Source organism: Pan paniscus, chromosome 2 (assembly GCF_029289425.2).
Source record: "Pan paniscus chromosome 2, NHGRI_mPanPan1-v2.0_pri, whole genome shotgun sequence".
Taxonomy (NCBI): domain Eukaryota; kingdom Metazoa; phylum Chordata; class Mammalia; order Primates; family Hominidae; genus Pan; species Pan paniscus.
Genome location: NC_085926.1, coordinates 156,733,678 through 156,877,856, shown reverse-complemented (window position 1 = coordinate 156,877,856; position 144,179 = coordinate 156,733,678). Strand labels below are relative to the sequence as shown.

The window sequence follows — 144,179 nt, the reverse complement described above, 5'->3', positions numbered from 1 at the left end:
ATATCATTTTCATTGATTAGAATACTAAATATTGTAAAGATGTCAGTTCTCTTCAAATTAATCTGCACATTCAATAATTCCAAATTCCTAACAGGTACTATTTTTGGAAATTTGCAAGCTGATTTTAAAATTTTTATTGAAATACAAAAAGCCAAGAATAGCTAAGACAATCTTTAAAATGAAGAACAAACTCTGAGGTCTTATACTACTAGATATCAAGACTTACTATAAAGCTATAGTAACAAAAACAAAATAGTATTGGTACCAAGTTACACAGAGTAGAAAGTCCAAGAACTGACCTGCACATATAAAATTCATTTTTGATAAAAATGGGAAGGTACTATCTTTTCAATAAATGGCATTGGATCTATTAGATATTCATATAAGAAAAATAACCTTGACTTCTATTTCATACAGACGTATGAATCAATTCCAAATAGATTATAAGCCTAAATGCAAAATAAAAATAAATCATCTAGAAGATAACATGAGAATATCTTCATGAACTTGGGGCAATCAAAGATTTCTTAAGTAAGTTATAAAAAGCTGTCACCTTTTCATCTTATAAATGAAAAGATACATAAATTGACATGATTAAAAAACACCAGGAAGAAAGAAAAAACAAACCACAGCTTGGTAGAAAAAATTTGAACCACATATCTGACAAGAATTCATATCCAGGATACTTAAAATACTGTTATAAATTACAAATAAAAAGATAGAAATCTAATAAAATGAAGAGCAAAATAATTTTTGAAAGCACTACACAAAAGAACATCTGAATGGCAAGTTAATATAGTAAAATATGCTCAAGATCATCAGTCATCAGGAAAATGCAACTGAAAACTACAATGAAATTTTATTACGTATTCACCAAAAAGGCTAAAATGAAAAAAAAATCCAAATGTTGGCAAAGATGCAGAGCAACTGAAACTCTCATACACTTCTGGTCTAAGTGTAGACTGGTGCAATCAGTTTGGAAAACAGAGTATCTGCTAATGCTAAATAAATACATACTCTATGGCCTAACAATTCTACTTCTAAGCAGGTAGCAAACACAAAGACACATAGAGGTGCATCCAAAGATATGCACAAAAACATTCACAAAGTATTATTTGTGATTGCAAAAAACTGGAAATAATTTAGGTGTCCACCAGCAATAGCATGGAAAAATAGCTGTAGCATATTCATAAATGGAATACTAGGCACCCAAGAGAATGAACAAACTACAGCTACACACTATAGTATGGATGAAACTCAAAGTTGAGCAAAAAAAAAGCCAGATAAAAAAGAGTATATATGTATCACATTAAAAAACAAGCAAAACTTAACAGGGATTGAAGTCACAATAGAGACTAGTCAAAGGAGACAATGACTGGGGAGGGGACATATGGAGGCTTCTGGGTTGCTGGTGATGTTCTATTTCTTGATCTGAGTGGTAGTTACGTGGCTTTGCTCACTGTAAAAATACATTCACTTATTTGTGGATGTGTTCTGTATTATGTTAAATTTTGATTGAAAGTTTACCCCAAAAAAGAAAAAAAAATGACATGTAATTGAAATATTTCCCAAAAGAAAAGACTTAGGCTAGAATTGCTGATATTAGACCACTTATAAGCCCTCAGTAAGAATAGCTCTGGGCAGGTGTACAGGAATGATTAGTGTCCCCAAAAAGCCATGCCCACCTGGAACCTCAGAATGAGGGTTTATATGGAAATAGGGTCTTAGCAGATGTAATCAAGTTAAAATGAGGTCATACTGGATTCGAGTGGGACTTAATCCAATGAATGGTGTCCCTGTAAGAAGAAAATTTGGACAGAGATACAGAGAGGGTAAAAAAAACACCATGGAGAAACAGATACACAGGGAAAATGCCACATGATGACAAAAGCAGAGACTGGAATGATGTACAACAACCCTAGGAAACCAAGGATTGCTGGCAAACAATAGAAGCCAGAAGAGGCAAGGAAGGATTTTTCTGTAGAGACTTTGGAGAGAAGATGGCCCTAACGACACCTTGATTTCAGATTTCTAACCTCCAGAACCGAGATAATAAATTTCTACTGTTTTAAGCTACCTAGTTTGTGATACTTTGTTATAGCAGCCCTAGAAAACTAATACAGCAGATATAGAAGTCAAGAGTGCAAGAAGAAAACCCACTTTAAAAATAAGCATGTAAAAGCTTGAAAAGGGGGAGGGTGGAGAGATGGAGAGAGGAGAGACAGAAAGAAGATTGTTTGGAACCAGGAGGAAAGCTGGCCCCTCAATCTCACCCACTGGGATTGTGTTTGGTGCTTTAAATAGAATTTATTGATTTTATAATACTGTCAAGCCCTATTTCAAGGCCCAGATATGAACAAATAGACTTCTTTAGAGGAAACCACACGGAAAAAATAGAAAACAAATTTTTTAGAAAAGAGAAACCAAGTTTGGACTTTTTTCAAAGAGCTCGGTCTGGCACACCTGTAAATTAAAGATGAAAGTGTTTTGCTTATAAAATACCATGCTGCCATGAAGAGACAAATGTTTTTACATATTAAAAGTAACTGCTGTGTTATTTAACTTAATAGAGAAAATACATGCAAAAACAGCACGTCAGGTAACCCTAAGAAAGATGTCTAAGAGGTGAGCATGGGACAGCAACAGTGCAGTAATCTGGATGACCCAGTGAGTGTTCTGTGAGGGAGCAGGAGGGAAAGGGAGTGTCACAAAAGCACTCCCCAGAAATCTCCAATCCTGAAACAGGTCATAATGCTAAAATGATAAATCTGATTGGACCTCATTATCATCTATTGTACCTATTGAAAGGGGTAAAGGCGAAGGTTGCAAGAAGGTGAAGGAGATGAGGAACCTTGTTTCTTCTACTGGTTGCTCACCTTCACACCAGTTAAATTTTTCTACAAATTAATAGCAACCTTAATGTTCTAAAATAGCAATGGCAATCAAAGCTCATATTCCCTGAGGTTTGGATTGCCACCACCAGATCATGCAGTTTTTGTTATAGTCAAAATTTATGCATAAAGGTTATTTTTTAATGGGGGTGATGACAAGTTTTGTAACTCATTCTTTTCTGTTAAAAGGGTTTTTCAACAATCGGTGAATCCAAGGAGGATAACTTAGAGAAGCAGTACACAATCTCAGAGATTTAAATACCTCTTACTTAGAAATTATGATAGCCTGTCCAAGACCTGAGTTATGTCTATCCTAGTTTTTGAAAAATGTGTGTTTCCAGCATATCCTCAGTGTAAATAAGAGTATGAGGATAATGCTAACCTAACTACAGAAATCATTTTTAAGAACTCTCAGACATTTTGAAAGCATTTATTTATGTGATTTGCATATGTTAATCATAAAGCATTCTGGTTATTCGAAGAGGTATTGTAAGAGCCTCAACTATGCAACACTGTTAATTTGTTTATAATTAGACATACTTTTAAATAGTCTTTTTTAAAAATAAAAATCTATACCTAAGACTTTTCACTAATTCAAAACTCTTCTTCATATCCATTATTCATTGATAACATCTTACCCTGAACATGTGTAGCCTTCTTAAAGTGAATTCAATGTGTAGAAACTTGCACTTACAATGCAGATTACTTTGAGGGCATAATTTTTATTTTGCCAATGGTATCTTCATTTTAGAGAAAGATTCACTACCAAAAAAGTTATAATAAGCTTTCATAATATGCTTAAAATTCAATTTACATACAACTTTGCAGGACTATGAGTAAAATGAGACATAAATCCAATTCCTCACTCTTCCAACTGATCTTTACATGGCCATTGCCTCACTTCACTCAGGACTTTCATAAATGCCCTCAATCAATGAGAACTGCCCTGATGATCCTGTATAAAATAATATCTCTGCCCATAATTCTCTACCTCACCTTACTCTGCTTTATCATTTCCAGAGTATTTATCACCACCTGACATATTCCACATTTATTTATCTTTGTTGTTAGTACTTAATTTCTGCCTTCCCTCATTAGAATGTGACCACCTTGAGGGTGGAGTCTTTGCTGAGCCAACACCAAGAACAGTACCTGGCAAATAGAAAACAGGCAATAAATAAGCCTTAAATGAATAAATGCCATAAATGAAATAATAAAGTTTTACAAGCTGTGATGAAAAGTTGAACATTTTCTTAGATGTACCGTACTGGGTTAGGAAATTATCCCACTTGGAGTATTAATAACATAGCAATATGGTTTCCTATAATTATTTTCCACTGGGTAAAAGGTTTCAGGGCAGATCTTTTATGAGCTGGCCAGTAACCTTCCCCATTTTAAGTTAATAGGGATAATTAACTTAGTGCAGAATTTTTTTTTAAAGCAATAAAATTATTAAAAATTAAAACCACTTAGTGGTGGCAGTAGTTAAGAATCTGGGGGTATGGAATAAGTCAAATCTCTCCAAAGACAGAATCGTTCTTTGATTCAGGAGCAGCCCATTCTGACTAAAGAATGAGATTTTGTAGTGTTTCCCTTATGAAAGTTCTGACTTCTAGCCGTCAAACATGAGGTGATGAAGCACTTGTCCTTATTATGCATTTTGTTTGGGTAATGGATGGCTTCTTTATTTTCCTGAAGGTAGTACTTTGTTTGTGAGTCACCTATGAAATCTGTTTTCTTACTTGGGTGGCCTTTCATTGTGCCCTACTGTGGTAACACCTATTCTTCATCCTTGTCATTCCTAGAGTAAGGGAGCATTTTAGAAAATAAATCTATAGTATACTTCGCAGCACAAATGATATGCACCCCATAATTTTTCAATATGTTCATACTATTGCGTTAGGTGGTTTGTGTCATGCTTCAAAGAGTTGTTCCTGACTTCAGACACCTCCTCATATCAGTGATTTTTTTCCTACACACACTTAGCCACAGGGCAGAGGGAAGAAACAGGCATGGAGTGGCTCCCGTCTGCTAGAGAAGCACTCTGAACCTGACAAAATGGCCTCTGAGTTTCAGCAGATGAACCCCACAGGACTAATATCTTATTTCTGTCTCCATGGGGAAATCTTGAAGCAACACACAGAATCCACAGGAAAAATGTGTCACTCATTAATGGACTAAACCGCAGGAAGCTGATCACACCAGGGCCTTCCAGTGGTGTCCTGTAAGATTCTGAATGTAACCCAGGCTGCCACCTACTGGAGCAGTTGGCTCATGCCAAGTTATGTTGCCAGCAGCAAAGAACCCCCAAATCTCAGTGGCTTGCAACAATATGGTCTATTTCTTACTAGCGTGACATATTCCAGAGTCAACTTCAGCTCCAGTTCTTCATTCTCAGTCAAGAAAGTAGATGCAGCTCCTCTTTGGGACATGTCAGTCACATGGCAGAAGTAAAAGAGTGATGTTGTAGAATCAAACAATGGCTGTTAAAGCTTTTGCTCAGGAGTGTCATGTGTCATAGCCACTCATTTTAACGATCAAAGCAAGTCACATGGCCAAGCTCAACATCAGTTTGGTGGGACTCTAATCTTTCTCCAGGAAAGTGCCAATGTGGAAGCACAGCGAATACTTTAGAACAATAATACAATCCACCACCCCTAAGACCTAAAACCCTAAATCATTTAAGACATGATTGTACAACCAGTGTAGGAGTGTTCACATGCCCCTTTGAGAACTTGATAAAAATTACAGAACCTATCCCTAGAAAAATGTACATATATACAAACCTATCTGTGAAAAAAATACACACATACAAGTACCTCCAAACATTTCAATATAATTTCAAGAGTCAGAAACCCCTGAGTTCCATACATGAACTCCAAACCCAGAACAATAATTCTCATTCTAAAGAGAAAATTTCCTCACCAATAATCAAACTGCTATTCGTTAACATGAGGTCATTCCTCATTCCACCTGAAATTATATAGGAAAGACATCATTCAGAAAGGACACCTAGGTACTCTGCACACGGCCTGCTATGCTTGCCCTGAGGAGCTGGGGCCCTAGGTCACTGTGCTGTACACCACCTGGCAAAGTCCATTGAAAGAGGTTTACATTACCTTTAAAATGTATTTTCTTCTTGTTTAAATTGTGCACTATTTTGTCACAGCACTTTTTTCTTTCTACTGTTTTATAAATCATAATACTGAAACTTAGTATTAAGTAAGTCATATTGTTTTATCCTAAGGCAACAGAATATTTGTGGTTTTACACACACTGATGCATGCATGTACACACAAACACACACACACACACACTAGTACCTGTGTATGTGTGGCTCTCTCATCTCCATGAGATGAAGAATCATACACAACTGTTTTTTGTTTTTTTCCCCAAACTCTAGCAACATCCTCAAATGTGGCCATAAGAAGATCAGGTAAGGGAGTTCAGGACAAGGCCATTCATGACCCTACCCAGAAAGCACCTCTAGCAATGGAGCCTCATATGGGGTCAGCACAGCCTGCCATAGATGCAACTTATGCAAGGCAGGTGAGCCCCAAAATTAGAGATTAGCCTGAGAGAGTTCTCGGCTTCACCCAGGAAGGAATTCAAGGGCTACCCAATAGGCAGTGTGCCCAGAGCAACCCTGTTCCACAAGGAGCAGAACCTCTGATGCTGCTGTACACTGCCAGTTCAATAAAAGTTGCTGTATAACACTACTGGCTTGCCTTTGAATTCTTTCCTGGGCAAATACAAGAACCCTCCTAGGCTAAGCCCCAGTTTTGAGGCTCAGCTGCCCTCCATCATTCGGTGATTAACAAAGGGTTGAAGACAGTAGCCAGAGAATGTGAGAGAAGAGGAGATGGCAGTCAGCAAAGACAGCAAGAATACAGCAAGAGACCGTGAGAGACAGCAAGAGTCCGATCAGTGAGACAATAAGCAGAGATGGCAAGAGACAGCAAAGCAGTCTGTGATAGAGGCTGCAAGAGCTATAACACAAAGGCTGTAACAATAAAGAGCTAATACTATAGAGCTGTACCAATAGCCAAAGGCTCTTTTCAGAGCCATCACTTTCCCTGGCAGGCAACAGAGCTGAGTGGATGGGCACGTGACCATAGTGCTGCTGCCTCATGTGAGACTCGCTTCTCTAACCAACAGCTCAATAGGTTACCAGCATTTGCACCAGACATCCTGTGTGACAGCCAAGCCCACCCAAGGTGAGGAAATCTGGAGAGACCTTCAACTGGGTCCCATGTGGAAGATCAGTCAATGCCATTTTGGTTCCTGTGGATGGGTGAGTATCCTCTCTTCCCCATGGTCCCCATAATATCAGGAGAGCTAGGAAACAAAATAAAAGCCTTTGGCTAATTGGTCAGTCGAAAGTCCTGCACAGTTTGGGTGCCCTGAGGCACGTCCCCATCATCCTTCTCCCACTTCTTTCTCCTCTGACTCCATTTTATTGTTCCGCCAGTCATGCTATTTTAGTTCTATGATGTATGTTTTGTTTGCAGTCTTTTGTTTGCTTTGGACTTTGTGTTTGGGCAGTTGTTAAAGGCAGGGCACTTGGTTGTGAGAGATCCCCCACTGTGTTGACCCTGAGATGCCAGAGTCATATTGTTCAGTGACCCGAGCTTCATTTTGGGTTCACTGTTGGCCACCCCCACCCTGGGTGCCCCAGGGGTCTTCACATTTGGAGTAGGGGGACCCTCATTCGTTGAAACTTGGGCACTCTGGGTTTTCAGCGTTATTTTAGCCACCACCTAGATGCTCTGAGGTATTTAGCACTGACATTTCATCTAAGATTGTGGTCCCCCTAGAGGAATATTGCTCTTCCCTTTTTCTACCCTGAAGTTAGAAGTTATGATTTTCCTAATAATAATCCCATTGCAAGCCCTTTCTTGTGTGCTGACTTAATGCTGCCTTGTTCAAGCCTCTCTTGGTCAAAGGAACCGGGAGTTTCCAGGCCCCTGGCCTGATAGACAGCCACCTACAGTGGTAGATGAATGACCACCTAAACATTTTTTTAGTGTCTCCGCTGCTGGGTAAGTTCTCCCACAAGTCAATGCTTCCAAGGTTTCCCCTTAGGTGATGCTGTTTACCCACCTTCCTCCCTTCCTCCCTTCCACAGTCGCCATTTGTTTAGCCCCTCTCTGCATAACCCTCTCTTTCTGTGGAATTTAGGCTCAACCTCCAACTGCTCATTTGTAGTGCACAATCCACTTTCATAGCACCTTATCTGTATTTTGTAGGAAGTGGGAAATTAAAAGGGAGAAGTAACTAAGCATTTGCTAAACTTAGGCTAACCGAAACCCCGTGTAGAAATCTTTACTAGACATGGGGACAACAGCAAGCATCCCGAGGGACTCACCACTAGGCTTTTAGACATTTGGAACAAATTTAAATTAGACAAATTGAAAAAGAAAAAAACTCATTTACTATTGCAGTAATGTTTGGGTTCACTACAAATTGGCAAGCCAACAGATTTTGCCTAGGCATGGTTTTTTACATTACAATAATATTGTACGATTATATTTGCTTTGTAAAAAGCAAGCAAAATGGGAGGAAGTTTCTTATGTGCAGGCTTTTATGGCCTGCCACCAGGATCCTAACCTAAGGGCTAACTGTAGAGTGTGTCTGGCTCATGATACTCCCAGGCACCCAGAAGCTGCACCACGTATTCTAGATGGCCCCCTCCTAACTGCTCCCCCTAGGAGGCCTGTGCCCCCCACCTTCAGAGACTCTTTAATCCGTTAGTCTAAGGGAGGGGCCTCACTAGTTCTCTAGTGCAGGATCCCACCCCAAGGCCATCTTGGCACTCTAGCCCTCTCAGACCAAGACAGTTAAAAGCCATTTTGGGAATGCCCAGATTTTGTCAGATTTGGATTCCCAAGTTTCGGCTTATAGCAAAACCACTCTATGAAGCTCTGAAAGGAAGTGATCATGAGCCTTTGAATTTGGATAGAACCTGCCAACAATCATCCTTAATCCTAAAAGAAAAACTAGGAACAGTTCCTGCTTTGGGATTCCCTAATTTAGAAAAACTTTTCATCTTTTCTGTGGCTGATAAACAAGGGATGGCTTGGGGTGTCCTAACCCAAAGGGTCAGGACTAGCCCTAGAACAGTGGCTTACTTTTCTAAACAGCTAGACAAGGTGGCAGCTGGGTGGCCAGGATGCTTGCAAACTGCAGTCACCACTGCTCTATTGGTAGAAGAAGCCAGGAAGTTTACCTTGGGACAACAATTACATGTCATAACCCTTCACCAAGTACAGGAGGTTCTAGATGCAAAAGGACACTAATGGCAGTGACAGGAGGTTACTTACTTAAATATCCTTCTGTTTCATACCCCAGATATTACTCTTAAAGTGTGTCAAGTTTTAATCTCTGCTACCCTGTTTCTGGACTTCACATCCCAGAAAACAGATCCCCAACTTACTCATTGCTGTGTGGAAACCATTGAACAGACCTACCAGAGCAGGCCTGTCCTCAAAGATGAGCCCCTGACTAATCTCCATGTTGAATGGTTTACAGATGGGAATAGCTTTGTGCATGATGGAGTAAGAAACGCAGGTTATGTGGTAGTTATCCAAAAGAGGTCATTGAGGCAAAAGCTTTGCCACCCTAAACTCCCGCTCAAAAAGCAGAATGGCCTGCTTTAATTATGGACCTCCAATTGGGAAAAGACTTAAGAGTCAATGTATTTACTGACTCCAAATAGGGGTTCCTGGTACCCCATGCTCATGCTGCTATATGGAAAGAAAGGGGACTCCTAACAGCTCAGGGATCCCCCAGACAATATGTAAGGATGGCCCCAAAGGGAACTCTAAAACTTAGTCCATTTGAGATGACTTAGGGAAGGCCCTTTTTAAATTCAGATCTCCTGCTTGATGAGGGGACACATAGAAAGCTCACCCATATTATCGACTTAGGCCAGGTTCAAAAGGCCCTCCAAGCCTATGGAAATAAAATATCGCCCCCTCCCACAAGAGAAATATTGAATCCCCCATTCAACCAGGAGACTTAGTCCTGCTAAAAACTTGGAAAGAAGGATCCCCTGAAGATCAATATAACCAAAATGGACGGGCCACTATCCGGTGTTGTTGAATACCCCCACAGCTGATAAACTTCAGGGAATAACTATTGGGCACACCTGCCCAGGATTAAAGCTGTTTTTCATGAATCACAGGCACAAGAGGACACTATGGTCTACATCTGTGAGCCTTTGGAGGCTCTCTGCTACCTACTTAAAAGAATCAACACTCAGCTACAAGTGGTAATGTGATGTTGTGGGTGGGAATACGAGCTTAATTTTTCTCTTCTAGCTGATTATAATACTTCTTTTCTGTTACTTTAGCCAACCTCCTAGGAAACATTTTTGTCCTTGTTGGGTGTAGAGGCCACTCTAAGGTCCAAACCGGACACCACGCTGTCACTGTTAATCCCATTTGCTCTCCCTGTTACCCTGATTCAGCATGGGTGGGAACGTAACTCCATAGTAAATATTTCAACAACTATAACATCAGGGAATCATCTTTGTGGTTGCTGGATTTGTCATCAACATCCCCACGACAGAGTTCTACCTTCTGACTTATCCAGAAAATCTCACGACCATCTCCCCAGACCTCTTAACTAACCATAGTGATCCCCAAATACCCAGACTCCTACTTGTTAAGTGGAACGCTCCCCTACTTAACAAATTCCACCTGAGTCTGCCCACCACTGTTACCTGGACCTGGGAAGTTGGATATCTAAAAAGTAAAAGTTTCCCTGCTATGCTCTGATCCAACTCTAGTTGCCAAGCTCCCAAGGCCACAGCGAGGTAAAAGGGATTCCATTTTTAAGCAAGGAGACCATATGTGATGCCTTCTCCTAGATCATGCAAGAGAAAAACAACTGCCTTGTCTGTGAAGGTGGGACTACTGCCCCCTTCTGGAAAACAAAGATTGTCTGACCATCTCCATGGGATCCGGGGGAAAATATCTGTATAGACCCAACTTGACAGCAAAGAATAAACATCACACCCCAGAGGGCCTCTGTTTGTGCCCCAACTGGGCTCATTTTTGTTTGTGGCCATGAATGGGAAGAAGTCACACCTCATAACTCCTGACTCCCCAGGAAGTCACCTCTTCTTTAGGAACAGCTTTCCCTTGTATGTCAAAAAACTTGGAATAGAGGTGAATTACATTGGTTATCCTGGCCCCTCCAGGGGTCACTGTCTATAACCCCTTAAGACCCAGGAATACCAGAAGTAAACAAGCAATAGGGTTAATTCTGGCAGGAATGACGACTAGCAGCACCCTGGGGCAACCTTGCCTACCATGAGTTAACCCTAAAGAATTTAACTCAAACCCTAGAATCCTTAGCCACCAACACTGGTGTCAGGTTTGAACCCCAGCTGAGGTCCGAGAGGAGTGGGTGAACAAGGGGGCAGGGAGCTGGAAGAACACTTGCGACAGCAGGTAGATGAGACATGGCTTTATTCAGCTCTTTCACAGTGTCAGTGCTGCATTTATACACCTCACAAACAATAGTGGCTGAGAGCCAGGTGATGAGTCTGTTATGTTGACATAGCTATGATTATACAAGACACAGAATTGTGCACCTGTGCTCCAATCCCACCAAGTCACACAGGATATTTACCTCAGCCTATGCCTGCCTGGCTGCAGCGCAGCCATGTTCCTTAAAACAGGCCAGGAATTAAAGGGAATTCAAAAGTCCCTGGACTCTTTAGCAAATGTATTTCTTGACAAGAGACTAGCTTTGGATAATTTACTAGCTGAACAAGGTGGAGTCTGTGCAGTTATTAATAAAACCTGCTGCTCATATATTAACAACTCTGGACAAGTTGAAATTAACACTCAAAGATTTATGAGCAATCTACCTGGTTATGTAGATACAGCAAGGGCACTGACCGCAACTAAAACTGGTTGACTATCAAAAGTGCCTTTCCAAGTCTTACTTGGGTTTTACCTCTCCTGGGACCTTTGATAGCAATCTTCTTGTTACTAATTTTTGACCCTAGTTTGTTTAACGTCTTATTAAAGTTTTGTATCTTCTGGATTACAGCAGTTCCAGGTAAAGACAATGCTGGCACAAGGCTTCCAACCCATCCTACCTGCTGACCCAAAGAATAAAACTGTCCTGCCTCTGGGCCCCTTAGGTCAGGTACCGGGAGATATTTACTCCTCTGGTGCTAGGCAGTGCCCATGCCCATAAACTCGGCAGGAAGTAATCAGAAGACAGACCTCTGCCCTTTTGCAGCCCCTTTAAGATTAAGGAGGAGTATCTCATCTGAGAGGAGAATGAGGTAAGAGGCAGAATTCAACTCCAGAGGTAGGGTACAGACACCAGAACAAATTGTGGACTAGCTACAATAGGGCCTTGTGGAAGCAGCTTTCCATAAGACATGCCCACCAGTGTGCCATGTCAATTTACCATTGCTATGGCAACACTCAGGAGCTATCCCCGCTTTCCATGGCAATAACCTGATGACCCAGAAGTTACTATGCTTTTCCCAGAAATTTCTGCAATAAACTAGCTGCTAATCTCATACAATCAAAAGTAGGTATAAATTTACTGCCTATGGGGTATTCTCTGCCTATGCTCTGCAGGAAAAGCACAGAAGTGCCACACTGCTGGAGCTGTAACATTGCCACTTCAGTTAAGCTGTTTTCTTCTACCCTACCACTGGCTTGCTTTTGAATTCTTTCTCTGGGGAAGCCAAGAACCCTGGCAGGCTAGGTCCCACTTTGGGACCCACCTGTCCTGCGTCACAATGGTATTGCACCAAATGTCAAATGAGATAGAATCAGCCACCTACTAATGCAATAAAAGCCTCGCAGAATTGTTGGCGGGCTCCTTGTGAGAGCCATTTTTGTTCATGCTGTTGTGAGAGCCATTTTTGTTCATGCTGTAGTTTGAGCTCCCTTGTTTCTCAAACATTTAAAAGTAGATTTGTTTCTTTTCAGTTACGATTTTGAGCCAGAAATCCAAATGAAATTAACGTGTTTTAAGAAAGTGTGTGAGACCAAGGAAAGTGCTGATCAGAGTTACATGGCAACGAGCACCTTAAGTCGGACGAAGTTTTGACTTTTTGACCCACACTTCTCTCTGTGGGAGATGAACAAACATCACTAATTTAAAAAATAAAAACGTCCTGAACACTTCATGACTTCACATTTCAACAAGCAGCAGCCCAAATTGAAAGTTCAGCTCCTGGATGTAGAGGGAGAATCTCAGTGAGTCACAGGCCCATATTTTGTCTGACTGGGCTCCACTCAACACACAGGCAGTCTCAGCCTCTGTGTGCCAAAAGACCCACAGCTTGGGCCTGGAGGGCTAAAGGGGGAAAAGTGCTGTCAGCGGAGGAGTCTCCTCCCATGTTCTCATCTAAATAGGCTCAACTTCACACACACACATACATACATACACACACACACACACACACACACACCCCTTGTGCTATAAAATCTCATTAAGAAAGCAAAATAACTTCACTGGGAAAAGTTTCCACTATCCAGAAAGGCTTTCTGTTGAATTCTAAAATTCCATTTAAACTTTACATATAACCGCATGCATTTCTTTAACCAAACTCAGCACATAAACATTCTGATTAGGGGATGAGAATTTGTTTTACAAAAGCCTTCACCAAAAACTCCTTTAAATAGCAACTGTCTCTGATGGCACAAAAAGATGATTTATACACATTTTGGTATACAGTTAATGTATTAGGAAAGTACACCACCCACCCAATATTTAGTTTAATATTGTTTCTTAAGATTTTACTAATACCTAGTTATAAAAACAAAACCAAAAAACCTCCAAATATAATGAATACTCACATTCTATAATCTGCAAAGTTTAAGATATTCTATATCTTAACTTCTATGCACATTCTATAATCTGCATGTTTAAGATATTAATAAAAGTTGTATTTTTGCAAACTACACAGAAGTATAAATGCCATTATTTTCTCAGAATATGGATTAACTATTATTAATTTCATTTTAATGGACTTAAGTATCAAAACCAAACAGCACATTGCAATTTTTGTTTAATTGTGGTTGTGAAATAATTAAGAGTGAAACCACATGTAACATTTTTCCCATATGGTTCCACTCTAAATCCCATTTTGGCCATTCCCCCTCCCCCATATTTCTCAATGCCCTAGAAATACTTCATACCAGTTATGAATGCCCCATTGGCCCCAACCACGATGCCATCCCAACTAGCTCTAACCCTGCAGAGATCCAGGAATGGAGGACTAGGGAATAGGCATAAGGCACCTTTCAAGCTTTTATAGACCAATGAGAAGATGAGATTCCAGATAATGGGCCATTTTAATGGTGTAATGCCTCAGATTCAAACATTCCCCATTTCAGACACATCATGATTAGAAAATTGAAATAAAGGAAAATCATTTTACATAATTTGTGACTATTCCCTAATATTTTAAAATGTCACATAACCCTCCCTAATATTTTATTACTTATGGTAAGACATGCTACATGCTGATATCAGCTGAAAATTAGGATAAAATGTCAGGAGTCAGAGGGATAAGACTTACCAGGGAAGGAATATAGCCTGGAAATCTTGATTAGCAATCACTTTTCACCTTGTAATGAGTTTCTGGACCAGCAGGGGTGAAATTGCATGCCAAAAATCTCAATAAATTATTTTCCATTTGAACACAGACTATCCATATCATTACCTAGTTCCAGGTTTAGAAGATTAAACTTATCAAATGCATTACTGAACAAAAGCTTGCCCTCATTTCCTAATGCAGTTGACTGCTTTGATGATTGATTGTGGATGAAGTCTTCCAGTAATATGGAACAACAATCAAAACCGTATATCACATCAGGCATGCAGTGCTGTTATTATGGTGTCAGTCAGTAAACAGTTTTTTAAAAGACTCTACTAGTAACACTAATTCAAGAGCTGAGCTGGTCTGTAGAATAATTGCTCCACAGAGAAATTCATGGCAAGGTACCACAATTGAAATGTCCCTTCAATTAATACCATCTGGTACTGGAGTAAGCTATGTCTTCTGAGTATTTTTTTTAACTGGCTAACTTTTTTATAAAAATGGCCTCAAATAGCCTTGAAAGCAGATTTTAAAGAAATCATTTCAATATTTACTCCTACATTTACTAAAATCGCCATCCTCCTCAATCTATATCTTTCAGTAGCATCACAATAAGAGAATACAAGTATGTTCAACAATACCCAAGAGACACCAAGTTAAAAAAAAAAATCTGATCAAAGGAAAACTGGAAAGGCAGAGAAGTGCAGTTTTCTTAGGATCTCTGCTCTAGATTCTTGATAAACCTGAGAAAAAAATGTGAATTTGTATTTATATCTGGTTTAATAAAAAGTGTTTCCTGAGATGTTTTCTGAGTCAACAATGCCATGCTTATCTATGTACAAATAGTCATTAAATTTCAACCAGTCATTCAAGATTAATTCAACAAGCCCTGAGTTAAAACATGTGCTAAGCTCTGAGTCCAGCATAGGAAATATAAGAACACAGTATTTATCCTTGCCCTAAGCCCAGAGTAGGGGGTAAGATGCTTAAATACTAATTATTTAGAAGAAATAAAGAGTAGGATAAGAGAAATGATAGAGATAGGCACTGAGTATCTTGAATCTCTCAAGAAGGCTACCTAAATAGAATGGGGAGCCCTCAGGGGAGACTTTCCCCAGGGGATGATGCCTGAGCTGTATTACAGGAGAGTAATCATCACTTCATGAAAGATAAAGGGGGGATGGACTGAGGGCACAGACTGAACAAAGAGGTCAGATGAGAACTACAGCTGTTTTGCATTGTGGAATGTGAAAGAAGAACCAGGCAAGGAATAGCAAGAAATGGGCAGAGAAGCAGGCAGAGCAGATCAGAGGGTATTGTAATGCAACCCAAAAAAGGTTGGCTTTATCCCACAAGCAACACGGAGCAATAGGAAAGAAGTGGCGTAGTAAGATTTTTAAGCGATCCCTTTGTTAACTGTATGAAAAATGGGTCTAACCAGAATCAAAGTGTCCAATTAAAAGTAGTCCAGATGAGAATGGCTGAAGTCCTGAATAAGGCAGAGGAGAGAAGAAATTAAAGACATGGGAGGCAAAATTTCCAGAAGCTGGTACTTCATTGAATATAAGGGTAAAAGAAAGAACAGGCAGTAAGAACCCGTTTGGTGTCCTTTCTGGGCAACTGAGTGAAAGGTGATGCTGTTGAATTAGATGCAGAATGGAGGAAGAAGAGGAGGGGGCAATATAGAATATAGATGCTGAGCCCAGTCCTCATCTGTGTTTGAAGGCCTTTGGGACCACCATCAGTTGGCTGGATTTTCAAATCTAGGGTTCAGGGTAAAGTCTACTGGGATATAATGATAGATACGACAGTTGGTACCCAACAGGTGCATGATGTCATCCACATCATATCATGTGTGGATATCATGTGAAGCAATCAAAACAAGGCCTGAAGCCAGAACCCTGGGGACTGCTTGATGCTTAAGTAGTGGGAAGAGGAGCTCACCTTTGAGAGGGAGATAGACTAGAGGAAAGGAGGATATTGTCATAATTGGAAGGAAGAAGGTGATGAGCAGTACCTAATGCACAAGTCCAGTGGAGCGTGCTCTATCATGAATATAGCATCTAGACAATCTTCACTGGCTCTGGCAACTAAAGGGTGGCATTGCTGCCCCCAAACAATAGTCACATTAATGGTATGATAGGGGTGAGCCCAGACATCAGAAGGCTGAGGAATGAGCAAGTGAAAGAATAAACTATTCTTTCAAGGATTTCAGAAAGAAGAGGGATGAAAGATTTAGATATTAGTTCAAAGGGAGATTGAAATGGCTGAGAGGTGTTGGCTCATTTTGTAAATATGGGGGACCTGAGTGCGTTTATACACTGAATTCTTGACAGAAGCTATGAAGGGGAGGAGGTTTGAGGGCCCCAGGTGTAGGGAAATGAGAGACTGAGGGAATGTTGAAGGAGGTGGGAGGGAGTGTGGTCAAGAGAAAAGAATAGGAAACTAAGCCTGGTGCTGGCATTAGCTTTCTCAATACCATGCTTTTTGCCAAGCTTTTTTCCAAATAAATCATTTTTGCCTTCCTAGAAAAGCTGCGGCCACTGGAGAAATGAGGTCAGCCTTCAGAGTCCCTATTGACTAAAGACTACACAAAGAATAGGAAATCCATAAATAAGTTATATGTATTGACAAATGTATTAGTCCATTCTCACACTGCTAATAAAGACATACCTGAGATAGGGTAATTTATAAAAGAAAGATGCTTATTTGACTCACCATTCCACATGGCTGGGGATGCCTCACAATCATGGCAGAAGACAACAGAAGAGCAAAGACATGTCTTACCTGGCGGCAGGCAGGCAAGAAAGCTTGTGCAGGGGAACTCCCATTTATAAAGCCGTCAGATCTCGTGAGACTTATTCACTACCATGAGAACAGTATGGGGGAAACTGCCCCCATGATTCAATTATCTCCACCTGGCCCTTCCCTTGACACGTGGAGATTATTACAATTCAAGGTGAGTTTTGGGTTGGGACACAGCCAAATTATATCAACAAATAACATGCTTACCCACAGAGATATAAGCATATTCATTAAGTATATTTTACGCCAACTTCTAAACAGTATCCTCCAATAAATAGCTGTTTAGGTAAACAGCAGAATTATTTTAAAAATACATGGAGTCCGCAATCTTAATGAGAATCTCTGTGACCTCATCGGCAAGTTAACCACTCTTCAAAAGCCCAAGGAGCTTAAATGTCAGATAATGCAGACCACCTGGCCTCATATGTACCTCACAGCTTAGTCCAGCTTGTCAAGGGTCTCATCACATAGACATATGCATGCTATGTACCTGCTTATTCCTTTCTTCCAACAGGAAGCAGAAAGGCTAATCCAATTCCCCTGGGAGGTGGGAGACCATTCTGGGAACACCCAGGGTTTAGATAAAACAACAAAAATCAAGAGCAACCCAGGTGGGAGCAGGGAGAGAGATAAAAGCAGTATAGGCAAACGAAAGTGTTGGAATTTATCACTGGGATCCCTGAGAGCTCCTTTCTGCCTGATCTCACTGCTATAAAACTTCTCAGACTACTCTAAATCCATCTTTAAAAGTACTGCATGGTGAGACTACCGATTGGCCAGCCAGTGGGAAAAACAAGAACGTAGGGTCATTACTTCACACTTTTTTTTTAACTTTTCCATATTAATTTATTGATAGTGATTAACTTATACTATAGAAATAGTACTATTAATTAATGCTGAATTTGTATTACTTAGTTGTTTCTGAGCTTTTCTTTTTTTTATTATACTTCCAACTGGATTAAAGATAAAAGTCTGAAATATCATCAAACCATAAAAGCATAGAAGAAAACAAGATTAATCTTGTTTTTAATCTGAGTCAGAATGGTCCAAGTATGACACAAAATCCAGGAAAAACAAGAAAAGGGCAATAAATTTCACCAATATTTAAAATTTCTGAGTAGTAAAAAAATAAACAAATTACAAAATCATATTTGCAACTCATATTCCAGACAAATAATTGATTTATCTAATAAATAAAGAAGTCCTACAAACAATAAGAAAAAAAAGCCAACAAACCAATAGAAAAAGGAGCAAAGAAGATGAACAGGTTTCTTACTAAAAAATAACGAATTTCTCTTGAACACAGAAAGATGTGCAACCTCATTTACATTCAGAGAAACACCAATTAAAACTCTAATGAGATGCAATTTAACCTGTTAGGTAGGCAAAGATCAAAATATTTTAAAACACAGAGTTTTGAAGACAGTATAAAAAGAAAGGAATTTTATACATAACCAGTTAGATTATAAATTGATGCAACATAAATGAAAGACAACTGTTATCAAAATGTAAAGTGTGCATACCCTTTGACTCTGCAGTTTCACTTTATATGTAAGATATTTGTATAAAGATCTTTTTTTTTTTTTAAGGCGGAGTCTCACTCTGTTGCCCAGGCTGGAGTGCAGTGGCACGGTCTCGGCTCACTGCAACCTACGCCTCCCAGGTTCAAGCGATTCTCCCGCCTAAGCCTCCCAAGTAGCTGGGATTACAGGCACCTGCCACCATGCCCAGCTAATTTTTGTATTTTTGTAGAGATGGGGTTTCACCATGTTGGCCAGGCTGGTCTCAAATTCCTGACCTCAGGTGATCCACCCACCTTGACCTCCCAAAGTGCTGGGATTACAGGTGTGAGCCACTGTGCCTGGCCTGTATATGGATATTTACTGAAACATTTTATAGGAGCAAAAGATTACAAACAAATCTAAATGTCCACAAATAGATAACTAGTAAATAAATTCCAGTTTATTCATATAATGAAATAATATGAAGCCGTTAAAAAATGAAATAGCATTACATGTACAGATAAGAAATGGTCTCCAAGATATATTAAACAAACAAAGAGTAAGGAGCAAAGCAATGTATGGTATGATTAATGTAGGAATTAATACACACACACCCACATGTTTGCAAATTGTGTAAATTGTCTCAGGAAGAATAAACAAAAAAGTGATTGCCTTAAAAAGAGCTAGGTAACTGGGGTACAGGGGCAGGCAGGAAACTTACTTTTTTTGTATGTCATTTACATATTTAGAATTACATGGCATGCATTGACATTACCTATTCAACAGTAGATTTTTAAAAATACATCTTATAACAATACAGAGTCTTCACACTATAGACATATAATATCATCTGTCACTGGGAGATATATTGTCAAAACACAGACTTTTTTTTTCTTTTGTGAATTTTCAGGATCCTGTTTCTATTTTCATTATTCATCACCTCTGGATGACAAGCATATGCGCCTGGAAGTTTAGAACAGCAGTTTGCACTACTTCCCATGAATGAGGCTTAAATAATTCAAATACAACTCCCATATGGAGTTATTTAAAATAATTTTTGAACCTCCTTAAATCCCTTTTGGAAATGTGTATGGTCCAAATAAATGAAGTAAACTCTTTATTAGCAAAGTATAATTTTATAGCTGTCATATTCAAATGAGACAAAGAGATCTAAGAAGACAGAACTGCTGTAGTCCTACAATCTATATATTGGCTGGCATAAACTATGTGGTTAATAAAAACTTGTTAAATGCATGGACAAAAATGTAATTAATTAAACTATAAAATGTTATTTCAGTTGGAACAGTCATAAAAAGTGTATAAGATCTAGATGGAATCCTCCCAACTTCAATTATTTCTGTCTCTCGCTTTTTTTTTTTTAAAACAAAACTCTATCAAGCCTAATTGTAATTCTTACCCTGCCCTGTTCATTCACAGTCAACCAACCCCCACTCTCCTGCCCAGGTTGTACACCTTTACTCCAGAATTTAAATCAGCAATCGTTAAAATTGGCCCCAAGACACTATTGGGCAATTAGAGACCTTAACGTAAACACATTTTTAGTTTTATTGCCACCCTGCTGGAAAACCTTCATGTTTTTCCTTGCTCTTGGAAGGCATCAAGGATGCAACTGGGACTTGAGTGGGTCATCACTGAATAAGAAAGATTCTCATTTATTTCACAATTTGGATGCTGCATACTCTCCTCTATTTCTCTCTAGGCTTTCTTACCATAAATTACCCTCAGGGGGCAGCAATGCCCTTTCTACCTGATCACGAAACTTTTCTGAAGTATCAGAAAGGAGCCCTCCTTCCATATGGTTCTATATTAGATGTTGTATACATGTATTTCCCTTTAATGAGAAACCCTATATCCAATGGAAGGCTTCCAAAATTGGTGTTATAATAATGTCCTGTGGGTTTTTGGCATCTTAGACTCAGATTTTCTCATATACCATGGGTTGAGAAAGTTAGCAAACCTCAACAGACTCTCCACTGTATTGCACCAGCCACACCCTATTTTCTTTACCATCTGGATGATAAGTATTTTAGTTTTGTTTTCATAATTAACAGATATTATTATTAAGGCATACTGCCAGGTCACCCTGTGGCAGATGCATACCCACACTCCATGGCCAAGCAGACCTACAAATGGAAATAGAAATTGCTGCTTTGAATCTTCCTACAAATATTGTCAGAGGGCTGGGTGCAGTACCTGCAATGGGTACAGCCTTAACCAGTGATTTGGGGTGTTAAATCACAGAAACCCATCTTGAACCATTTTAGGGGAAAAAGGTGGGGAGAGGAGGATTTACTACAACAAAATGTTTCTCACAGCATCCCTGGAAAGGAGCAAGACCAGAAACTAGACAGTCATCAGGAACCAAAGCAGCCGAACCAAGAGCTTCTCTCTCTCTCTCTCTCTCGCTCTCACTCTTGCTCTCTCTCTCTTTTTTCCTCTCCCCACCCACAGTGTCCTGGCCCTCTACATGCATGCTTCATTATGCCTTCTCTGCGACTGCTCTCCTCTGCTTCTCTGTGCATACAGGGGCCCAACAGCCTCCAGGTCAATATCACTTGTCACTCTATCCAGACAAACTTAAGACTACATTTCTCTCAGTGCCTAATCCAAATTCCTGTGAAAGACAATTTGACTGGCCCAGCTTTGGGTGAGGCAATCAATCAACTATTCCCAAAGTTCATAATAAGCTTGAAAGAAAACTAACTGTACACCTATTGCCTTTCAGAATTGCTTTGATAGTGCTTCCCAGCATTAAGAGGCTTCTATCTTAAAAGATAAGCTAGGCTATGCTGTAACAACCACCAACCTCCAAATCACACAAATCCTCAAACAGCAAAGGTTTAGCTCCCATTCACACTCCCTATCCACTGCAGCACAAAAGGGGACTCTTCGTGTTGTCCTCACTCTGGCAAACAGGCTAACAGCACTTCCAGCGTCAGAAATGCCTTTGATCAAATGAAAGAGGACAGGCACACAGCTCTCATACTGAGGCTGGAAGTAAACATGGCACTTCCATTCATATTTCACTGGCTAAACAAGTAACATGGCAACACCTAATTCACAGGGACAGGGAGAGTGACCTGGGATATGTCCAGCAGAGGGACAGCTGGACTATCGGGGAGCAGCAGTGATGTTCACCACAGGCCTCATGCGTGACAAGGATGCCTGGGTAAGAAAACATCTTTCCTATTCAGAAATACCACTGACCATCATGCCATGAAAAGCTAAAAGCCAGCTACTTCCCTTTACATTCACTGTGAGCCCCCATTTATTTATTTTCATCTCACTTATTCTTGGGTCATTGGGCATTAAAATAAGCAAAGTTTAATTACATTTGTATGTATATTAGCTGTCTTCAAAATTAAAATGAAGAAAAACGGAGAAATTCGGATTTTTAAGTTATGGTAAAAAGATCTTATGTATACCTTCTTAATTTCTGGAATTATTTCTTTAAGAACTGGTTTTAACGCAGTCACATGAGTGATACACAAATCTTTGAAACAGCAGTCCATTAAATCAACTACTACTGTGGTATAAATAATAATCTCAAATCAATTCACCTTCTTAAATGAGATCAAGAATATTCCATTAAATAAGAGTTCTGCCACTTAAAAACCTTTATCAGTGTATAAAACCTCATGACTTTTGGTTATATTTATGTCTAGAAAAATTGCCAATACAAGTTCATTTACGTGTACCACCATAAATATATATCATGAAATAGTATTAAATAAAAAACAAATTGATTATGTACAATATATCTGATGAACTTCGATAAGGCTAAATTAAAGAAATACATAAACAATAAATGTACACCAACTCTCTTCCTTAATGTGTTTAGATGATGAATTTTGTGGTTTACAATTCATAGTGTCAACAGAAATTTATTATTAAAATGTGACATGGGCTACTATACCCAAAAATATCCAGTGGTAAAAAATATCTTCCCTAGACCAGCTACAACTCAGAAAGTACAAGCATGAAAACTACCAAACAAGGTTCATTATGAGCCACATGCATTATATGAATTTCAAGGGCAATTAGTAAAAGGAGGTACTGGTATCATATTGGAAAGGTATGTCTGTGCAGACTCATGCACATTGTTTAAAAAGCATATTTTATTTACCATTAAATTGCATTAGTCAACTGGACTGATAAAGTCTGTACTTCAAGGCTTGTGTTTTAATTATCTCTTTCAGTATGCATGAACACCTAAAGTAGAATGAAGGTAGTATTTAAATGTAAATGGAAAGGTGATTTGTTTATAAATGGTGCTTGAACAATTGCTTATGCAAGTGAAAGACAAAAAGGTAAACTTTTACCTCACCCTCCTTTAAAAACTAAATTCCAAATGAATTAAATGCTTATGTGTAAAATTAATGGATTAATCAAAAATTTTAAAAATAAATAGGAAAATATTTCATAAGCTGAGAGAGGAGATTTTTCTATGCTAGACAGGAAATCTAAAAGCCATATAGGAAAAGATCAAAATATTTGATAACATAAAAATTAAACAGTTTGGCTTAGCAAAAGTTATCATTAAAAATCTCAAATGATATGAGTGAAAAAAGATTGCAAACCAGATAGCCAACAAAAGGTTATTATTCATAAAATACTTAAGGCCCTTATATATTGATATAAAAAAGCAATCCAATCAAAAATTGGGCAAAAGCTATGTAAAGCAAGTGGCAGAACAAATATAAATGACCAGTTGACACAGAAGACATGTTCACCCTCACCAGTAGTAGTCGGGCAAATGCAATTGAAGTAAAAGTGGGATGCCTTTGTTCAGTGATCAGATTGGTACAAATTTATAAAAGCCATAAAACCCAGAATGGCCAGCTTTGGAGAAATAGACTCTAATTCTGCTCATAAGGACTGGAATAAGCACAACTGTAACCCAATAAACCTATGTTTCACTTAGTAATCCTACTTCTGGCTATTTATGCTGAAAAATAGTAAAGCTCTGATATATGAATGAGAATATGCTAACTGCAGCCTTGTTCGAAGAAGCAAAACAACTATATTTCTTTCCATAGAAACTGGATGTAAGCTACATCAAGTTCTTTTCTAAAATTAAGCAATATATGAATAAATTATGAATAAAATAAGAGAGATTATTGTATATATCTATATATGGATATATGTGCGTGCATGTATGTGTGTGTGTATATATATAATTTAGTAGAATTTTGCCTAAGCAAAAGACTTTGATCTGTTTTTAAAAATTCAGAGACTACACTAGCATTTATACTAAGAGTGAGCTAAAAGCAATCTTTTAAAACAGACTTAAAAACTAAGGTAATTCTATTAATTTGTTTCCAAAGCAATATTTCTTAACATAACGGAAACCCCTCCCTTTTTCAAATTGTTTGTTTCAAAGTCCTAAATCAAAGTATCAGTGGGGTGACCTTTTACAAACAGGTCAGCTTTCTAATTCAAATTAAGACACGTTTGTTTGATATAATCCTACACGGTACGTAAATTATTCCCTGCAGTAAATTAAGCATTGGATAATTTAACAGTTTCGGCCTTTTAGGGGGGCAATTTGAATAGTGGAGAAGAGATATATTTGACACATTTATGAAGAATGTAACTCTGGCTTCCAACTAGTCCAGTTTGTACAAAGGAAACAGCTTCCCCAGCTGGCAGAATTAGGTTCAATGTGTTCATCATGCCAGAGATCAAAATACCCTATGATTGTTATATTTTTTATTCATATATATGTATGCGTATATATATATTTATGTTTTATTTTTCATACAACAAAAGTAATTAATGTTCATGACAGAAATTTAGAAAATGGAGGGGAAAAGGTAAGACAATAAAAATCACCCGTCACACCTCTATCCAGAGATAACTACTACAAACATGGTGCATTTGCCTCTAATGCCTATTCTAAGCATGCAATCAACAATAACAGGAGTTTGAAGAGAAGGAAGTCATGGCTAATCCCAAATCACAGTGAAAACAGAACCAGTCAACAGGAGGCACAGCATTCATTTAATAATGGAAACATTTTTTAACATTTACCATTCTGTGGTTGCTCTTATGTCAATTTGCATTGTTATTCAGTTTTATAACTAATCTTTCCTTATTTCAAATGAAGCTTATGCACCATCATTAGTTTATCGGTGAGTAAATTATACTGTAACCTTTCTGAAGGACCCAGCAAGACAGTACAGATAATAAAAGCCAGCACTAGGCATGGCTCTGTCCCTGCTCAATGGCCTCCAGTCCTCAAACCCCGTGAACTCTGCCCTCATCTCAACCCCGTTCAAGGGTCCACTATGTTGTGAGTCTCCTCCATTCACTCTGGGCCAGAATCTACTCCAGCAAGTGACAGGTATAACAGCATTGTTATCCCTCAGTGCCTCATACCTCAATTCACAGACATCTCTGTCAAGCCACTAACTAATGTTATTTTCAACAACTGTACTCTACCAGAAAAGTGATTTCCTATCACAGAGTGACTGGTTGGGCAGCTATGTAGTTCCAAAAGACAGAGGTCTCTAATATATACATGTTTTCAGTTATTTTACAAATGTTACTTTTTAACTAATTGTATTGTTCGTTATTGTTTCTACCACTGTTAATCCAAATTCCAATTACTCTATCCCAGATAATTAACAAGTTTTATTTTATTTGCAAAAAAGAAAAAAAGGATCAATCTGCAAAAAGAAAGAAAAAGGATCAATCTGTTTTAGCGTACAGCATTTGTAACCTGTTTTATTCTTTTTTTTTTTTTTTTTTGGCAAAAAATTGGATCATTCTGGTTTTGTGTTTACTGTTTTGTAACCTACAGTCTTGGTTAACCAGAATTAGAAGTAACTAGAAAAGATAACCACACGTTCTCACTCACATGCAGACACTAAAGAAGTTGACCTGATACAGTAGAAAGTGGAACACTGGTTGTTAGAGGCTAAGAGTAGGTGGGAGGGGGGAACAGGAAGAGGTTGGTTGGATAAAGAATTACAGGTAGATAGGAAGAATAAGTTCTAGTGTTCTATAGTACTGTAGGGTGACTATAGTTAAGAATAAAAACTGTCTCTCAGACCACAGTGCAATCAAACTAGAACTCAGGATTAAGAAACTCACTCAAAAACCGCTCAGCTACATGGAAACTGAACAACCTGCTCCTGAATGACTACTGGGTACATAACAAAATGAAGGCAGAAATAAAGATGTTCTTTGAAACCAATGAGAACAAAGACACAACATACCAGAATCTCTGGGACACATTCAAAGCAGTGTGTAGAGGGAAATTTATAGCACTAAATGCCCACAAGAGAAAGCAGGAAAGATCGAAAATTGACACCCTAACATCACAATTAAAAGAACTAGAAAAGCAAGAGCAAGCACATTCAAAAGCTAGCAGAAGGCAAGAAATAACTAAAATCAGAGCAGAACTGGAGGAAATAGAGACACAAAAAACCCTTCAAAAAATTAATGAATCCAGGAGCTGGTTTTTTCAAAGGATCAACAAAATTGATAGACCACTAGCAAGACTAATAAAGAAGAAAAGAGAGAAGAATCAAATAGACAAAATAAAAAATGATAAAGGGGATATCACCACCGATCCCACAGAAATACAAACTACCATCAGAGAATACTACAAACACCTCTATGCAAATAAACTAGAAAATCTAGAAGAAATGGATAAATTCCTCAACACATACACCCTCCCAAGACTAAACCAGGAAGAAGTTGACTCTCTGAATAGACCAATAACAGGCTCTGAAATTGTGGCAATAATCAATAGCTTAACAACCAAAAAGAGTCCAGGACCAGATGGATTCACAGCCAAATTCTACCAGAGGTACAAGGAGGAACTGGTACCATTCCTTCTGAAACTATTCCAATCAATAGAAAAAGAGGAAATCCTCCCTAACTCATTTTATGAGGCCAGCATCACCCTGATACCAAAGCCGGGAAGAGACACAACCGAAAAAGAGAATTTTAGACCAATATCCTTGATGAACATTGATGCAAAAATCCTCAATAAAATACTGGCAAGCCGAATCCAGCAGCACATCAAAAAGCTTATCCACCATGATCATGTGGGCTTCATCCCTGGGATGCAAGGCTGGTTCAATATACGCAAATCAAGAAATGTAATCCAGCATATAAACAGAACCAAAGACAAAAAACACATGATTATCTCAATAGATGCAGAAAAGGCCTTTGACAAAATTCAACAACCCTTCATGCTAAAAACTCTCAATAAATTAGGTATTGATGGGACATATCTCAAAATAATAAGAGCTATCTATGACAAACCCACAGCCAATATCATACTGAATGGGCAAAAACTGGAAGCATTCCCTTTGAAAACTGGCACAAGACGGGGATGCCCTCTCTCACCACTCCTATTCAACATAGTGTTGGAAGTGCTCGCCAGGGCAATTAGGCAGGAGAAGGAAATAAAGGGTATTCAATTAGGAAAAGAGGAAGTCAAATTGTCCCTGTTTGCAGATGACATGATTGTATATCTAGAAAACCCCACTGTCTCAGCCCAAAATCTCCTTAAGCTGATAAGCAACTTCAGCAAAGTCTCAGGATACAAAATCAATGTACAAAAATCACAAGCATTCTTACACACCAATAACAGACAAACAGAGAACCAAATCATGAGTGAACTCCCATTCACAATTGCTTCAAAGAGAATAAAATACCTAGGAATCCAACTTACAAGGGATGTGAAGGACCTCTTCAAGGAGAACTACAAACCACTGCTCAATGAAATAAAAGAGGATACAAACAAATGGAAGAACATTCCATACTCACGGGTAGGAAGAATCAATATCATGAAAATGGCCATACTGCCCAAGGTAATTTATAGATTCAATGCCATCCCCATCAAGCTACCAATGACTTTCTTCACAGAATTGGAAAAAACTACTTTAAAGTTCATATGGAATGAAAAAAGAGCCCGCATCACCAAGTCCATCCTAAGCCAAAAGAACAAAGCTGGAGGCATCAGGCTACCTGACTTCAAACTATACTACATGGCTACAGTAACCAAAACAGCATGGTACTGGTACCAAAACAGAGATATAGATCAATGGAACAGAACAAAGCCCTCAGAAATAACGCCACATATCTACAACTATCTGATCTTTGAGAAACCTGAGAAAAACAAGCAATGGGGAAAGGATTCTCTATTTAATAAATGGTGCTGGGAAAACTGGCTAGCCATATGTAGAAAGCTGAAACTGGATCCCTTCCTTACACCTTATACAAAAATTAATTCAAGATGGATTAAAGACTTAAACGTTAGACCTAAACCATAAAAACCCTAGAAGAAAACCTAGGCATTACCATTCAGGACATAGGCATGGGCAAGGACTTCATGTCTAAAACACCAAAAGCAATGGCAACAAAAGCCAAAATTGACAAATGGGATCTAATTAAACTAAAGAGCTTCTGCACAGCAAAAGAAACTACCATCAGAGTGAATAGGCAACCTACAAAATGGGAGAAAATTTTTGCAACCTACTCATCTGACAAAGGGCTAATATCCAGAATCTACAATGAACTCAAACAAATTTACAAAAAAAAAACAAACAATCCCATCAAAAAGTGGGCGAAGGACATGAACAGACACTTCTCAAAAGAAGACATTTATGCAGCCAAAAAACACATGAAAAAATGCTCACCATCACTGGCCATCAGAGAAATGCAAATCAAAACCACAATGAGATACCATCTCACACCACTTACAATGGCAATCATTAAAAAGTCAGGAAACAACAGATGCTGGAGAGGATGTGGAGAAATAGGAACACTTTTACACTGTTGCTGGGACTGTAAACTAGTTCAACCATTGTGGAAGTCAGTGTGGCGATTCCTCAGGTATCTAGAACTAGAAATACCATTTGACCCAGCCATCCCATTACTGGGTATATACCCAAAGGACTATAAATCATGCTGCTATAAAGACACATGCACACGTATTTTTATTGCAGCACTATTCACAATAGCAAAGACTTGGAACCAACCCAAATGTCCAACAATGATAGACTGGATTAAGAAAATGTGGCACATATACACCATGGAATACTATGCAGCCATAAAAAATGATGAGTTCATGTCCTTTGTAGGGACATAGATGAAATTGGAAATCATCATTCTCAGTAAACTATCGCAAGAACAAAAAACCAAACACCACATATTCTCACTCATAGGCGGGAACTGAGCAATGAGAACACATGGACACAGGAAGGGGAACATCACACTCTGGGGACTCTTGTGGGGTGGGGGGAGGGGGGAGGGATATCTTTAGGAGATATACCTAATGCTAAATGACAAGTTAATGGGTGCAGCACACCAGCATGGCACATGTATACATATGTAACTAACCTGCACATTGTGCACATGTACCCTAAAACTTAAAGTATAATAATAATAAAATAAAAAATAAAAAAAGGCAAGCTGCATTGTGTAGATGCAAAAAAAAAAAGTATATATTTTCAAATAGTTAGGAGAGAGGGTTTTGAATGTTCCCAACACAAACAAACGGTAATTCTTTGAGGTGATAGATATGCTAATTACCCTGACTGCATCACTACACATACTGTGTATCAAAATATCACTAGGTGCCCCATAAATATGTACAATTACTAACCATCAATTTTTTTTAAAGCCAGGGTTTCTGAAAAAGATCTTTTTTAAAAGCCAGGGTTTCTGAAAAAGATCTTTTTCACCTATCAAGATTGGCCATTAGCAAAACTTTTGAAGAAACTTGAATTTACCACCAAAGTATCTTTTTATATACAGTGCTTTTTCTCATTTAACACTATCTTCCCACCAAGAAAATATGTATTTCCATAACACAAAGTAAATACAATTAGGAGAAACTACTTCATACTAAGGTTTATAGTCTTAAAATAAGATTAACCAAAAAAATGTTTAACTCAAAGTAGTAAACATTATTAAGTGGCATTTCAGGCACCCTAGAAATGGGAGAGATTTCTGGGCAGGGCTTTTCTACTGCCCTCATGTAATATCTGCAAGGGGCCATTCAGAATATCTATATATGAATTAAACTCTGTCAACCAGAACCCTAACTAAACTAGATGAAATTCTAAGTGCACACTGACATCTCTCTGGTTGCAATATGGTGACAATCAATATTAATACATTCTGGAAAGCAAGTCTTCCTTCCAAAAGATGCGCCGGCACCCAGATATGCAAAATCAATCAGGTTGACATCAGAAAGCTACAAATGAATACAAGTTACTAAGCAAAAGGAATGCTAAAGAATATTGACTAAATTTTCATTGTCTAGCACAATTAAGTAGAAGGTCACTGAAGCTTCAGATGGTAACATGTTGGTTATTGCCTATACAAGAAAAGTGAGTATGTGAATGATTCAAAATTTAACTGTGATTCAAAATAGTGTTTTGTATTTATTAAAATTCTCCATGGTGCAGCTAATATTTTGAAAAACAATAAAAACTCTTAGAGAAAGTCCAATTTTTTAAAAAGTTCACACTTAGAAAATGTTCCATTTGCCCTTTCCACCCATTGCATTTATAGCGTAAATTCTAAGCTAGCAAAAGTATTTGAATACCCTAGTAGTTTTTGTAGAGATTCTGAAGGCACTAAGCTACGATTTCCTCAAGTAGTGTCATTTGACAGCACTTAGAAAATGCTACAAAAAGAAAAGTGGAAGGTTTGAACAAGTAATCCCTTTAGTCCATCTCCTAGACAGATTTTTCTCCACCTTAAGGTAAGATTAATTGTCAAACCAATAGGATATCACTAGTCATGCCTTTTAACCTGTTCATTGTATTTGGCAGTAGTGGTTCTGAAGTCTTTTGGATGATTAGACTTTCTGAATAGAACATTATAAGATATCTAGACCTGTTAAGTAGATTTCCCAACTATTTGCAAAATACAGTATTTGCAAGGAGTTAATTATATACATGTCCTCCACCACAAATGTCATCTACCATAATAGGTAAGAAAAACAGTAACATCTGTGGCCATTATGTAAATACAGAATATAAATAAAACACCACTCACAAAATCCTCCCAACATGTTCTGGTTACACCGCAGTACAGCATCATCATCATTTTCACTCCCTCCAACAGTTTATCTAATCTCAATTCTGAGAAGCTGACCGAGAAAGATAAGATTTAACAAAAGATAAATATACACACATGTAAAATGATGTTTAATGTCTTATTCATTCTGAATGCTACAGTTATCTTTATCAAGGTAGTCTGTATTGATTTTCAGACACTTTAATACCAGGTCTGCCTATAAAATAATGAAAGGCCTGCTTTTATTTGAGGTATCAGTCACATAGGTTTTTTTTAATCATTGTATGTCTTACACACAGTATCTCTCAGGAGATAATGCTATAATAATGATGTAGGAAGAACATGGTTAAAGAGCTAGTGATCAGGTAGGATAAATATACTGCAAGTATATTTAATTTTACATTGAACATGGGTATATCTCCATTTCCGTTAAGTTAGAGTTGGAAGGAAAAGGGGATCCACACAGATTGCTGTTCTGTTCATTGCAAGGCCATTTCAAATATATTAGGTCGGTGCAAAAGTAATTGCAGTTTTTGCCATTAAAATTAGACAAAAACCGAAATTATCTTTGCACCAACCTAATAAAATGGAAGGATTCTCCAAGGAAAAAGAATCTCTTCCCTTTTCTGTTAGAAAAACACAGTCCTCTGCAGTCTGTAATTGTTTTTTATCCTATTCTTGCTAGCCCAAATCACTGAAACATTCCAGCATTTCAGAAAAGTCAGCTCCCCATGGACTTAGAAAGAAGAGCCTACTTGTAAAGTTCCTTTTATTTGCTTGAATTCATTTTCAGTACCATTTTCTAGTATTCGTATAACACAGTCCTATTCCTGATGAAGAGGGCAGTGCAACACTTGAAGTCAGGTGCTGATTATAGAGGAGGTAAAAATTGGGTGAAAATATATTAAAAATTAACCATTTCTTAATTCTGCTCCAGGGATAGAAGTTAGATTTTTTCCCCACCACTAATATGCCAATGAAAAGATAAGCTTTTCTGTGAAAATTATTCCTGTTAAATAATATATTCATTAAATTTTACACTTTTAATTGCATTAAAAATGTGGAAAGGATAACTTTCTGTGGTGACTAGAATGAATTCAATATTCCTACTTGCCACTTATATTTATGCACATGAAAATTATTTGGAAGCAATATATGAAGTTCTGAATTCACTCACATCTTCTGCTGCATAGTTTTCAAAGGAGATGTTAAAACCAGTTATTTTAGCACCTTTGTTTATTAAGAGTCATTCTGGTCAGAGGAAAAAAACAAACGTTTGTTCGCTAAAAACTATGCGTTAGTACTATGCCAATCTCTGCAGAGGATACAAAAGAAAGGTAAGAGGCCATTCCCTAAAGGAGCATACAAGAAAGGATGGAGAGATAAAACTGAAAAAAGTATTGCTTATTTCTAGGCCCAGCCAGTCCAGCCTAATCAGTTTCTTCCATCCTCTCCATCACCAGTAATTGGTTTCAATTTAAGCACATGATCAAGTTGGACTAAACTGGAGTTCATCTAGGACTCTGGCTATGTGGATTTCAGCTGGGGTTGCCAAACTGAAGGGCTCATTCATTTATGCATTTAACTAATCTTTTGTAAATATCTATCCTGTCAGGCACTCTTCTAGGTGGCAGATGGAAGCCACATAAAGGAAAACAAAAGAGTTGGAGGGAAAGAAATAGACGATTAGAGCATCTGGATTCAACTATACCTCAAGTTAGATTAACCCCTGGACTTTTTAACTGCATGAATCAACAAATCTCCTTTTAGTTTAAGACATTTTGAGTTAGTTTCTGCCACTTGCAACCCAAAGTCCTAAGATCCCACCATCATCCCCAGGGTCTAACTGTGGCAACTGGACTAAAGCCTCACCTCCTTGTACTGTCCGCCTTGCCTGCTTCCAGTTATGGTCCTATCCCTAAGCCAGTTCTAGCAGCCTTGTGGTCCATTCCTCATCCTTTCTAGCATTTCCATACTTAATTTGGAGTGACTCTCCAAATCTAACTTAGACTGGTCCCAAAATCTTGGAAGAAACCTATTCTCCAACTTCAACATAGACTGGCCTTTTTTCCTTTGAGGAGAAAGAAAACTGAACAGCGTGAATATCCTCACATAAATACATGCAAATACATCACTAGAATCAGATGTGGAGCTGGAGGTACCCCACCAGGGCACCTCCTCCTACGTCATATCCAATGCAGAAATGCTGTCTCATTGTCTATGACCATCCATCCTCTGGTTAAATGCCTCCAGAGACAGAAAGCTCACTACCTCAGAAGCCATCCTGTTCTATTGATGGACAACTTCTATATATGAGATGTGTCATTATTATACCAAAATAAAAATTACTCTCTCTGAAATTTCCATTGCTTTATGCTATTTCTGTTAAATAGAGCAACAAAGAGTCAGCTTTCTTCGTTGTCTACTTGTCAGCCCTTCAAATACTTGAGGACAATTAGTATGTCTGCTTTTAGTGTGTATTTTTCTACAGTTCATTCAGCTATTCCTTGAAATATGTAACTTCCAGATCCTTTAACATCCCAGTTCTCTTAGTCTAAATATACTCTGATTTGTCAACATCTCTTTTAAAATATGTTATTCCTCCCATCCACCCCATCCCTGAACTCACCTTTGGGGTGATCTGAAAAGCCCAGAGGACTGTGTGCAGTTCACTTTCAATGGGCTAAACATTGAATTTGTGATGACAAATCCTAAGATGTTATTGGCTCTTTTTCTTTTAGCAAACACACCACACGGTTGATTGATAGTTTTAGTACAATTCTTGACACATAGTAGGCTTCCAGAATGTGGCACTGAAGCTCCAGGTGATCCAAAACCTCCAGAGTTTGTTTACAAGAACCTACTGCATTGACGGTCCCTCTTTTCCTTTCCTACCTTGGAAAATGGATAGTTTGTTTTTTTAACACAAGCTTCAAGCTAGGATCCCAGCTGGTTTGTTCATCATGGTACGACCACTACCCAGAACAGTGTCTGGCCCATGGTAGGGATTCAATGAGGGCTGATTAACTCAATGACTGTAAATACAAGAACCTCCTGTTTACTTAATTTTTGAATTTCAACCTTGATATTTAGTTAGTTGAGGTAATTTGCCATCTAAACTCAGTATTAGTTATATTTCTTAATTCATGTTCCCTCTAAATTTAATAAGTCTGCCTTGTGCAGCCTTCCCTAAGACATTGATGAAAACATTGGAGAGGCTGGAGCCAAAGTTGGAACCCTTTAGGACTCAACAAGAGACCTTGGTCAAGGTGACATTGAGTCATTAGTCATACTCTGGGACTGAGCAGCAAACCCACCTTAGCTTTCACCATCTCACTCTGGCAAGGCTTTCTAAAGCTTTGTTGAAGTCAAAACACAGATTTAGTAGGTCAAGTCTTATGAAATTATTTTTTCTAGGTCAAGGTTCAATAGCAGCAATTTCATGTGGTTCAACCTCATTAAAAGCACCCACTAATAGTTAGCCAATGTTTTGTTTGTTAATTTTTCTGGATTTTCCTTAAAGAATCTATACTGGTTCTGTTCTGCCATGTCTAGCATCTGCCATCTTCCACCTCTGAAAATCAAGGTATTTGCCCTTCTCCAACTAGCGGTGCTCACCTGTACAGATTTCTTCTTCATTTAGGACGCTGCCATTCGCTTGAATCTGGAGACCAAGACTCATTCAGTGTCACTGAGGGATGGTCTCCTGCAAATGCCAATGTGTATCTTGGACTCTTCTTCCACTAAACTGTGTCTTATTATTTATGGCCTGAAGACTATTCTCCTTACAAAGACTTTTATACACGCATAAGAGTTCTCAAAATAAAACCCTACTTCTCTTGAAGCTGAGTAATTGGCATTTAAAGTGCTTCAATAAATGTAAAAGTTAGGCATTTTAAAAAGTAGATGGCTGCTGGGCACTGTGGCTCACACCTGTAATTCCAGCACTTTGGGAGGCCAAGGCAGGCAGATCACAAGATCAAGAGATCGAGACCATCCTGGCCAACACGGTGAAACCTCATCTGTACTAAAAATACAAGAAAAAAAAAATTAGCTGGGCATGGTGGCGCACACCTGTAGTCCCAGCTACTCGGGAGGCTGAGGCAGGAGAATCACTGGAACCCAGGAGGCAGAGGTTGCAGTGAGCCGAGATTGCGCCAGTGCACTCCAGCCTGGTGAGACAGTGAGACTCCATCTCAAAAAAAAAAAAAAAAAAAAAGTAGATGGCATGGCAAGGCCTTCTCCCACCCCAAAAGTGACAAATGACCATACAACTAATAATACGGTAAACCAAAAAGAAGAAATTGCATAAGGCAGGTTTATATGTGTGTGACCTTCAGGCAATAAATGTGAATTTTAAAGGATCAGTGAAAAATATTACTGAAGTAGGTTCAGAGCTGTTGAATATATGAATTTGAATGAATACACCAACACATGGAATAATTTAAAAGTTATACTATACACTATAGGCAGAGATTATATAAACATTTACCTAGGAGAGATTAGAAAAAATATATAGGAAGTTGTCTCTGGATGGTTATCATTTTCAAAAACAATAAAGCTAGTAACTAAAGCCATATGTCATAATATGCAAACATAATCCTAGTTCTTACAAATATAAAAGAGTTTCAAAGTGTAACATCTTGTGCATGGTATGTTATAGAATTAATTTTTCAGTTTTGTTTTTTGTTCATTTGTTAATTTGCAATTTGTATATTAATAGTGGTCAGAAGTGAAAAGTGGGAGAAATAACATTTCAGTAATTGAACATCATTAATGTGTTTACCATTTTAAAATACATAGAAACAACCTTAAAAAGCAAACCAGACCTAATATTTAATCAGATAAAATGTCTAATAAGTATTAATACCTATCTTTAAATTAGAGAATGAGGAAAACGTATGACTTTAAAATTATCTAAAACTAAAAACAAGATTATTTTTATGAGACGCCTTGGGCAGATGAACCTTGGCAACAAAGATATCAAATCAGCTCTTTTAAATAAATTATTTTCTCTAGTGGCCAGCAACCTGAACTATGACGGCTTCTAGCACAAAATTCAAAGGTTGCTTTTCCTCCCAGAAAGTAACGCTGTCCCCTCTGTACTTGCCAAATCAAGCTTCTGGACTGTGTTTATTTGACTATTAAACTGTCAATTATTCATCAGGTTTTCTAGTTTGCGGTTTCTCCAAAGCACTTTGCTTCTTGCCCACTTCAAACAACGCACCTGCTCTTTAGCAGTAACTGTGTACATTCAGGAAGGGAAGAATGACCCTCAAGCCAAGCTATCTAGTTGTTATTTGCAGGACTAATAAAATATGCAATGGAGTAAACAACTGAATCTACAGTTTTCAACAGGGTGTGGGGACCAAGTATGGATTTTAGTTTTTCCTTAACTTGGCAACATTTTGAAGCATTTTGTTCACATTAAATTGGTTTACTTTTGTGTTTAAAATTTCTAGGCTCTCTATTACTTTATATTTTCAGATAGCCAAGAAGCACATGTTTGGTCTATTGCCCTAAGTCACTTTTCAAAGGCAACTCGAGGAAAAGGATTTGCAGCTAGAGCAAAGGTGACAAGTTGACCTTTACTGGCTGCAAAGACCTTTGTCATAATAATCAGCTGCTTTCTGGTCTATAAGAGAAAGATTCTCTCGGCTTTCATTTATTGTTTCTAATATCAGCACGCCATTATAAATATTATTGCAAGTCTGCAGAGAGCCAGGGTTTGAGTGATGATGCCCTTGAAATGCCCCAGACCTTAATTTTAGCTGGAAAATCAGGCAAAAACAAGATGTTTTCCCCTGTGCCCTGTCTTTTACAAGAAATATTCACTATGCCATTTGATAAATTAACCAATAAAATATATTTTCAGATAAATATGTTAATCCTTGTATATTTCCTAGCTATTTTAATTTGTGATGGAATTTGCCTCAAAAGGATCCATAAGTTCACACTGCAAATACTCCTACAAATCTCCCCAAAGGACCTGCAACCATGTACTAGAGTGTCTACACATTGTACAAAAGAAACACCCAAAGTTTTCAGAGATTACTAAACACTGGCCATGAATTGACACTAATTTCTAGAGACCGAAAATGCCACCAGAAGCTCTGTAGAGCTCACAGTGGTCAGGTAATAGATGGAGTCATACATCAATTCCAAATTACAGTGGACCCAGCTGGTCCATGGACCTACTTTGCAGTTATTCCCCAGGTTCTGAATGTATAATTGAAATAGACACACTTAGCAACTGGAAGAATCCCTATGGGATGAGGGCCACTGGAACTTCCCTTTTCTAACAAGGTAGTAAATCTGGGGAATTTCAGAGACTAATACCACCGTAACAGTCTTGAAAGAAGCAAAGATGGTACCTATCACACACTCATTTAACTCACCAATTTAACCTATGCAGACATTCATGGATTATAGAGAATGACTGTGGATTATCGCAGTCTTAGGTAGTGACAACTGCAGCTACTGACCTACATGTAGTATCTTTGCTAGAGCAAGCAAACATGGCCATGGGCACATGACATGTAACTAATGCCTTTTGCATCATACTAATTTGCAAAGACCCCCAGAAGTAGTTTGTTTGTACCTTACAGGGGAAATAGTCTTCCTTCAGGGCTATATCAATTCTCCTGCTCTCTGCCATATATAATCTGCAGAGACCTTGATTGTCTTTATGCTACATTGACAACATTATGCTGATGGGCTCTAATGAGCAGGATGGAGCAAGTACTTAACATCTTAGTAAGATATATAAAAGACAAACCCAACTAAATTTCAGGGGACCCCAGCCACCTCAGTGAAGTTTCTAAGGGCTTAAAGGTCTGGAACAAGTCAAGATATCCCCTGCAAAGTTAAATATAAATTGCTGCACTTCATATCACCTACACCCAAATAAAAGGCACAATGCTTGGGAGGCCTTTTTGAATTTTGGAAACAATATAGTTACAAGCCTCTCTACCACTTCATCCTTATTATCCAACAGATTCAGTGATATCTGAAATCTCTGTGGCAAATAGGATGCTGTCTGGAATCTCTGGTGGGTACAAAAGAATACTCATAATGCAAACCTCTGGAATGGTGAAGACAATTTATGTCCTTTTTTGCAGATAACTATTTTCTTTTCAGGAAACAGCTACTTGTCCTTGATAGAGACTGAACACCTAACCATGGGACATCAGGTGACCATGAAACCTGAACTTCCCGTCATGAACTGAGTGTTGCCCAGCCATAAGCTGGGAGTGCACACCTGCATTCTATCATAAACCGGATGAAAGACTAAGATCAAATGAGTTTGAAAGGTATGAGAAAGTTGCAAAGCAGGTCGCTCAAATTTCCACGCAATTCCTGTTGCATTGCCTCCTGTCTCTCTCAATCCATGCCTATGGCTTCCTTATGATCACTTGAATGAGGAAGATATTTGTGCGCCATATGAATTTCCATATTTATCTACTGCAGAATAGGCTTTTAATAATCAAATGGACAAAATGATGCACTCTGTGAATGTTAGTAAGTCTCTTTCCCAAGTCACACCAGTGCTTTCTTAATAGGTAATTAACAAGTGGCCAAGGAGACAGGGATGGAGAATGACATGGTTTGGCTGTGTGTCCACACCCAAATCTCATCTTGTAGCTCCTACATAATTCCCATGTGTTGTGGGAGGGACTTGAGGGGAGATGATTGAATCATGGGGGTAGGTCTTTCCTGTGCTGTTCTTCTGATAGGGAATGGGTCTCACAAGATCTGATGATTTTAAAAAACAGGAGTTGGCTGCACATTTTTTTTTTTTTGCCTGCCACCATCCACGTAAGAAGTTACTTGCTCCTCCTTGCCTTCTGCCACGATTGTGAGGCCTCCCCAGCCATGTGGAACTGTAAGTCATTAAACCTCTTTCTTTTGTAAATTGCCCAGTCTTGGGTATGTCTTTATCAGCAGCATGAAAATGGACTAATAAGGAGACTATGTATGGGCTCAACAACATGGACTGCCCTTAGAAATGACCCAAGTGTGACTAATCTGTCAATAGCTAAGACCAACACTGATCCCCAGATATGGCACCATTTCCCAGGGGTACAGACCACCACCTGGTAGCAAGTTGATTAAATTGTACTATACTCCTTCCAAAATAGATGGGGTATAGATTTTGTCTTCACTGCAACAAACACATATTCTGAATAAGTATTTGCCTTCCTTGGTAACAGGGAAGATGGTAGTTGAGTATTGCCATTGATAGACCCACAGAATGCTTTACCATCATCATGGCATGCTCCATAGCATTGCTTCTGATCAACAAACTCCATTTCACAGAGAAGGAAGTACAGCAATGGTCTCAAACATATGAAATAAACTGGCTAGCTAATTGAAAAGGGGAATGGCTTTCTGTGACTCAGCTATGATACTACTTGAGACCCTGCACCCTGAAAAGGGGTTGTGTCTTACAGGATACAATATATGCTTTGAGTCACAGGCAATTACATGGTGTTATCTCCCTCCCAGCAGAATACACAGATTTGTGAGTTGAGAAGTAGAAGTGGGAATGCCTCTTCTCATTATTATGTCTAATACCTCATTCTCAGAGTTGATGCTTCCTTTACCAGCAACCTTGAGCTGTGCTAGTTTGTAGGTCTTTGTTCCCATGGAAGGAATGCTTCAGTCTGGGGGCACAAAAATGGTTCCATTAAATTGGAAGATGATATTGCAACTTGGCCATTTTAGGCTTATACCACTGAATAAAAGACAGACAAAAAAATGATTATTCTTTTGGCTGGAGAAATTTATCCAATTACCAAGGGTAAATTAGGTTACAAAAATGAGGAGAAGAGTAACTATTTCTGTAACACAGGGGATTCTTTGGGATTCTCAGTACTCCCAAGCACAGTAGTGAAGGTTAGTGGAAAATCATAGCAACCAACAAAAGACAGGCCAATTGAGGACTCAGACTGTTCCCGAAGGTTTGGCTTACCCTAGCAGGTAAAAAAAACTCCAGCTAACTGAGATTCCAGGCGGAAGGCAGAGGAAATATTATAAAGGTGGTAGAAGAAGGAAACCATTGGCATCAATTACAGCCTCATGACAAATTAGAGAAACAATGTCTATAGTAGCTTTGCATATTTTCTTCTTGCTTGCTATGTGTATGTGTTTATTTGTATATGTTAACAATTTGCTTCTATCTCTTTATTTTTTGGTTTTATATATAAGTTGTTGGAGGTTAACTTTACAACTTAGTTTGCAGGTAACAAAATATTCTGTGGGCCTTTGACAGAATTTGATGAATAATAAATATAGCCAGTGATGGATACAATGATTGTTGGGACTGTGTGTCCCTTCATTTTGGGAAGAGGCTAACAATTTTACTTGTAAAAAGAACAGCTGTATCTTGTTTGGGAGAAATATAGAGTTGTTTCATTGTTGTACTGAAGTTCAAATGTGTGTGGAAGAGTGTGTATGGAAACTGAGTAGCCAGAGAGACTGCAGCAATTACCAATGTAATTGTAATTATCCCTGAGCTCCAGATCCACCTTTTATTGCCTTCTCTATGGTACTGAGCTGTAAATATTTCTTCATTTCCAGTGGGCATGATAGGCTTTGCCACTCATGGTGGCAGGAGGTGCACTGGAGGGATGGGGCAGGAGGTGCACTGGAGAAAAAAGGGATTTCTCTTCCTGGTTCTGGTGTGCTCCTCTCTTGAGGGTCCCACAGCACACATGGCTTCACTAGCACCTGTCCCTACAATGCAGGTGGTTTCTCCTGCTCCCAGCTCTTGCAGTATGAACAACTTCTCCAGCACCCAGCTCCCGCAGTGTGCAGCATCTAGCAGTACCCAGTGGTCAGCAGCTTCCCCCAGCATCCCTAAGGCAACTTCACAGTGGAGTGCCACCAGCAAGGCATGTCCTAGTGAACTACTTGCCCTAGTTCCCTGTTGGGAAGCTTCAAGGCATGTTCCCAGGTGTGGCACTTCCTGTGGATGCTTCCCCTGGCCCCAGAGTTACAGTTAATCCCCTGTTACAGTTAATAACTCTTGATATTAAACTTGCCCTCTTCAAATTACTGTGTGGCTTCTGTCTCCTTGTCAGACCATCATTGATTCAGACAGGCAAAAACACATGTCTTTTGGAGAAAGTGTTCATTATACTTCTCAGTATATTTAAAAAATAAAACATACTTTCAGACTATATATATATATATATATATATACACACTAATCTGCTACAGACTGCTGACTGTGTCCCCCTAAAATTTACAGGTTGAAGTCCTAATCCCAATGTGACAGTATTTGGAGGTGGGGTCTTTGGGAGGTAATTAGGTTTCAATAAGGTCATAAGGATTCAGCCCCCATGACAGAATTAGTGTCCTATAAGCAGATAAAGGAATCAAAGCCCTCTCTTTGCCATGTGAGGATACAAGAAGAAGATGTTGGTCTACAAACCAGGAAGGAATCAGCCAGCACCTTGAGTTTGGACTTTCCAGCCTCCAGAACTATGAGAAATAAAGTTCTGTCATTTCAGCCACTCAATCTATTCTATTATTTTTTATTATAGCAGCCCTAAATGACAAGACATATTATTTACATGTTTCTAAGCTACTTGATTCTGCATATTGGAATTTAGCATTTATAACATTTAATTTAAACTATCTTTTAAAAAACAATCTACTATGAAGTGATTTGGAAAGCTACACATTGAAAACTGAAGAACTGTAAATTAGTGGTGATCTGTAAGATTTTGGTGCACCCATCACCCAAGCAGTACACACTATACCATATTTGTAATCTTGTATCTCTCACCCCCCTCTCCCTTTTCCCCCAAAGTCCCCAAAGTCCATTGTGTCATTCTTTGTGTCATTCTTATGCCTTTGTGTCTTCATAGCTTAGCTCCCACATATCAGTGAGAACATATGATGTTTGGTTTTCCATTCCTGAGTTACTTCACTTAGAATAATAGTGTCCAGTCTAATCCACATCACAGCAAATGCTGTTAATTCATTCCTTTTATGGCTGCATAGTATTCCATCATAGATAGATAGATAGATAGATAGATAGATAGATAGATAGATAGATAGATAGATATTTGACTTCCTCTCTTCCTATTTGAATATGCTTTATTTCTTTCTCTTGCCTGATTGCCCTGGCCATAACTTCCAATACTATGTTGAACAGGAGTGGTAAGAGAGGGCATCCCTGTCTTGTGCTGGTTTTCAAAGGGAATGCTTCCAGCTTTTGCCCACTATATATATATATATGTGTGTATATATATATACACACACATATATACATATATGTATATGTATACATATATGTATATACATTTGCCCACTATATATATGTGTATATATATACACACATATATATACATATATGTATGTATATATATACACATATATATGTGTGTATATATATGTATATACATATACACACATATATATAAAAAATACTATCTGTACCCCAATAACTTATGGAAAAATATTTTAAAAAGTAAAATTAAAAGAAGTGTATTATTTTTACACTTAAGAAAGAGAAATAACTAGGAATGAGAAAAGAAATACTAACTATAATTCTTTAGGTTGGTTCCATGAATTTGCTATTGTGAATTGTGCCGCTATTTTTCCACATCCTCTCTAGCATCTGTTGTTTCCTGACTTTTTAATGATGGCCATTCTAACTGGCATGATATGGTATCTCATTGTGGCTGAGAAAAAGAGGGACTCCTCCCTAACTCATTTTATGAGGCCAGCATCATCCTGATACCAAAGCCTGGCAGAGACACAACAAAAAAAGAAAATTTCAGGCCATATTGGATATTCCCTGATGAACATCGATGCAAAAATCCTCAATAAAATACTGGCAAACCAAATCCAGCAGCACATCAAAAAGCTTATCCAACACAATCAAGTCAGCCTCATCCCTGGGATGCAAGGCTGGTACAACATACTCAAATCAATAAACGTAATCCATCACATAAACAGAACCAATGGCAAAAACCACATGATTATCTTAATCAATACAGAAAAGGCCTTCGATAAAATTCAACACCCCTTCATGCTAAAAACATTCAATAAACTAGGTATTGATAGAACATATCTCAAAATAATAAGAGCTATTTATGACAAACCCACAGCCAATATCACACTGAATGGGCAAAAGCTGGAAGCATTCCCTTTGAAAACCAGCACAAGACAGGGATGCCCTCTCTTACCACTCCTGTTCAACATAGCATTGGAAGTTATGGCCAGGGCAATCAAGCAAGAGAAAGAAATAAAGCATATTCAAATAGGAAGAGAGGAAGTCAAATTGTCTCTGTTTGCAGATGACATGATTGTCTATTTAGAAAAACCCATCGTCTCAGCCCAAAATCTCCTTAAGCTGAGAAGCAACTTCAGCAAAGTCTCAGGATACAAAATCAATGTACAAAAATCACAAGCATTCCTATATACCAATAATAGACAAACAGAGAGCCAAATCATGAGTGAACTCCCATTCACAATTACTACAAAAAGAATAAAATACCAGGAATCCAACTTATAAGGGATGTGAAGGACGTCTTCAAGGAGAACTGCAAACCACTGCTCAAGGAAATAAGAGAGGACACAAACAAATGGAAAAACATTCCATGCTCATGGATAGGGAGAATCAATATTGTGAAAATGGCCATACTGCCCAAAGTAATTTATAGATTCAATGCTATTCCCATCAAGCTACCACTGACTTTCTTCACAGAATTAGATAAAAACTACTTTAAATTTCATATGGAACCAAAGAAGAGCCCATATAGCCAAGACAATCCTAATCAAAAAGAACAAAGCTGGAGGCATCACTGTATCTGACTTCAAACTATACTACAAGGCTACAATAACCAAAACAGCATGGTACTGGTACCAAAACAGATATATAGACCAATGGAACAAAACAGAGGCCTCAGAAATAACACCACATATCTACAACCATCTGATCTTTGACAAACCTAACAAAAACAAGCAATGTAAAAAGGATTCCCTATTTAATAAATGGTGCTGGGAAAACTGGCTAGCCATATGCAGAAAACTGAAACTGGACCACTTCCTTACACCTTACACAAAAATTAACTCAAGATGGATTAAACACTTAACCATAAGACCTAAAACCATAAAAACCCTAGAAGAAAACCTAGGCAATACCATTCAGGGCATAGGCATGGGCAGACTTCATGACTAAAATATCAAAAGCAATTGCAACAAAAGCCAAAATTGATAAATGCAATCCAATTAAACTAAAGAGCTTCTGCAAAGCAAAATAAATTATTATCAGAGTGAACAGGAAACCTACAGAATGGGAGAAAATTCTTGCAATCTATCCATCTGACAAAAGGCTAATATCCAGAATCTACAAGGAACTTAAACAAATTTACAAGAAAAAAACAAACAACCCTGTCAAAAAGTGGGCAATGGATATGAACAGACACTTCTTAAAAAAAGACACTTATAGGCCAGGTGCGGTGGCTCACACCTGTAATCCCAGCACTTTGGGAGGTTGAGGCAGATGGATCACAAGGTCAGGAGATCAAGACCATCCTGACTAACATGGTGAAACCCTGTCTCTACTAAAAATACAAAAAATTAGCCAGGCGTGGTGGCAGGCGCCTGTAGTCCCAGCTACTCGGGAGGCTGAGGCAGGAGAATGGCATGAACCCAGGAGGCAGAGCTTGCAGTGAGCCAAGATTGCGCCACTGCACTCTGGCCTGGGCGACAGAGTGAGACTCTGTCTCAAAAAAAAAAAAAAAAAAAAAAAAAAAGACATTTATGCAGCCAACAGACATGAACAAAAAAGCTCATCATCACTGGTCATTAGAGAAAGGCAAATCGAAGAATTTTTATTTTCCATCTTAATTTTGTTTTTGACCCAGTGCTCATTCAGGAGCAAGTTATTTAATTTCCGTGTATTTGCATGGTTCGGAAGGATCCTTCTGGAGTTGATTTACAGTTTTATTCCACTGTGGTCTGAGAGAGTGCTTGATATAATTTCAGTTTTCTAAAGTTTATTGAGGTTCATTTTATGGCCTATCATATGGTCTATCTTTGAGAAAGGTCCATGTGCTGTTGAATAGAATGTGTGTTCTGCACTGGTTGGATGAAATGTTCTGTATATATCTGTTAAGTCCACTTGTTTCAAGGTATAGTTTAAATCCATTGTTTCTTTCCTTTTTTTTTTTTTTTTTTTGAGACGGAGTCATGCTCTGTTGCCCAGGCTGGAGTGCAGTAGCACAATCTCAGCTCACTGCAACCTCCACCTCCCAGGTTCAAGCAATTCTCCTGCCTCAGCCTCCCGAGCAGCTGAGATTACAGGTGCCTGCCACCACGCCTGGCTAATTTTTGTGTTTGTAGTAGAGATAGGGTTTCACCTTGTTGACCAGGCTGGTCTCAAACTCCAGACCTCAGGTGATCCGCCCACCTCAGCCTCCCAAAGTGCTGGGATTACAGGTGTGAGCCACCATGCCTGGCCTAAATCCATTGTTTCTTTGTTGACTTTCTGTCTTGATGACGTGTCTAGTGCTGTCAGTGGAGCATTGAAGCCCCCACTATTATTATGTTGCTGTCTATCTCATTTCTTAGGTCTACTAGTAATTGTTTCAGGGAAAGAAAACAAAAAGTGTTTCATTGCCTAGATTAGAGTTTATTACAGAATTACCATGAAAAATATTTGCAATATTGTGCGTTTTACTTATTTTTTATGCATTTTAAGCAGATTTGTAAGACTTTCTCAATCAATCCTAAAGATAGTTAATAAGCTCATAACTTCTAACCCCCAAACATTGAGTGTCTCTTATGAAAGTATGAGATTATCACTTTTCTTTTTGTTAATGCATTTGCACAATTGTTATAATTTTATATTTTAATTCATTAAAGTAAGCCTTGTCACTAAGGTGGCCTCAAAGCTCAAAGGATGGGATTCTGGTTAGCTCCTCATACAATTTTGCTTCTCATGGCTTGCAGAGGCCTGATTGTCCTCTGAAAGAAACCAGCCAGTGTGTAGTAAACTGGTGAGTTTGCCAGTAAGTACACTTTTTTGTTCCTTAATTCTTTGCCACTTTTGGCAAATAACTGAATAACATACGGCTTGCATCACTATAAAGGAACACCTGAGACTGGGTAATTTATCAAGCAAAGTGGTTTAATTGGCTCATAGTTTTTCAGACTCTACAGGAAGCATGGTGCCAGCCACTACTGCTGGTGAGGGCCTCAAGAAGCTTACAATCATGGCAGAAGGCAAAGGGGAATCAGGTGCATCACATGGCAAGAGTTGGAAAAAGAGAGGGAAGAGTGGCCAGGATCTTTTTAAACAACCAGATCTCCTATGAACTCAGAGCAAGAACTCACTCATTACCATGAGGACAGCATAAGCCATTCATGAGGGATCTGCCCACATGACCCAAACACCTCCCACCAGATCCCATCACCAATACTGGCGATCACATTTCAACAGAAAATCTGAAGGGAAAAAACATCCAAACTATATCATTCAACCTCTGGCCCCCCAAATCTCATGTCCTTCTCACATTACAAAATAACATAATCCCTTCCCAATAGTCCCTTAAAATCTTAACTAAAAGTTAAGAATTAATTCAAAAGTCCCAAGTCTCATTTGAGACTCAAGGCATGCTCCTTCTACCTCTGAGCCTGTAAAATTAAAAACAAGTTATTTACTTCCAAGATACAATAATGGTACAAGTATTGGGTAAATATTCCCTTGCCAAAATGGAGAAATCAGTCAAAAGAAAGGGGCAGCAGGCCCCACACCAGTCTGAAACCCAGAAGGGCAGACATTAAATCTTAAAGCTCCAACATAATCCCTGACTTCATATGCTGCATTCTGAGCACACCAGTGCAAGGGGCCAGCTCCCAGGGCCTTGGGCAGCTCTGCCTCCATGGCTGCTCACACAGGTAAGTGTTGAGTTCCTGTGGCTTTTCCAGGCCCACAGTGTTAGCTGCCACTGGTTCTACCATTCTGGGGTCTGGAGAGTGGCAGGCCCCTTCCCACAGCTCCACTAAGCAGTACTCCAAGTGGGGATTCTGTATGGGGGCTTCAACTCCACATTTCTTCCTTGGCACTGTCCCTAGTAGAGGCTCTCTGTGGGGGCTCCAACCCTGTGGCAGGCTTCTGCCTGGGCACTCAGGCTTTCCCCTATGTCCTCTGAGATCTAGGGAGAAGCTGCCAAGCCTCCTTTATTCTTGTATTCTGTGTGTTTGCAGGCTTACCACCACATGGAAGCTGTCAAGGTTTATAGCTTGCATCCTCCAGAGTGGCAGCCCAAGCTGTACCTGTGGCCCTTGGAGCTGCAGCTGGAGCTGGAGCAGCCAGTATGGGCAGCAGCATCCCAAGGATGAACAGGGCAATGCGGCCCTGGGCTTGGGCCCTGAAACCATTCTTTCCTCCTGTGGGCCTGTGTTGGGAGGGGCTGCCTCAAAGATTTCTGAAATGCCTTCAAGGTCTTTTTCCTATTATCTTGGATGTTATTAGCACTTGGCTCCTATTTAGTCATACAAATCTCTCTAGCAAGCGGTTGCTCTGTAGCCTGCTGAATTTCTCTCCTGAAAATTCTCTTTCCTTCTCTACCACAGTGCTAGGCTGCAAATTTTCCAAATGTTAATGTTTTCCTTTTAAATGTAAGTTCCAACTTTAAGTCATTTCTTTCCTCCTGTATCTGATCTAGGCTGTTAGAAGCAGCCAGACTACATCTTGAATGTTTTGCTGCTGAGAAATTTCTTCCACCAGATATCCTAAGTCATCACTCTTAAGTTCAAACTTCCACAGATTCCTGGGACATGGACAAAATGCAGTCAAGTTCTTTGCTAGGGCATAATAAAAGTGACATTTATTCCAGTTCCTAACTTCCCCATTTCCCTCTGAGGCCTTGTCAGCCTGGCCTTTCATTGTAAATATTTATTATCAACATTTTGGTCACAACCACTTAACAAGTCTCTATGAAGTTCCAAACTCTCCTTTTTCTTCCTTTCTTCTTCTGAGCCCTCCAAACTCTTCCAACCTCTGCCCGATATCCAGTTCCAAAGCTTGTTCCACATCTTCAGGTGTCTTTATAGCAACATCTCACTCCTCCTACCAATTTTATATTAGTCCATTTGCATTGCAAAGAAATACCTAAGACTGGGTAAGTTATACAGAAAAGAGATTTAATTGACTCATAGTTATTCAGGCTGTACAAGAAGCATGGTGCCAGCGTCTGTTCCTGGTGAGGGCCTCAGGAAGTTTACAATAATGGTGGAAGACAAAGAAAGATCAGGCACATCACATGGCAAGTCAGGAGCAAGAGAGAGAGGCAGAAGTGCCAGGCTCTTTTTAAACAACGATATTTCATAAAAACTCACTCATTACCATGAGGACAGCACCAGGAAATTCATGAGGGATTCATCCCCATGAGCCGAACACCTCCCACTAGGCCCCACCTCCAACACTGGGGATCACATTTCAATACGAGATTTGGAAAGGACAAACATCCAATGATATCAATCCCTGTTCATTGTGAATTTTTATATTAGAATAAATTTTAAATGGAGTGAAGCAGATGTCTCCAAGTATGATTATGCATTTCTGTCCCCTCATCATCCAACTGACCTCCACATCTCCATCAGTTTGCATACTCCTTGAAAAACAAACAAATATTCTGTGAGCCCCTAGCAAGAGTCAGGCACTGAATCCTCACAGAAAACCTACTATTTATCCCATTTTATTTTACTTTATTGAGACAGGGTTTTGCTCTGTCACCCAGGCTGGACTGAAGTGGCACCATCTCAGCTTACTGCAACCTCTGATTCCTGGGCTCAAGCAATTCTCCCACCTCAGCCCCCAGAGTAGCTGAGACTACAGGCATGTGCCACCACACCCAGCTAATTTTACCTTTTTGTTTGTTTGTTTGTTTTGTTTTTTGGTAGAGATAGGGTTTCACCATGATGGCCAGGCTGGTCTTGAACTCTTGGACTCAAGGAATCCACCTGCCTCAGCCTTCCAAATTGCTAGGATTGCAGGTGTGAGTCACTGCACCTGTCCTACTGCTTTCATTTTATAGATGAGAACATTAGATAGGGGAGTTGAGTTATTTGACCAACATCAAGTAGTTAGTAAGTAGCAGAGCTAGGATCTGAATCCAAGTCTGCATGGATCTAAAGTCTGAATAACCCTGGCATCATGAAAACCAAATTAGAGTAGAGGTATCAGTCCAGAAATAATTTCCTGACTTGAAAAATTAGATCTTCTTGAATTCAACTGTTCAACATTTGTCCGTTCGTACCAGAGCAACCTTTAAAGATGGCATTATACCTTTTCTAAAGAAATTGAACATCTAAAGAAAACCATTAAGGTTGCAGACAAATTTTTATGCACCAAAGATGTGGGTAATAACCCCAAATGTCTACATATAGGTTGAATGTTATAGCACAGACACAAAATAAAATATTATGCAGTCATTAAAAACAAACTTTCATAGACATTTCAATAAAATGGAAAGTGAGAAAAATCATGATAGAAAACATTATAGAGTATAAAACTAGTTATGTTAACATACAGACACATATATACACATTTTTTTAAGAGCACAAGATGTATAGAGATTAGCTCAGCCTCATTAGAATGCAAAAAAAAGTTTCCTCTTTATAGTTTTATCTGTTCTCTACAATATATGCAATAAGCATCACTATATAATAATAATAAACATAAGTTATAAAGTACTTTTCAGACTTTCAAAATGGACAAATATTTGATTTCCCAATGATTGGTCTGTGGAAAATGATTTCAGAAATGTATAACTATAATTATAAGAAATATTCATAAGACCAACTATAATTCCAATGTTATTTTGTTTCAATAAGAGACAAAACTTACATGGTCATATGCAACCCACGTATAAATTCATTTATAGCCCTCCTGATCAGTGTATATATATTCATAAGGCCCTAGAAAATTTGATCATAATCAGTGACAAAGAACTCCCATTTTTAAGTTTTGGAAAAGAACTATCAGCTTAAGCCTGAAGCCTCTCTTTCTTCAGTCTATTTCTCTGAGTTAAATTTTTGTTATAAAAGACAAACCAAGAAATTATTTGTCCTCCATGCTCAAATGCAGCCCTTCTCCAGGTTCTCCCTGATAATGACATTCAGCTCAGGGCTGCATTTTATGATAATTGAAACCACACACTTATTTTAATTACTTTCTGCATTTTCCATTTGCCATCTTGTCAGAACGATGTATGAATCACAGTGAACAATTAGTGCGTTGGAAGAAACCATGTGTGAGGCTGAATGGAAGCCTAGTTCAGTTTGTTGCTCGAGCCAATGCTGTGATGATCCTGACAGTTCCATTCTATTAATTCCAAAGCCACCAAATTACATTGTCCTGCTCTTCTTGTGCAGAGATAAGGTCTACTGCCAACACCTTCTTCTCACTATGACCAGGTTCTGGAGGAACAAAACTGCTTCAGGGCCAACCTGGATTGCCATGAATCACCTTCATATCTCACATTGTCCAGGGAAGCCCTTGCACAAAGCTAGTACTCATAAACAACGGGCAGATTAACCTACGTGGCATGCCCATTTGGTGGGGGAGAAAAGCTCTTTTCAGCAGTCTGCGTCTCTTTTTTGTTCTCAACCATAAAAAGATAAATGTTTTTATTTCTAGGTGGAATATGCTATTGTCAGACTTTCTGGGGGTTTAGATCTAAGAGAAGAAAGCTTTGTTCTTCAGGTTTCCTCAACTCATATAACTTCTATTTTCTCAGAGCCACAGTGCCATTAGGATTTTTCTGGTGGCTTTCTTTTATTTGATTTAAGAATATGTGCAGTGGATTTTTCCTGTTAACATTTGAGTTTGTAAATAAGACCCAGACATGGACACAGCAAACAACCCCAAAGTGGCATTTGAAGGCCAACAAATGCCACTCTTTCTGGATCTCTTTTCCAGATCCAGAAAACCACCTCATTGGTTATTGCTTTGGGCTCAATCCCTGGGGGCCCCTGGGAGGAAAAAAAAGGCCGTAGTATAATCTGGGAGAAATAACATGGTGGGATAAAACTGCTTTATAGCTTTGTTCTTATAACCCTTTAAATTCCATTTTGATGTATTTTGGAAATATACATGCTGGGTAAGTTTGGATTTGTTACCAGCAAAGAGATATGGCCCCTGTAACAGAAAGTTGTTTGTGTTGTGAACCAAGTTTATGGGTTTGCACTTCAGTGAAGTGGTTAATGAGTACGTTTAACAATTATACTTAAATTATCTGCAAATTGGCAAAATGGAAAAGATTAGGAGACACTCTCTCAGATGCTAAAAGAGATTAGAAAATTATCCCACTGATTGGGAAATACGGTACCCAGGAAAGATATGGACCAGGAAGCCACTCCTGCCATGTCACCTTTCCATTTGGCTTCTGTTGGAAACAGAAAGTAAGCTCTAAAGAGAATTAAGTTAGAATTATGAGACAATGGCTGTATATAATACAGTGGGCTGTATAAAAATACAGTTAATGAAACAATTCACCAAGTTAAAATAGCCATAGGTGCTGCAACATAAAAGTTCAAAAGATTTTGGAGCCACACAGATCCGAAAAACCATGGCCAAGAAGAACATGTGACTCTGCACCAAGAGTGGATTTGAGGAGTGGCTATGACCTCAAAGAAGGGGTTTTAAAACCAGAGATATCTTCAACAGAGACTGAGAAATATTAGGCAAAAAATAAGGAAAGGAAACTTCTTAACTGGATCTGCGGTTTGATTCCTTAAGCCCTGTGCAACTTCTATAATTTTATCAAGCTTGTTGCTAATTAACAGGGTCGAAACATAGAAGGGTTGATAGCCATTTTATGTCCTCTCTCCTCCTCCACCCTTATCTGGTTGAGCACCATCATGTGACTACTTAGCCAAGACTGAGACCTTTCTGAGGCTACTCAATCTCTAGATCCTCTGTTGTCAGAAACATCTATCCCCCTGACATTAATTGGTCCCAATTCTTCTGAAGCAAACACAAGTCCAAAACTATTTCCATAAGACAAATATTTGAAATATTTGAAAACAGCTGTGGTGTGCCCACTTAGCCTTCTGTTCTCCAGGCTAAATTAAGTTCCTTCTACAACCTCACATATAAAATGGCTTCTGGTCTTTTCATCCTCTCAGTGATCCAGCCCTGAGTGAGTTCCACTCTGTCTAATTCTTTCATAGTGCTGCACTAGAACGTTTGGTGCAGGTGCTCTGTCTTCAGTCAAAAGTAGAGAAAAATGATTATCTTCCTCCTATTATTCTACCACAAACACAGGCCAAACCTCAGGACAAGCACATTGACTTCTTGACTTGCCTTGTGGCGAGGTCACCTCTCCCTTATCTGTGTCATGCACTTGGTTCTCCAAACCCAGAATGCGACCTTCCACTCGTCCTTATTAAATTTCCCTGTTAAATCCAGACCATCCTTCTAGCCTCCCAAGATCTTCTGTAGCCCTATGTCACCCAGCAGATCTGCTGGGCCTGCAGACTTTTATTTCTGGCAAGAGAAAGAATGATATCTAATTCTTCATACTCCTCATAGTTAAGGGACAAACCTGACACATGGGTCTCCTCCACTTGCCTTTTGATAATGTTGGGCTGGATGCTTTGTCTGGTTCCCTACCTCATGTGAGAAGAGACATATGCATTGTAAAACTCTTCAACACAATACCACCACATACCTCCCCATCCTCAGGTCATTATTCCAGACACCATTTTGGCCCCTTTTTGGACATATGTCTGCTAAAATAAAGACTTGCTGGCCACCTATTTTGCCATGCAATATCACTTCTTGTCCTTACGCTTCACAGACTGGCCCTTTGTTGACCTCTATATCCGAGTTGACTTTGAACATGGAGCACATACAGTCAAACCTTTATGAAATACTGAAAAGAAAATTTTAACCAAATGAGAAAGAAAGAACAATAAAGAGGCTGGAGTATAAAGAGAGAGAAAAGAAAAGGAGAGAGTTATGATCTTCTTTTCTTAAAAATTTCCATCTGATGATTATTATTATTATTGAGATGGAGTTTCACTCTTGTTGCCCAGACTGGAGTGCACTGGTACGATCTTGGCTCACTGCAACCTCTGCCTCCCAGGTTCAAGCCAGTCTCCTGCCTCAGCCTCCCGAGTAGCTGGGATTACAGGCATGTGCCACCACACCTGGCTAATTTTGTATTTTTACTAGAGACGGGGTTTCTCCATGTTGGTCAGGCTGGTCTCAAACTCCTGACCTCAGGTGATCCGCCTGCCTCGGCCTCCCAAAGTGCTGGGATTACAGGCATGAGCCACCACACCTGGCCCCATCATATTATTAAGGTACAACTCAACTGCTCCTACCTCTTGAAGCCTTCCCAAATGCACCCCCATCACCGTAATTAATTGATTTCTCCTCAATGTTCCGTGGCATTTTGATTATACTCCTAATAGTAATTTTTGCTTTATATCAAGGGTCAGCAAACTTGCAGGAAAGAGCCAGATAATAAGTATGTCAGGCTTTGCAGAACATGAAGCCTCTGCTGCAACTAGTCAACTCTTCCATTTTAGCATGAAAGTATCCATATGTAATATACAAATCAATGGACATGGTTATGTTCCAGTAACACTTTACTTACAAAAACAGGTGGCAGGCTAGATTTGGTTCATGGATCATAGTTTGCCAACCCCTATTTTATATAATGATTATTTATTTATGTGTTATCTCCCACCAAGCCTGTGAGTCCTTTAACAGCACATCACATTCATCTTTGAATCCTCTGCAATTCACACTTAGTAAGGGATTGATAGATGTTTGTAGAATATATAAATTGTCAGCCACTATCTGAAGGAACATTGTCCTGTGCCTTGCTGGAGTCCAGGTTGACTATTACTACCATATATCTCTCCTCTATAGTCAGAGATCTTATCAAAAAGAAGACAAGATTCACTTGCCATGAACTCTTACTGGATCCTGGTGATCCCTACTTTAACTTCTGAACTAACTTCATAATCCTACTTGAAATCAACACCAAGATCACTGGCATGGATATTGTGGGCTCCACCTTCTGCCCCACCCCTCCATTTGACTGTTGAAAAATGTGTACATTTTCCCACCTGTAGTTTTCTGGTACTTCTTCCTTTTTCATAATTCCTGATCAATTATGAGCATCAGCTCAGGAAACTCATAGGGAAGTTCTTCTAAGCCCTGAGCTTAACAGCCACTTCAAAAAGCCAGCAGTCAAGCCAGTCTCAGTGGCTCATGCCTATAATCCCAGCAATTTGGGAGGCTGAGACAAGGATTCCTTGAGGCCAGGAGTTGCCTGGGCAACATAGTGAGACCGTGTCTTTACCAAAAAAATTAAAAATTAGATGAACATGGAGGTACACACCTGTAGTCCCAGCTACTCAGAACACTGAGGTGGGAGGATCACTTGAGACCAGGAGGTTGCGGCTGCAGTAAGCTATGATCAAGCCACTGCACTCCAGGTCGGTTGATAGAGAAAAAAAAAAAAAAAGCCAGAAATCCTCTTGTAATACCACCTCCTGGCCCCAGTCCCCAATACTCATTACCACTGTCTATTTCACCTTTTGACACAAAAAACATTCTGCATCACACACACACACAAAATATGGATTGAAAAGATCAAACTTTTTGCTGAATAGTCAACATTATGCTAACTTTTATTTGCTCTGAACATGGCTTTTAAAAAATCTATTGTCACTGGGTGCGGTAGCTCATGCCTGTAATCCTAGCACTTTGGGAGGCCAAGGAAGGTGGATCACTTGAGGTCTGTAGTTCAAAACCAGCCTGGCCAACATGGTAAAAAACCGTCTCTACTAAAAATACAAAAAACTTAGCCAAGCGTGGTGGCAGGTGCCTGTAATCCCAGCTACTTAGGAGACTGGGGCAGGGGAATTGCTTGAACACGGGAGGCAGAGGTCACAGTGAGCCGAGATCACACCATTGCACTCCAGCCTGGGCAACAGAGCAAGATGCCATCTCAAAAAAAAAAAAAATCTGTTGTCATCCTTGCCATTTTTCCAAGCTTCAACTCGGGATTTTAGCATTCATGATACCACTTTACTGGTGCATACTGGTCTTTATCGTTATCCTTGTAGATACCTTTCTTTCCTTCTTTTTTATTACATAATACATTTTTAAGAATCCGAACTCGGGAGGCCGAGGTGGGCACATCACAAGGTCAGGAGATCGAGACCATCCTGGCTAACAGAGTGAAACTCCGTCTCTACTAAAAATACAAAAAAAACTTATCTGGGCATGGTGGCACGCACCTGTAGTCCCAGCTACTTGGGAGGCTGAGGCAGCAGAATCGCTTAAACCCAGGAGGCAGTGAGCCGAGATCACACCACTGCACTCCAGCCTGGGCAACAGAGCGAGACTCCATCTCAAAAAGAAAGAAAGAAAGAAAGAAAGAATCTGAACTCTTTGTTTCTTTAGGTCTCTCCATTTGCTTATTCAGATGGTTGCAATAGGACAGTCACAGTATTGGCTCCAGAATTATAGAAGGACCTTAGGGATGGTGGAAATCTGACTGAAACAAGAGCTAGGTCTTGCTTTGAGGTGGTAATAATGTTAAGCAAGTATCTTTTGCCTATATTGTATGTATATTACAGACAAATTAAAATAGTCAGGTGAATAAGTTTGCTTTCATACTTTAAATGAAATTAATAAGATACCTATTATTCATATCAATAAAAAAACATATTTTTATTATTCTCATTATTAGGGCTTGGTAGAGGGCTAATGAAGATTAGTGAGGAGAGAAAGCTAAAGCTTTCCAAGCCACCCCTTAGCACCACCTTTTCAGAGTTAAAATTGAATTTTTGTGAGCTTCCCCCACCACCTGGGTCATCTTCCCTCCCTTGATATCATGCCATTGAAATAACACATCTTTCATTTCTCAACTTTTTGACACCTTTAGCACAGTCTGATTGTGCTTTCCCTCACTGGCAATCATGAACTCTTTCCCAGTGGAAGCCTGTTCCTCCTGCTCTTCTCTATTCTTCCTGTAGCATTAACCAATACACCCTTCATGGTTAGAATTAGAACCAGTGGCAGTTTCCTTTTGACTTTCTCATCTCTTCAGTAGAGAAAAAATATCAGATTAAAAATGTTGAAGATGCTCTGCTTTTAGCCAAAAGTAGCCTTAGAAGACACCCAGAGAGTCAATGATCCCCTTACAACTATGCCTTGGGCTATGATAATGACCAAGATTTTTTTATAACCTTAAAGGAATATCCCCTTGTAAAAGTATCCATGTCTAAACTAGTCCTGACAAAAAATCATGAGAAGTGGGTGAACATCACGAGCATGTTTTATATAACAATCTGTTGCACACTCCAGAATAGCATATTTCTCAACTAAACCTGTCAGACACTGTGCTAGGCGTCAGGGCAGCCAGCTCTGAGCTCCCTCAAGAGTGCATTCTCCATGCTCCATCAGGGTCCAAGACAAACTTCTAGTTCTTCTTCTTCTTCATCATTGTCTTCATCATCTTCATCATTGGACCCATGGCTGACAACAAGGCCTGTGGGGAGGACCTGGGAGCTCCCCAATTTGGAACCCCACTTTGTGGCTCTGCACACCAAGGAGCCCCCTCCCAGGCAGGAAGGGGAAGAGGCAGGTGAGCAGGGCTTGTTAGGTTGTGACTACTTAAATGTTTTTTGTTATGAAGTCTAAAAAAAATTTATGCTCATTCATTTCCTTTCTTAAAAACATCATCTAACTTTAAGTATATTCATATCTATATAGATATAAAACTTATTGATATTATTCAAACTCTCCTCTGAACAGCATAAAGGTGATTCACTTTTCCCCTATGTCCTAAAATTGAGTTCTGTTTCAGTAAGTTTTGGGAATACTTCTGGGAAAAACAGGTTCTTCCTTTAGTGGTGACCTTGATACTTTTGCAAGAGCCTGTCACTAAGGCATCTTAAATCCTATTGTAGAAATTCAAGGCCAATGATTCATCAAAGATCTCCTTTCTCTTCTAAAGTCATAATATATGCCAAGGAGAAGAAAACACCATGCTCGTGGTAGAAGTCTCCAATATATATGCATGCATGCATGTGCACACACACACACACACACACACAGTGAACAGGCCTTTAGTTATACACATTCTTGTGTAGTCCATTCCCAAGATGATTTTGGACTAGTCTTTATAACCAATAGAATGAGATAGAAATAATTCATGATGCCTTCTGAGGCTAGGTCATAAGAAGGCTCACTGCTTCTGCCTTGCTCTCATAGAACACTTGCTCTGAGAAAAATCAGTCACGATGTAAAAAAAATTCAATTATACCGAGACCCTCATTCTATGAGGAATATCAAGATAATGATGCAGAGAGACTACGTGGAAAAAAGAAGGAACCTGGCCAGGCTGAAGCTATTCCAGATACCCCAGCCCATATGCCAGATGTATGAGAAAATAAACCCTCTTGGAGGTAGATCTTCTAGCCCTGGTGAGTCTCCAGATGGCTACCGCCCCAACCACAATCTGACTGCAAGTAAGGACCACAAGCTGAATCTAGAACTGTATCATACCATAAAAAACTGTTGTTTTAAGCTACTAAGTTTTTGGGGTGCCTTGTGCAGCAATATATAACAAAAGCAATGTTTCATGTACTTAAATTAGATGCCCAAGTTTCCACAAACCTTAAAGGCATTTCAAGGTTCATTTCAAGGTTCTCTTCTGAAAGTGTCATTTATTCCTATAGAAAATCATCAGGAATGAATATGTTCCAGAAAATTTGGTGCTTATTTCCCAGCTGAACCTGTCAAGTATTTGTTCAGCCTACTCTGTTCCTGTCTGTCCACATTACCAGGAAATCAATAAGTATCATAACTTTTCTTTTCATTCCAGGCCAGTAGCAGGTAGCTGACAAATGACTGGGATTCTTCCTTGTTGGCATGTGCTTTTCTTCCATATACCCAGCCCCTCTCTGTGGGTGACCAACACACCAATCGGGAGTCTCCAGGAGTGGTAGAAAGTTATCTTCTCTGTCACATCCTCTGTTTCCAGACTGACGGGGCTGGTGTGGATCCTTCCCACCTTAGCATAACCACCTCCTAGCACTTCTCGCCAAACCTCTTCATTTTGACCTCAAGTACACATCAGGTTAGGGAGTGTCCTCAATACTAGATTTCATTGCAAGCAAGAAGACAAATACTCCTTTTGCTCCCCTCAACCTCTATTCTTCTTGAGGGAGTCTGAGCCCTTTTCTAAGTTTTCATCCCTCATGGGATCCCCTTGGTTAGTGGTGGCAAGCTCTCTTCCCTTCAACGATCCCTGACCAATTCTGAGAGCTGCTACCTAGCTCTGTCTCACACAATCCCATGATGCTACCTTCCCTTTCTGACCTGGACTCCCCTTCCCTACCACAGATCAGTTGGTATCCTCGATCACTTGCCCAAGTCCCAGTCTGACTTTCCTGAGTCAATATTATTGTCATCTTTCTACCTACCGGAGCCCTTTGGGGCCCGTTGAAGGCAGGGCCACCAAGGGAAAAATCTCCCCCTCCCCAAGACTATAACCCTTGCTCAACTCCTGCCACTTCCATGTCTGACCCAAGTCCTCTATTCTCCAGGTCTCTGCTTTCAGCAGACACTCATCCTTACTCATCTGAATAGTTCTCCCTTGGCTTAGATCCTGACTAGGAGCCCTTTGGGAGATATGCAGATGGAGCAAGGTACAAGAGAGTGGCAGAGCCTCAGTCCCAGTCATTCCATCTCATCACCCACCCCCAACAGGCTTATCTGATCCATGGGACTTTAAAAGGAAAGAACCAATATGAAAAATATTTTACATGAATATGTATAGCACTTATCACTCCTTAACTTGGATATCATATATTTATATATAAAATAAAGACATATATTTATCTTGCTTATCATCTATCCCCCTTAATTAGAATGCAACTTTCATGAAGGCGCATCTTTTTGTTTGTTTTATTCTCTTCTGTTTCCCTAACAGAGGAGAGTACCTAACACACGGTAGGTGCTCAATAAACATTTGGTGAATAAATTAATGAATAAATATTCACAGTCCAATCAGGAAGCCTCAGTTTCTTGTGGGTTCACAAACGCCCAATTTATATATTAAGGTCTTTTGTTTCAAGTAAGAGAAACCACCTCGGGCTTGGTTAGCAAAGTAGAATTTATTAGGATGTTACCATGGGGCTCCCGGAATTGTCAAATGTAGGAGAAACAGACTTGAAAAACAGTTGTCACTCAGATGGCCAGACTATGAAAGTGATAGGAACAATCTGATCAGACTGGAAATTAGGAACTCCAAACTTTTTCAGTGTTTGTTCTTCTACCCAACAGTCAAACTTCAGAAAGGGACATCCCTTTGGCTATGTTGGATCAGGGGCTAGCCCCTCGGAAAAAGAGGGATGGCACCAAACTATAAACAATGGGGAAAGGGTCCCTCCCGCAAACAATTTTTTAGGAAAGAGAAATTAATTCTGAATAGCCAAGTACAAAAAATATCCAATAAAAACTCAGACAATTAACTTAGGTTTCACAAATTCCATGCCCTCACCAACTCTTAAACTGCTTTCCCTCTAAGAAGAGAATTTTCATGTATGTTCTTCTACTACTGCACGTTTAGATAGGCAAAGCTAAATTGTACTAGAAACTAATTTAAAACACTGTAGAAAGTTGCTTTAAATACTGTTTCAGTAAACTTTAGGAGTCAATACTATAAAGACTTGAAATATATCAACTCAAGAAAACACAGTTACAACCTTCTCTAGTGGCCAATCACAACTTTGGGCTGCTTTGATTTACAACATTGGCCACTGTAGCCCAGCCATTTAATCTTATAATCAAAATCAATCACCAATTTTTATGACAACATTTTGCAGGCTGAGCAAAAAATATTTCTCTTGAGGACAAATTAGGAACCCCAAAGTAACTCTTGCAAATAAACACTGTTGGCCATAACTTGCTGTGCTACACTGAACTCACAGCAATTCATTCTGTAAGTGCCACAGAAGCTAGAAGAAATTGTATAATTTTTTAAAATAAAGGAAATATCCAAAGAGATTAATATAACATAATGGCTATCTGGTGACTGAGTGAAGATTTTTAGTGGTTCAATGACAACATGTACTTTCATTTATGCCTCCAATGGTTGTCATCCAAAAGATATTAAGTGTGTCCAAATATCCTTCAAGACAGATCATAACTCACCATTAAAATGATGCAAGGCCCTATTAGGTTGACAGGCAGACTTCCCCATTGCTTCAAGGTGCTCATCCCTGAGCTTGCACTCAATAGTGAAAAGTAATGGCCAAACAGAAGACACTATGGAGAATGGCTAATTGCCAGATATACCACCAATAAATCAGCTGGACCCATTAATATGTAATGGAGCTCAATTTACTGTTAATTCAGATACTCCCAGAAAACCCAGGGAGCTCTTTAAAAGTAACTGCAGTAATAATTTCCCTTTATGTAAGTCAAATAAAATTAGCATTTCATCCTAGAGTTGTATTCTGTGGAAATAATCATAATAAATTATTTAAATATTTCTCAGTACAGGTTCCAGGATTCCAGAGTCCTAGTTTCACTATTCCAGCTTGGCTATCAACATACTATGCAGCTTGTCTCTGGTTTCCCATGTTTCAGGAAAGCCCAAAATATTCCACCTATAATATGTAAGTCACAATTTGATCTCTACTGCCTATAATAACAGAATATTGTGTTTCCTCTGACAGTCTCTACATGCTTATTTGACTTTCCATATCTTACCAGAAATGGCACATATTGAAACAAAAAGGATATAGAAAAGTGTTCAGTGAGGAATCCAAAAGTTTGCTATTAAGCGTTGTGAAGTGCAAGATAGCATTCTCCTTTAATTTTGCAGCTTTTCCTCTGAGAGAGTACTCCACCTACCAGGTGGAAGAAATAATGAGATACGGTCTCTCCCAGGGGACTAAAATGTCCAAAACCAATCTGAACACTTGCAATGACACTAGTCAAAAATACAGTGAAAATAATGCTTGTGTCTCCTTCGCATCTTTTCCTTCCCACACATTACTGGGACTTTTTATCTCAAGCAAAGGACTTCAGTGTCAACACTTAAAAATATCCCAACTTCCCTCCCACTGTTGTTGTGGGGAACAAATGCGATGATGTATACAACAGCACTCTGTAGAACAGTAAAATCTCATACACATGCTGGACAGGTGTAGGGTATTACTATTAATACAATTTAGAAATAACAATAATATGCACTTAAACTCTCCATATAAATAGCCCCCTGTGGTCTATTAATCCAAGTCCTGTTTGTAGCCTGCTACTTATATGTGTGGGTATCCTCTGAGGGCTATTCCAGACCAAATACATACATTTTAAAAAGCATAATCCCTTCCAAATTACAAATTATTTTTCAGAAGAACACTACAGCTATTAGAATGGATAAACATTTCTAAACAACAATATATGCTTTTAAAAAATATATAAAGAAATGTTATACAGTGATTGTTCTGTGGGTCAGTGGGCCAAGTTGATACATACAACAGGTTGAGCTATCAGATTCTTTTTCTCTCCAGCTAGTCCAATGGGCATCTGCCAAGTTCTTATTTCCCCAGATCTGAATCTTATAAGCTGGTTACGCCCTACTCTACCAATATGAACCACATGGATAACTCAATCAATAAACTCAGTGCCTGGGAAGAAACTGGGATCCAGGCAACAATTCCTAGCACATAAACCAAAAGAATTCCTGTCGGCCTTAATGTTGCTTTCAGTGTAGTGATTTTTAAAAATAAATGTATATAAATTTTCTAATTTTTTCTTTAGTAGTAGAAATCCATGTTTTTAAAAAAGGATCAGGACCTTTTGTTCAAATTAATAACTAGCTTATGATGTGCATAAATTTGCTTAATTGAGTTCAAAAGGCTCAAAGTTCCCACTGTAAGCTCTTACAGGTGGACGTTTTCAACAAGGGACAAATTTTGATTCTCCACAAAGCCTGGTGAAGAATGCAAGTCCCCAGCCTTGAGAAAGAACCACCATAAGGGACTGTCTCTCAAAGAACTTGGGTCATCACATGTGCTCAGCACACTCAGTATCTTCCAAAACACCAGCTCTGCTCATGACCACACAAAACCCTAGGAAGGCGCAACAGAGAGATAGTGACAGCAACACACTATTGCCAGGTCCCCCCAGTGAATCTGTTCTGTCAACCTAAAATGATCAAAATTGTCAGAATCTAGTTTTAAAAGAGTTTACTCAAATGCAAAGTTTGAGGATGAGCCTCCTGGGAGGCACAGATCCCAAAGAATGGAAGTCAGTGTCGTGAAGTGCAGAAGTTTGCAATTGCTTACATAAAGTATAGGGAAGCTTATCAGAATTTCAACACCCTTCTATGTTAGGCTTAATGCATAGTTTCAATGATCTGATTAGTCAAAGTGGTCTTTTTTTCTTTCAGGAGAGGTATATTAAACATTCCATATGAAGATGGGTACAATCATGGGTTCTTGGGCACCATATGGTCTGAGTTAGGTACAGGACAATAAAAGAGGCAATTAACCTAGAACAAAGATCAGTGATTAGAAGGGGTAGAAGGCCTGGTCTCTGGTCTCTCCTAGTCATTTTAGAACAAGAACAATAAAGAAGAGAGCTAATCTATAATCTAAGAAGCAGAATTGCAAGTATACTATGTGGTTCAGTCTCCAGGGCTTAACTTCCCTTGTCATAATAAATTTAGAGGGCCCTGAAATTTTATTTTCATTTACAGTTCCATGCCTGTCGCATTATACATCATGCACTTACAACACTGAGCCAGGGAAGCTCACCAGTGACACAAAAATAAAGAGCTGCAATTTGCATGGTTTTTTCCATCAGAAGCAGGATTTCCCCAAGGGGTGACAAATGTACCATAATTTTAGATAATACATGGAAAAACTTTAAAACAAAATTCGTACTTATATATTTATTTCCATGGACATTTAAAAAACATAACCAGCATATCAAACCCATATGATTATTATTAGTTAAAATGTAACCAACTTTTTTAACATCTGTCAATTTTGAATTTTAAATAATTAAGAATATAAAGGTGTGTAGATATAATAAAGAAGGTAATGGTTGCAAATTTCTGAATATTTAGAAATGCCAAAGCCATTTTTGTTGCTAAAAATGTATATATTTCTAACATTTATAGCTCAGGATTCAGAGAGTTTAGGTTGAGAAATTCACTGGCATATAAACAGCACTGGGGATTTTTTTCTCTTTGGGTTCTGTTGATGGCCTATTCAGTGGTAGGGTGAATGTAACTAGGGTGAATGTAACTAGTAACCCTGATGCTCCTGTGTGCTAAGTTGTGTCTATAGGCATTTACAGATTTGGAGAAACATTCAAGCCTAAAATTGGGGCCACACAGTGAGTAGTATGATAGCTTAAAAAAATTTTTTTTAAATAAAAAACCATGGGCGCCTGAGACCCTGATGGGCTGTGACCATGAGATCTTGGGCAGGTGCTCTGAGCCTCCTCTAGGGCTCATCTGCAAAACAGGGGCCATAATAACACCTACTTCATCAGGTCATTGAGACATGTAAAAGAATGATTTATAAGAAGGAACTTAACGAAAAAACTGTAAAGCAACTGTGCGGTTATCATTACATTACAGCATTTATTATGGGGAAAGCCCACAGTTCTCCAAAAGGATAAAAACAACTCCCCATACTGCTCTGCCCCTAATTGTAGGCTGCAATCAAGCTCAAAACTGGGAGTTCAGGAGCAGGGCAAAAGACTGCAGGGTCAGACCCATATGTCCATGGCACCAGAACTAGCACCTCCAGCCAACAGGCTGGGATCTGCCCATAGATCTCCAATATTTACCTGGAGGTCAGCACTCAGCTTCCCAACTGCAACTAAGTCTGTGGGGAAATAAAGCATATAGCTCTTCCCCAGGAAGAGTGCATAGGGCTGCTGTACAGGATTTGTTACAGCTGGGATTGGTGAGGAAAAGGCCCGTTGGAGGGAATATCTGAGACAGCAGGAGTAGCAAAGCAGACACTGAAAAGTGTGGGAGCTGGAGAAGGGGGCTGTGTCAAGGGTCTCAAACCAAATGCCCTCTGGGCTAAGCAGATAATGAAAAAGCTAGACAAATGTGGGCCAGTGATGGTGAACTGGTGAGAAAATGCCTTGGTTAAGAGAGGCAACCATTGCCCAGTAGTAGCTGACTGTCATCAAGTGGAAACTGACTTTTTAAAAGTTGGGAATCTAGGTTTTTATGTGAGTTGAAATCTCCCACTTATTAACTAGGAAATAATCCCCCCTCAAAATGTTAAGTTCTCTACAAGCCAAATGAAACAAGTCTATGGCCCACATGCCATTCTACCACTGCCATCTTGCAAGCTCTGTTGTACCTACCCAGGAGGTGGGTGGAGAAAAAGCAGATCACAATAAGAAGGTAATAAAATTTTAAGCCATTTTCTAATGTCACTTTTAAAAAAAACAAGAGGGATAACTAATATTCAGCTGAGGAACTTTACTCTTTGGAAATCATTGGTGGAGGCTTGGATGAGGGACCATATTGTAATCACCTACTATCCGGAAAAAGCTTGTGAATAAGAAAGCAAGAATTGCTTTACTGGGTAAAGTAGGTATGATTATAAGGGTCTCAATAAAATAGTCAATTACAATAATATATGGTCTCTTTGGACGCTGGCCTGAGACCTAAGACATACCACCGTGGGAATGTGGTACCAAAATCCAGCCAGTGCAGTTTGTTAGCACCAATGGGAGGAAGCTGGATGGACACTTTCACTCAGTCCTCCAAACAGAGACAAGACCAAGAAATAGGGCAGGGACTGTGGAAATGATTCATCAAAATCAGTACTTCTTTCTCAATCACTAAAACTTTCCAATCTGGCTGTACTAATTCCTTTTTCCAAAGACCATCTGGAGCAAAATCTGCCTCATCCCTTCAGTGTCAAGGCCCTCATTACTCTTGACAGGGGACTTTTTAGCATCTGAACTCCCAAAGACCAAGCAGGAGTCCCTGTTTAAGCCCAACTGAGACAACGGGATAATGCCTGCTTCTACCACCCATGTCAGCTGCCTGGTCACCTGAGTGACAGTGCCAATAGCCCAAGGGACTGGAGGGAGGAAAGTGCAAGGAGGACACCTTAGTAGAGCTGAGGGTGGGAACTGAGACACAGTTCCACACATGGGGTGTGTTGGCATAGCAATCCTATCTAGCAGAAACATGGAAACCAAAGGATAGCATAATACTGTATAAAAGTTGCCTTCAGGCTGGGCGTGGTGGCTCACGCCTGTAATCCCAGCACTTTGGGAGGCTGAGGTGGGCGGATCACAAGGTCAGGAGATCGAGACCATCCTGACTAACCAGGTGAAACCCTGTCTCTACTAAAAAAAAAAATACAAAAATTAGCCGGCCTGGTGGCACACGCCTGTAGTCCCAGCTACTCGGGAGGCTGAGGCAGAAGAATGGCATGAACCTGGGAGGCGGAGCTTGCAGTGAGCCAAGATTGCACCACTGCACTCCAGCCTGGGCAACAGAGCAAGACTCCATCTCAAAAAAAAAAATTGCCTTCAAATACCAGTCCTGTTGCTGTCAAAATGGAGTAACCTTGCAAATACAGCTTTGACTCCTCCCAACCCCACACTGATCTGTTTGTTTGCCTCCATTCCTCTGACCCCTAAAAAGCAGTGGTTAGAATTCAGGTCGGCAAAGCTAAGGATTCAGGAGGCAAGCTAAGGTGAGGCTGAAGCTGTTTTGCTATGACCTTCCTTTACAGAAGTGGCCATAAGAATAACAGCCTGAGGATGGGGAGGTGACACAATGGCAAAGAAGCCAGGAGACAAAGAAAACGGAAGCTGGGGGGCCACACTGATCTTGTCCCTCCATTCCTCTTGAGTAGTAGCTACACAAATAACTAGCCAGAGTTACTTCCCCTAAACAGAACACAGAGTTACTTCCCCTAAACAGAACTGGTATAATACAGTTGCATTCAGCAAACATTTCCTGAGCACCACTAGGTGCCAGATATCAGGGTTCTGATATGAGTGAAATACATTTTAAGTGTCAGGTGTTAGGGTACTGAGCGGCAGTACTACTGCAGTACCAAAGAGGAAGAGTGTTCAAGAGAGGATTCGGAAAAGAGGCAAAATTTGACCTGGCTAGTAATCATGATAAGGAGGATAACAGCAAAATGTATGTGGTGTTTACACAGATTTACTAGCCATGTTAAGTACTTATGTGGACTGTATAATTTAATATAATTATAAAATTAACTAGACAAGCAGGAAGATAACCAGAGAAAGCATTGCAGAAGGAACAGCATGAGCAAAGGTCAGGAAGAGAGAAAGCGTCATGTTCACAAAACAGTAAGACAGAAGAAATAATGAGAGATAAGAGAAGAGCTTGGGCTGGGATAGCAGATTCTTCCAGGAAGCCTTCCCTCATTGCCATTCTCCATTCTCATCACTGCTCTGTATATTGTCCCCTCCATACTTAAAGTGCTCACTTTGTAGGATGTTCCTATCAGGATCACATTTGGCTGGAAGTGTCCGACACCCAAAATAACAGACAGATCACAGTTCATCAGCTCTCTCATGTAAAAGTCCAGGGCAACACGCAGCCCTGTGAACACAGGGTCCCAGCTCCTGCCAGACTCCACTCCCCACTCCTAAGCAAGGCCCTCATCTGCACGGTCCAACATGGTCACAGGAACTCCAGCAGTTACATCCACATATCCCATGATCAAGAAGAAGACGAAAAAGGAGGGCCAAAGGAGATGCAGCTGACACTTAAAGGAGGTTCTCAGAAGCTGCCCCAGAACACTTACTCTTCCACAGCATCATCCAAGCTTCGGCACTGGCACACCAAGCTGCATGGGAGGCTGAGAGATGTGGCTTTATTCTGGGCTGCCATGTGACCAGCTGAAAACTGGGGATTCTGTTACTGAGGAAAATGAGGAGAACAGATGTTGAGGAACAACTACCAGCCTCTGCCCATAATAATTTAATTAATCATTTCTCTATACAGCATTTGCTTTGACTCAACGAGATTATAACTTCCTAAAGAGCTATCTTCTTCTCTTTAATGTGTTTCATGTCATCTAGTAAACACTAAGCATCCAATAGATGATATAGGAAAAGAATTAATGAATAACAAATGAAACAAGCAAATTCTTAAAAACTTGGTAATGTATATGTGGACTATTTTCATGGCTAAGCTACACAAAAATAGTGTGACTCTACAGAATAATCCCTGCTTCTACCACCCATGTCAGCTGCCTGTACACCTGAGTGACAGAGCCACTGGCCCAAGGGACTGGAGGGAGGAAAGTGCAAGGAGGACACCTGAGCAGAGCTGAGAGGGGGAACTGAGACACAGTTCCACACATGGGGCGTGTTGGCATAGCAATCCCATCTAGCAGAAACATGGAAACCAAAGGATAATGGAACTGACTTATTTTTCCAATAGGTACCATGGGAAGATAAGAACTTTAAAAAAGTCATCACCATAATACTGTTAGAAACAGGTTTGTTTGCTCATTTTAACAAACTAGACCTTTACATACTCAAAAGGGAATTTTCACCTTCATTGCGACAGTCCACTGAACATCCATTTTTACAATAACTAGTGGTGTTGAATTCTCCATTTCCTGAGGATGTGTTTAGAATTTGGAAACAGGAAGAAGTGATCCAGAACCAAGTCTGATGAACTGTAAGGTAGATGATCAAGCTGTATTATTCCAATTCAAGTTTTTTTCAAGTATAACAATAAAGTAACTGGTCGAGGTTCTATATATGCTTATAAAATTCCTGTTGAAAGCAATTTCAGGAATGCAATTCCTAAAATCTTTCCAAGAATGGTGAATTAGCTAAATGCCATAATTAATAGTTACTTATCATGTTATTTCAGAATAATGGTAAATATATAAGTAAGCATATTAACATGATATGTTTTTATACGTGTATGTATCTATGTGCACATATATATGCATATACACACACATCCTGTGATTTAATGAACAAGATTATGAATTATAGGTAATGCACATTAGCATTATGTATACATATACATACACACTATATACATATGCTAAATACACACAGAGTTTTCTGTGTGTGTGTGTGTGTGTGTGTGTATCCCCCTATTATTTAGTGGACAGGGTAACCCAAAATAGATAAGCAAAACTTTTACCAATCTAGGCCTTCCTTAACATAAAATATTTACTGGGCTCAACATTATTTCAGATCATTACTGAAAAACAAAACAATACAAACAAATAAAAAAAAGACTCTGATATGCAGATAAAAATACAACAATAATATAATCAGCTTAAATCATGTAATAATGTTTTTTCAGAGAAACTGAAGGCATTTTACAGACATCAATATTCCTAAGAGAAAACACAGGCCACATCTCTCCCGCTAGCAATTCTTGGCTGTTTATGCAATGCTGAGCCATTATCTGATATGTGGAGAATTTTATATTAACCACAAGGAAAAATTGAATCAATAATGTTGCTTAGAATGGGCACAGCACTTCTCATCTTCCTAGCACTTTACCAACATTGATGAATTAAGCCTCCCGTGGTCCCATTGAGACAAAAAGAATCATATTCCTTGACCCAGGGAAAGAGACAGAGGTCAGGAGTTCAACTCAATTGCCCTCAGCTCAGTGGGAAGTTGGGGTCAGGACCAGTACCACAGGGAGAACCTGGTGTCTGGAGTCATAAGTCCTGCACCCAGAACACTCAAGCCTTCCAATCCCATCCCTCACTCTGTCTTCAGAGAACACTGGTCTTGAAGCTTAGGCGCCCCATTGTCTGAGTTGAGGGGAGAATGTGTTTTCTAGTCAAATATCTATCAACCAAAACACATTGATTTTCTTTAATTATCTCCACAAAGCAGACTTGATTCTGAAGAGCTTATGTGATTTGAAAAATGTATCACCTATTTGTCAGACATGTATAATTTATGAAGGCCCTTTCATTTAAGGTCTGCAGTCCAAAGCGGAAAATATGTGAGTTATTAACATGTTATTAGGTATACCTTATTAAGATGTGCGGACTTTCAACCTCTCATACAAAAAGCAAGAGAGACACTACATAAATTTTCACTTGCATTATTAAGCTCAGAAGATTGATTCTTTTCTTTCTTTTTTCCCTTTTTTTCTTTTTTTTTTTTTGAGACAGAGCCTCACTCCTAAACCCAGGCTAAAGTGTGGTGGTGCGATCTTGGCTCACTGCAACCTACACCTCCAGGGTTCAAGTGATACTCATGCCTCAGCCTCCTGAGTAGCTGGGACTACAGGCATGCACCACTATACCCAGCTAATTTTTGTATTTTTGGTAGAGATGGGGTTTCACCATGTTGGCCAGGCTGGTCTCAAACTCCTGACCTCAGGTGATTCTCCCGCCTCAGCCTCCCAAAATGTTGGGATTACAGGCATGAGCTACCATGCCCGGCCAGAAGATTCTGATTCTAATGCCACCCTATGAATCCATTCCAAGAAGCTGCCTGGTACAATGAAACTATCAAAAAAATATACTTAATTTTAAACCCCTTGGTTTAATACAAGCCTGCTTCAGACACGCTTCTGCTTTATCAGAATGTGTTGCTGTGATTTCCTTCCCATGCAGTGCTTGCCAATACTGACATTAAACTCAGTGAAAATTCTTGGGAATTTCTGTTATCAATGCATGCTCCTGACCTGGAGAACAGAACATCTATTTTACAGATAACTTACTTAAAAATAACTAATACTACTTAATTCATGAGGCAATAGGCTCTTTACATTAGGATCCACTGAAATGAAGTAATATTAAATTTAGATATGTCCAAAGACACATAGTAGAAATTTCTAAGAATCGGATAAGGTAGTTAACTTTATACCTATCATTGTCATGTACAGCAAAAATAGAGCAAGGATAAATAAACATATCACCATTCATAAATGGGATAGTGGGTGTTAAAGTGTCATCTGGTTCCATTTAATCTGTATAATTCTAATTTCAGGTTAGTTAGTGAGAGTTAACAAATACATATTGATCATATGTCCTAGGAACCATGCCTGACACTGGGAACCAGCAGAGAGTTGGACCAACACAGACATCCTGGAAGAGTCACCTAGAGCTTAGAGCTGAAGAGGGACTAGGGGTGACAGCAAGCCTGGCAGAGGCCACCAACCTGTGAAGACCCTAACTCCCCTCCTTCCTGCCTCCACGGAAAGAACTATGAATGTGGTAGAAAAAGTCCAACAGTCAGAGGAGGAGGCTGGGGCTGGATGCTTCAGGGCTGCAGGCCTCAGAGCAGCCTGGGGTTTTTATTCTGACAACAACAGGAAGCCCGCGGAGGGTTTTAAGAATGGAGGTGGCTGGAGCAGGGAAAGGGACTCAGAAATTCTGAAAAAAAGTCATTATAAATGAAAGGCCCTTAGAGTCCAGCTCTTTTTTGAAACCTACTCAAATCTGAATTTGAGGTGATGTTTTTTAATTAAAAGGAAAGAAGAGGTCACCTCAAAACCACATGAAGAAAACCAGTCTGATAGGTTGTTTTTCACATGCAATACTACTTTATCTCTCTGAGGTTATGAGAAAAAGTGGGGTAATGGGGAAGAGAAATTGACTGTTTCATTATTAAAGATTTCCCATATGCCAAAAATCATGAAGCAACAATAACAAATACCCTCATGCCCACCACCAAGATTTAGCTGAGATTAACATTTACCATATTTCTTTTTCCTTTCTCTTCTTTTTTTGAGAAATAAAACATTACAGACATCAATTGATTTCCTGTGCATTTTTCCCCTCCTTCCCTAGAGGTGACCATTATACCAAAATTCTTGTGTATCCTTCTTGCATATTTTATTTTTATTTTTATTATAAATGGGTGTATCTATATGTTAACACGTAGTCTTTATGTTTTTATGTGGTATGTCATTGGTTTCATATTGTATGTATAATTCTGCAACTTGCTTTTTTCACTCAACCTGTTTTTGAGATATATTCATATTAATATATGTAGTTCTATTTCATTTCATTTAAATGATGTATCAATATTGTATGTTTATAGCACAATATATTTATCAAGTCTCCTATTGGTGAATATTAAGGTATCCCCCACCTTTTCTCTGATTACAAACAATACTGCAATAAATACCCTTTTGTTCACCTATCTCCTGATGCACAAGTGTGAGAGCTTCCCCAAGGGATAATATTTATGTAAAATGTTTTAACACATTGGAGGAAAGTAGTCTATTAAATTAAATTAATATTCTAATTGCTAATCATGATAACAATGACAATGATATTTTCACGTCACAGAGAATAGCAGCACTTTCAGGACACATATTTGAGAATACAGACATATGTCACTTAATGACAGGAATATGTTCTAAGAAACACATCGTTAGGCGATTGTGTCATTGTGCAAACATCATAGAGTATACTTACACAAACTCAAACGGTATTCCATGTAGCCTACTCCACATCTAGGCTACGCGTAATATCCTATTGCTCCTGAGCTGAAAACCTGTACAGCATGTTACTGTACCAAATACTGTAGACAATTGTAACACAGTGGTAAGTTTGTGTGTCTAACCATATCTAAACATTAAAAAGGTCTATTAAAAATACAGAATAAAAGATAAAATATGGTACACCTGTTTAGGGCTGTTACTACGACTGGAGCTTGCAGGACTGGAAGTTGCTCTGGGTGGGTCAGCGAGTGAGTGGTGAGTGAATATAAAAACCCAGGACATAACTGTACACTATTGTAGACTTTATAAATACCATACACTTAAGCTACACTATGTATTTATTTATTTTTTTTATATTCATTTTTAAATTTTTTTCTGTAATGATAAATTAACCTTAGCTTTACTGTAACTTTTTACTTTATAAACTTTTAAATGTTTTAAATTTTGTGACTTTCATAACACAGCTTAAAACACAAACAACACTCTTCAGCTGTGCAAAACCATTTTCTTCCTTTATGTCATCATTCTATAAGTGTCTCTTTTTTTTTTTTTTTTTGAGTCAGAGTCTTGCTCTGTGGCCCAGGCTGGTATACAGTGGCATGATCTCGGCTCACTGCAACCTCTGCCTCCCAGGCTCAAGCAATCCTCACACCTCAGTCTCCCGAGTAGCTGGGACTACAGAGGCACACCAACATGCCTGGATAATTTTTTTATTTTTTGTAGAGACAGGGTTTCGCCATGTTGCCCAGGCTGGTCTTGAACTCCTGGACTCAAGAGATCCACCCATCTCAGCCTCCCAAAGTGCTGGGATTACAGTCATGGGCCACCATGCCTGGCCCATTTTTTTGTTTGTTTTTTAATTTTTAAAACATTTTTGTTAAAAGCTACAGCAAAAACACACACATTAGCCTAGGCCTACACAGGATCAGGATCATCAAGACATCACTAGGAGACAGTGATTTTTCAGCTCCATTGTAATCTTATGGCACCACTGTCACAGATGCCGTCTGTCATTAATTAAAACATCATTATGCAGTACATGATTGTATATGAAATCATTTAAGTTGCGATGAAGAAAAATGGGCATGTAGAAGTCTACCAGAAGTTGGTCCAGTTTTTTATTTAGTGGCTGAAGTTCTGCAGGGTCTGATGTAAGCTGAAAATCTGGTTGAAAGAGCTGAGTGTTTCTAATTTAAGATACATGTCAAGTAGACCTAAATAGCAAGGGAAAATGAGAATAGATGTACTGAGAAAAGAAAATCTTGACAGGTTCAGGTTAGCATCTCACGGAACAAGTTTCCCAAACCCCTGAGGCTCATCCAGCATCAAGAGTTATACAGAATTAGCTGCAGATGGATGAGATTTTCAAAGTCTAATTTAAAAAAAAATCTTTTCAAAAACTAACAATTTAGGGCCAGGCTGAAGTCAAGGTTTTCATTCACATCTTACTGCTGCTTTTTAAAATTATCACTGATTGACAGTACTCAAACAGCTACCTTGTCAGAACTTGCCCTTTGGCTAAGAGAACTGAGAATGAAAGACCCTTCTAAACTGAACAGCAGCCCCACTTGAGCAAGTGGCAAGGCTTCAGTGGGAAGAAATTAAGTACAGGATCCATCCCATCCAATGTCAACTAAGGGTAAAAGTCTTAGATCTCACTCCCTGCCTACAAACCTTCTAACAGCCTTAAGAGGCTCTGCAAATTGAGCCCTCAACATTGTCACTACTGTCACTCAGACTCACCAGCACAGCAAGCACTTAGAATCAGAGGAACAAAGACATCTTCGATTTGTAAGCAACTTGGAGATCATCTCATTTAAGCTACTTGTTTTGCAGAAATGGGAGCCTAGCTATAATAAATGTCTTGACCCAGCTCACACAGCGAACTATTTTGGCATACGAAGACTCCAAATTCTCCATTTCATGCTCTTTGTCCTGCATTATGTGGCTTATGCATAAAGCCAATACATCATAATTAAAGATATTCATTCTTTATTTCTTTAATTTTTATACATTAGAAGTTGCCAGGCCGGGCGTGGTGGCTCATGCTTGTAATCCCAGCACTTTGGGAGGCCGAGGTGGATGGATCACCTGAGGTCAGGAGTTCAAGACCAGCCTGACCAACATAGAGAAACCCCATCTCTACTAAAAATACAAACTTAGCCGGGTGTGGTGGCGCATGCCTGTAACCCCAGCTACTCGGGAGGCTGAGGCAGGAGAATGGCTTGAACCCAGGAGGCGGAGGTTGCGGTGAGCCAAGATCACGCCATTGCACTCCAGCCTGGGCAACAAGAGTGAAATCCATCTCAAAAAAAAAAAAAGTTGCCAAAATTTTTCAGCAGCTGTACCTTGGGTCTTCATTAGAAAGGTCCTGTGGAAGATTATATTAACATTCTCAATCATGTGCTCTGCCTCTGTGTGAGAAGATTACACTGCCCCATTGATGTCAGGTTTGATGACGTGACTTGCTTTGGCCAATGATGTGAGTGGAATTGAAGCATGTCACTTATAAGCAAAAGCTTTTAAAGTCATTTATGTTTCCTTTATCTCTCTTTTCTCCCTCTGCTATAAAATTAGTATGTCCCAAATAGGGACTGTTCCTTCAGCCTGGATCCCAGGATAAAGATGGAAAAGAGCTGAGACTGACTCACAGGTGACATACTGTAAATGAGAAAGAAACCTTTGCTGTTGTGAGCCATTAAGATTTTAGGGTTCTTTGTTATTACAGCAATACCTAGTAAAAGCTGACTGCTATAATTCCCAATGAACTGCAATAACAACAAAAATACTTGATCAGTCATCACAAAACAACTCCTATAAAATTGTGAGTAAAGAGACCAATCCAACACAGTGTTTTTTAAGACAAAGACAAGCCATAATTCACTCATTTTTTTATTTGATGTCTTAACTTCCACATCATACAGAACTTTCCTTCTAACCATTGTGTGAAAAGTTGGCTGCAAGATCACTAATAGATGCTTTTCCCTTATCCTCCTCAAGAACACACATCTCATTTCAAAGGAATCAAGATCTGTGAACATGAAATTGAGATGTTCTGTCTCAACATCTGCTCATAGATATACCTTGCTTCTTGAAAGGAAGCTGGAGAGTTGGAGCAATAGAGAAGCCAAATACACCAAAAGCCAGGACCTTGAGGGCTGAAGGCTCAAGCTATTTCTCTCTATGCCCATCCATGATGGTAGTCACCAACAATCACTGCCTCAGAGGCCAGTGGTCATTGTCTGCATAAATCCACCAATAAAGTCCATCCTGCTGGGTGGGAGAGATAGCAGTACTCTCAGCAGAGCAAGCCACTTGTCTCCCTCCCTTCCTAGATGGTAAACAGGACAATCTCTCATTCAGCTAAGTGCCTACATGTGCAAGGTACCATTAGGCCCAAGGACATACAGAATAAGACAGATAGGGTCCCTGACCTCGATTTATATTTTAGTGGGTGAGACAGATAAAAATCAAGCAAAATAATAGATAAACATAGATTTTGTGAAAAATGTAAAGTGAAGAAGTTTCATTAGTAAGAAATTATAGCACAAATTGTTTTTTAGATAGTAAAAAGCTCTCTCAGAACATGACATTTTAGCTAAGATCTGAAGGATAAGAAGAATTCTGCCATGCAGAGAAGAAGCTGGAAAAAGTATGTTCCAAGCAGCGGGGACAGAAATTGCATAGACTCTGGGCATGAAAGAGCATTACATATTTAGGGAACAGATAGGCTTTTAGGAAAATGAACTTGTGATTGGGGTCGTAAGACCAAACTCAGCATCAGAATAACCAAGACTGAATCAGAGCCAGGGAGTAAACTATAGGGAAACAGACTGTCTAAAATGCTGGAAAGCTAGCTGTCACTGTGCAGTCCTGCTGGGTTGCACAGGTACACTCGTGGGCATCAGGATGCAAGGACTGGGTAGGTGGCACACAGGGCAGGCTGTGGAGGGGCTGGGGCACCCAGCAGGCTTGGAGTGTTCCCTGCAGCAGGCTGCTAGCAGCTTCCTTCTATGTAAAGTTTGCCACCACTGCCTGGAGGGCTCTACAGCAGCCAGGGAGGGAAGAGGGGACCAGGACCATGGTTGGAAGGAGGCGGTGGTGTCAGGCATGCAGAGAGCCCTGGGTGGAGAGGTGGGGGCAGCTGGGAGTCAGAGAAGTAGAGGAGCAGTAGCCATGCCACTTCCACTTTCATGCCTGTCAGCTTAAGTAAAGTGCCCACCTCCTCCCACAGACTCAAGAGGCATGCCTTCCTCCCACTGGTGCCCAAGCTGGATGTGGGGGTCACATTCCCGTGGGGAGCCTGGAGATGCCAAGGTTGTCACCCCCATCAAGAATGCCCAGGCCTGTGCCCTCATGCTCTGTGGGGTCACTGTAGACAATGCCACCTCAGAGTCCTTGGGCGGAGCAGCAAGTGGTACAGAGAGCGGCAGAGTTTGACTCTTTTCATCAACAATAATTGGTGTCCTACATGTAGGGCCTCAGAGACGTCTCAACCCCCAAAGGAGTTGCCCAAACCTAGAACTAAGTGTTAGCATGCCTTTCCCACTTGGAAAGACAAAATAGTGTGTAGGGATTCACATTGTGAACTTTATTCAAAGAAGCAATGAAGGAACTTAATAGGAAAACTGAAAAAAAACACAGACCCTTTGAAACACATGGCAGGCTTCAGGCAAAGCTATAAGTCCCCAGAGTGTGAAAAAGGGGAAAACTGCCTACAGGATACACACCCCCACTGAGGAACCTGGCAATGCAATCCATAGGGGAAGAAGGCCTTAAGCCTACCCAGTACTGATTTAGGGAGCAGTAGATAATATAAAAGTAGGAACAGCAGCAGGAAGAGCCTTGTGGGCATCTCCAGTCTCCAGCATGGACTGGGGGAAGCCATTTCTGACTCTAAACACAGAGGACCTCACAGAAGTCTGCTAGCTAACTCAGGCGGCAGTCACAGGTTGAGAGAAGCTCCCAATTAAAATTCACAATATAATCTCAAGTGGGGACAAACTCCCTTGGCCAGAACCAGGGGGCAAGTGGGAAGTGTGCTACAGCCATGAGTGCAGGAGCTGGGTGCCCCAGCTTTGCAGACAGACTGGGAGGGGCATGGGCATGGCCTGAAACTTTCAGTTGCTATCTCCCCTGGAAGGCTTATGGCCTGGGGCACTTTCGAGTTTTGAGTGTAGACTACTTGGAACTTAGCTACCTGCTACTAGTGGAACACTACAAGTGAGAGACCTGCCTTCCCAAGTGCATGGAGTTGGATGAGCTTACTGCTGCTGCTACTCCCCACTCCCTGCACAAGCTCTTCTGTGCAGCAGAGGCAACTATGCTCCTTCCTGTAACATTACCCCTAGTGACCAGAGAACCACCCTCCTAACCCCGCCATGGGCTGCTGCTTGATCTGCACATGGGGAACCAGAGGACAGACCTGCCTGACCCAGTCCCCACCTGGCTTTGCCCTTCCACCCATCCTAGTAGCTTAATACAAAGGACAAAAACATTTGGGAGCATTATAGCCCCATCCATCACCTGAGACACTAGAATACCTCCCCTGGGTAACATAAGGCAAACACAAATCCTACTGCTGCTACCACAGCTGGTGCTCTTTTTCAAGTGCCACCTCCTGGCTGGAGGCTAACAGACACAGTTCATGAGAGTATCTGCAGGTAGAATAACCCTGCACCCAGGAAGGAGAAAACTTGTGTGTGACCTCAGCTATGACCACTGCCTGCAACACCCTGGATAATCAGGAGGTCCTGAGTCTGCTCAGATGATCCGTTCATTACTGCTACAACTGGCGCTTGAGAAAACCAATGCACTGAGGCTATTTATAACCAAGGACTCTCACAGAGTCTATGTCACTCCCCTGCCACCCCCATCAGACCTGGTGCTGGTACCCACTACTGGGAGACTTGAGGGCAGGTCACACCACAAGATCCCTTGCATTCCCCAGCACCAGCCTGGAGTGAGGCAGCCCCACTGGGCGGCTAGACCCAGAGGAGCAGCAGCATTCACAGTAATGTGACTCTCAGGGACTCCTACTCCTAGGGGAAGAGGGAGTGTGCCACAACAAGGGAACACCCCATGGGACAAAAAAATCTGGACAGCAGGCCTTGAGTCTCAGATCTGTCTGCTACTGGGAAGTTTCTTTCATCAGAGGCACAGTTGCAGTGCTGGGCTCAGTGGAGAAAGTCTACAGCTCTACCCCAACAGTCAGGCAACCCTGGGGCTCATGAAGGGTCTTGGAGAAGGGGACTTCTTTCCCCGTCATCCACCACTGCAGACACAGCTAGGGCTTCTCCCATGGGAGTTTGGTGTGGGTGTGGCTATAGACAGCCTTCCTGGAACACTTCAGGGTGTTCCACAGGTGGAGCTTGCATGAGAGTTAGAGTCACAACTTCTCTCTACTTGGAACATCAACATTACCACAAATGAAAAGAGGTGTCTGTTTGCTCTGAATAGCAAAAACACTGGGACAGGAGTGTGTCTGAAAGGTAGATTGCTTTCCTACTGGACTGGCAGGGGATCTGAGGTGTTTCCCACCCTTCCCCATGATAAGACCTCAGTGTGTTTCACTAAGAGCTCCCCCAGTCACCTGTGTCAAGGCTAGGACCTCTGCCCACCATTGAGTATTGCATTCACTCACCTACTTTAGCCACAACAGGTTTCTACCCAGGAACACCTCCCCTACTGGTCTGAAGCCTGAACTATTCAACCCAGTAAATAAAAACAGTAAATAAAATACTGGGAAAAAAACATAAATACGTGCCCACCACAGAGGGATAAGATAAGCTTCAAGAGACCTCTGCCATTCCAACCACATAGGAGACAATGAACTTGCTCACACACCGAGCACATTGCTACTACAACCGGCATCTGAGAAAGCCAGCATATGTCTATAATCAAGGAATGCGTACAAAGTCTTCACCAATGAAAGCACCAAGAGCCAAATTAGGCTACAATAAACTATAAACATTAAAGTCGCATCCTTAAGAGGGAAAAAAGGAAATTTTTAAAAAAGTAAAATAAAAAATAAATTTATAATAATTAGAAGAAATAGTCTACCCAAATGAGAAGGAACTAGAACAATGATTCTGTTACAATGACAAAACAGTGTTCTATAACACCCACAGAAGATCACACCAGCTCTCCAGCAATGGATCCAAAACAAAATGAAGTCTTTGAAATACCAGATGAAGAATTCAAAAGGTTAATTATTAAGCTACTCAAGGAGTTATCAGAGAAATGTGAAAACCAACCTAAAGAAATTTTTAAAACAATTCAAGATATGAATGAAAAATTTTCTAAAAGGACAGACATTTTACAGATAAATCAATCAGAACTTCTGGAAATGAAAAACATATTTAGGGAATTACAAAATGCAGTGGAAAGTGTTAACAACAGACTAGAACAAGTAGAGGAAAGAATGTCAGAGCCCAAAGACAAGGCCTTCAAATTAACCCAATCAGATGAACATAAAGACAAAAGACATGAATGAAGTCTCCAAGAAATATGGGACTTTGTAAAAAGGCCAGACCTAAGAATAATTGGTGTTCCTGAGGGAGAAGAGAAAGCAAAAAGTTTGGAAAATTTATTTGAAAGAATAACTGAAAAAAACTTTCCTGGTCTTGCTAGATAGAAATTCAGATATCCAAATACAAGAAGCCCAAAGAACGGGGAGATTAATTGCAAAAAGGACATCACAAAGGCATATAATCATCAAGCTATCTAAAGTAACGTGAAGAAAAGAGTTCTAAGAGCAGTGAGACAAAAATAATCAGGTAACCTATAAAGAAAAACCTATTAGAATAACAGCAAACTTCTTAGCAGAAATCTTACAAGCCAGAAGGGACTGAGATCCCATCTTTAGCCTCCTTACACAGAATAACTGTCAGCCACAAATTTTGCATCCAGCAAAAATAAGTTTCATAGATGAAGGAGAAATAAAGGCATTTTCAAACAAACAAATGCTGAGGGAATTTGTCACTACCAGATCAGCCCTACAGGAAATGCAGAAATAAATGAACTTGAAACAAGGAAAATACAAAAGATCAATGAAACAAAAAGTTAGTTATTTGAAAGAATAAACAAAATTGATAGACCATTAGCTAGATTAACCAAGAAAAGAAGAGGGATGATTCAAATAAGATCAATCAGAAATAAAACTGGAGACATTACAATTGATGCCACAGAAATACAAAAGATCATTTGAGACTACTATGTATAGTTTTATGCACACAAACTAGAAAATCTAAAGGAAATGGATAAATCCTGAAAACATACAACCCTCCTAGAATAAATCAGGAAGAAATAGTAACCCTGAACAGACGAATAACAACTTGTAGGATTGAACTGGTAATAATAATATATAAAAAACTGCCAACAAAAAAAAAGTCCAGACCAGATAGATTCATACCTGAATTCTACCAAACATTCAAAGAACTGGTACCAATCCTACTAAAACTATTCCAAAAGATTGAGAAAGAGGGAATCCTCCCTAATTCATTATATGAAGCTAGTATCATCCCAATACCAAAACCAGGAAAGGACATAACAAAAAAGAAAACTACAGACCAATATCCCTGATGAATATAGATGCAAAAACCCTCAACAAAATACTAGCTAACCAAATCCAACAGCACATCAAAATGATAATACACCATGATCCAGTGAGTTTCATCCCAGGGATGCAGGCATAGTTTAACATACACAAGTCAATGTGTATTCATTATGTGATGTGATACATCACATAAACAGAATTAAAAACCAAAACCATGTGATCATCTCAACAGATGCAGAGAAAGCATTCATTAAACTCCAGCATTCCTTTATGATAAAAACCCTCAACAAACTAGGCATAGAAGGGACTTACCTCAAAATAATAAAAGTCATATAAGACAAATCCACAGCCAACACCATACGGAATGGGGAAAAGTTGAAAGAATTCCCCTTAAGAACTGGAACAAGACAAGGATGCCCACTTTCACCGTTTGTATTCAACATAGTACTGGAAGACCTAACCAGAGCAATTAGGCAAGAGAAGGAAATAAAGGGCATCCAAATTGGAAAAGAGGAAGTCAAACTATCGCTGTTCACTGATAATATGATTGTATACCTAGAAAACCCTAAAGTCTCCTCCAAAAGACTCCTAGATTTGATAAACAAATTCAGTAAAGTCTCAGGTTAGAAAATCCATGTACACAAATCAGTATCACTGCTATACACCAACAATGACCAAGCTGAGAATCAAATCAAGAACTCAATCCCTTTTACAACATATGCAAACAATAAAATAAAGTACCTAGGAATATACTTAACCAAGGAGGTGAAAGATATCTACAAGGAGAACCTACAAAACACTGCTGAAAGAAATCATAGATGACACAAACAAATGGAAATACATTCCGTGCTCATGGATTAGAAGAATCAATATTGTAAAAATGACCATACTGCCCAAACCAATCTACAGATTTAATGCAATTCCTATTAAACTACCAATATCATTTTTCACAGTATTAGGAAAAAAAATCCTTAAATTCATATGAAATCAAAAAGGAGCCCAAGTAGCCAAGGCAATCCTAAGAAAAAAAATAAATCTGGATGTATCACATTATCAGACTTCAAATTATACTACAAGGCTATAATCACCCAAACAGCATGGTACTGGTATAAAAGTAGACACATAGACCAATAAACCATAACTGAGAACCTGGAATTAAACCAAATACTTCTTCAACAAAGCATGCAGAAATATAAATTGGGGAAAGGACACCCTATTTAATAAATGGTGCTTGGAAAACTGGCTAGCCACGTGTAGAAGAATAAAGCTGGATCCCTATTTCTCACCTATACAAAAATCAACTCAAGATGGATCAAAGACTTAAATCTAAGAACAAAAACTATAAAAATTCTAGAAAATAATGTAGGAGAAACTCTTCTGGACATTGGCCTAGGCAAAGAAGTCATAACTAAGACCCCAAAAGCAAATGCAACAAAAACAAAAATATGTAAATGGGAACTGATTAAACTAAAAAGCCTCAGTACAGCAAAAGAAATAATCATGAGAGTAAACAGACAACCCACAGAATGGGAGAAAATATTTGCAAACTGTATCTGACAAAGGACTAATATCCAGAAGCTACAAGAAACACAAACAAATCAGCAAAAAATAAATAAATAATCCCATCAAAAAAGTGGACAATGGGCATGAACAGACATTTCTCAAAAGAAGATATATGTACAAATGGTCAACAAATGCATGAAAAAATGTTCAACATCACTATTCATCAGGGAAATGTAAATTAAAACCACTTTACTACTGGAAGAGTAAAAAGTCAAAAAAATTATTTAAAAGTCAAAAAATAGTAGATGTGGGCATGGATGTGGTAAAAAGGAACACTTACACGCTGCTAGTGGGAGTGTAAATTAGTACAACCTCTATGAAAAACAGTATGGAGATTTCCTAAAGAACTAAAATAAGTTTACCTTTCGATCCAGCAATCCCACTACTGGGTATCTACCCAAAGGAAAAGCAGCAAATATATCAAAAGGATACCTGCACATGTGTATTTATTGCAGCACAATTCATAACAGCAAAGATATGGAACCAACCTAAGTGCCCATCGACCAATGAGTGGATACAGAAAATGTGATATATATACACCATGGAATACTACTAAGCCATAAAAAGGAATGAAATAATACCTTTTGCAGCAACTTGGATGGAGCTGGAGGCATTATTTTAAGTTAAATAACTCAGGAATGGAAAACTAAGTACTGTATGCTCTCACTTGTAAGTGAGAGCTAAGCTATGGGTACACAAAGGCATAGAGAGTGACAAGGGACTTTGGAAACTCAGAAGGAAGATGGGAGGGGGAGGGATAAAAAACTACATATTGGGTACATTGTACACTACTCAGGTGATGGGGTCACTAAAATCTCAGACTTCACCACTATACAATTCATCCATGTAGCCAACAACCACTTGTACCCCCAAAAGCTACTAAAATTTTTTAAAATTAATAAAAATAAAATAAAATAAATTCTGGATAGCTAGAGGCAGAAATATTTTTCCTACATAATTGAATACTGACTCTCCTCCAACAAGGATGTGGCTTGGCTGATGCTGAATTTGGTTCAAATCAGGTAAATGTAAGGAGACAGTACATAGAACACTAAGCTAAGTCTTGATGTGTGTCTTACATATAAAATACTTGGGGTACAGCAAAAATCTGGCTGTTTCTTAGAACCAGCAAGACCCTATTCTGCTCAGCACAGACATCTCAATGAGGAATTAGCAATGAGAAAAAAAGCACTATGAAAATATGCTGCATCTGCTCCCATCCTCTGTGGCCATCCTTTTTCTCAGAAGTTTCTGGGCCTTGACTACACCAATAAGGGTGGGGTTTGTGTGTGTACGTGTCTGTGTGTCTATGTGTTCAGTTTCCAAATCATACCTCACCTCATATACTGCAGGCAGCCGGTGTGGGTGTGTCCCCACAACTGAAAAGTAGAGTAGACAAGACAAGGTTGGAATATGGCAAGAACAAGATGACACAGAACCTTGCAGTCCACGGGAAGACATTTGCATTTTATTCCAAAGAACAATAGGGAGCTTAGAAGGGCACATGGTCTGACTTGTGCTTCATTTCTATGAACATCGCTGCTGTGCAGAAGTACGATGGAAGGGGGCATGGTGACCAGTGAGGAGTACCATTGAAGAGGGCCATGCAAGAGGTCACAGTGGCAAAGACCAAGGTGATGCAGTGAGTGAACAGAAGTGGATGGTTTAACAGATATTTGAAAGGACTTTGTGATGGACTGATGTGAGAGCAGGAAAAAGAGAAAAATAGACAATGATTTCTAGGATTTTTGCTTGAATGACTAAATACATAAGAGTGCCATTTACTAAAATGACAAACAATGTTGAGTAGAGTGGCAAATTTAGTGGGAGGAAAAATAGAGGAAATTAGGAGTTCACTTGTGACCATATTAAGTCAGTGAAATCTGTAAGTATCCAGGTGGTGCTAAGCAGGCAATTTTATATAAGAGTCAGGAGCTCAGAGGACAGAACAGAGCTATGGATATGAATTAGGGATTTGTCAAGACATAAATGGTGTGAAGAAAGGAAGTTTCCTATACTATTTAGAAATTGTTTTGCTAGAATCACAAGCTTATTTTTCTCAAATAAACCTCTAATGAGAAAACCAAGACAAAGTGGCTTGATGGTTTCTGACTAGAAATTGGATTTATGAATTTATGTGGAAAAGGAGTTAAGGAATAAAGTCAGTGATGTCGTTTGCAGTGTTGGTGGGCACATGGCAGCCTAAGTACATGAATGCAATCTCCTACCCTAGACATACTCTAATATATACAATGTCTTATAACACACACAAAGTGAATAAATGCAATTCCCCACAACAAATATTTAAAAGAAACTTTGCAGTAACCATAGCCTCATGGTCAAAGATTATATTCCATAGATGATTACAATAAGTCTCTGTAAGAAAGAAGGGAAACATCCCAGGAAATCTCTTTACCTTTCCAGCAAATAAATCAGCCACAAATTCAATTTTACAATGAGAAGAGCAAGTATATAGAGATCTAACCTTAACAGTACTTTTAGCCCATCTAGCTAATATACTTTATTCTTTGTGCCTTTATGGTAACTATTTGTAAATATCCCTCAACTGCGTTCCTTATCTTTTGAGCAAAGGATAAGGAGTAGCTCAGTGCTTCACATTCTCAAATACACTTGTGTCAACAGTCTTTCTTCCTCTCACGATTTCCCATTAAATTATTTATCATTAAATTATATGGCCTACAATTTCAACTACAACCTTAGCCAAGGTTGACTCAAAGTGCCTTGGGCTACAATAATCTTCTCCTCTCACAGTGCACTGGATGAAATCGCCTTGGGGGCAAGTATAGACATGGGAGGGAAGAAGGCTTGAAATTGAACCCGGAGGAATTCCAACATCAGAGGCCAGTTGAGGAGGGTGACACCATGAGCAGGACTGAGAGAGTGAGGTAGGAGGTATGACAGGAAAGTGTGATGTAAGAGAAGTTATGAGCATTTGTTGTTTCTGCTTCCCAGTATTCAGTCCCTTTCTTGTGGTAACAGAAACCCAAATACTCTTTAGGGGAACTGCCTTTCTCTCACTCTAAATACACGAGATTTGGGTGAGACTAATTCTCCCATAGGTCTAGGGTTGAAGAATTTGACTAAGGACTTTGCCAATCAATGTATTCCATCACTCTGGCCACAGCAGTTGCTTCAGTGATGAACACGGAGCTTAAGACAAGATAAAAGACCCAGTCTGTACTAATCCCAGGACTTGCTGGCTGAGGTGTAATTTTTCTTGCTGGGTTGGCACGTAAGTAAATGAGAGCAGAATCCATAGCAGCCATCTTGTCACTATGAGGGGAGAGTAAAGCACGTATGAGAATGGAACCAACCTGGAGAAAATGGAGCCAAGAAATAGACAAAAAGCAGTCCTAGCTACACCATCTGAGCTCTGGCATGAGACCATACCTAAAGCCACCCTCACCAGGAAAATTTGAGTATATGAGCCAATGGATTATCATTTTGCCTGGCTGCATTTGGCCTGGGTTTTTCTCATCAGCAAGAAAGTCCTAACTAATGGAGAAAGCAAGAAAAGAGACTGCTTCAAGGAGTGCTCAACTGCAGAATACACTGATTAGAGGTTTAAATGAGTCAGGAAAGTTTCTGCAGAATTTGACAACATGGAGGCCATGGGGAGCCTTGACAAGATCAGTTGCAGTGCAGGGGTGGATTAGAACCAGATTCAAGTGGTCCTGTGGATATCCTCCACGTATGTGTACAGTCATGGCTGTACAGTCATGGCTTCTAAGTGATAACGTGGAGTAGAAAGAGCCCTAGACAGAGAACCAGAAATCTAGATTCCAGACACAGCTCAGCCACTAACCAGCTATTTGACCATGGATAAATCACTTACTTAACCTGTTGGGTTTAACAGTTTCTTCATCTATCAAGTGACTACACCTGCCTGGCACCTGGGGGCCCCTTTTTCTTTAAAATTCTCAGTATTTTGCTATTTTTACCAAACTTATACTGTCCTGAAACTAAGTAAGAGGAGAGGTCATCCAGATCCCCCCAGGTCTCATTAGCATTCTTTCCTATGCCAGTAAATTAAATTCTCCTTGGCTCGATTTTCATTTCATAGTGATTATTTTATTGAAGCCCAAATCACTGTTGTGGTTGGTTTGTGCAGAAGACAGGGTGTGCAGCCCTTGCTTCTGGCATCCCAGACTCAGGCTTTTCTCTGTGAGCATCCATGGCTGATGCTTTCCACATCTCCCCTCTGAGCTGGGGCCTCTGTGCCACGTCTCCTCTTGTCATTGCTCTCACTGTTCAACAACGATACGGGTTATGGGCTCCATGGTATGTGTCCAGAAAAGTTTCACGGGCCTTTTGATCCTCTAAAATGCAAAGATTTTTGCTGATCACTTGTCATTCTTGGCAGAGTCTTCTCTGAAGAGTGTTGAATATGTGCTGCCCTTTACTTCACATCATGGGCCAATCCCATTGCAAACCAGGCACTGGCCATAGGGCAAAACATGCACAAAAGGTCAGCAGCTGTCAAAGTGCTTACCTCTTATTTAGTTCAGTTGGGAGCAGGACAAGAGGGGTTAATTTTTCAACAGGATAACATACCGTATATATCAGCACTAACAATGAGGTTTTATTTCCCTGAGTCAGCTTTAAAAATAATGTTGACTTTTATGGTCGATACATTATAGATCACCATATTTATGTCAGAACATATTGGCAGGAAAATAAATCAATGAAAATATTAATACATGAGCCTTGTGTTTAAATGAAACCCCTTGCAACTCCACACCTTCCCCTCATATTTCACTGTAAGGTTTTCAGAGACCTCCCCATTGACATGTTTTACTGAACAGGAAATCAAGGGTTATATTCATTTTCTAAAAGTACTGTTTTTAATCTGTCTTGTATATAATCGGATTCAAAAATACACACTTTGCTCTTTTACCATAACATACATAACTGCATTCCATCATTAATAGTACTGTCAATTCAAATATATGGTTTATGCATGAACAAAATATCTCAGAGCCAAAGCTCTGACTGGCATACTATTAATAAATGAAACTCTCTGTGTTGGAGGCCAGCTTCAAATATTATATTTGCTATTCACATTTGTTTTAGAGTCATGAGAAATTTCTAAGTATGTGTTTCAGAAAGCAAGTTCATAATTTAGACATTATTTAAAAACATAAAGTGAAAAAGAAAATTTGCCCTCTTGAGTGTATCTTCTCTTTCTGCTGCTCTTCCATACTCACAGGACATGCCATGCACCTGTTACTCACAGCCCCCTTCTGAGGGGAACTATGTTTCTGAAAGACCCTAAAGACAGAGCAACCCTGAATGTTCGTCTCCATCAAGTATGCACTGCTCATTAACTCCGTGAGCCCCATGACACCAGCCTCTGGCCATAGTGAAGGGGCCACCCAGCCAGTTAATATGTGTGCTGACCTACTGCCTGTGAGAGGTCTGGCTGTGCTGTCCTACCCAAACAGAAATAATGCTGACTACCTGGGCCAATCAGTGTCTTGGGAAAATTTCTTTGGCTCTGCCTGCAGTTAGTAATTTGCAACAGGAGCAGAAGACAAAGGATGCTCAGAGAGAAGGCAGAGTCAGGAGAGGCAAGGAAGAAACAGGAAGTGTTTAGAAGAAAGCAATGAAATAATAGACAGAAGAAAGACGAAGGCATTGGTTGGTAGCAGCAGAAGAGTTGCTAGGGGTAGTCTTTAAGCCCTCCCTCACCCACATATTTCATTCATCACCAAGTCATATTCATTAGCCCCCTACATACCCACCTATTCCTCATCTATCTTCCAGACTAGAGCAATAGCCTCCTAATTCATCTCCCAGTGTTCCTTGCTCTCCAAACAGCAGAGTGACATTTTTTCAATATGCAAATTTGAGCAGGTTTCTGTTTTTCTTACACACACACACAGAGCTGGTGAGACACACACACAAACACTAAACACTTTAGTGGTCCAAATCAATTTGATCTAAAGGGGAAAGGCTTTCCTATGGTAACACAGAATATCTTTATGACCCCAAGGTAGAGAAAGATTCTTAAACCAGATACAAAAAGTAAGACCATAAAAGAAAAATTGATAATTTGGACTATATTAAAATTAAGAACTTCCAATCCTCAAAAAAAAAATACGTATATACCATTATGCCAGAGAAAAGGTAAGGCACAGAGTAGGAAAAAAATTATTGTAATGTGTAACGTAAAGACTTTTACCCAAAATATATTTTTAAAACTCCTAGAAATCAATAACCAAAAGATAGACAAGTCAATAGAAAAAAAAATAGTAAAAAGAAACTGGAAAAATCACTTCCCATGAAACTATCCAGGGCCAGATACAGCACGAACCCTTCATCTCCCATGAAGAGGCACCCAGGAGTATGTGGGGAGGGAGGGATTAATACTTCAAAGGGCAAAAGTAAAATAGGGTTCCATGACAAAGGAAATCCTCTCTCTTTAAGTGTGTCTTCTCTTTCTGATCCTCTTCTGTTCTCACAGGATGTGCCATGCACCCGCTGTCACAGCCTCCTTTGGAGGAGAACTTTCTCAAAGCCCCTGCAGGAAGAGCAGCCCTGAAGCTCATCCAGGGAGTGTGGGCCTGGCCAGAAGGAGACAGGAGCTGCTGGATAAATGCTTCCCTCTCCTGTGCCTGAGGATATGAGGCACAATCGATTCCTGAGACACAGGAGATTCAGGTTTCAGATTCTCAGAGGATCGTCCCTTGGGATTGAGCACTCAGTTGCCTTGGGTGTGGGCCAACTCAATAATGCATCTTCAAATCCTCACATTTGGTTCTCCCTCCTTCAACAGGTCATTCCCCTGTCCCTCACTCCTGCTCCCTCGGATTACACTCTCCAATAAAACGGTAGCCCATTCAGCCTTGGCTCTGCTTTCTGGGTGACTCAGGCTAAGACAGCATCGTTCTCCCTCCTCCCCAACATGTTGAGTGTCCAGAGCTGCTGTAGATTCTTCCCCCGCCAGCACCACTCTCCCACCCCAGAAATCCTATAGCAACAAGAAAGCTCTGATGGTGGGCAGCACACCAGGGTGTTAGCACTGTAAGTAGCATTTTCCAGGCAGGCTGTCAGGGGAACATGCTGCCTGAGGGTAAGACCAGATCAAAGGTGGGGTCCTGGGATACAGCCCCTACTCTGCAGATGCCTTAGGCAACTTTGCCACGACTCCTGGAGCCCCGGGCTCTGCAACTGATATCTTATCTTGCCCCAAACCAAACCAGCTTTTTATATTTCTTCATACACAGCACACAGGAAAGACTCAGTCATGATGCATTTAAAGATCTTTGATGCTAAATGAAAGTAAAAGGAAAAAGATTTTTTCAAAATCCCCTTTCAGAGTCCTGAGCCTAGAGGCAGTGATGGGCTTTCACAACTACAGGACAATATAGCTACAGCTATTTTTACCACATCATTAATTGAGGTTAAAAATTCTGATTTCAGAGTCAATTTGGGGTATCACACAAATGTACATATGGATTAAAAAGAGAAAGGTAGTAATTATTTTTCCAGAGTCACATTGATTTCAGAGCAGCCACCTTCTCTGCCGTGACAATACAAGTTTCCCAATCACTCCCCCTGTTTACACAAAGTTGAACTTGTGTCAGATCCTTGTAAACAGAAAACAAAAATGTGCAAGCTGCTGTACAAATTAATTATTGAAATTAAGTACTCACTGTCCTAGAAAGTCTTCTAAATTATTTAAAGAACCCAATTTGCTTTGATTGTGAAAAAATAAAAGCCCTTGGATTCCCATATTTCAGGACAATTCAAACATGGAGGAGGGGCCCAGGTACAGAGAAAATGTAAGCCTACATTGTAAAAATATAATACAAAATCATTAAAAAGCTAACATCAGTGCCGTTTATGATCAGACTCAAGGTATATCTTAAACTGAGTATAGGGTTGCTATGTGTCTACAGCCATGCCACCTTAAATGCACCTGATCTCAGAAGCCAAGCAGGGTTGGGCCTGGTTAGTACTTGGATGGGAGAGGGGTCTCACTCTTGTCAGTTTTTATTTTAATATTATATATTATCTTTCTTTTTATTATCTCCAGATCATGCTTTTTGAGCTAGGGTTCTGTCATCTATGACAGAGGTGCTATATCTAGTGACTTGAGAGATGACTTGCTATTTTATTTCCATGTCTTTCTTCTTCCAGGTGGTGGTGACAGGCACTGGAGGGACAAGTAGGTAAGAAAACATTCCCCGGAAATCTGGGAACTTGCTGAATCTTTGCTTTGTAAAAAGTCCAGGCTTTCCCCAAATCACCACAGACATGACTTCTACTTAACCTCTCTGAACCTCAGTTTCCTCAGCTGTAAAATGGGGGAAAGGTGCCTGCCATGCCTATCTCACGAGATAGTCTGAAGAATCATCCCAACAGGCAGCTTTCAACTGGCTACACTTTATTCCTTTGTGTGAACCTAACATAGTAACTGCAGACAACAGACCAATAGGAGATTCTTTGATCGGTGGGATTTTTTTACATGTCTTCAATGAATTATATCTCTTTCACAGCTGCTATACCTGGACAAGACCCTAATTCTGGCTTCCATTTCTGGGGTTGAGGCGGGGCAGCAGGTAGCGGGAGGGATTGTAACCTGTTGGTCTTTATTGCCACCTAGTGGTCAGGTGGCCAAATAACATCAAGTTATCCAGTGGATTTGAAGCACATTAGAAAATTAATTCCAAATAAACCACCTGCTACTTTAATCCACCACCTAATTAATTGTACACAGGGGCCCCCCCCTTATATAAACCTGTTAAAAATCAAGTAATTATGCTGTGATGTAAATAAGTCCCTAGTTCATCTTTGCAAATTAAGAATTGTACATATGAATCAACAGTTATTATTTTTAAAAACTTATAAAAACAAACTTTTACTGTCTGAAGGCATTTATGAGACTCTATCAAATCATTTCATTTGTTCAAGATATTCTCCAGATGGAGATAAAATATTAAATGCTAAAGTCAACTCACAGATTTAAATCCATGTGTTCACATGGCAGAGAGAGCAAGCTTTTTGGTGTCCCTTTGTTTCTGTTTTGTTGTTGTTGTTGTTGTTGTTGTTGTTTTCCCTGAGATGGAGTCTCACTCTGTCTCCCAGGCTGGAGTCCAGTGGCACAATCTTGGCTCACTGCAACCTCTGCCTCCCGGGTTCAAGCAATTCTCCTGCCTCAACCTCCCGAGTAGCTGGGATTTCAGGCGCTCGCCAACACGCCCTGCTAATTTTTGTATTTCTAGTAATGATGGGGTTTCATCATGTTGGCCAGGCTGGTCTCGAACTCCAGACCTGAAATGATCCTCCCACCTCTACTTCCCAAAGAGCTGGGATTACAGGCATGAGCCACCGTGCCCAGCCAGTGTTCCTTTTAATAAGAACACCAATCATATCAGATTAGGCCCCATCCTTATGACCTCATTTAACCACAATTACTTTCTTACTCCAAATACAGTCATGTTGGGGTTAGGGCTTCAACATATGAATCAGTGGTGGATAAAATTGGGTCCACAGACAGTAACAGACAGGGATAAAGTGACCCTGTCCATCCTGGGGTAGCAAAGCCACACCTGCCCTCCCACCCAGCCACATAAACCAAAGAGCTCAGGTCTCCAGGGTACCACTGTCTCTAAAAGAGGCAGAGGGAAGAGAGGGAAAGAGAAAATGTGTGGGTTCTCTCCCTCGTGGCAGCCCTGTGGGGCACTTGCCTCTCTTCTAGGTAATTCTCACAGCAGTCTCCCCAGAAAGGGATTGTCTCATTTTACAACAGCTGAGGAAATCATGGCTCAGAGATATGGTGAGCGCTTTAGAAGGCATACTTGTTCCTGGCACAGGTGGGATTTGAGCACTTCTCACTACCCCAAAACAGTCCTTTGAAGGGCATTAGCCCATGGGCCAGATCAGAGTACTGCCTACTAGACTAGGGGTCCTAATAGGCCCTAGAGGATTCTCTGACCCTCAATTTCCTCATCATAAAACAGGGGTAATAATGTTTTGCTCACAAGGTTGTTCTGAGGATTAAGTAAGATCATGTGGGTGGACTGCCAGACCCAAGCTAGTGCTAAATCATGGTGGATTCCCGCCTCGGCTTCCCTCCAAGAGCCAACATGGAGATGGGAAGGTAGCTTCACCAGAAATTACTAAGCATTTTCCAGCCCCCCAGATGAACAAATTATAGGGTACAAAATGAATGAAAACGGCTTTTTTACTCGCCCAGCCATAAAAGCTTTCCTCTCCAGATTTTAAAGCCAGGGAGCAGGGTGGTGAGCCCCTCAGCAGGCTGAGGCATGGAGAGCCACCGTCCCCTGCACCAACCTCATGGAGAGCCACTGTCCCCCGCACCAACCTCAGAACTCCAGTCCTCAGCTTGGTGCTTACCTCAGACCCTCACCACCCACACAGTCCTCAACATTGTAGAGCTCAGACACACCCTCAACCCATCTGGCTCATGCCTCACATCCAATGAGGCCCATCACTCCTGCCTCAGCAGCATCTCCTGCTCTGCATCCACCCTGCCTGGGCTTGCTTGGGATGCTGGTCATCTGTCACCTGCGTGCACTTCAACAGCCCCACACTGGTCTGACCAGTCACTCTCTCTGTTCCAGGCCCAGGACCATGTTGCCATCTATACTTCCTATACAGATACAGGAGAGGGGATTTGCTATGGGAGTTGGCTTGAGCAGTTATGGGGCCGAGAAGTCCGACGATATGCCATCTGCCAGCGGGGGAAGCAGGGATGCCGGCAGTGTGGCACATTCTGAGTCAAAAGGCCTCAGAATCAGGGGAGCCAATGGTGTAACTGTCTGAGGCTGAAGGCCTGAGAACCCAGAGGGCAGATGGTGCAGGTCCCAGAGTCCAAATGCCAGTGAACCTGGAGTTCTGATGTCCAAGGGCAGGAGAAGAGTGTCCCAGCTCCAGCAGAAACAGTGAATATGCTTTTCCTCTGCCTTTTTTTTCTATCCAGGCCCTCAACCTGATTGGATGGTGCCCGCTCACACTGGGTGAGGGTGGCTCTTCCTTACTCGGTCCACTGACTCACACGCTAATCTCTATGTCAGAAACACCTTCAAAGGCATACCCAGAAATAACACTTTACCAGCTATCTGGGTATCCCTTAATCCGGTCAAGTTGATACCTGAAACTAACCATCACAGTAGCCATATCCCATCACTGTCCTGCTAAGACATCCTCCTTACAGTGGCTGACTCTCCTGCCCTCCCTGGACACACTGTGCCCTTTCGGCTTCCATTCCCTTGGGTGTGCAGTCCCCCTACCCAATGCCTCTCACCCATCTCTGCTAGCAAGCTCATGTTTCTTCTCCCAAGCAGTTCAAATGCTGCCTATTCTAAGAAGCCTGCCCTCAATTCCCTCAGGGGAGAATTGGCTGTATCCTGCTGATTTTCACAGCACTTTGTTGACCATTTTTCACATCATTTTACAATCAGCTGTATCCATTTATGTCTTCCTCCACCAGACTGTGAGTTCCTGGAAAGCAAGAGCTGTGTCTTATTCATCTTCATGTTCCCAGTGCCTGACTCAACAAATGCTCAATAAATGTTGATTGACAGAGTGAATTAAGTCTCTGTTTCTTTGGTTCTGTCTATACCATAGTTTGCAGGCAACACTCAACTTATCCCCAAAATTACCTAACTTATGCTTTTCTCTCTTCCCTTGTTTTAACCTGTCTTTCTAAATATTAAGCTTCTAGTATGAAGCCCCAGAATTAAACATCTTTCAGTTCCCGTGGGCTCCATGCTGATTGGCTGGCCCACACGCTGGCTCCCCTTCAGGCTCTGCACACGGCTTCCTTAGCTACTTGGGCCCACCTATTGCATCTACTTTGTCAGCAAGGAAGGAATAAGGAAGAAGCTGCACCTGGCTTCATGGCTCAGATTTGTTTTCTTGGATGCTCAGATGCTAAGATGGTTAATAAGCAAATCAGCCCCAGTATTCAAATACTCAGTTAAGAAATCCTGAAAGAGATACAAATCAAAATCCTCCAGCAGAGCCTGTAGGCAAAACCTGGGCTTTCCCTAATCCTCTCTAATCCCCAAGGGTCACTTGCTACTCTACTATGGTCTGTGTGGTTAGGACCAAATTGTGGGCAGTTTCAGCCCCTGGGAATATACCTGCTTTTCTGGCTAGAATACCTCCCCTTGGAGATTTTCTGACTCTATGCAATGGATTCTAGCAGGAGGAGACACAGAGCTGGAGGTTGAGTACCCTGTTTAAATGACAGTGTCATCCCACCACCATTTCTATCACAACCCAGCCTAGAGTAGACAGCATACAAGTCAATGTAAGGCCAACCCTTTGGACATGGTAAGTCTAGACGCCCAGCTTTGGAAGATTATTTGGCCCTTGTTGAATACTCTATTTTCCTGGGGTTGGTCTCTTTTAAACAAGGCCTCTGACTAGACTTTGGGAGACAAAGTTGAATGCCGGGTTGGGGCAGAGGCTGATGCCATGCTGAGGTCATGATGCTATGCTGTCCATTTTGCTTCCTTCCAGGGGAAGCAGAAGCGGGAGCCATCGTGGAGCTCTGCTCCTGGAGGGAGCCTCCCGGGACATGGAGAAGGTGGACACGAATACATCACAGGAACAAGGTCTCTGCCAGTTCTCAGAGAAGTACAAGCAAGGCTACCTCTCCCTGGCCTACGGTATCATCTTTATCCTAGGGCTGCCACTAAATGGCACTGTCTTGTGGCACTCCTGGGGCCAAACCAAGCGCTGGAGCTGTGCCACCACCTATCTGGTGAACATGATGGTGGCCGACCTGCTTTATGTGCTATTGCCCTTCCTCATCATCACCTACTCACTAGATGACAGGTGGCCCTTCGGGGAGCTGCTCTGCACGCTGGTGCACTTCCTGTTCTATACCAACCTTTACGGCAGCATCCTGCTGCTGACCTGCATCTCTGTGCACCACTTCCTAGGTGTGTGCCACCCACTGCGTTCGCTGCCCTACCGGACCCACAGGCATGCCTGGCTGGGCACCAGCACCACCTGGGCCCTGGTGGTCCTCCAGCTGCTGCCCACACTGGCCTTCTCCCACACGGACTACATCAATGGCCAGATGATCTGGTATGACATGACCAACCAAGAGAATTTTGATCGGCTTTTTGCCTATGGCATAGTTCTGACATTGTCTGGCTTTCTTTCCCTCCTTGGTCATTTTGGTGTGCTATTCACTGATGGTCAGGAGCCTGATCAAGCCAGAGGAGAACCTCATGAGGACAGGCAACACAGCCCGAGCCAGGTCCATCCGGACCATCCTACTGGTGTGTGGCCTCTTCACCCTCTGTTTTGTGCCCTTCCATATCACTCGCTCCTTCTACCTCACCATCCGCTTTCTGCTTTCTCAGGACTGCCAGCTCTTGATGGCAGCCAGTGTGGCCTACAAGATATGGAGGCCTCTGGTGAGTGTGAGCAGCTGCCTCAACCCAGTCCTGTATTTTCTTTCAGGGAGGGCAAAAATAGAGTCAGGCTCCTCCAGAAACTGAGGCAGAACAAGTTGGGTGAGCATCCAGCTGGGAGGAAGGAAGAGATGCCCAGGGGTGAACAGATCTGGGTAATGCCAAGGTGAAGCTTGGGAAAAACGAGCTCCAACACCACTAGCAACAACTTGTTCGTACACAGGTGAGTGCTGGTGGGAGAGGGGCTCAAGACCTCCTAAAAGTGTCCTGCTGCAAAGGACACTTTTATATTGATGTTAAGTGAGTTTAAAATAAGAGTATGGAGAGAGCCACTAAAACAAAGGAAAACTTTCTTAAAGAGAGCTGACATTGGTCTCTTGTCATTCAGGTCTCAGCTCAAATGTCACCTTCTCAGAGGCCACTCCTGCCCACCCTAGCTAATGTTGACCTCTCTCCTCATAACCCAATCACTGTATTCCCTTATATATTGTCTTTGCAACATTTATTACTATCTGGACTTGGTGATTCATTTACTTATTTATGATCTCTTTCCACTGAATTATATGCTCCAATAGGACAGAGATCTCCTCTGATGGCTGACCCCTCAATACCAGCCTCCATAGCAGGGCCTGGCACATAGTAAGGGCACAACAGATAGGGGCTGAATGAATGAGTGAGCAAATGGACCTGTAAATGAAACCCTTACTATGAAAGAGCACCTTTGCATGGAGGAACTCATTTAACCCTCACAATAATCCCTTGTGGTGGAGGCCATTGTTTCCTCCATTTACAGAGAAGGAAACTGACATGCACAGCTCGAAGTAACTTGTTCAGGCTTACCCAGTGGGAGAATGCCCAGATCATAGGGTTGAATGGAGCTTTCAAAGCCAGGCAGTGGCCTCTGAAGCACATGCTCCTAAGCATGAAAGCTATGCCCCCATCCAAACACCAGCCTAGAGCCGGCCCAAGTTCTCCTTGACAATATCGGCTTGTCATTTTAGGCCGGCTCGCTTGTTGACACAGTTGCTGTTATCTGCAGAACACTGAGGAGACCTTGTGTGGTCTTTTACTACATTTCTTAACCAGTGTTTTTGTTAGTAAAAGCTCTGCAGGATAAAATGGGAGATACAGAGTAAAGTGGCTTCAAGAAAACTGATTCGCTTCATTTTTATTTAAATTTAAACATGATGTTGGAGATTATGAAAAAAAATCTTCATCAATGTCTTAAGTCATAATGATGTTTATTCCCTAAAAAGACTTTTTTTAGTTAAGACGCAAGGTAATCCAAAAAGATAACCTTAAAAAAAACCTCTCATTTATAACCATAATGATTTCCAAGGATTTCTCAGGTCTATACATAACATTATCTAGGCTGGGCACAGTGGCTCATGCCTGTAATCCCAGCACTTTGGGAGGCCAAGGCGGGCGGATCACCTGAGGTCAGGAGTTCGAGACCAATCTGGCCAACATGGTGAAACCCCATCTCTACTAAAAATACAAAAATTAGCTGGGCGTGGTGGCGGGTGCCTATAATCCCAGCTACTTGGGAGGCGGAGAAAGGAGAATCGCTTGAACCCGGGAGGCGGAGATTGCAGTGAGCTGAAACTATGCCACTGCACTCCAGCCTGGGCAACAAGAGCGAAACTCTTAAAAAAAAAAATTATCTAATAATTCACTAATCTCCCTATGAAGAGAAGGTGGTTAAATTCTTTTTATAAGAAACAAGCATAACCCCTCATTACTATCTCACTCCAATTATGGGAAATGTCTGAGTAAACCATGTATATGCCTACATTATAACATTTTATTCTAAAAGTACAGTTTATTGCTTTCAAGGACACACAATAATTAGAACTGGACTAAGTGTTGCTTAGCAGAATTCCTCAGGATAATTGGTTTAATGAATAGGCAAGGATGTTTTCTAATTAGCAGCTCAGCTGTTTTCCACATAAATAAATGTTTCTATAGGAGCTGAGAGAGCTTAAAATGTTTGCTCTTTTGAACATTCTCTCAGCTCTCTGGCTCATATCATTAATTTCTGGCCCTTCCTTTGCATAACACACAGGCAAGTTTCAGCTGAGTTACAGTTTTGATTATCACCCCTTACAAATTAATAAGGTTTCACGTTACTGGAGAAACCGGTGCACCAGGCTCCCCCAGGAAAGGCTTGGAGCCAGCCCATACGCCATAAAGCCACTAGCTCTATGCCCATCAGCCTTTCAACCCTGGAAGTGGAAAGAAAACTAATGCAGAATCCTCAGGATGCACTGTCTTTTCTAAAAAGAAAGTACATTACACTCCTAGCCAAAGATTTCCTGCCTTTAATTTCTTGTTAACCTATGTGCTTGCAATTATTTCTCTGATCCATATAAGGCTAAATTGCTCTGCAGTTGTTTGACCTACTTAACAGCAAAGTATAAACATCCATTTTTAACTTATTTCTGGACAGTTAGGATCAAAAAAGTTTAACTGAGTTGACATCATATCCTGGGTTTTCAGGGACAATTATCTCAAGAGACTAGGATCAAACTAGGCTATTCCCTTCAGGAAAAGGACCCCATTGTAAGTAGAACTAGGAATCCACTGTGGAACCTGAGGCAAGACGATATTCATCACTTCCTTTGTGATTAGAGAAAACTCACCTATAGAAGGGGATAAGAAAACCAGAAGAAAAAAAAAAGTCCTTCCTGAATTTACCCATTCAATGCCCTCCACCCTGGGGAAAGCTGGGATCCTCAAATCCATTATCCCCCCGGGGCCCTCAGAATCTTCCCTAATCTTCCTGATTGTTTGGACAGGTTAAAACAAAACTGAAGGTCAGCAAATACTATGATGTTCAAAATACAGTCACTGGAGCTAGTATTTTCATATTGGATGAAAATATGATGGCTACAGCAAGCTACAAAAGTGTCAAACACAATCCCAACCCTTAAGGAAGTTATAGACTGTTGGAGAAGCAAAATATAAAAACATACAAACAACAATATGGGTACTAATTAACAGCTTAAGCTGCTACAGAAGAAATTATGTCAGTTGTTGATTATCAAAATGAATAATACAGGCAGTAAGCGTTAGAGGAGTTTCAAAGGGGACTGAGAGCACTCAGGCTGAGAGAGCCATGAAGAGCCTATGAGTACACCGAAGGCTGGGAGAAATTTCAACCAGGAGAATGTCCCAAGCAGTGGAGAAAATGGAAAGAGAGATCACTGTGAGCAAATTTAATTTGTGTGAAAGTCATTGGTTGGTTCCTGAAGGCGAGGAGTTGGAGACAATGCTGGAAGGGCGGGCTGACATGTGATGATGAAGCCCCCCTAATGCCAGTGAAAGAACCACTTCTCATGCCAGGAGGAATCACCAACGGCATTTCAGCAGAAGTGCAGTATGATCAAATCATGATTTAGAAACTTAATCTGGCAGCCCCCCCATGTTTTGAATGAATTAAAGAAAACGTCACAGCTTAGACTCCTTCAAAGTCTCCATATTGACCTCCCTTCCCTTCACAGCATCTCCAGATTTTCTTTAGAACAGTATTGTCCATACATCCCATCCTCCCCAATTGTCCACTCTCCCCTGTATCTTCACTTCCACAGAATAAAGCCCAGCTCCCTCACGCTGACATGCTAGCCGTGTCACAGTCTAGTCCCAGCTGAACTCTTCAACTCATGGCTCTCTCACCACACCCTGTGGCTTCCCACCTCTCTCACATTTGCCACGGGCCTGTCATCTACCTCTTTACAATCCCTGACAAAGCCTTCTCCAAATGCCTACGTTCCCACCTTCCACAGGCCATGGGCTTGGCATCCTCCAGTTGCCTCAGACCTCTGCACTGCTGACTCTCCCATGGGGCTTATTGCCTTGAAGTTGACATGGGCTCCTTTATCATTTCAGGTCTGTTTTATCTCCCTCACAACTCCATTTTTCAACCCATAGAACACGGTATCCCAGCAACATTGCAAGTGTGGTAGGCAGTGGGCACGGGTGATGTCAATCATGAAAAGAAAGATGATCAATATTTAGAAGACCACTGCAGGGATCCAAGAATGCATTTAACAGGCAGGCTAAGGTGGAAGAAGGGGAACTAAAATTTTTAAACGTATTGGAAAAAACAGAAATAAAAGGATTAAACACGGCTGGTAGGGAGACATAACAAAAACTACTCTGAGACTCTGAGCCACAGGAATCAAAAGAATGATCAACTAGCACCTAGCACTCAGTGGGTGGGCAAGGGAGGAAGGGAGGGAGGGGACTGTGTGCTGTTAGGGAGAGCTCAGATTTAGACAAGCTACTGTTAGCTGCTAGTGAGACCTCCAGTTGGAAATGCAGGGTGGAGGTTGAGAGACAACCGAATCTCAAGCTCTGGGTTTGGGGCCAACTGGGTGGGCAAATATTCAGAGCTGAATCAGAAAATGGTATCTCTGAGACAGAAGTGAAGAAAAAGAACAGAGGACCTAGGATACACAGGAATCATAGAAAGCATGACAGAGCGGAGGACAGGAGTTGCTCTCGGATAACAGAGCATCAGAAAATCAAGTAAGTAAACAGGGTCAAGACACAGAGAAGTCAAGGGTGTTAACATGAAACAAACTAGTCAAAGAGAATGAACAGTTGTAACAGTTGTCTGTCTCTCAGCAAACAGCTCAAATGCCACCTCTTCCGAGAAGCCTCCCTGGATCACTCATCAGAAGGCCCTCTCTTCTCTGAACATCCTCCACACCTCTCTTAGCACATCTCCCCTTCTGCAAAGTATGAGAGGCATTATTTAAATCCTTTTATCTCCCTCACGCCGAGATCTAGCAGAGGCTTGAGCATATGGGTGCTCACTAAAACACTGAGGAATAAATGAATACATAACAAATGCTTCTCCTGTGTGTGCTTTTCTGGAATTACTGAAAAATCCAATTTATGAATGTGTGCCTATAAAACTAAATCACAAGTTCTTTGGGATTTATTTGTTCTAACACCCACCAACTTCAATTCAAAGCAGTCCCAGGATACACAACCTGCAAGCATTCTCACTTTTTCCTTTTATCCCATATTTCAAAGGCAATAAAACGGGGAAAGTTTTTAATTGCTTGCAATTAAGCATAACCTGAGCTTATAAAGTTACGTATTCTCATTATCTTTTACTTTCCTATAAACAAGCTAAATCTCTTTAGTATTTGTACTTCCCAACTTTTTGTTTTGTTGAGGATTTTTTTTGTTAACGTATCAAACAACTTCAAAGGTAATGGCCTCAAAAAGAATTCCATGATAAGAAGCCAAACTTATGTTCTTGCGGCAAGCTGTAGCTGGGCATTTTTATAGTGGTTAAATCACGAACAAAAAGCAAAGAGTGCCACTTCAGGAAAATTAAAGAATCGCAGAGTCTGAGAATGTTCTACTCTGCAAGTAGAAAAACACATTAATAAAGAGGACTTTATAAAGCATTAACCCGACAATCAAAGCAGCAGCCTCTGAAGACTTTCTTACACTCTCTTCTTTCATAGCCTAGTTTCTTGCAAGGGCAGGCTACAATTTTTACTGTAATTTCTACCTTGAATTCATACTCCAAATCATTATACCCTGGCTGCTGCCTACCCCGCCACCTCAGTCCACTGAAATTCCTCTCAAAAACAAACTAATGACTTCCCAGTTACAAGTTAAACAGACACTGTCAGCCCCTATCCTCTCTACCTTTCTTGGCATTTGACACTGTCACTCACTCCTTTTTTTTTTTTTTTTTTGAGACGGAGTTTCACTCTTGTCACCCAGGCTGGAGTGCAATGGCACAATCTTGGCTCACTGCAACCTCCACCTCCCGGGTTCAAGCAATTCTCCTGCCTCAGCCTCCCGAGTAGCTGGGATGACAGGCGCTCGCTACCACGCCCAGCTAATTTTTGTATTTTTAGTAGAGATGGGGTTTCACCATATTGGCCAGGCTGGTCTCAAACTCCTGACCTCAGGTGATCCACCCGCCTCGGCCTCCCAAAGTGCTGGGTTTACAGGCGTGAGCCACCACGCCCAGCCCACTCACTCCCTCTTAAAACCTCTTTAGCTTCCACAGACTGCATCTCTCCCTGCTCCCACCGGGTGAGTGGATGTGACCCAGGACTCTGTCCTTGGCCCTCTTATCTTATCCCACATTCTTTTTGAGCAATCTCACTGACTCCCCGATGGCTCCCAAATCACACCCCAGAGCAATCTTCTCTCACATTTTGAACCCATGTTCCTGTTCATACAAATCTCGGGCACCGCAAGCTCCACAATGCCAAAACTAAACTCATTTTCCTCCCAACCCTGCACCTTCTCACCTGCGGTCTTGATGGCCGAATGGCACCAATGTCCACCCTAGGCAGGAGTCTGGGAGTCGTCCTTAACTCTGGCCTCTCCCCCACCTCACATCCAGCAAATGACCACCTGTCAGTTCAACCTCCCAAGCACCATAAGCCCCTGTCCCTCCTTTCCATCTTCACTACCACTGCCTTAATTCAAGGCCCATCATGTCTCCAGCTTCAATGCTCCAACCTATTAACCATTCTCCTGCCTCCAAATTTGTTCCCCTCAACCCCCAATCCATTCCATTCCTACTGCTTAAAGGGTCATCTTTCTAAAATTCAAATCCTACCTTGAGAATCACCAGCATTAATATCTTCCAGAGGCTCAAAAGATTATGATCACAATCCTGAACATCGAAGAAACAGACTTCAGTGATCTGCCTTGCACAACTAAATTCCCCACATGCCACTTTCATTTCATTTCCATTCACCAGCAGCCTCTCTCAGGATTAGCTCTGGGACGTCTTCTCCTCCTCCCTCCCATCCTGCACCTTCTCAGCTTTAGATGAGCTATCCTACTCACCCTTTACAATGCAGCTCAAAGATCACCTCCTCTTCAAATCATGCAGGTGTCCTAGGTTCTCTGAACCTTATTAAGTCTTGTCATTGCTCTGACAGCCCTCATCACGCTGTATCAGAGTCACTGAATCACTGATCCTCTGTCTATTTCCCCACTCATTCATGAGACCCTTGAGCAAGGTGGTCCACGCTTTCCACATCTCTGAGTTGCCAGGTCTAGCAAAGAGCCTCGGAGTCAATGATGCCAGACACGAAGACCCAGAAGCCCATGAACATCTTACTCAGGAAGCAACATGACATCGCCACAAGCATCATGCTTGGTTTTCCCCACTACTGTACTTCTTTGAATCATGAAATGCTAACAAAGATAAGACACATCCCAATTTCAGAAATGTTAAAAGGTGAAAAATTGTCTACGAAACATACTAAGTAGCATGATCATAAAACCTTACGTACTTAGTCATTAGACTCAAAAAGCATTTTAAAAATCTAAGTGCTGACAAATAAACTAGAACTTTCTAAGATAATTCAAATATTTCCACATGAAAAGAATACATACATTATCTTAAAAGGCAATTATAATATTTTTCCTTTGAAACATTAAGGAACTATTTGTTCTGCATCCTAATTGTGGTGTCATAGCACAAATCTCTATTAAAATTCACAGAATTCCAAAAAAAAATAGAAGTCATGGAAAACATTTTAAGAGATAATATGATTGTCCTCAGGCCCATTCCCTGTACCTTCCCATCCACTAAGCCTGGCCTCTACCTCCATGGACCCTGCCAGAGCCAGAAGAGGACTCTTACCTTCCCTCTAACACTCACCTCATAGGCATGACTCTAAAATCCTGGGATGATCTGCTGCCAGGCCCACCTTCCTACTACCTCCAGCCATTTTCTCTTCCCAGTTCTTGAACCCTGTTGCTTCCAGCTCCAGCCCAGCCTCTCTCTCATCCTCCTCCCACCCACTCTATCCACTGTCCATCTCTTGTTCACTTTACCCTGTGAAATCTGGGCTCTACTGGGCTGGAGGTGGGGGTTTCCCTTTTGTCGTGAAATTTTTCGTTACCTCTTCCCCAGGGCAGACAGGGTTGGCTTCCAAAGGTTAAAAACTATCTGAACATGGTAAGACATAGAACCCCCACAATAATCAGATTTTCCTTGGAAAACTGAACAAGCCTCAATATTGGCGGGAGGGAGCAAGACTTGCAAGAAGTTAGCCCACACTTTCAGCTGTTTGGGATAACTCATTGACTTTTAGAAATTCCAGAGGGCATTCTGTTGCCCCTCCAGGGTGCTTCATTTACTTACCACAGTAATGTGAATGCAATCCAGGAAGGCCCAGCTTGCCCAACCCATCAACTACACAAGGTATGGAGAGATAAATTTGTAGATGTTTTAGGTCATCCACCAATACACATCTAACATATATTAGCCATATCCTTATGTCTCATAAATTAAGAATGAGAGTGCTATAGAAGGAACTCTAGTGATCTTCTATTTTGCTAATAAGAAAATGGAAACACAAAAGCTACTACGTGGTAAAACTTGGAAGACACACACCGAAGGTGATCCTCTCCAAAAAGACAAAATGACAAATGCCTACGAGTACATGATAATCTGAAATGAAATGCCCTGTAGGTCCACTGATTTTCATTGCACAATAAATCTGCCAAATCTACAAAGGGAAGATCAGTTTGGGGAATACAGTAGATTACTGTAGCAGGCAGCTGCCAAAACCTGGAACTGATAAAGATCCACTGAAGAAAAGATATGTGCACAGGAATACATGACCATATACACTAATATACTTGAGAGAAATAAATGTTAATAAGTTATACTAAGTTTGGCTGTCTGGCCTACACGATGTCAGGGCTTTTTAGTATTTCTTACAAAAACTCAAAGCTTTCTTCCATGAACTTTTTGGCAGCAAATCACTGCTGAAGGCTTACAACCAAATCCCCACTGGGGCACTCAGGAACACTCAAATGGAAGAGGGCAAAGGATATGAGGCTGCAGTTGAGGCCTTCCAGATATCATGAGCAGCATGCACACAAGTTGGAGCTGTTGTTTGCTACCAGTGAATACTAGGACTAAAAAATAAAGGCATTGTTTCATTTATCCTTGACGCCATTCTTTTCCATTTTGTCTCTGAAAATTCCCTTTACATGCAATTTTATTCCTGGCAATGCAAATTTGATTTCTAACTCATGGCACTGTTGAACTCCCATCTTCACCCCCAGAGTTCTTTGAAAAACACTACCTGTTCCTTTCCTCCCTTCTGAACATTATCACTTTAAAACAGCAGGACTCAAACTTGCATTGAACTATATTCTTTGTGGGGTTTTTAAAACCTTCATTACACAATAAAGAGCTATTGTGAAAAAAATCAGAAAACATAAATAAGCCAATAGAAATTCATCATTCAGAGACACTAGTGTACATATCATGCAGATGTATTTGTTTTTATAAAAATGGCACCACTATGAATCTTCCGTGTGAAAATGTCATCAACATTATTCCATGTCAATATGTTCTCTAACAAAACCATTTAATGACTACTTAATATTTCACTTTAGGTATGTAATATGATGTACTTAACAAATCCCCTATTATTGTAAATTAGAGTGGCTTTCTATTATACTTTAGGCTATTATAAAATCTGGCAGTGAAGATGCTTTCTTAAAATATATTTACATGTATATTTGTCTGATGGTTTCTTTAGGACAAGTTATTAGAAATGGAATTGCTAAGCCAAAAGGCATTTAGCCCACCACCATCCCCCTTTTAGGTCTTTTTATTCATATTGCCAATTCATCCTCCAAAAGGGTTATTCTAATTTACTCTTTTTATATATCATTCAAAAAAATATTTATTTTGTGCCTACTTTTGCTAGGCACTATCAATATAATCATCGATAACAAAACGGACGCAGTCCCTGCCCTCAAGGAGCTTCCAATCTAAGGAAGAGAGAGACACCCACACCCACATTATCAGAGATTCTTCATTATTTTAAGTTGAGGTAAGCTAAAAAGGAAAACTGCAAGATCACAGCAACTTAGAAGAACCCAATACACCCTGAAGGATCTGGAAGAGCTTCCATGAGGAAGAATGGTTCTGGGCTGGGGGCTAAGGTTTTCTGGTATAAATCAGGTAAAAACAGGTTCTAGAGAGCCTTGGAGAAAACATTCTAAGCAAAGGGAACAGTGTGGACAAAGCCACTGGGAGGGAAAGGAACACAACCCATTTGAAAACATGTAAGCAGCTCACTGTGGCTGGGGCACAGAGGTGGTGGAGAGACAAGGCAAGAGGCCAGGCCACATAGGCCTTCCAGCAGAAGTAGTGTGGACTTCCTGTACTCTCCCCCACTTGTGAGGTCAATATTCAACACCCATGTGCTGAAACAGTCATATGGCAGTCAGAGCCTAAAGAACTAACAACTCAATAATGACACATGTATTAGTCAGTTCTCACACTGCCATAAAGATACTACCTGAGACTGGGTAATTTGTAAATTAGAGGGGTTTAACTGACTCACACTTCCATATGGCTGGGAGGCCTCAGGAAACTTAAAATCATGGAAGAAGGCAAAGGGGAAGCAAGGCACATCTTACATGGTGGTAGGAGAGAGAGAGAGAGTGTGAAGGGGAAGTGCCACACTTTTAAACCATGAGATCTCATGAGAATTCCCTCACTATCACAAGAACAGCATGGGAGAAACTGCCCCCATGATCCAGTCACCTCCCACCAGGTCCCTCCCTCAAACACATAGGGATTACAATTCGAGATGAGATTTGGGTAGGGACACAGAGACAAGTCATATCAACACAATAAACTGTAAGTCAGAAAAACAGATGTAAATAAAGCTGCCAAGCTACCTTGCATAAGGAACGTACTTTCAATCTGTTCCCAAACATTTACACTTACAATATCATGCCATGTGCTTTAAACAATATAATCAGCTAAATACATTGGTTTAATATCTTGTCTAAAATATCTGCATTCTTTGACTTTAACAAATAATATGTTAAGGCTGAAAAATATTAAAAAGTATTTAAAGTTTGTCAGAGAAGCTTCATACTCATATTTTATTTAATATAAAAAAACCACATATGTTACTTAAAGTTCTACTCTGGAGAAAAAGCTACCCCCATAATCTTTCAGTGACTGTAATTGGGCAAGTTCTCTTTATTCTAACTTGGGTTTTCTTCTAGATAATCTTCTGCATGAATAAAAGTTAAAATCAGTGTTTTTGTATTTTTTAAAATCAAAAGAAGACATCAAGTACTCCGTGTGCAGTGTTTTAATTTATCCGTGTACATAGGCAATTATCATAATTTGAAGGACACTTTTTACTTATTAGACTATAAGAAAAACTGTACAGAAAGTTTATACTATAAAATTAGATCCCTAAGTGATTAGGGTCCTCAGTAACACAGAAATAAGAAATTGAAAAGGGTCATTGCTCGGCAATCCACATAACTACAGAGTAGAGCGCAAGCTATTGTTCGTGATCAGAAAGAGACTTCATAAAAACATCTTCACATATTCCCTAGCATTATGCCCTACTAGTAAAAGGAAGGCCTATGACAATGCCATTGTTTATTTTGTGTAACGCAGCCCTTCTATTTCCCTCAAAAGTTTTTTTTTCCTGCTATAAGATAAAGAAAAGGCTGTATCCCTAAGATATATACCTAATGAAGATTATCTCAACAGAAGCTCCAATGTTTTCCATTTTTCACTGTCTTTCCTGAAGTTCACCTGGATGTTCCACGGCAATTTTCTAACCCTTTCATTGTTGATTAGCCTACTAAAAGTAGAATTCTTTAGCAACACACAATACAAAAGACACAGGCTAAAACAGGCCTCACAAATACACTTTGAAATAGGTATATTTGGATATAAATATAACTTTCCAGTCCATTATTTTTTCTAATGACTAAACTCTAAATTTTTAAAAATGGAAGTTTTCAAACCAACGATGTGTTAAGCCCATTCTCATGACACATTCATTTTAACTTCTCATCTGCAAAACATAACGCAATAAATTATCAAAGAGGAAGAAAAAAACATGAAGCTCACCTGCCTTATAAAATGAAAACCAAGCATTACAAGACATGTAATAGCAAATACTAAGCTACACATTTTTTTCTGAGTAATTTTTTAACTCTTCTTGATCCTAAAAGTCACAAAAGATCAATGTAGAAAATTTGAAAAATATTCTGAGTTTTTAATTAATATTCTGAGGTTTCAATTAATATGAGGTTATTTCTAGTGGTATATTTCCTATTATACATAAGTAATTGGGTTTAAAACAAGCACGTGACAGCATACTTTTTCTTGAATAAAATTAGGATATTTGCATTTTTATCTTTTGTTTACTTAGCATACGGCATGTTAAGCATCTATGACATTAAAAATCCTTCTAAAACATGGTTTTAACAACATATCACATGGATGTGTCATGATATATTTAACCATTTTCCCTACTCTAAGACATTTATGTTGTTTCCAAACTTTTAACATAATATGACTATCATAAAGATATTCAAAACTCATACTTCTGATTATTTTAAGATGTATTTGTTAAAAGTGAATTTAATATGACCAAAACCACCCCCATCTCAAAAAAACAGACTGTTCTACCAGATTTTAACCTAGTCAAAAGTCACAACAATTACAATCACATGGTATATATATTTACAAATAAATGTTTAAAATCATAAAAACTTCAATGTCTAAAAATATTAGAAATAACAGGAAACAGAATCACTATTATGTTTCAGTACATACTTTTAGAAAAAGAAATAAGTTAACTTAATCACCACGCTATATACTTAAATCTCTTCCAAATGAATCAGAGAACACAGAACCACATATTGGTACCAGAAGAAGATGAAAAATTATCAACTACTTAAGAAAAAGAAAATATCTGAGAGAATGGAAGGGTAAGCCCAGTCCAGGACCTCAGGACGAAGGCCTTTCCTCCAATAAATTACAAGTAATACAGATCGATCTCTCTCTCTCTCTCTCTTTCTCTCCCTCTCTCTCTCTGCGTCTCTGTCTCACAGAGAGCAACTTAAATTGAATTATTTTTTTCCTTCGTTTCAAGCCTTAATATCCATTTTTAAATTTTCTGAAGCAGACAAGAATGTTGTTATAATAGTTCCACACACATAATAGCTAGCTCTCAAAACTCAAGGAAGACTAATCTCTTAGAAGTTCAAAGCCCAGGCCAGGCGCAGTGGCTCACACCTGTAATCCCAGCACTTTGGGAGGCCGATGCAGGCAGATCGCTTGAGCCCAGGAGTTCTAGACCAGCCTGGGCAACATGGCAAAACCCCATCTCTACTAAAAATACAAAAAATTAGCCAGACATGGTGACACACAACTGTAGTCCCAGCTACTTGGGAGGCTGAGATGGGAGGATTGCCTGAGCTGAGGAAGTTGAGGCTTCAGTGAGCTGTGACCATGCCACTACACTCCAGCCTGGACGACAAGCATGGGAATCAAAAAAAAAAAAAAAAAACTTCAAAGCCCAAACCTTGAAACGAAATGCTCATATTTAAGATTTCAAAAATAAAGACAACTTTTCACCCTTTTAATACTTACTCAGTATGGGAAAATTTTATCTCTTCCCTTTGTCTTGCAGAATAATTTAGGTTCCCACCTAAAACACAAATAAACATAGATCTTTTCCATATAAGTATTATCAGTAAGTAAATTTCAACCATACACACATACATGCAACCATTTGCATAGATATACTGTATTTTAAGTAATAGAAAAAGCTATCAATGATGAAAAAGTAATGGTTTATCTACTGGAACCTTCCCAAAGGGAAAAAATGAAATTCTTGTGTGATATAAATAATCACCCCTTAATTTAAGCATTTTTTTAAGTTTGGACTTATGTATTGCTTCAAGTGTTGTTACTTAGGACACTGTATTAATATTCAATAATAGTGAAAATTAAGAGAAATTAAAGGAAATGAACAGGTGTGGTGGCTCACGCCTGTAAATCCCAGGCTAAGGCGGGAGGATTGCTTGAGCTCAGGAGTTTGAAACCAGCCTGGGCAACATAGGGGGACCCCATATCTAGAAAAAATTTTAAAATTAGCTGGCTGTGGTGGCATACACCTATAGTCCCAGCTGTTTGGGAGGCTAAAGTGGGAGGATCACTTGAGCCTGGGAGGTTGAGGCTGCAGTGAGCTGGGATCGCACCACTGCACTCCAGCCTGGGTGACAGAGTAAGACTCTGTCAAAGAAAAAAAGAAAAGAAAAAAAAAAAACTATTTAAATAAAAAAAAAAAAAGGAAATGGCCTAAAATTATTTACACAGCATATATATTATATTCTACTAAATATATAAAACTCTTTAGGAGCAAGCAGTTAGAAAAATTACTAAGGACAACATCAAAATCTTATCAAGAACAACAACAACAAAAATGCACTAATGCATACAGTACGAATTAGCAAAAGAAAAAAAAATCTGTAATTTCTAATTCTAAACCAAACATCTTGAACCTTAAAATGTAAATTATAGCTATAAATTTGCTTAGTTCTGATTTTTTTAATGTAGGACAATAACACAGAGGGGCTTTAGGTTACTTTTTAAATGCTATATTTCTTTATGTTAATATAAAAATAACATCTAAGATTTTATATTATAAGAAACTCATCTGGCTAGATTTTTTTAAAATGACAGCAATTTTAATAAATATGAAGGCCCAGAAAACATAATTATATATTACATAATCAAATGTGTTTCCATCATTATGAACAGAAAGTCATTACTGCATGGACTAAAGCACTGGCCCCCAAAGAGGCAGACCCAGAGACCCCACAAGATGATCCACTGCGGTTTAAGAAGCAAATATCAGATCTTCTACTTACCCTGGGCACGATTCACCAAATAGAGTAAGACCACAGATAAAAGTGACACTAGGAGTGAAAAAACATAGGGCCCTTAAAATATGTATTTCTTCTCAATGATTCCTATGTAATCATAATCACAAAGCAAAGCTTAGACACAATCAAACCTTTATTAATTGCTATTTTAAATAAAAATATTATTCCCATTATTTTATTTTCCAAAAGCACTAAAAATAAGTTACACACCATTTTCTCCAAGGGCTACTCAGCCCAGGGGTGGCAGGCCAGAAACAAAGAAGTTGAGGCCCCTAGAAAAAAGAGAGCCGACCCAGCCACAGCCCAGCCCTGCCCCTCTTTCCTCTCCCTTTCTCAGTGCTGGTCCTTTGCAGGACTTACCAAAAACTCCTGCCAGCCCCCGATTGTTTATCATTTCAGAGGAAGCCAAACAGTAGTCTTTTGGGGGCTCTAAGTCTGAAAATGCCATGTCCATTTTACAAATTTCAAGTAACCAAACATTAAAATGTGATCATTAGACTCAAATCAATCAAGACCTCAAAATTCAAGTTTTCCCTTGGCTTTTTCCTTTAATAAGTGAAGAACACTGTTTAATTTACTTTAAAATAATAGGGCAGGCCTATTATCTTATTATTTTGATTCATGCCTGTAATCCCAAAGGCAGGAGGAGCGCTTGAGGCCAGGAGTTCAAGTCCAGCCTGGGCAACACAGTGAGACAGCATCTTCACAAAAAAATTTAAAAACCAGCCAAGCATGGTGGTGCACACCTGTAGTCTTAGCTACCAAGGAGGCTGAGGTGGGAGGATCACCTGAACTCCACAGCTCAAAGTTACATTGAGCTGTGACTGCTCCACTGCATTCCAGTCTGGGCGACAGAGACAAATCCTGTCTCTAAAAAAGTAATAATAATAAAATAAAATAACAGAAAAACATATTCAAATGGCACACTGTTTGCTTTGAGACCCAAATATGTGTTGAACTGTGGACTGACATTTAACCACATGCTGCAACAACAAAAACAGACAAAAAACATTTTATGATTTAATGTTTGAAATTCTTATATGACCCACTTTTTTAAACATTTATTTTTAAAACTTGACATTCTTGTTTCTAAAACAAGCACGTTTATTTATGAGATAATAAAATGCACTCAAGGCAACTCATAAGCAATTATCTGCAAATACCACACTTCAGGTATGGATGGGCTTTATTCCCTATAAATGAAAACAAAGTTTGATAAAATCATCACTGTGGTTTGTCATTTTAAGCACAATATTGAAGTATAAAAGACATCTTGATGTGTTAAGGAGAATTTTCTTTTCAGATAAACACAATTTATATGTATGGTAAAGATTACCTATGGACAAATGCTATTATTTTTATATATTTCTCAAGTTTCCTAATGCCTCCTATTTCAAACCAATGACATTACAGGTAAAAACTAAATTACGGACTAAAAATAAAAATCAGTTAAAACTGCCTAATGAATAACCATGAGTACTCACACCTAAATCACACCAACGTTTCCACACAGTCACATTAAGGATATACTCAGGACTCTTCAAATTGTTCCACTTTAAGTGGGAAAATGCTTTTTTTTTTAAAACTGTAAATAGTTAAAACAGAATATGAAACCAACTCAATCACTGCCTTTAAGGATAGGAATCTCCTAAAAAATGCCTGTGAATCTTCAGAGGGCTAGAAAGTCACCAGCTATGAAATTCTAATACACAGGTGAGAATTAGGCAAATCTGGGAGCTATGCCTAAGTAAAAATAAGAACATTCTGTTATGTAGTAAAAGAAACAAAATGTTGTCATACGGAATACTCACAAGAAACACAGGCAATGAAGAACACTTCCAAAAACAAATACCCCCAAGAATCCAGTATCATACCGGCAATGATGGAAATGATGGCCAACCCAAGATTCTGAATGGACTGCATGCTACAATGGAAGAAATATAAAGACACATTTCATTTTCAAAAGTCTTCACACATAGGTTAACACTTCACTATAAATATTAGTATCTGTGAACCATATACTATTTGTGTTCAGAGATGTTTTCCACCAGGGATGACTTGATTCGATTTTGGATTGGTTTTTATCCCATAACTATTTCCACTACTAGACTGCTCAAAGGTAAGGGAGCTTGTCTCATTAAGCGCAATGTGGATTCAATACCTTTGTGCTGAATGAAAGAAGGGCCATGTGAATATCAACCATAGGTGTGGTTTCCCCCTTCTGCCTTTCTGTGCCAGGGACTGGACTCAGCTTCTCACTGAGAAGCCTCACATAAACAGGCAGGGAGATTATAATGTCAGCAAGGACCTCTTCTGAGTTAGCTTACTCCAGCCCTCTTGCTGGAGGCTCTTTTGTGGCCACAACAGTATCTTAAATAGATTTACTGACTTTTCCAGTCATCTCCAGGTTCAGCGCTACCCCAGAGGCTGGATGATAACTAGATTCAGATCTGGAGTTTTATATGATAATTAAATTGACATAGCAGAGACAGACATATACGATCCACAGCGTAAATACCTACAAGCCATATGCAGTTCCCAGCTGATGTTCAGGAACTACAAATGCCACCATTGGCCACAATGCACAGGCAAGCAATGAGTAGGAGAGTCCCAGAAGACACTATAGAAAGCAACGCAGAAAAAGGTCACAGTCTTACATTAACCAAAAGGTGATTTTCCTTTAATGCAGATTAGCAAAAGTGACAGAGTAGTTAACATATATATATTCAAGCAAATTTTGTTATTAGGCTAAAATTCATATTCAAAATATACAAAAAAGTCTCTGCCCTAAGAGTATCCTTCTAGCGACAAGATACACGCTGTCTTAACCATTTTCATTTGTCATCATATTATATGCATATATAACTGGCTGGGGCCCAAGATGCAGTCAAGGACCAAGTAAGAAAATAAAGGTAATTTTTAAAAAGTTCTTACCAATGTTTCAGGCAAGCTAATTTTCCAGTATTTATTAGGAGTTACAGATTAGGCAATCAAGGCAATATCATGCCAACAGTCCATCATCCTGCATCTGAGTCACCAATACCCAGTAACCACCACCAATGCTTGGTAAACCTCACCTAATGCTGATTTTTTCTTCAATTAAAAAAGAAATATTGTGATTGAAATTTAAATGAGTATCACTTATACCTATCAGATTGGCAAAGATTAAAACAATGACAATACCCAATACTAGCAAGGATACTAAAAAAAGTCACATTGTATATTACTAAAGTTATAAATGGGTAGAAAGTTATCGGAGAAAGTTTCACAATCTCGACCAAGATGTTAAATACGCAAACCCACTGCTGTAGCATCTCTACTTCTAGGAGTCTGTACTGTATCTGTTGAAACACTTCTAGAGAAATGCCCACTCACTGCACAAATATTTATGTTCCAGATATTCCTTTATTAACAGGTAGGAAATGCAGCACTAGAGCCTCGGGTCTTAAAAATGATGTTTTGAAGAACAATAACAAAAACTTGAATTCATTATCACTTTTTAACCTACTAAGCAAGTCAAAGAAAAAGAAGAGTTACTGGTCCAACAGATTTTTGGTTTTTTGCCATCTATGATGGAATGCCTTCTTTTAAGTCACTTATTTTAGAAAAACAAATGGGACTAGTAAGCATTCTGGCTTTTATAAGGCTACTTTATTTCAAATTCTCTTTCAGCACTGAAGTTAACTGGTTAAATAAACCAAATGAAATTAAAAGATACCTTATATGTTAATAATTCATAATTATATTTTAAAAAATAATTATTTTGTAGATATTGGAATCAAGTTGTCGTCTCTCCACTATCATAGGCCTTGTCATCTGAATTTGCTGAGCGTGCCTACTTAGATGAACATGACAGACTCCTTGCTGAAGCCCTGACCCCACCATGTGCTAACACAGACGTTACCATAGCAATCCAAGGGTTCCACATCGTAAAGGCCAGCATCATGTGGGACACAAGAGTGGCTGCTACTGCGCAAAGAACCCAGATGATGTTCTTCCCTGTTTTATCCACCAGGAGCCCAAACACCGGGGACATGGGAGCTGATATGACATATACAACACTGCCCAGAGAACACATAAGACAGTTCATGAAATGCAACACAGTCAAACATCAGTTTCAAGAAAGTCTTGAAAATATCAGGCAAAGCAAATCCTAACTCATTTAACATTCTTATAAAATGCTCATCAAAAAATATAAAAAGCAGTCCAAGACTTCTTTGGTTTTCCACTAATTTAAACACAGCCACTCAGGATTCAAGTCCCAATGTAGTCCCAGTTTTGCACTTAAAAAATATTAGGTCACATACATCTTTTTTGCTTCTTTTAACATTTGATTATAAAGACCCACACTTCACATGCAATAGGCACTTACAAAATTAATTTTAAAATACCTGTTAATTGCACTTGCTGCCTGGGAAGAAAATCCAAATTTCTCTGTAAAGAAAACTCTAAAATTAAAAAGACAGAGAAATTAGCACATTAGAGAGAACTACTCTGTTTTCAAAAAATAAAGTTGAATAAAAATAACTCAAGTTTAATTAGCTTCTTTCTTGATATTATTCTCCCACCTTATTTATATTCACCTTCAGGCAATCTGCTAAAGCTTCAGTATTTATATTAATGTTTACTGACTAAATGACATATGATGCATATTTTTTTCCTTTTCTGGTATGCAGCAAGGAGTACACACAAATTTTCAGAAAATCAAATATACTACCACAGGGACTTAAGGCTGCTTCTTTTCCTTAAAAGCAGTACTAAATGGGTTCTTTGCTAAATAATAAACAGGGTTCTTGTCTCAAACTATTTAAAAGGACAGCCTGAACTCAAAGGGTGTAAACCATACCCTTACACAAACACACTTACATTGCGCTGCTTAAGCAGCTGCCAATGAAAAAGGAGAGAGAAGTAGAAGATAAAGCAAAGAAGAATTTGCTTTGAACCCAGAATTTAAGTCCGGCAGAATTACAGTCCTAATCAATGGAGATGTTCCCAGGCACAGTGCACCAATAAACAGTCTCCATTCTCAGTAAGAGCCTTTCTAACCAAGGAATAAAGAGGGAATGAAAAAGAATACTAGTCTAAAATCAACTATTAAATCAATATTATGAATCAAAAATTATTAGGTATTGACATGGTTTGGCTGTGTCCCCATCCAAAGCTCATCTTGAATTGTAATCCCCATAATCCCCACATGTCATGGAAGTGACCCTGTAGAAGGTAATTGAATCATGGGAGTGGTTTCCCCCAAGCTGTTCTCGTGATAGTGAGTGAGTTCTCACGAGATTTGATGATTTTATAAGCAGCTGGCATTTCCCCTGCTGGCACTCATTTCTCTCTCCTGCCACCATGTGAATGAAGAATGTTTGCTTCCCTTTCTGCCATGGTTATAAGTTTCCTGAGGCCTTCCCAGCCGTACGGAACTGTGAGTCAATTAAATCTTTTTCCTTTATAAATTACCCAATCTGGGGCAGTTTTTTATTAGCAGCATGAGAGTGGAGTAATACAGGTATTTCTTCAAAAGAATAATAAAAGTATAAAACCAATACTAAACCTTAAGCTAAAAGAAAATGTATATCCCAGGATCTAAAGTAATTCCTGTGAAAATATAAACTATAACCAGAGAAGCAAGATTTACTGCTTTAAAAACTACATTTATGTGATTGAACTCTCATGATAATTTAGACAAGAAATAATGGAAACATAGAGAATACTCACTTCCCAAGTCCAATAAAAGGGAACACAGCAACATAATAGCAGACACAGATGATAAATATGAGCCACAGGGGTAAGGAGAAGTCCTTTACATCAGTTAATTTAATAACTTCACCTTAGAGAAGAAAGGGAAGACACTATCAGCATAATTTTGCACACCTAAGGAGCTTTCATCTATAGTCAAGATTATTTTTTAAAATCTTGTGATTAATCTTTGCAATTCAATTTAAAAAAAATACTTTTCTAGTAAATTACACAAACATCATTTCTGGGATAACTTACAAAGACATAAGAAAAAGCAAAACCTAAGACTAAGACTGGCATCTACCTTTCCGGCTCCTTTCCAAGAATAACCATTTTGCAAATATACAATCGAGAATGTAAATTCTGCCAAAAGATTTAAGGGGAAAAGAAAATACATCTAAAAATTTAGAACAGTGGAAATCAATTTGGAAATAAAAAATAGAAATCATGTCTTAAGCTCCACCTGGTTTTACAACACTTCATTAGGAACTTAGATCTCATTGTAAAATCTCACAAAGGCCATAATTCCCCTAAGTCCCATTCTTTCATTTAGACTTACCTGTTTTTCCTTGTTCTTTATGAAGGATTCTCTCTGCTCTCTGATCCAAGTAGGCAAGAGCCAAGGCACAGATTAGTGAAAGAATACATGTTATACCCCCTAAATAAAAAAAAAGAAAAACAGACTTTGAAAAGAGAACCAAACAGAAGGTTCCTAAAGAGAAGTACGTTACATAAACAGCAAAAACAGCAACTGAAAGGGATGTCACATAAAGACACGAGAAAAATCTGCAATTACTAAATTGGGACAAAAGAGGAAGAGTACATTCAAATACTCAGCAAACAGTAGTAGCTTTTACTGCATTATTTCACAGTTCAAAGTTAAAGATTAAAAGGAAAAAACTAGAAAAAACTAGTCTAGTCCTGTAATGCAGAATACAGACTGAAGAAAACTGATGAGCAGCTACTGATTTAGTCCTCATTTCTTCATTCAGTCTAAGCACCAATTCTCAATGGACACCAGGGAAAAAATGATGAAGCCAAGTTAGGCTCTTTATCTCTCTTCCTTCCGACGTTTTCCCAGAGTCCACGGCCTTTGCTCCTGCCCTCTGGCAGCCCAAGTGCCCCATCCTCCCAAAGCGCAGTACTCTCAAGCTCTTTCCTGTGAGATCAGCATTTCTCTCTAATACCAATCTCATATCTACAGAAAATCAGGATAAAGAGTGAATAACGATACACTTCTCAGGAAGAATTTCCAAAAGAAGCATAATAAAATAAATGAATCTTTAATTCACTGCCCTACTACAGCCCGGTTGAAAATTCGCTGAAATGAGCATCAGTAGACATGAGCTCTAATGAGCTGAATCACCTTGGACATGGAACACAAGCTCTCTTGGATTCAATTTCCCCAGTTTTAAATAAGAGGATTTGACCTGATGATGGCACTGGTCTTTTCTGGCTCTAAAAGTCTTACTCTAAAATTTCCCATTGTGGAGGAAATTAGATGGAATACTAAGAAGCGTTTAAGAGTAAAAAGGAGGTTTTAAGTAAGGCAAAGGATTTGAGAGGGAGAGTTTGAAAGAATCTTTAAATATGCTTGCCTGCTTAGGATTACCACTCCACTGTCTTCTTTTACCAGGCTGTATGGACCAAGGAATTATAAGGAATAAAACACAGAAAGACAAATACTATGCATGTGTGGAATAAAATATATATATATTTTTTAAAAACCTGATCTTATAGAAGTAGTGAGTAGATCAGTGGTTTAATTAGAGACTGGGGAGGAGATTGGAGAAAGGAGGACAGGGAGAGATTAATCAAGGGGTACAAAGTTACAATTAGGAGGAGTAAATTCTGGTGTTCTATTGCACAGCAGGATGACTATGGTTAACAGTAAGGGATTATACATTAAAAAATAGCTAGAAGAGAGGGTTTTGAGTGTTGTCACTACAAAAAAGTGATAGATGCATGAGGTGATGGATATGCTACATACTCTGATTTGATTGTTACACAATGTATCTGTGTATGGAAACATCAAATTGTACCCATAAATATGTATAATTATGTGTCAATTTAAAAATTAGGGAAAAAGGGAATAAAAGATGTGCACATCTTGGGCACAGAACTTTCACCCTATCATCACACAGGTCTCTCTACAGCCCTGCAAACAGCCAAATGCACACCACAGGGTTCAGTTAGACAAACTGCCTGCCCAGAGAAAAAGCAAAAGTGGTAAACCCAGAAGGCTTCGTGCCCTTCCCAGTGACCCACCCAGCAACCAGCACCATGGAGCAATTGCTAAGAGAACTTAGGGACAGTAGTGACCTATATAGTCTTGTTGAAACAATTGTAATTATATTATAATAGGATCCAAATTGAACAGGAGATAATTTCCTTAAAAGACACTACAAGAAAAAGAAATTAAACAGGAGGTAATTTCCTTAAAAGACACTACAAGACGTCAGGTAGCATGATGCCTCCAGCTTTGTTCTTTTGGCTTAGGATTGACTTGGCGATGCGGGCTCTTTTTTCGTTCCATACGAACTTTAAAGTAGTTTTTTCCAATTCTGTGAAGAAAGTCATTGGTAGCTTGATGGGGATGGCATTGAATCTATAAATTACCTTGGGCAGTATGGCCATTTTCACGATATTGATTCTTCCTACCCATGAGCATGGAATGTTCTTCCATTTGTTTGTATCCTCTTTTATTTTATTGAGCAGTGGTTTGTAGTTCTCCTTGAAGAGGTCCTTCACATCCCTTGTAAGTTGGATTCCTAGGTATTTTATTCTCTTTGAAGCAATTGTGAATGGGAGTTCACTCATGATTCGGCTCTCTGTTTGTCTGTTATTGGTGTATAAGAATGCTTGAGATTTTTGTACATTGATTTTGTATCCTGAGACTTTGCTGAAGTTGCTTATCAGCTTAAGGAGATTTTGGGCTGAGACAATGGGGTTTTCTAGATATACAATCATGTTGTCTGCAAACAGGGACAATTTGACTTCCTCTTTTCCTAATTGAATACCCTTTATTTCCTTCTCCTGCCTAATTGCCCTGTCCAGCACTTCCAACACTATGTTGAATAGGAGTGGTGAGAGAGGGCATCCCTGTCTTATGCCAGTTTTCAAAGGGAATGCTTCCAGTTTTTGCCCATTCAGTGTGATATTGGCTGTGGGTTTGCTATAGATAGCTCTTATTATTTTGAGGTACGTCCCATCATGCTACCTGACTTCAAACTATACTACAAGGCTACAGTAACCAAAACAGCATGGTACTGGTACCAAAACAGAGATATAGATCAATAGAACAGAGCCCTCAGAAATAACGCCGCATATCTACAACTATCTGATCTTTGACAAACCTGAGAAAAACAAGCAATGGGGAAAGGATTCCCTATGTAATAAATGGTGCTGGGAAAACTGGCTAGCCATATGTAGAAAGCTGAAACTGGATCCCTTCCTTACACCTTATACAAAAATTAATTCAAGATGGATTAAAGACTTAAACGTTAGACCTAAAACCATAAAAACCCTAGAAGAAAACCTAGGCATTACCATTCCGGACATAGGCATGGGCAAGGACTTCATGTCTAAAACACCAAAAGCAATGGCAACAAAAACCAAAATTGACAAATGGGATCTCATTAAACTAAAGAACTTCTGCACAGCAAAAGAAACTACCATCAGAGTGAACAGGCAACCTACAAAATGGGAGAAATTTTTCGCAACCTACTCATCTGACAAAGGGCTCTAATATCCAGAATCTACAATGAACTCAAACAAATTTACAAGAAAAAAACAACCCCATCAAAAAGTGGGTGAAGGATATGAACAGACACTTCTCAAAAGAAGACATTTATGCAGCCAAAAGACACATGAAAAAATGCTCATCATCACTGGCCATCAGAGAAATGCAAATCAAAACCACAATGAGATACCATCTCACACCAGTTAGAACGGCAATCATTAAAAAGTCAGGAAACAACAGGTGCTGGAGAGGATATGGAGAAATAGGAACACTTTTACACTGTTGGTGGGTCTGTAAACTAGTTCAACCATCGTGGAAGTCAGTGTGGCGATTCCTCAGGGATCTAGAACTAGAAATACCATTTGACCCAGCCATCCCATTACTGGGTATATACCCAAATGACTATAAATCATGCTGCTATAAAGACACATGCACACATATGTTTACTGTGGCACTATTCACAATAGCAAAGACTTGGAACCAACCCAAATGTCCAACAATGATAGACTGGATTAAGAAAATGTGGCACATATACACCATGGAATACTATGCAGCCATAAAAAATGATGAGTTCATGTCCTTTGTAGGGACATGGATGAAACTGGAAATCATCATTCTCAGTAAACTATCACAAGGACAAAAAACCAAACACCGCATGTTCTCACTCATAGATGGGAATTGAACAATGAGATCACATGGACACAGGAAGGGGAACATCACACTCTGGGGACTGTTGTGGGGTGGGGGGAGGGGGGAGGGATAGCATTAGGAGATATACCTAATGCTAATTGACGAGTTAATGGGTGCAGCACACCAGCATGGCACATGTATACATATGTAACTAACCTGCACATTGTGCACATGTACCCTAAAACTTAAAGTATAATAATAATAATTTTTAAAAAAGAAAAAAAAAGTCTACTTGAAAAGTACAAGGAAATAGAAACAGAAAATGATATAAATAATATCTGTATTTTGGTAATTATGGTACCTTTTCTACCAAACATTTTTAAATACACATTTTTATATGCATGTGTATATATGTATGTTATTGCTATTTTCTGATTATGGGAAAGAAAGATACAATTTTATATGCCTATTTTAGGAAGGGTAATAAATGCTAGGAATTGTATTGAGCTCTTGTTGTAGATACTTGAAATATAATAGTGGCTTAAACTTGAAAAAAAAAAAAAAAAAGACACTACAAGAAAAGAAAACTGAGACACAGAAGGTTAACTTTCTTATCCAAGATGACAGAACTAGTTAGAGCTAGCATTAGAGCCAGGGCTCCTGACTCCCAACTTAGTGGTTTTTCAACCATATCAAACCTCCATAAAATCTAAGCTTACCAGGCACACTGACGGAAAAAGTCAGTATTTGATTAAAAGGAAGCAATTCTCCCTTATGCTATGGACGTTTTGTTTGTTTGGTTGGTTGGGTTTTTTTTGTTTGTTTGTTTGTTTGTTTTGAGACAGACTTTTGCTCTTGTTGTCCAGGCTGGAGTGCAACGGCGTGATCTCAGTTCACCTCAACCTCCACCTCCCAGGTTCAAGCGATTCTCCTGCCTCAGCCTCCCGGGTAGCTGGGATTACAGGCATGTGCCCCCACGCCCAGCTAATTTTTGTATTTTTAGTAGAGACGGGTTTCTCCATGTTGCTCAGGCTTGTCTAGAACTCCCGACCTCAGGTGATCCGCCCACCTCGGCCTCCCAAAGTGCTGGGATTATAGGTGTGAGCCACCATGCCTGGGTGCTATAAACTTTTAATTAACATCTTACCTGAATAAATTCTCAGGTTGTTCTCAAAGAGTTTTTACATACATAATCTCTTTGTATGTATGAATAAATTCTCAGGTTGTTCTCAGAAAGGTTTTATATACATGATCTCTTTGTATGTATGAGATGCAAATGACAATATTAAAGTAGACAACAGGCCGGGTGCGGTGGCTCATGCCTGTAATCCCAGCACTCTGGGAGGCGGAAGTGAGCTGATCCCCTGAGGTCAGGAGTTCGAGACCAGCCTGGCCAAAATGGTGAAACTCCATCTCTACTAAAAATACAAAAATTAGCCAGGCGTGGTGGCAGGAGCCTGTAATCCCAGCTACTCGGGAGGCTGAGGCAGGAGAATTGCTTGACCCTGGGAGGCAGAGGTTGCAGTGAGCCGAGATCGCGCCACTGAACTCCAGCCTGAGCGACACAGCAAGACTCTGTCTCAAAAACAAATAAAAATAAAATAAAGTAGACAACATGGAATAAGGCTATCCATTTTAAGAAATTTTAAATCCATTTTCAGAAAGTGGAAATTAATATACAAACAGGGTAAAGGATAGCCTATTTCTAGTTGTGTCAAAGAGTTCATTAGAACCATGGAGACAACACTATAACCAAAGTAGATACAAATTCCAGTGTTCCTTCCTCCCTGCTATGATACTTCCTATGACAAGCTTTCAGAAGAGGAGAGATGTGGGACATGGGATTCACTCACCAATCATAAGTGTGATCCCGAGGGTTGTGTGACCAGCAGAACCTAACAAAGCTTCAATCTTAGAATACAGCCATCCCATGAGGTTCATGTTTACTGTACTTCCCTAAATGAGAAGGGAAAAAAAAACAACAGCATTTTCAATCATATATATCTCTGCTTTGTTCAAAAAAAGGTATTTGAGGTGGCTCAGAAGTAGGATCCAAATTGAACAGGAGGTAATTTCCTTAAAAGACACTACAAGAAAAAATTGACAAACCAAGATAAAGCCACAGATAGTTACGACAGCAGAAAAAAAAAGCCAATTTATTAGAAACTGCTAGTATAAGAAAATAACATAATACATATAGAATTTCCTACCAGCCAAACCAAAAGTGAAACATGAGTTATAAAATCCAGAGTATCTAAGACAAAAATATACCAGTAACAGAAAAAGCACAACTTTTCCTGGCACTGAAATCTGAGGGAAAAACATCTTCCTCTGAATGTCCATAAAGAGGACAGTAAAAGTTATAATAGATGATTCTTCATTCATTTATTCATTCACTCAGCAATTACTGAGCCCCTGTTACATGCCAGTCACTGTTTCAGGTATTGGGAATATAATAAAGAATAAAGTGGCCAGGCACAGTGGCTCATGCCTGTAATCCCAGCATATTGGGAGGCCGAGATGGGTGGATCACAAGGTCAGGAGTTTGAGACCAGCCTGGCCAACATGGTGAAACCCTGTCTCTACTAAAAATACAAAAATTAGCCAGGCATGGTGACGGGCACCTGTAATCCCAGCTACTCAGGAGGCTCAGGCAGGAGAATAGCTTGAACCCAGGTGGTAGAGGTTGCGGTGAGCTGATATCATGCCACTGCACTCTAGCCTGGGCGACAGAGCAAGACTCCATCTCAAAAAAAAAAAAAAAAAAAAGAAGAAGAAAGCATAAAAATATCCAACTTACTTTGGTTAAAAAAAAAAAGTAAAATATCTAGTATATTAAATATTGACAAGTACTTTTAAAAAATAAGAAAGAAATAAAGCTGGAAAGAATATAAAATTGGGAGTGGAGGCCTCCCAACTAAAAGCAACTTTGGCATATAAACTTGCAGGAAACGAACTGTGGGGATACCTGAGGGAAGAGCACTCCAGGCAGAAGGAACAGCCACTGCACAGGCCCCAAGAGGAGCTTGCCTGGAGAGTTCAAGGAATGGCAAGGAGAGCAGAGGCTAGAACAGTGCAAACAGAACGGAGAGGATGAGATGAGGTCCCAGTGAGGAAATGGTGGGAAGGGAAGCTACAGGAGGACTTTCAGTTTTTATTCTGTGTGAGATGGGAAGCCACTGGGGTTTGAGTATAGAAGTGGCATGATACTTTGACAGACTCATACTGGCAGACTCACTCTATATTCAAAACAGACCACAAGGCAAAAGCAAAGGCACCAGTTAGGGAGCTATGGCAATAATCCAGAACAGAGATGATTGGGCCTAGCCCTAGGTGGCTAGCAGTGGGCATGGTGGGAAGTGGTCAGAGCATAGATATATTTGCATATAAGTTGCCCTGAGTTTCTAGAAGGGAATCTCAGGGGCTTCTTAGAGGCAGTTGAGGGATTATGAGAGTGGTAGGGAGATCTTGAGGAGGTGAAATGAGCCAGATCGCAGGCAGCCACCTCAGTTTCAGCCAACGCTGCTCAACTTTTATCTGATTTATGTATTTAGCGTCCATGTAAGATGATTTTATGATCAAAATGGCCAAGAGCTATTCCATTATAGGGCTGCTGGGGGTGACATAGATTCCGTCTTTTTTGCACTTCTCTTGTTCCCTGTGCAGCCTCCAGAATGACCACAGAGGTCCTGGGTTTACCTCTCCATGATTTTTCTATTGCCTGAGTTTTTGAGTTTGATTGTGTTTAGACACTTGAACTATTAGCATATACCATATACCTTCAGTGCACCTCTCATTTTTCTTAGTATTCATGTCTTAGCTCGGGACTGGAGATCCAGCACCCTTTCAATTTTCCTTCACTATTGTTACTTGAAAACTCATTATTTCAACAAACATTTATTGAGTACTTGCTAAGCCAGGTCATGTTATTTTATTTAATAGATATTTTAAATAGTTAAAAGAGATTTTAAATAGTTATTTAATAGGTATTTTGGAATGAAAGGATTATTAAGGCAACATCCTATCTTTGAGGAATTTATATTTTTGATGGTATTAGAGAAAGCTTCCAGTAGGTCTCTGTTTACCTTGTTGCTTATTTGAGTAATGCCATTAGCTAGTATTTTATAAGAAACAGCCATGTGAAATTTGCTACTGTATTTGCTGTGAGAACATTGTTGAAGGCATGTACACTTCTCAGTCTTCGGTAGTGTCTGACCTATCAATAGCATTTCATGCAGTTGACATCCTCTCCACCTTGATTTCTTTTCTTGGGTTTCAGGATACCACAGCCTATAGTTTCCCCCTTGCCTTTCTGCCCACACCAATGGAGCCCTTTTGTTGGCTCCATCTCGATCTTCTCAACCTACAAATGTGGGAAGTGCCCCAGGGCTTGGTCAATTGACATCATCTCTTTTCTTTCAACATCCACAGTCTTGGTGATCTTACCAAGTTTTGCCATTTTAAGTAGCATTTTCCTTGCTCCTGAAATTACATCACTTGCCCAGATTTTTCCCCTGAATTCTACACCTGTATATGCAACTGTCTACTCAACATTTCCACTTGGATGAATGGCAGGCATGTCTAACCTAACATGACCAAAACCCAGTTGCCTTTAACTAAGGATGTGAAAAGTACAGCAGGAGCTGGTTTAGGGGATGGTGGGCAGAGTATCAAGAGCTAGGTTACAGCACTCACAGTTGCTTAAGCAAAAACTGTGCTGTCATCCTGAGCGCCTCCGTTGTTTTTCCCCCACACTCTACATATTTTCCGTTAGCAATCCTATCAGCTCTGTCATCAAAAGAAAATACATACACAGAGAAAGGGAGAAACTTAGGGCTCCTCAGAATGCAGCTTAATGAATTATAGCTAACTTAAAATGACACAGAAAAGAACCTGATGTCCTGGTAACCAGAATGAAGTCAGTGAGTCTTGCTCAACTGATTTCACTTCCTTCTTTAAAAAGTTGTTAGACAACTAGATTCACAAACTGCCACAGACGTATCTGGACTTGCACAAGACTCGTAATGAAGGCTTTGGGAATGTCCTTATAGGCAAAATTTAGAAAATATGGAAAACCACACTATTTACCAAAGAATTACAAATTCAAATATTTAGCTGTTTCCTATCAAAGTGATAAAGTAATTTTCTAAAAGTAATAATAGCCTGTACTATCAATGCTACAATAAAAGGGATCCTCTCATATCCCACAGGTGGGGATGTAAACGTCTCTGGAATGATAATGCGGAAATATCTCTCAATAGTCCTCAGATGACCTAACAAATACCCTGACTTAATAATTCCATTCCTAGCTACTTAGCCTACGGAGACTAAAAGAGATGCACAGAACTTTCATAGCGAGAGTGTCAGACTATAGCACTATTTATAATAGTGAAAAATCAGAAAGAACTTACATGTATAAAAATACAGAAATACTCATATGATGAAGTATTATATGAAAATATTTTTATATTGAATTTCTTATTCTCTGAGACTGTTGTATTTTCACGACACTTATTAAAAGTCAAAGCTTCTGCTCACCTTGGCAGCACATATACTAAAAATCAAAGCTTGAAAGCTTGATTTTTAGTGGCAAAAAAAAATTTTTTTTAATACTCTATTCATGGGAATTCATGAGAGAAAAAACCTAATGGGATTTGGGAATGCCAACACACCTTATAGTTTGCATTAATAAAAACATAATGTTGTCTCTACAAAAAATACACAAAATTAGCTGAGCATGGTGGTACACATCTGTAGTCCCACTATTCTATAGGCTGAGGTGGGAAAATCACTTAAACCTGGGAGGTCGAGGCTACAATGAGCCAAGACTGCACTGTTGCACTCCAGCTTGGGCAACAAAGTGAGACCCTGTCTCAAACAAACAAACAAACAAAACCCATAATGTTGTTCCCCCTAGGTAGCCTCTAAGACCAAACCTGAAACACCATGATCATTTCTAAGTTCCAAATGCCAAAAGGAGTACTGGCTAACTGAGATAAGTTCAGAGGCATGAGCACCACGGTAAGGGAGCTGAGATCCATGTCATATGGCTCAGGCAACCACAGGAAATGAGCACACATAACCAAGAACTTAAGAGCTGTCTACAAAGGAGCAAAGCGCTGATGCACAGCAGAGGAAGTAAACTTTATCTACAGAGAGCAAAAGTCAGAGCCATCAGTAAAAGCTACTTGTAAATGGAGGTTTCATCGCTATGTGAGGTTACGCTTCAAAAAGTTCATTGAGGTAGGTGGGCTGCTTCATCACAGAGCAAGCTTGCAATCCCTGGAAATATTGCAAACAGAACCTGGACAGCCGTATGTGGAGAGGTTCTAGCAGGGATGCCAAAAATGGGTAAGAAATTAGACAACAAAACTTACAGGATCTCTCCCTATGCTCAGATTCTTTGAACTAATGAATGTACACAACCATTTTAGACTGTTTACTAGATGAAATAAGGTTAGAAATACTTTACTCAAGGTAAATGCCATGCTGTGTTCTAGAGAAATCCATAAAAGTTAATATCTAATTTACCATACACAAATACATTTCATCCTGTGATTTTTAAGAGAACTATAAGATTTAATCTTTTGCTTCCCATTTGGCTTCATCAGGCTTTTCATTATACTTACAATTCTAGCCATGCTAAGTTGAAGTCCAAACACCAGGTTTAATTCTTTGCCTTTAAACCAGCTCACAGCATATGTATTCTGGGCAACTGCTAAGGACTCGCCACCAATCCTAAAAATAGAAAAAAAAAAAAAAAAACAGAAGTCACAACTTTAAAGAAATACTACAGTTAGCAATGCAGCAGGTTTAAAATGTTGGCACTTCTCCTATCAAGAGATGGGGCCTCTGTCCCCTCCCCTTGAATCCAGGTGGGCTTGTGACTACTTCAACCAATAGAATATGGTGGAAATGAGACAGTGTGATCCCAAGGCTCAGTTATAAAAGGTGACATCACCTTTTCACTCCGACACTCGCACTTGGAGCCCTGAACCACTACCCCCATGCTATGAGACAGCAAACCACAAAGAGAGGCCACATGTAAGTGCCCCAGTCAGCAGTCCCAGTCTTTGAGGCATCCCAGTCCAGGTGCCAAACATGTGAGTCAATAAGCTTTCAGATGATCCCAGCCCCCACCCTTCCATGAATCTTACCAGCTGAGGCCCCAGACACTAGAGGCAAAGACAAGCTGTCCTTGCTACACTTTGTCCGAATTCCTGCCCATAAAGTCCATGAGCATAATGAAATGGTAGTTTTATACTGCTAAGTGTGGGAGTCACATGATATACTGCAATAATAACCATGATAGGCAACAAAAGGAGTCGTCTTGGTTACTACATTACCATCGATATTATATAAAATGCAGATGTGGGAAAAGTGGTCCATGCTTTGTGAAAACATAAAAACTCACATTTTTCAGAACAATATGCAAAGCTCTCCATCAATCAATCCCCACATTCACTTTCCATATTCAACACTCTCCTACTTCCTGGGTTTTAATTTTCCTTCAGTAAGTTTCAATATTTACGATTCTCCTCCAAGGGCCTTCAGTTAGGAGCTTCCTTCCTCCATATCCTTACACCGAGGCCACCTCAGTATTAAGGACTAAGAAACAGTCTTAAGACAAATAAGAAATAGTCTTATTTCTTGTGACTCTGTCCTAGCCCAAAAATATTTTCCCTCTCTTCTAATAATCCAAATCCTGTACTGCTGTCAAGGCCTACTTCATCTGTAAGGCCATTTCTGACCACATTTCTGTTTCTGAATCCCTGTCATAACTTTACATACATTCTTCTTCCTTCTCTCTCACTGACGGTACTTTTTGGGGTATGTCACCTATGTCTACATGCTCCTGACACCTGTGCAAAGCTTGAATAAGTTATGCTTTTAAAACTGAGTCAGTTCTGTCATCTGGGTCCCTCAGGGCAGCAAGCCCAAGGCTGGTCTCAGAATAGGCTTACTGAACAGACAATGCAATTCAGGTAGAACAACTGGTCTATAAGAATTCACACAGAATAGTCGGCTTACACATATTGTGCTCATTCCAGCAAAGCTCTTGGACAGGGTTGAAAGGACCCTCACATCACTTGCTAAGAAAGAGTGAAATGTCCATCAGTCACCAACCTAGAAATCGATGGTCTATACTTTTCTAAATGTGGTTCAAATCATAGTCTTTAATACAACAGAACAGGCAAAATGCCTGGGAAAAATATCATTTCCAGAGAACTATTTAATACTCAAACCCCACACAGAGTTGATTAGGACCATTCAAAATTGTTGCTTATTTTAAAGGAAAACTAAGACAACTAAGAAATACTCTTATGCATATGAAGCTAGGTTTCAAAGATTTGAAGTAATTCCCCAGAAGAGACAAGGTTTTTTAAAGATCTTTCATAGATGAACACTAAAACAATAATACATTAGGATAAATTAAATTATGCATAACTTACCCAAATACAAATCTTCCAAATTCCATCAGCCAAAAAGCATTAAATATTCCACCCAGGGCAAAAACAACCTATAATGTAGAAGTTCATGTCAAATTAATGAAAAAGTAAATTCAAGGTATTAAAGAGAAGCAAAAGGAACATGATAAATCTCAACTTCTACAATAGTTTTAATATTTCTCCTTAATAAATCTGTGAAGTTAAAATATTAATGTTCATTTATTTCAAGGCTTAAAATAGACTATGGATTATATCACATGGGCATTTATGGGTTCTGCTTAATTAAGCTAGGCATTAATTAAACACAGCTTTGCCAATGGAATTAATTAGATAAGAATTTAGAAGTCACTGTCAATAACCAATGAATGTTTTAGCCTTCCTTACCTGTCCAATGCAAACAAAGCAGCTAAAAATGATTGTGCCCCATCTGTTTGGGAAAGAAAGAATGAGAATGAGAAAAAGAAAAAGAAAAAAAAAATCTTAATTTCTGTTTACATTAGTATTAGTAATCACAAAGTCCTTTAGTAATAATTCACTTTGGTTTTCTTTGCCTCCCTCTGTATTCCCTCCAAAGAAAGAAAAATAAAGGGCTCATCTCCCTCTGAAGCCAGCAACTCTCAGGCTAAATATGAATCTACAGAAGTCTAGACTTCTAAGGGGATTCCGGAGGCTTTAGCAATGGCATATATTAGTTTAAATCATTATCATCTCTTAAATAAAACTAATCAACTAATCTTCAAGAAGTTCCCAGGGTCAAAACTACTTAAAAATGTAAATTCTTTATAAAATTTCTATTAAGAGTTTAGGATTGATTCCAAGGAATTTTACAGTAAGTAATTTTAAGTGGTTATAATTCTTGATAACTAAAACCAATTTTTAAAAGGGCAAATACCAACCATGTTATACAAATCTAACATCCTACAATCTGGACATCAGATTAATGTTGCCCTAGAATAATAAAATGCCAGTATTAGAAGAGTCCTTAAAGGCCATCAGGGTAAACCATACTTCTTAAACTTAAATCTCTCTCAAGATCCTTGTGAAATGACCATGCCATGTTCTACTGAATGTTCTCTAGCACTGGAAAACTTACTATGGTTCCAAGACAATTCTTGTCATCTCCTGCCAATCTGACCAAGCAAACTCCTCATATTAAAAGGAATCTGTTCCCCAGAAGTTTCAAGCTAATTCTCTCTCTTGAGATCAAAAAAAAAAAATTTAATTCTTCCTTCATATTCTAACTCTTCAAAAATTTTAAAGGTTAGTCCCCAGGTGTAAACTCTTAAAGTTTCTTTAATCTTTATCCACCAGACATGGTTTGAAGACCTTTCATCATCTTGGTCTTTGCCTTCTGAAAATATTCCCAGTCTATATTCCTCTTCAGTTCCACTAACAACATACACACAATAATAAGGATGAACAGTGGCAAACCTTATAGTGTTATTCCCTGCTCAGCCTCTAACAGAAGTGGTCACAAAATGTTTTACACCCCAAGAAAAGCAGAAATAGAAAATCTCACTGGGGCTGGAGGAAGCACATACTACCTATGTGCCAAATACTGTACATCCATCTCTCACTTAATCATCATAACCACCTTGCAAGGTAGGAATCATCTATATTTTGGCAATGAGAGAACTGAAGCTCAGGAAGCTGCAAACAGCTCAGAACAGCCAGGAAGATGAGAAAGTGGCAACGATAAGATTCAGAACCTGGTTTACCTGATCCCAAGGGTGAGTATAATTTTCCTATGGATAACTGAGTTACCTTATACCATCAGCATTTACTAGTCCTGACCTTAACTGAAATACCACGTTTCAAAAACCAACTCCAGAGATATAAAAATCATTTTTTAAAAAACTCAAGCAAATTACTAGTTAATACAGAAGTTTATTCAGCTCTTTCTAGAAATACCTTAATCTAGCTCTGTATTTTTCTAACAATCAGGTAAGATTTACCCATAGTTTCTTTTCAAGCTTACCGTATTCCAAATACTCGGTCTATCAAAAAGCCACCAAAGAAACACAAAACTACATTGGGCCAAGAATACCAGGCATACAGCAGCATGAATTTCGTGGTATTCACTTGCATATCCTATATGAAAAGAAAATAAAACTATTTTTTTCCAAACAGTTAAGTTTAGCAACTAACAAATCAAAATATGACAATCTAAAGTGGAAAGTAGTTACATTCTTCTTTCTGTAAAGGGCAAGTTTTTTTTAACCATTTGTAAGTCTCACTAACTTCCTTGAGAATCTCATGAAAGCTATGGCCCCTGGCCCAGAAAAATGGTCACACCTGGGAACCCTGGGAACTTCTTGAGTTCACATGCCATTTCAGGGGCTTCCTGGATTCCAGGATCAGACACCCTGCTACAGGGACCACTTCTGTCTGACTATAACTTCTATATACTACCTGCACTGGGGACTCTGCCCACATATACAAGGATAATCTTAGCCTATCCCTACCTACCCTACCCTCTCCATCCCCTCAAGCATGCTCCTCCTACTTCCTTTCTCTTTCATTCTAGAATGAAAAGGGCCAACCTATGCATTTTCCCTGTCCAAAGGTTAAAAAGAACCTACAAAGAAAAGAGACTAAATACCCAAAAAACTGTAAATATCAAGTATGTTCTTACAGTACAAAACCAGACTAAAAATCCTGACATGGAAAATCCTCTGCAATCAGTATCCACATTTAAAAAACAAAATAACAACTAAAACCTATTTAAGAAGGCAAAAAGTTATCTTAACAAATCATTTGTCATTCGGGTGACTAAGCGCTGGGAGAGTGAAATGCAAACAAAAACCTGCTCATATTTTTGACAATACTGTGGAAATACCACATAATTATTTATCTAAGGTCTGAAACAATTTCAAGTCACATATGTGCTATAAATGAATTATTTGTGGTAACTCATTTCAACTTAAGAACACCCCTTGCAACTTGTGGATTTGGTGACTACAGATGTCAAAATAGATTCAGCGGACACGTGAGACTAGGGCACCTGAGGGTTGATAATGCCTCCACCGCTACACTTGCTCTAAAGAAAACAAAAGAAACAAGGGTGAAAAATCAACTTACTCGTTTAACTTGAGTCTGAAGGGCAGCAGGATTATCATAGCAAAAATAGCTGCCTAGAAAAGAGCAAATACTTTATAAGTAATAATACTTCCCATATAAAAGTTTCAAGTTGCAGTTGCTACTGAAATTACAATTTTAAATGCTGATACTACGGGTTGACACTACAGAAATATTTCTGAACCACTTCCTTATCCACCAGTATTTTCTAAGTTATATCAAATAACTTCCATAAATTGGTAGTGTTCATACACAGCAAATATTGGGAACCTGAATTAAAAAGTCAACAACCAACAATTAAATATTTTTCCATTTTACTTTCATCATGCTTCACACATATACTATTTTATTAATATCTTCATGAAGCATCTATATTTTATTTATTTCCTTATTTACAAACACACATACACTAAAAACTTTACAACCTCATCAGTTTCCTAATAATGTTAGCTTAAGGACAAAGGAATGGAGTGTAACCATTCTGACAAAACCAATATTTGAAACAAGTTCTCTAATTCTACAAACTACCCAAAATCAAATAATTTAGTGAATACAGGGCCAGGAATGAAAAAAAAATGAAACTGAGAATTCTAAAGGATTAAATTAAAACATGTCTTTGGGGGAACTGGAAAGAGAGAAGTAGGGGGAGAGATCTGACCATGCACTCGGATTTATTTTAAAGATAAAATAATTGAGATTCCTTCGTAGGCTACAAGAAAATACTGCCTCCATAGCTCTACTAACTCTACAAGTGCACGAGGCTATTGGTTCTAATGACAATAAAAACTGTCATTAGAAAGGAATGAATCTGGCTTCTGAATTCTAGGCAGATAACCAGAATTTACCAAAAACTGTCTGTCTGCTTGAGTGGGGACCATTTTTTTAAATGTTTTATTGTTGTTCTTTCTTTGTTGTGGTGGTGATTGTTTCTAAACCCTGCTTTAATCGCTTTTAAGGATTCAACGTCCTGCTTTAAAGCTAATGGATGGGCATCATCTTTTAAAAAACAGGGGAGGGGGGAAAAAGGAGTTGCAAGGAAACCAAAGCCCAAAGCATCCTTCATGTCTACTTATATGTTCAGCGCTAGCATAGTTATCCACCATAATGTTCTTAAACCTGCTGATTACACGGGCTCCAGCTAACCTCCTGAAAAACACATTCATACCAAATTAATATTAGAATTTTGCTTAATAAATTAAAAACTGTAACATAGGAAGGAAAATTTTTTTCTAATTATCAAGAAACTGTTTTTGCAGACATCAGATTTCATAAGAGAAACCAACCACTGTCAAGACTACCACAAGTCCAGTCCAATATGATTGCTTCACAGTGGCAGAGTGGAAGATTAAGAGAACAATATCTATTCACTGAAGCTATCAGCAAGACACACTCATACATTTTCTCAAAGAGGGTGAAAAATATATAAAAGACTGCCGACGAAATCATTCACGTTTTTTAAAAGCTGGACAACATTGTAAGACCCTGTGTCTAAAAATAATAATAATAATAAAGCCGGGTGTGATGGCGCCCCATCTGTGGTCCCAGCTACTCGGGAGGCTGAGGCGGGAGGATTGCTTGAACCCAGGAGGTGGAGGCTGCAGTAAGCCACGTTCACAGAACTGCACTCCGGGCTGGGTGACAGAGCAAGCCCCTGTCTCACCTAAAACCAAACAAACAAAAGTCGTTTAGGAACAGTTAAAGCTTTCTGAATTTCCTCCGACCACGTGTGCCAAGAGAGGAACCTTGAAAATCTGGAGTTACCTTCATATCTATCGCCTCTAGGGCGAGTGGCTAGCCCCTGGGACTTACTGAAGAGCAAAGGCGTGCCACAAAACTCGCCCAGCTCAGTCCCTCGACCTCCACGTTCCGGACGCGGAGTAACTAGCAACATCCACAGGTGTGGCTGGAATCGATCGCAAAGGGGAAAATAAGGAGGCCCAGGAGCTTAAGACAGAAGCCGCGCTGAGGCCCCGTGGCACCAGTGACCACGATGACGATCTACCTCGAAGAGAAAGTCGGGAATTCCTTAAAGATCAGCCCCATCCCACCCGGCCGGCTCACCAAAGCCAAGGAAGCACATCAGTAACAGCACCAAAAGCCGGTGCGCCAGGCGACTGGGGTCGCAGAGGGCTGGCAGGGCTCCGGGGGCGGCCGGGGCACCTCTGTCGGCCTCGTCAGGGCCGCCTGCCAGAAGCGCCCGCGCTTCCTCATCCTCCTCCTCCATTGCGCCCGCAGGAGACGGAGAGGGGAAAGTGGTGACAACTCCAAACCCCGGCAGGAAGCAGCGCCCGTGGAACACTGTCAAGACGGCGGTCACATGACTCCGGGAGCTCACGTGACGCCCCGGCAGGTCACGCAGGGCCACGCCCATGTGAGCGGCCGCGAGCGCTGGGAGGACGGACCCAGCGGGCGATGACAGGGCCTGGCGCGGTTCGCTTTTCCTGGGTGACTGTGTTCGTGGGGCTGAGGCCCTCTAGGTGCCCACTTCCAGCTTTCCACCAATTACTGCACTGTCTTTTCGTTTCCTGCCCCGCTGACGCGTACACCTATTTCAGACTCAGCGCAGCTCCGCGGGTAGAAAAGTGCGGGCCTCCCTCTCGGCTCCACACCAGACTCCGGAGTAGTTCGAACTGCGCTGGGGGTCGCCAAGACGCGCGCTGCCCTTCTCCCAGCACTGCCCTCCCCAGCGTCTTTGACCACTCTTAATACCCACAAACTTGGTCGGACAATTTCTGGTGTGTCCAGCCATGTGTCACGTACTGGGAATACAAAATGGAATGAGGCAAGCTCCCTGACCTCAAAGATTTCAGAGTTCAGTTGGAGAAATCGACAGAATCTGGTACTTTTAAAACTCAACATGATGAATGAATGTGGTGAGAACAGCGGCAGAAAATGGCACTGAATTCCATAGAAATATCTGGAAAGGGCATTTCAAAAGGGGAGAAAAGGTGCATAGTTTAGCCAGCTTTCAGAGCAAGGGAGTGAGGGGCGCTGAAGCTCCTTGAAGTTGAAACCCAGGCTAGAATGAGTAAGAATGCGCCAGTCAGGGTGCTTGTTTGAGCGGGTTGGTTGCAGGGCGGGCAGTTACGAGGGATAATAAAGACAAAAGCGTAAACAGAACTGGGTGTGTATGTGTTTGTGTTGAACGACAGAGAAGGAACTCGAGTAGAAACACTAAACCTGTTTCAAGAAGAGCCATGCAAGGATTTTGAGCACAGCAGCAGAACTGCAAGCTTTGTGTTTTAAAAAACATTCGGTCTGCCAGCACAGCACCATCGTCGCTTTCTGGGGGCCCTCAGGCTTTACTAACAGAATTTTGAGGGCGTCAAAGCTAGAGGCTGAAAACTGTGAGGATTATTAGGAAGATGCTGTAGTCGTAACGATTAGAGATGACGAGGGCCTGTTAGCAATAAAAAGCAGGAATGGCACAGAAGAAAATCAGTAATTATTTAGGAGGTAAAATGGGAATAACTGTAAATAATAGCCTATGCCATCTGAAAGAGAGGAAAGACTTGAGAGTGTCTCCCAGATTTCTAGCTTGGGCCGCCAATAGAGATCAAAATTTAGGGAGAGAAGGAGGTAGGAGAGAGTGTCAAGGATCAGGTGCTGCCTTTGAGATGTCTATACATATCTCCACTTTCACCGTCCATTCTCTCTTCAGCTCCAGTGGAGGAGCTCCCGATCTAATAAAACTGTCTTGCCGAGAGGAGTAATAACTCCATCTTTCCAAATACATTAGTCACTTCTCTGTCATCTTACTCAACTTCTATCAATTGATGGAATTGACAGCCACTCCTTTTTAGCCTCCTTGGCACCATACTTGCCTTGTGTTCCTCCCACTTTGCTGGCCTATCTCATTTGCTGTCTCATTTGTCAGCTCCTCCTCTTCTATTCAAAATCTAGATGTTCAATGATGCAAGACCCATTCCTGAGCTCTCTTCCACTCATCCATTCCCATAACTTTAAATACCCTCCCTCTGCTGTCCAGTAGGTAGCCATGTGTGGCTGTTGATCATTTGTAATGTGAATAGTTGGAAAGGAGATATGCAATACGTATAAAATACACACCAGATTTCAAAGACTTGTATGAAAAATAGAATAACCTCCTAATTTGAATACTGATTACATGTTGAAATAATATTTTGCAGATATTAGGTTAAATGTATATATATTAAAACTGGCCGGGCACAGTGACTCACGCCTGTAATCCCAGCACTTTGGGAGGCCGAGGTGGGTGGATCACCTGAGGTCAAGAGATCAAGACCATCCTGGCCAACATGGTGAAACCCCATCTCTACTAAAAATACAAAATTTAGCTGGGCATAGTGGCACCCGCCTGTAGTCCCAGCTACTCAGGAGGCTGAGACAGGAGAATCACTTGAACCCGGGAGGCAGAGGTTGCAGTGAGCCGAGATCGCACCACTGCACTCCAGCCTGGTGACAGAGGGAGACTCCATCTCAAAAAAAAAAAAAAATTATATATATGTAATTTTATTTTAGTTTATATATATATATGTGTGTGTAAACTAATTCCACCCATTTTTACTTTTTATGTGGCTGCTAGAAAATGTAAAATTACCTACGTGGCTTACATTGTATTTCTGTTTATCAGTGTGGATTTATATGCTGTTGCCTCTAAAATACCTTCATTCCAGACTCCTTTCTTCAGCCTAAGACTACCATTCCAACTGTTTATTTGATATCACGTGAATGATGTGGATGACTAATAGGCATCTCAAACTTATCACATTTAAAACAGAATCCTTGAATTCTCTCACCCATGCTATACCTATTCCTCCCTAAGTGTTCCTTAGCAAAGTAAATGGGACATCTCTCTACCATTTGCTATCCACAAGTCTAGCAGTCATCCTTGATGGCTTACTTCATCTCCTACATCTACTCCCTCAGCATGTCTTGTCAACTCTCTTCCAAAATATACCCTCATTGTGCATGTTCTCCATCACTACTCCTCTTACCAGAATGATCTCTCCCAGACAATCACAACAGACTCTTTAAATTTTTTTATTTTGCTTATTTTTGATGAGAGATACATCTGGTGTATATCATTCAAACAGTACCAAAGAGAATAAAGTTCAAAGCGAGTCTTTCCTGCCTCCCTATACCCAGTACTCTTGGGAAGTAATCATCATTATCAGATTATTTTGCATCCTTCCAGAGTTACTACACACAGTTGTTTTTCTTCCTTTCAGCCCAGCAGTGTGGCCTAGAAATTGTTCTTATTCTTGAGGACGATCTTGGAAACAGTCTGTTTGCCACACCATCCTAATCAAGCTTGTTACCAGATTTTTGGTCTTTGCAAATATGATCAGTGAAAATTTGCTATCATAGTGTAGTCTCAATTTATATTTCTATTATATTGAGGAATATTGAACCTCTTTTATGTGATTAACAGCCACTTACATTTGTTCTAGGAATAATCTTCATATCCTTTGCTTATTTTTCCAGATGAATTATTGAGGCTTTTTCTTATTGATTAAATAGGCTCTTTGTTGCTGATAGGAGCTGCATATATTTATTTTGACTCTGTTTATGGTAATGTTTCCATATAGTTTCTAATGCCAAACCCTCTTTTTATTTTATAACTCCAGGGGTTTGCTTCTCACGCAAGATTTTCAACAGCCTCAATTGGTCTCTCTACTTCCGTTGTTGCATTTCTATGATATGTTGCCCGCACAACAATCAAAATGATCTTTTTAGTTAGTTTGGAGCTTTGGTTTGTCAAGGAATTATGAGTCAACCATCAATATCTGAACTAAAAGAAACAAAACTGGGCCAGGCACCATGGTTCATGCCTGGAAACCCAACACTCTGGGAGGCTGAGGTGGGGATATTGCTTATACTCAGGAACTGGAGACCAGCCTGGGCAACATGGCGAAACCTCATCTCTCCAAAAATACAAAACTTAGCCAGGTGTGGTGACATGCGCCTGTAGCCCCAGCTGAGGTGGGAGGATCACTTGAGCCCAGGAAATAGAAGCTGCAGTCAGCCGTGATTGCACCACTGCACTCCAGCCTGTGTGACATAGCAAGACCCTGCCTCAAAAAAAATAAAAATAAAAATAAAGCAACGAAACTGGATTTACTGTGTACTCTAATAAGGAAAAGCTATGCTGGGTAGGCACAGTCTCCCCAAGCAGAGCCGGCTGCTGATGCTCTGTGGAGCTTTGGGGAATACAGAGTTCAGGAATAGGTGCATTTCAGAGGCAAAAGGGTTTGCCATCACCTGTAGAAGAGTAGATATTCTGGTAAGACTGTTATTAATTCTCCACTGAATTTATTGGAGTGAATCTGTCATTGGCTGACTTTGAGAAAGGAGGGGTTTTTCAAAACAAGTTTTACTGAGGCAGTTGATTAATTGAATGGGTTTAAAACTGGTTCTAGGAGTGTGGAAACTTGCTTTAATTATCAGGGCTTCAAAAAATTATTATAGAAATGTGAAACCTACAGAAAAAAAAAGGTAAAAAGGTAATGTACCCACCAAACTGAGCACCCAGAGAAGGACACAGGAAAGAGCTTTTTAGTCAGTGCCAACTCCCCTGTGCATGCCTGAGAACTTCTCCTTGGGGGCTTGCCCTTCCCAGGAGTTCAGGCTACCTGGTTACCTTGCAACCCAGCTGCGTCTGATGGTTTCAGTTAAGGTTGTGACTTTGTAGTTCATCTGAGTTTTTCTCATTATTGAGAAAGGAAAGATGTTCATTGCAGCTTTTCATATCCTAAGCACAAAAGAAGTCTTTCGTCTCAATTTTAACAGTACATTAATGGGGTATTACCCTTTTTCTCCCAGTTTCACAGTTGTCTTTTGTCTTTATGAAGTTTTTGGCTTATTTGTTTTGTCATGAAAAGGGTTTTTTTAAGAATATAGTCAAATTTATCCATTTTTTCTTTTATTGCATCTGGATTTTGAAACATAATTAGAAATCCTTTCCTTGTACCCAGGTTAAAGAAGAATTCACCCATTTTTTTTTTCTAGTACTTGTATGGTTTCATTATTTAGATTTAGATTCCTGACCCATTTGGAGTTTATTCTTTTGCCTAGTATGAGGTATGGGTCAAACTTTTTATCTTTTTCTAAATGGCTAACCAATTGTTAAGTCCATCTTTGTCCAAGTGATTTGAGATGCCACCTTTATTGCATACTAAATTCCCATATGTATTTGGGTTTACTTCTGGACTTCCTTTTCGGTTGTACTGCTCTTTCTTGTCATGCACCAGGACCACTGTTTTTATTTTAGAGGCCTTAGAATATGTTTTAGTGACTGGTAGAGGTAGTCCCCTTTCATAGCTTTTATTTTTGTTTTCCTGGATATTCTTCCATATTTTTCCACCTGAAATTAGTATCAGCTTGCCTAGCTCCATAAGAAAACTGGTATTTTTTTAATGAACTTTGAAAATTAACTTAAGGAGACTTCAGTTTTTAATGTTAAGTCATCACATACAAAAAAAAAGTGGTGTTCCAGTTTTTCAAACTATTTCATGTCTTTTGAGAGTGTTTTAAAGTTTTCTTCACATATATTTTACAAATTTCTTGTTAAATTTATTATTCTTTGTTGCTTTTGTAAATGTAGTTTTCTCTACCTTTATGTCATGTTACTGATTATGTATGTGAAGGCTGTTGATTTATGTATGTTAAGTTTATGTCCTGCCAACTTACTGAATTCTTCTCTAGTTTGACTTAGTTTTGCTGTTAATTTTCTGTGATATTCCAGGTGTACTATCATACCATCTACAAAGACAAAGAGTTTTACTCACTCTTTTCTAGTTCTCCTGCCTTCAATTGATTTCTCTTTTCCAACTGCAGTAGTGAGTATCTCTAGTTCAATGTTAAATAGCAGTGAAGATAGTGTACATTCTTCCCTTAGACCTGGGATAAATATTAAACAAACAGAAGAGAAAGGAATGCTCTTCCTTGTAATAGAAAGCCAATCAACACATGTAGAAGGAATGATGGAAATATAAAACCACTATTTGCTAGGCATCATCATAATATCTGATCCAGGCAAGAATCAGTAGTTACTAAAATTAGTGGATAAAAGTTTGAAGTGTAAAGGATATATGCATAATCTCAGAGTAGCTCCTCACCAGAGATTTATTAATGACAAAGGAAAAAATAGTGCAGAAGCCTGGCCCACATGAGTGAACCAAGTGATCATAGTTAATACTACCAGTATTGGAACAAAGTGACATTATGTGCCCCCAGATATGCACTGAAACTGAAAACACAAAACTCTGTGGTTTACCTAACAAGAGCTCATCATACCTAAATCTCAGCATAAGGAAACATCAAACAAACCCAAATTGAAGGATATTATACAAAATAACTGGCCTGATTTCTCAGTGTCATAAAAGACTAAGGAACTGCCCCGATTAAAGAAGACTCCAGAGACATAACAGCTGAATGCAACACATGATCCAGGATTTCTTTGGCTATAGGGAACATTATTGGGACAGTTGACAAAATCTAAGTTCTGTAAGTAATTTGTATTCTGTCAGCATTTATTTCCTGATTTTGACTACTGGACTGTGGTTATGAAAGAAGGTACCTGTGGCCGGGCGCGGTGGCTCACTCCCGTAATCCCAGCACTTTGGGAGGCCGAGGAGGGCGGATCACCTGAGGTCAGCAGTTCAAGACCAGCCTGACCAACATGGAGAAACCCCATCTCTACCAAAAATACAAAATTAGCCGGGTGTGGAGGCGCATACCTGTAATCCCAGCTACTCGGGAGGCTAAGGCAGGAGAATCGCTTCAACCCAGGAGGCGGAGGTTGCCGTGAGCTGAGATCACGCCATTGCACCCCAGCCTGGGCAACAAGAGCAAAATTCAGAAAAGAAGAAGATGAAGACGAAGAAGACGAAGACGACGAAGACGAAGACGAAGAAGAAGAAGAGGAGGAGGAGGAGGAACTTGTTTTTAGAAAACACATACTGAGATATTTAGAAGTCAAAGGACATGTACATATAGTAGATATATATGTATATGGAGAGAGAATAAAACAAACGTGGTAAAATGTTGCCATTTCAGGCGTCTGGGTAGAGGGTATGTGGGAACTCTTTTTACTAGCCTTACAACTTTTCTGTAAATCTGAAACTATATACACCACACTTTGACCTCCTAAGAGTCTTGTGCATCTTTGTATCTCAAACATCTAGAACAGGGCCCAGCTTGAAAACTGCTTAATAAGTGAATCCCTTAAATCGGGAGCACGTTGCACCACCTAGTGGTGTAACAAAGGAAGCTTACTGCTGTGGAAAAACCTGTTCCTGTCCACAATGAACTTGTTCATTCTAACTGCGTTGACCTATTATTAGCCAAACAAATTGCACTTATTTTATAATTATCAAGTGATGGGAAAGTGAAAGCAATTTGGGGTGTAAGTATAGGCTTTATCATCTTGGACACAAGGTCACTAGATTGACCAGCCTGGTTTCACAGGTGTGGGGGTAGTTGCAGCCTCTGGAGCAAAGTTAGCCACACAGACAGAAAAGAGAATAGGGTAACTCCTAAAAATCCAAGTTCTGGATTCAGTCTTCATGTGCATTTACTTCCTACAACTCCTGAGTGCTGTGTGAGCCAAAACATTCTCTTTATCTTCATCCTTCATATTGGAAGCCAAGATGTAAACCCCTTCAATGCCTTCTTTTGTCTCCCCGGTCTACCCCCACCCCCACCTCTCCCCACCAGCAGTGCAGGTTTCTAGTATGGGACAAGAGAGAAGGAGTGTCTGGTTCTGCTTGGGAGCCCAGAAGCAGTGAAAAATGAGCTTGATCTTGAAGAATGAAGAAGATTGGGAGTGGGGGTTGGAGGGGCAGAGTAAGGGCATTTCAGGCAAAAACAACATCATATACAAAGGCCTTAGAAAGAGATTCTGACTCTCTCACCTTCTATATTAGCTTCATCCAACTCTACATAGAAGATGTGCAAAGAAAGCCTTTGAAGTCTGGTGAAAATAACTGCGTTGATTTGGATCATGGGATTAGACGCTGGTTTACTTCCATATGGTGACTCATGAAAAATAGTTTATGCTGACTTATGTAATCACAGGAATGAAAAGTTTTTGTATTATTATGTAAATGAAGTACCAATTTTAAAAGAAAAATATGTACTCTAGGAGTCTAAGGCTGTCCTTATATTTTAGAGCTGAACTGGCAAAACTAGTGGCCAAGATAGCAGGAAAGTGTCCACTGAGAGGTCTAGGGAGTTCATGTTCTCACTCCTAAGTGACTGCTAAAAAATGTGAACACATGGCCATAGAGAGTGGAATGATAGACGGTAGAGACTCAGAAGGGTGAAGGGTTGGGAGGGTGAATGTGAGAAATTCTGTACTGAGAAGTTACTTAATGGGTACAATGTACATTATTTGGGTGATGAATACCCTTAAAAGCCCTGACTTGACCACTGCATGATCTATGCATGTAACAGAATTGCACTTGTACCCTATAAATGTTTACAAATTTAAATAAATGAATAATAGATCTGCAAGAATGTTTATGTGCTTAATAAATACTGCTTTTTATTGTACACTAGCCCCCGCCTTATCCTAGGGGAATACTTTCCAGGACTCCCCAGGTAGATGCCTGAAACCATGGAGTGTACCGAACTCCTATGTAAACTATGTTTTTTTCCTATACATACATACCTATAATAAAGTTTAATTTATATATTAAACATAGTAGGAGATTAACAATAATAACTAATAATAACATAGAACAACTGTAATGATACACTGTAAAAAGAGTTATGTGAATGTGGCCTCTCTCCAAATATTGTATTGTACATATTTTCTTATGTTGATGCAAGATGATACACTGCCTACATGATGAGATGAAGTGAGGTGAATGATGTAGTCATTGTGACAGCGATAAGCTACCATTGACCTTCTGTACTCCTGAATCTGTTTAACCATCCCTTACTTGCAGTAAATGGCTTGATGTCACTAGTTTTAGGGGATCCCTTGCTGAAGTCTTCATGTAGCTGAATGCTTTTTGGCCTAACATTGCCATCAATCAGAACACATTTTCTCTTCATGTCTTCCACCAATAAATGTAATACCTTTTCCATTTAACTAAGCACTTGGCACACAATGGATGGCCATAATTTTTGCAGTTTGAGATGCAACAGCAAAACTAGCATGAATTTCTTTTTTCTTCTTCACAATTTCACAAATAGAAGATTCATTCTTATCATAGATCTTAGCAACCCCAGCATACGATTTTTTTTTCTTTCCTTATTAAGTCGAAGACTTTCACCTTTTCACTTAAAGGAAACACTTTATGGCTTCTTTTTCACATATCCGAATTGCCATCATCTCTACTCTTGCACTTTGGAGGCATTTTTAGTAAAATAAGGATTACTTGAACACAAGCACTACGATGCTGCAACAGTTGATCTGATAACTGAGACAGCTACCAAGTGACTCACTGGCGGGGAGTGTGGACACAGTGGATGCACTGGGCAAAGGGATGATTTCATACTGGGAAATCATGATGATACTCGGTATGGCATGTAATTTAAAACGTATGAATTATTTGCTTCTGGAATTTTCCATTTCATTCTTCTGAACTGAGGTTGACTGCAGATAACCAAAACCATGGATAAGGTAGGACTACTTTTGTACATCAAAACGCATAGGAATCATTTACATTTATTTTTATTCAGTTCCAAGGAAATAATTTGCTGTTTTCCTCATTTGTTTATAGCAAACTTGAGTTCTGAAGGAGCAGAATAAATAATTCCCTGGAATTTCAATACAAATTAACGACTGAACAAAGATTAGACAGTAAAAAAAGTTTCCTTTTATACAGACCTCCAGACAGGCACATTCTTATCATCTGTTTTGAAAACTAATTAAATAGAGATAAATGATCTACCCCCAAAGATACTAAACTGGTATGTTAGGATCAAGAGGAGAGGGACTCGCGGGTTGGGAACAAAGACAGGTACCACGCCTTGGATGAAATGTGATCCTAAAATGCCCCAAATTTCGAATGCCAATGAATACATTTATGTCCTACAGTATTCAATTTTTGATAAATGTATGCCGCTATGTTTTGTTTGTTCATGCATTCTTCTCTTAATCTGTTTCTATTTTCTTTCTCTTTGTGTATGTATCCAACTATGTTTTCATCCATACGTCTACCTATCTATACATTTATCTGTCTTCAATTGTAAAAACATACTCGCCGTATTTTTCCTTCCTCACAAGAAGTGAAGGGAGTCAGGAAAGAACAGGTGATAGTATATTCTTCTAATTGAAAAAAATGTTAAAGGATCCCTCTAGCTTGGTACAAGAAAAAATATATAGAAATTAAGCAGTAAAAAATAATGTGCAGCTGGGCGCTGTGCCTCACGCCTGCAATCCCAGCACTTTGGGAGGCTGAGGCAGGTGGATCACCTGAAGTCAAGAGTTTGAGACTAGCCTGGCCAACATGGTGAAACCCCATTTCTACTAAAAAAAAATACAAAATTAGCCAGGTGTGGTGGTGCATGCCTGTAATCCCAGCTACTTGGGTTGCTGAGGCAGGAGAATCTCTTGAACCCAGGAGGCAGAGGCTGCAGTGAGCTGAGATTGCACCATTGCACTCCAGCCCGGGCAACAAGAGTGAAAATCCATCTCAAATAAATAAATAAATAATAAAAAATAATGTGCACATACTTGTGAATTACATATTGAGGAGGAGAAAGACAAAAGATGAGAACATATTTTATGAAAAAATTAACTAACCTGTTGAAGGAATTGCTATGTGAAGTATATATGAGCACTTCCCTTGCAGGTTATGAATTTACTGTCTCGGGTCCGAGTTCATTCTTTTCACAGACTGTTTAAAATATTTTTCCTTTGCCAGCTGGCATGATGTTCAGCTTTGTCAGTAGATGGCGTCAG

General features: G+C 39.8%; 1 protein-coding gene across 6 annotated transcripts; it reads right to left on the bottom strand.

Annotated features, from left to right (window-relative positions):
* Window positions 1–59,042: 59,042 nt before the first annotated feature.
* MFSD1 (major facilitator superfamily domain containing 1) lies at window positions 59,043–135,736 on the bottom strand. 6 transcript variants are annotated; one of them, XM_014344428.5, is made up of 17 exons: window positions 133,343–133,610; window positions 131,285–131,337; window positions 130,182–130,294; window positions 128,588–128,630; window positions 128,207–128,274; window positions 126,383–126,491; window positions 121,607–121,709; window positions 115,941–116,039; window positions 115,361–115,472; window positions 114,034–114,090; window positions 113,547–113,703; window positions 112,165–112,262; window positions 111,454–111,566; window positions 109,628–109,675; window positions 108,345–108,402; window positions 67,464–67,589; window positions 59,045–66,823 (listed from the first exon to the last, which is right to left on the bottom strand). In XM_014344428.5, exons 1-16 carry the CDS (start codon window positions 133,503–133,505, stop codon window positions 67,505–67,507), a joined length of 1,479 nt encoding a protein of 492 aa, XP_014199914.2. In that variant the 5' UTR covers window positions 133,506–133,610; the 3' UTR covers window positions 59,045–66,823; window positions 67,464–67,504. The 6 variants fall into 6 exon arrangements, 5 of the variants coding, with proteins under 5 accessions (XP_034813554.1, XP_014199914.2, XP_003830678.1 ...); XR_008624921.2 differs by lacking the exons at window positions 59,045–66,823; window positions 67,464–67,589 and adding exons at window positions 106,021–106,758; window positions 109,853–109,914; XM_034957663.3 differs by lacking the exon at window positions 130,182–130,294 and having other exon boundaries at window positions 59,043–66,823; window positions 131,285–131,333; window positions 133,343–133,611.
* Window positions 135,737–144,179: the final 8,443 nt, after the last annotated feature.

What these genes read in the sequence shown, in the direction of transcription:
- MFSD1 (XM_003830630.5), bottom strand. Translation starts at nt 133,652, where the DNA reads ATGGGCGTGGCCCTGCGTGACCTGCCGGGGCGTCACGTGAGCTCCCGG. An exon ending in GACCGAGTATTTGGAATACG is followed by an intron (nt 128,631 to 130,181) that starts GTAAGCTTGAAA and finishes TTTCCCAAACAG; the next exon opens with ATGGGGCACAATCATTTTTA. An exon ending in GCTTTGTTTGCATTGGACAG is followed by an intron (nt 128,275 to 128,587) that starts GTAAGGAAGGCT and finishes TCTACATTATAG; the next exon opens with GTTGTTTTTGCCCTGGGTGG.